At 41.3% G+C, this 144,179-nt stretch overlaps 1 protein-coding gene and 1 long non-coding RNA gene across 2 annotated transcripts; both read left to right on the forward strand.

Moving 5' to 3' along the window:
* The first annotated feature begins 22,494 nt into the window (after positions 1-22,494).
* On the forward strand, positions 22,495-87,925 carry LOC142097082 (uncharacterized). The gene is made up of 3 exons (XR_012678119.1): positions 22,495-22,542; positions 85,570-85,595; positions 87,888-87,925. It is a non-coding gene; the product is annotated as an uncharacterized LOC142097082 (long non-coding RNA).
* Positions 87,926-138,167: 50,242 nt separating this feature from the next.
* CXCR4 (C-X-C motif chemokine receptor 4) lies at positions 138,168-143,010 on the forward strand. Its single transcript, XM_075180944.1, has 2 exons — positions 138,168-138,267; positions 140,793-143,010. The coding sequence occupies exons 1-2, from the start codon at positions 138,259-138,261 to the stop codon at positions 141,858-141,860; spliced, it is 1,077 nt and encodes a 358-aa protein (XP_075037045.1). The 5' UTR covers positions 138,168-138,258; the 3' UTR covers positions 141,861-143,010.
* Positions 143,011-144,179: the final 1,169 nt, after the last annotated feature.

A 144,179-nucleotide genomic window follows, 5' to 3' on the forward strand; every position in this document is an offset into this window, starting at 1 on the left:
ACTTTCTATCATTTGTGTCCTTAATAACCTCATTACAGCTTGCGTTTATAAAAGATGTTCTTCTGTAAATGCTGTCAGCTTTATGTGAATTGTTCAGGACCAAGAGCATTGTCATCGCAATAAAGTGCAGCATGGTTAACAGGTAGTGCAAGAAAAATATATTGTAAAACATTTAAGTCTATCAAAGAATGAAAATTGTAACATTAAAATAACATTCCATTTAGTAACTAACAGTCGGGTTTGGAGAAGGAATAGATTAGTGGTTCAAAGCACCGACTACCTAAGAATGGGAGATTAATTCGGGGCTCACATAGATAAAAATGATCAGTCTGCTGCACGAAAATCTGATTGATGACCCCCAATATAGAATTATTATTTCTTTATTTGTATAGCACCACAATATTATGCAGTATGTTCTATAGACTATTGAATTATTTCCATCAGTCCCAAGGGGCTGGCTTGCAATTTTTAGCCCGGGGAGAGGGGAGGGAGTTTAGAAGCCTATCATGAATATTTTAAAGGAAAAATAGTGCTGGTACCCCAGTGACCTAGCTCAAGGCTGCTCACTATTGGACTGGCTCAGCCTGACCCCTATAATCATGTGATCATTGGGCAAACGCATTTTCCAGCCACTCATCCAGTTGGCCAAACTCACAGCACGTATGTCCCCAAAACAAAGCCGACAGTAATCCAATTGAAACCAATTGGGTCATTATCGGGCATGCTTGTAAAATCGGTGGAAGATGATTGCTGCCAACCTTGGTGTGCATGGTCGATCAGATTGAGCGTCAGGAATGGCCCGTGTATGGATGTGTACCAGAAATGGAAAGAGGGATATGTAGAACTCACATGATAACCCTGATTGGTGAAATGTACGTCGGGCCGTGCGTCGTTAGTGGAGTCATGGACCCGAAAGATCAAAGAGACGGCTGCAGGCGAGTAGCCGCATCTTACGTAACAAACTTTAAAACAGAATGAAGCTATAGTACTATCAGTCAGTTATGCTTAGAGCAGCGTTTTTTTCTCTTCCTGGCCCCTGAGATGAAGAGGGGTCAGAGTGAGGATGCACAGAGGGGTCGATTGTCAGCTCATTTGGTTGGTCGTACTGTTTAATATTTTCCAACCATCACCGACCGATCATGTAGTGTATATAAGTTTCCAATCGATCCACAAGCAACTGTTGATAGTTCTTCGAGCTGCGACTCCTTTGGTGGCGTGTGTGTATGTAGAGATGAGCGGGCTCGGATATCTGAAGTCCGAGTCCACCCGAACGTTGCCGATCCGAGCCGGATCCAAGACAGATCCGGGTATTCCCGCCAATTGCAAAACTGAAACCGAGGCTCTGAGTCATAATCCCGCTGTCGGATCTTGCGATACTCGTATTCTATAAATTCCCCGCTAGTCGCCGCTATCTTCACTCGGGCATTGATCAGGGTAGATGGAGGTTGTGTTAGGTGGTCCTCTGTCCTGCTATATCTCGTGCTGTGCTGTGCTGTGCTCAGTCCAGTGGTGCTGTGTCCTGTGCTCTGTCCTTCTGAGCTCAGTGGTGCTGCTGTGTCCTGTTCAGTCCAGTGGTGCTGTGTCCTGTGCTCTGTCCTTCTGAGCTCAGTGGTGCTGCTGTGTCCTGTTCAGTCCAGTGGTGCTGTGTCCTGTGCTCTGTCCTTCTAAGGGCATAGTTATTTCCCCATTATTCCCAAGTTATAAAAAATTTAAAAAAAAATAATTATAAAAAAAAAGAAATTAAAAAAAAATATCCAAAAACAATCCTGCAGTATAAGTCCATTGGTACTGCTATATTACAAAGTTCACTGATTCAGCAGTATAAGTCCAGTTGGACTAAAAACAATATTGTGAGGTGTGAGGTGTTCAGAATAGACTGGGAATTAGTGGAAATGATTGTTATTGAATGTTATTGAGGTTAATAATAGAGTAGGAGTGAAAATAAACCCAAAAACTTGATTTTAACACTTTTTATGTTTTTTTCAAAATAAATCCGAATCCAAAACCTTAAATCTGAACCAAAACCTTTCGTCAGGTGTTTTGCGAAACAAATCCGAACCCAAAACCTCAAGCAAATCCGAATCCAAAACACAAAACACGAGACACCAAAAGTGGCCGGTGCACATCCCTATGTGTATGTTAATTTCTGAGGCCTGTACCAGTCCCACATGGTGCGGTGTCTGCACTTCACTCATTTTTAGGCGCTTCTAGCGGTAAAGTGATAGCAGGTGTCTACTATTGCATTAATGCGTACATTATATGTCTGCCTGTTTAATTAGAAACCACTGTGTAGTGTTATAAAAAAAACAATGTTTCAGTTATATGTGTATTGCTTATGTCTGCCTCTTTAATCATAGCTATGTGTCACTTTATTGTACACTCAATACACATTAATAAAAAATGCAAAATATGTGTATTACATTTGTCTGCCAGCAAAATTATATACATTTATGTATATAATACATTTTTGTGTTTCCTATAGATGTATATTTTATATGTCTGGTTGCATATTAGTATACATGTGTAAATGGTAGTGCATCTTGCACCTATGTTCTGTAACCCTGTACATGTACATTCAACATGTTTTTTAATCGAACCTTTATTTACTTATTAATGCATATATTTGTATACACAGAATAAACCACACATTGTCGAAAGTGCAACAGATTTATTGTTAAATTCTGTTGAAAAAATATTTAAATTTACTTAAATTTCTTGGGGATATCATTACATGGACCTCATAAGTCGTTTCAGTGGGTACAAAATTCTAATCTTTGCTCACGACAATATGGCTGTGAAAAGTCGCTACCATGATGGTCGGTCTTTTGTTAATCATCTAAAACGTGACTAGTGTGCCCATAGGCAAACCGAGGGGGGTTTCCTAGTGTTTGGAAACCCCCCTCCAAGCCTGGGGCACTGTATAATTGAGGTGGTTTGACCCTGCACCCGCTTCACATGGCTCTGCTTCAAAAGGGAGAGCTGGGTGCAGTAGTAGTGCAGTAGTGCATGCAGCATTGCCCATGTATATTATGGGGATAGGGAGAGTAGGAGAGCAGCCAAGCACTGTCTAAAATTATAGCCCCACCCCCATGCATGCTGGTCATGCCCACTGGTGGCGTGGTGTGGAAACCCCCCTCTACAAATCCTGCGTTTGCCCCTGGTACACATTACTCGTCCGAGCGATCGGACCTTCGGTCAAAAGGTAACGTCGTTGTAGATAACACGTCAGTCAGAAAATTCTTCAGTGTGTACCCAGCCTAAGTCTGTTTTCTTTGTTAAGCGTAAGATTTTTGTTTAGGAAAGTTCTTGGATGAGGTTCGTAGCAGATGAATTCTACAATCTTGGGCCCTATCTGCTGTAATGTAACAATGGATGTAAAGTGTCTCTTGCCGCCACTTTAAAATACTTCTACATTACTCATGTAGTAAGATCACTGCTGGTGGAGTAGCTGCTAATGAGAGTCCATCCATTTGTTCCTGATTCAGTTTGCTCTCCAATAACTGTGGTCAAACTCCAAGGCATTTTCTTTTGTCTTTAAAAGATGATGATTTTTATCCCCCCTTTTTAAAATCATTATCATCAGTGACTCCACTTAAAGAGTGTTGTAGTTTAGTCCAGACTATTTCAGATAACGCTAAGCATTTTTTTAATAAGCTACACTGTTATAAATATGTGATTTATTTAAATACGTGATTTATCCGATGAGCAGGCTCTCACTTCTGGCTTCCGACTGAGAACAGTGGCAGGTGGGCAAGTTTGACTGGTGCGGTTTACCTGTCAAACCATAACGCAGCTGAACTAAGGCGATCTCAGGGAGGACAGAAATCTCCCGTTGAGCTGAGGGCTTTCTCTTTTGCCTTAAAGCAGTCATGTTTTTTGCACCCCCTTTGTAAAATCATTTTAACTTAAACGAGTATCTTACTTTAGTTCAGCTTACTATAGATAATGCTAAGCATTTAATAAGGTCAACGTTTTGGGTAGCACGGTGGCTAAGTGGTTAGCACTTCTGCCTCACAGCGCTGGGGTCATGAGTTCAATTCCAGATCAAGGCCTTATCTGTGAGGAGTTTGTATTTTCTACCCGTGTTTGCGTGGGTTTCCTCCGGGTGCTTCGGTTTCATCCCACACTCCAAAAAAACATACTGGTAGGTTAATTTTCTGCTAACAAATTGACCCTAGTCTGTGTGTCTTTCTGTCTGTGTGTGTTAGAGAATTTAGACTGTAAGCTCCAATGGGGCAAGGACTGATGTGAGTTCTCTGTACAGCGCTGCGGAATTAGTGGCGCTATATAACTAAATGGTGATGATGATGAATAAGAACTATGTCTTGGGTGGAAAGAATGTTTGTGTGAGTGCATTTCATCCTGAGGGTTTCTCAAAGTTCATTGTGCTAATTTGAAAGAACGGTCAAAAGTAAACTTGACAGTAATTGGTAACTATTTCACGTTAATCACAAATTTATTTAATAAATTCACATCGTCCTTGCCAAACAGAAACAAATTGTCACTGAATCTATACAGACACAAAATTGTATCACCATAAACGGGAAAAAAAAGCACCTTCGTTTAAATTTAATCATGCATATTAGCATATGACGAAGAGGCGTTAGAACTCATTATCACTCCTGAGAGCTGCTAATAGTATGAATTGTTAAACCGAAAAAGGTCATTTTAAGTAAAACGATGATAAATGTAATGAGTCTTCTGTTCTGTTGTAGTTATCAAAGCATTTTAGCGACTTTCAAGCCATCAATCAAAGGGATAATGATGTACAGTGATTGTACACTCATGGTGGGCAATTCTGTATTATCTATGATAGACCCCAAAGCACTGGTTTGAAAATTTGCACATGATGTACGTGGGAGTAACTATTAACCATTGGATTCATGTAGAAATGTAAAAAAAATGTGAAGTGGGCTGTAAAAATGAACGTCTCTTGTTCATAGGTCTCCCCGGAAGGTCCTGTGCACTTTGTGGATTTTCAAAAGCGCAAATAAAAGACAAGCAGGATGCATGCATAGGCAAACCAAGGGGGGTCCTAGTGCCTGGAAAGCCCCCTCCAAGCCTGGGGCACTGTATAATTGAGGTGGCTGGACCCTGCCCCCGTTTCATACAGCTCTGCTCGAAAAGAGAGAGCTGCGTGCACCTAACAGTAATGCACACAGCATTGCCCATGTATATTATGGTGATAGGAAGAGTTGGAGAGCAGCGAAGCACTGTCTAATATTATAGCCACACCTCCATGCATGCTGGTCACGCCCACTGGTGGCGTGGTGAGGAAACCTCCCTCTGCAAATCCTGCGTTTGCCCCTGGCATGGTAGACAAAACCTCAAAGATGGATTCCAAAACCTTTTACAAAGCAAATTGTAAAGCTCTGTCAATGCGCTTGTAGCAACTACCTATCACTTTGCGGAAAAATACCTGACACTTAATTTTTATAATCCACAAAAACATTCGCTCCCCCCTTATCAGCCAAACGATTTGCAATAACCGGGGTATTGGCAAGAGATCTATACAGTGCTAACCCTTGCAAGTAGGATGATGAAACATATTCAGGGATCTTAATATCAACCAACCGACAACATGATATAATAGTCTCATTAGTTTTAATGGATTTGCGCTTCCTTTTTTTTTTTTTATTTAAAAGATGATATGTCGTTATGGTGATTGGATTGGAAATGTTTTTTTAATTTTAGAGTTCTATAAAATCTACAGCCAGCAATCACAAAATTAAAGGGCTTGCAGTGATGGGGACAGATAAATAAGGTACTCGCAGACAGAACTTGTGTCTCATCGTGACTTAAATTATGTCATCTTAAATAACAAAATATTTTCTTGCTAGGAGTTTTTTTCTATGTTCCCACATTACCGTAGATTGGATTATTGGTTTCTATGGTGTTTATACTATGGTTTCCTACCTTACCTAAGATTTGTACGGTCCTTGTGTGCTGTCATTGGGTTAAGTTGAGGTCAGCTCACTTTGGATTAATTGTTGGTGAAGAAATTATCTGTAAATATATTGATTGTCTTTACTCTCAGCTTTTGCATACTTGGTTTGATTTTTCCTGGGATTATTACAGGAACTATCCTTAAACCCCATTAGACACTTGTACAACATGTTTCCTCTATAGTCCTGCTTTCGTTTGTCAAATTTCCCTTTCTCAAATTTGTGCATTTGATTTGTATATTCGTCAAGTTGTTTTGGAAAGTGATCAAGCCGGTCATTGTCCTTATCAAGCATAAATGCCCTTTTAGGCTTATTCTTAAAGGCCTGGAAGTCAGACTAAACTACAGTGAGCACCCAAGAAACTTGTTTGATCACCAATTGTGTTGTCATAGAAACTCTTATTCCACATGTGGTACGAGTGACAGACACATTCAAGATTACATTGATCGTGGGAATCTTCTTGGAGTCTAACTCTAAAAAAGTCTGATAGATAAGTACAATGTACTCTACCTCCCTATATATTATTAGATTGAATATGTAATATAATGTAATGCAATGAGCACAGAAGAGACGGTTGTATTGTGCTGCGTGGGAGTTTATGTAGGAAGCCATTAGGGAGAGCAACTATTCAAAACCAATAAACTGTAATAATTCTTTTGTGTTGCATTCAACCCATCATCATTTTCTTCTTCTACAGATCCGACATTATATTACTGTTTCCAATAAATACTGAATGTGGTATATACCTGGGAAAGTTACTTTATAGAAGATGAGGTGAGGGTGAGCTGAGGGCTTACACCTGGTGTTAAACACGCACCCCTGAGATAAATACAGTGTTAGGATGTAGATTTGGTCACCAAATGGGTATAAATTACTCTTACAAAAAGCGCATGCAAAAATAGCATATTTCCGCCCATATGCAGAGAGCACACGTCTCTACCCGGGTCTATACCTCCGCAATCAGCAGTATATCGCCTAGTTTATGATAAGTAACCACATGTAAGTATTTGCTCCTGTCTCCTCAGAGGTGTATATGCATCATTCTGCAGGTCTGCATGAGACGCATTTGAGAAGGCGAAGGAGCTCTAGCTGGGAATTATGCGGCCCTCTGAGAATTATGGGGCCCTCTGACCTAGACTTTCATGACAGGATCCCTGAAAGCTGCAAGCAGGACACGTCTGCAGGTCTTTGCACTGTTTTGTGCCCCCCTAAAGCCGGATGACACCTGGGCTGGACCGCTGCCACCTCCGACATAAGAACTGGGATAAATTTGCCCAAGCAAGACAGTGCTTCCATAGTCCACAGTCCCTGGGGTTATATTGTAATGTACTGTTTAATTAAATAAAGTTATAGTTAATTTTGGCAACCCACCTAAGGGTAGTATTCCTTTTGGGAGGACAAAGGGATGGTCTATAGGTTTAGTTATTGTTCCTGTCCTGGGATGGATAGGGTGGGAATAGCTCTAATGTTGGGTATTGAGACAAGAAGAGAGAAAACAACTTGGATGTATGCACTTAATTTCCTATAGAAGTGCATTTCACACTCAAATCTTTTAACATCAGTTAAACAGAAGCCTCATATCACTACTCTGTGCTGTTAGGAACACTGCTCCTTCCACTATATAACTCTCAGGCTGTGGCTTCCTGCTGCCTCCACTCCCCTCCTTACATCATGTCACTGCCCCTGTCACATGCAGCCCTGTCCTCACTAACACATCACTCATCTCCTGATATACTCTGTGCTGCTGGGGGACCCTGCTCCTTCCACTATATAACTCTCAGTATGTGGCTTCCTGCTGCCTCCATTCCCCTCCTCACATCTTGTCACTGCCCCGTCACATGCAGCCCTGTCCTCACTAACACATCACTCATCTCCTGATATACTCTGTGCTGCTGGGGGACCCTGCTCCTTCCACTATATAACTTTCAGTCTGTGGCTTCCTGCTGCCTCCATAACCCTTCTCACATCATGTCACTGCCCCTGTCACATGCAGCCCTGTCCTCACTAACACATCACTCATCTCCTGATATACTCTGTGCTGCTGGGGGACCCTGCTCCTTCCACTATATAACTCTCAGTCTGTGGCTTCCTGCTGCCTCCATTCCCCTCCTCACATCATGCCACTGCCCCTGTCACATGCAGCCCTGTCCTCACTAACATGATCACACAAGTGGAGAGGTCGCTGCCTCCCGCAAGATCAACACATGTAACTCCTGAAATACTCTGTGTTGCTGTAGACATGATGATAATATTATTGAGTACAGGTTGTTCTGTTTATATTCACTTCACAATTGTTGACACACAGACAAGCAGAGATAAAGATTAAATACAATCAAGTGCTTAGACCCTAGTCAAATGCATCTTAAAGAACTCTGTGAAGTGTCCCCCATCCCCCCAACCGTTAGATTGAAGGTCACTGTTATTACTTTCTGAAAACTGAATTATCACTTGGATTAATGACACTGATTCTCCTTTCTAGTGACAGTGCTCTGGAGAGGAGAATATCTATTAATAAAATGTCAAAATACTTAAGTTAATCACATCAATGTGTTTTTACGGCAGCTGATATATCTCAGTTAAAAACACCCGACCTCGTGCCCGCAGTGTATCTAACGTTGGACATTTCAGAATATTGATTCCTATATGAGAAATTGCTTTGTGTTAAAAAAATATTCCTTTGAAAGACAACTAAGTCATCAAAATGTAAATGTACGGATAAAACAATGAAGGGGAACGGTTATGGTATGTTATCCAGAACCCCATCATCCATAAAATAGGCACATTGTTGGTGCTGTTTGGTGAATTTGTCATACACAGACCTGATCCCCGCATGGTTCCTCCCTACAGTTACTATGAGGAGCTCTGCTAAACAATTGATAGAGAAAACAAATTCCAGAGACAGTGCCAAGACAGGGTAGATTTTAAATCATATCAGTTAACTGAACCTGTATTGCACAAAACAAGTAGCAATACATATAAAGACAGTGATACAGACAAAAGATGCAAGACTAGAGATGCTCACTGACCCCCGTGAACTGGTTTTGGTTTTGTATCTGGATTAACTTTGTGTTTTGGTCTTGGTTTTGGATCCTGATTTTTTTCTAAAATTCCTATTTATTTTTTTGCTAAAATCACATATTTTTCCTTCCCCCCCCCCCCCCTACATTATTATTAACCTCAATAACAACACTAATTTCAAGTCATTTGCAGTCAATTTTGACCACCTCACAGGTCACAATATTATTTTCATAGACTTTCAAAATACTGCAGCGACCTGGCTGGATGGTAAGCGACAGAGCAATGACTCAAACACACGGCAGTTCCTAGCACATCTAGGAAACATTGGCACACAGCAGTGGCAGAAAAGAAAAGTGGTGCAATTAGCAATGGAGCTCTCCTCTTTGTATGTTACCTATATAACACCTTACAATGTGACTGCAGATTTAGAAGACTAAGCCTGCCAGACCTATTATTTCTATTATTTCTATTTCAACAATGACATTTAGCAATGGAGCTCTCCTGAATGTCACTGGAGACTTTGAGGAACACTGCTACCCCTCCTCTTTCTATTCTACCTATGACGATGCCCAACTGCACTAGAGACTGCCAAGAACTGTTCTACCCCTTCTGTGTCCCTCTGTGAAATGGCGCTGGATCGCCGTGGAGGGCGGTACTTATAATATAATTCAGAGGGCGCGCAAAAGTACCGAGCCGGCTCGGGTTGGTACTCGGATCTGCTAAGTTCGGGTGTGTTCGGTTCTCGGGGAACCGAGCCTGAGCATCTCTAGTCATGACAGATGAAGAGCACAGATCTGAATGTAAATCGTGTCAAACGTGTAGAGTGTGTACACAGGAATCTGCTGCTGATCGGGACGTTCAGTCTTAGAGACATAACATCGGGAGAAATGTTCTGTAGTGTGTACCGAGACTTAGACCTGCAATAGACAGGAACAATAAAAACACATTTGCTTTGTGAAACACCGTGGGTAGTATATACATACCCATGGGGTAACAAGTCATTAAGATTTATCCCCATTACAACAATCACATGAAGTGACACACACAGACTGTTTAATAGGACGCAGGTTTATCACGGTCCAGGTAAACAGGGCAGACAAATGTCTTTCTCTGTCAGTCATTAGTCACCTTGACCAGGATCCTAGTTGTACTATGATCAGTTTTTAAGCCAGATTTAATTGGATTGATTTATCAGGTATAAAGGATTTCAGCATGGCATTTGTGATTTTTTCCCAGAAGTTTTTATAGTATAGATTACAGGTGTCTCCAGATTTAAACAAAGGGATAACATGTACGGTCTTCCATACTTTTGGGAAAAGTTCCTTGAGAAAGAGACAAGTTGAATAGATGCACTATGGCACAGAACATAATAGGTGATCTGCAGGAAGTAGGGACCGAAGGGATCAGTGATTACTGTCCAACTGGAGGAGATCTTCAACTTATTTTAATAAAACAGTAAAGAATGAAAAGACTGCTCCAGGGGAAGTGAATGTCACATAAAAGTCTATCACTGTGGTAGAAAAGTGGTCTTTAAAGATTTATAATATCGCTTTATTGTTGTTGATAGTTACACTGACAGAGATAACAATACACAACAATGATGACTATCAGCGGCACAATCTAACTGCTTCTGGCTACTTGCGGATTAAACCCTCCATCTGACAGTCCTTAAATCATTAGTGCTGCAGTTATATCATATTATGTAGCTGCTGTGTTGTAACATTGCTTCATTAATTAAAAGTCACTATTTGGACTTTTGTAGAAAGAATATTCCCATTTGATTTGTGAAGGATAAATAACAGATGTGGAGATGTGTGTATTTCATTATATTTTACATGGAAAATTAATTTCAATAGATTATTATATTGCATACAAATAGGGTAATACGACTTTAGCATTCACTATTAACACTAGGAATCGATGGATGAGCACCTACCAGTCGGTGCGAGTGAGCAAAGAGGCGCTGAGTCTAACGCGCCAGGGACCCTCGCAAGGAGGTTTGGTCTTCGCTACGTGAATAGTGCAGGTCGTGGCCCTCAATGCCAGTCACTGGCAAGGCAGCTGGAGCCTGAGCAAAGAGTAGTCAAGATGGCCAAGGTCAGAACTGGGAGATCCAAACAGAACCAGAATTAGATACCAAAGAACGGTCAAGAATAGGAGGATTCAGAGCCGGAATATCAGGAGTGAATCTATAAAGGATGACAAGGAACAAGCATGGTGGAGCAGGAACCAAACTAGGTTTGACCCAATATTCTGGAGGTGGACCAATGCCAGAACCTGTCTTATATAATCAGTCCAATACCCTCAGGCGGTCAGTGACATCATCAGACAACTGACTGCCATCAGTAAACCTAAATATCACATCCCGTCCCTAACAATAGGCGCGCATGTGCAGACCGGTAGCAGAAGACCCCGAAAGCAGGGCTGGATATAACGCGAGGCAATCTAGGCAACTGCCTATGGCCCTGCGGTGCTCAAGGGGCCTGTCTGCCTGCCATCCTTCGCTGCTTGTCGGCCTGTATAATAAAACATTTGCAGCCGTGGTGGGGGGGGGAAATCACCTGCGGCGACTCCCGGCAGCCTCCTCTCTGCTCAGTTCCACTGAATGTCTGGCGTGACGACATTACGCCAGACGACATATTCAGTGAGCGCACTGAGGAGCAGAGAAGAGCCGCGCGCAAAGGAGAAGAACAGAAGACAGAACAGAAGAGGAGAAAAACAGAAGAAATATGAGAAGAAAGCAATAGAAAGGTAGGTAAAGAAGGCACTATAGACAGTGCAGTGTGAGGGGAGATATCAAATGGGAGCAACATTACACTAGTAAGTGGTCCCAGCCTGGTGCAGACTCCCGCATTTCAGTATACATAGGGTGTTTCATTGCAGTTTGCTGCAATTCAGTTACATTTACTCATTTTACTTGTAAAGACGCAACATTTATTCCTAACAGACATAACAGCAGGACTGATTATTAATTCAGTATTATTATATCTTGGTGAATGTGAGAGTTTGGGTGGTGATAAGAACATGCATTAATTAACACTTTCCACACTCTAGCGTCTCGTTTTTTGTGTTTTACACTGGTGGGACTCATTTAACCTCTTATAGAGACACAACATCATTAATTTAAAAATACTCCTAAAATACCATAACCTGATTTTTATTTTTATTTATTAACCCTTAGAATGCCAAGCACACAGGTTTTATGTGAGTGAAATGCTGGGGGGGAATATATCAGTGATTAATTAACCCGCCGCAATTTCTTTTTAAAATGTTCCTCTTTGTATGTGAAATTTTGTGCCCTTCGCCGGTGGAATTTGGCCTTAAGTGTGGTCATGCCATCTCTATTGATGGTCTATAAATAAAAAAAACAAAATTACAAACACAGAGCTTTGTTCTGATTGGTTAGAGCGTGGGAACACCACGCTGATTGGCCATTTGCCTATAAACCGAATGTAGGGTCTCAATGAAGTTCATTGTATGAATGAACTTTATCGACACCATGAAGTTCATTCATAAACCAAGTGTAAGTTTCCTACAGTAAGGTGGGTGGAGACTCAAGTTAGCCACGCCCCTTAGAGATGCACCAGATTTTTACTAACACTATCTTTAAACAACACAACTTTTAGGAGGGGTAACTTCACGTCCTATTGACCTAGTGCAGGTTTCCCAGTTGATGATGATGACAGTCCCAGACTTACCTTTACTATAAGTTACCTGTATCTTAAAATACAGCCGTAAATACATAAGTGTGCAGATGCATTTGTGCATGTGCGCAAAAGTCATATTATTACGGTTAGCGCTGAGTCAGGCTCTGCCTTTATACATAGCGACATGTGAATATTGATCAGGTCATGAGTTTGCATGTTCTGATCAATGTTTACCTTGGTGGGTGTCATGCTCTAAAACACCCCATAGTTTGGACATGTCATAGTTTTACTAAAGCAGTTTATATAGAATTTCCTATGCTGAGCAGAAGACTCCGTCCTGCACTGAGGAGGCCAAATAAGGCTGAAACAGTCTGTCTGTGGATGTTTTGAAGGGAGAATTTCTATTTTCACCAAACAAATCATATATTCTTAAAATGAGCCAAAGATATTGAATGATTTAAAAATGTGCAGGATTGCCGCAGGGAAGGGCGGGAGATTTGCTACACATTATAACAAAACATTACCAGGTAATACAATGTCTAGTCTACGCCGCAGTCCCAGCCATTGCCGCTTCTCCTCCCTGTAGATTTTTCTGTAGAAACGTAAAAAAATAAATCTGCCATACAAATGATTTAGGATCCTAGAGCTTCACGTGGTCGCTGAGAGGATAAACACAAACCACAGGAAATAATCTCTCGCCCAGCAAATGGAGCAAGTAATGTCAGGGGGGACGTGAGAGGGGCCGCAGTTCTCCTCAGACCTCAGGGAGCGCTACCTGAGATTAATGCGACATGACAGGTAAAACGGCTCCGGTCTCCCCTGAGACCCATGAGACAAAAAAAAAAATCATTTTTGTAACATTCGACTCAACAACAAGTAAAATCATTTCAATTTGTGTTCTAAAAACTTAAAGTCCTTGAATTAAACATTGAAATGGCAATTTTACAGAATGTGTCCAAATTCCCTCTCAGTTCTATCATCATAGGAAGGAAACAATCTATGAACTACAATGTTACATTGTCATATCTCATTCAGTGAAGTTTATGACTGGTGGACGTTAAGTTACCCTCTCACTGAGCTGTGATACAGTGGATAGCAGCAAAAACATTAAAACATATATTAATAAAGTAAATTCTTACTAAAGAGCGCCCACAGGATGGGCTCGTACACAAAGGTGTTGGAAAACTAGTTAAAGCCTAGACAGTGGCAACGTGGTGGCTTAGTGGTTAGCACTTCTGCCTCAAAACACTGGGGTCATGAGTTCGATTCCTGACCATGGCCTTATCTGTGTGGAGTTTGTATGTTCTCCTCGTGTTTGTGTGGGTTTCCTCTGGGTGCTCCCTTTTCCTCCCACACTCCAAAAACATACTGGTAGGTTATTTGACTGCTACTAAATTGACCCTAGTCTGTCTGTCTGTGTGTCTGTTATGTTAGGGAATTTAGACTGTAAGCTCCAATGGGGCAGGGACTGATATGAGTGAGTTCTCTGTACAGCGCTGCGGAATTAGTGGCCCTATATAAATAGCTGATGATGACAAAGCCTTGCAGTTTAACGTTACTATAAGAAAGCACTAGAAACATATTCATTACTTTGTCACAATGCTTTCCTGCTGCCTAGTGTGGTATTTATTTCATTTGCATCACTATTTTATTACTGTAAAGGAGGAGATGTAATAGTTCACATCAGACCCTGCCCCATTGGAGCTTCCAGTTTAAATGAGTTTATTATTTTGCACATAAGTAAAATATTAGCTGTTTTTTCATGTAGCACACAAATACTTGATAACTTATTTGTACACTGAAATTTAAAGTTGATATTTGTGTGTTACATGAAAAACAGACAGTACTTAATTATGTGCAAAATAATAAACTAATTTGCACCCCTTGCAATGTAACATGGTTTTGTCCAGGAGAAAACATACTCAATTTTTTACTTAACTTTCCTTAATGAATCAGGCCCAGTATATGTAGATTGTTTCATTCAATCACAATAGTGTGTATAATATTTTTGTATATAAAGCAGGGATAGAGATTTCTGGCTGGGTATGGTTCAGGAGTATGTCATCTGTAAGTAAAGAGATTTAAAATTTTGGTTTCCCATGTCCCGTCCACGAATAAGCTCTGATAGTCTGGTCAGTGCTGTGAGGGGTTCCATTGCCTGGGCATAGACCAGAAGTGACAGGGGATCCTTGTCTAGCTGTATTAGATAAAAGGATGGCGTCTGATGGTGTGTCATTGACCATTACCTTAGCTATAGGAGAGGTATAGAGAACTGAGATCCCAGGGAGAAATTTGTCTGTAATTTCAAAGGCCGTCAATGTTTGGAACATAAACAGCCTTTCTAGGGATTAAATGATTGCGGGAATTTTCATTTTATTTATAATTTGGATGAGATCTATTGCTCTCTTTTTATTGCCCTTCTGTTGCCCAGGCACAAACCCCACAAGGTCATAGCAAATAATTTCTGTAAGAACTTTGTTTAAGCGATTAACCAAACGCTTAGCATAAAGTTTGATATTATTGTTGAGCAATCAGTTATGCCTATAACTTGCACAGTCGTCAGGATTGATGTTTCAAAGCTGCCCCCTCTAGGTGGTGATTAAACCGCTTCTTGTGCCTTCCAGTGCGACTGGGAAATATCATGTCTACCCGTTAAAAAATATTTTGGTTTGTGCATAATTTAAATATTGTATCTATCAAAACTGATGTCATATAATAAATTAATGATTGGCATTGATCCCTTTAAAACAAGCAATCTGTAAATTATAGTGTTGAGTACTAATCTTATAAGGAAAGATCCATTGTTCAGGGATGTTCAGGGATGTTCAGGGATGTTCAAGGATGCTCAGGGATGTTCAGGGATGCTCAGGGATGTTCAGGGATGTTCAGGGATGTTCAGGGATGCTCAGGGATGTTCAGGGATGTCCAGGGATGCTCAGGGATGTTCAGGGATGCTCAGGGATGCTCAGGGATGTTCAAAGATGTTCAGGGATGTTCAGGGATGTTCAGGGATGCTCAAGGATGTTCAGGGATGCTCAGGGATGTTCAGGGATGCTCAGGGATGTTCAGGGATGTTCAGGGATGCTCAGGGATGTTCAGGGATGTTCAGGGCTGCACTGAGAGGTAGATCCAGAGGAGTTCTCACTACATGAAACTTTAAACTATTTAATTTCCAAATTCCTCAGAAAGAACATTGTTCATAGTGAGCACCGATAGCCATAAGAGTCATGGATCCCTATTGTGATCACCTAAAGAAAAGCAGTTTGTTTTCTCTTAATTACAGTAGCACATATAATGCATCGGTAGCCGAGCACACTCGGTTCTTGGAGTGCTCTCTCACACGTGAGTGAGAAAGCACCACAGGGATTTCACACATTTGACGAACACAAGCGACCAGGCCCGGCGCTCCCATTAGGCAAGGTTAGGCACTTGCCTAGGGCGCCGGGCTCTGGAGGGCGCCTGGAGGGCGCCACAGAATTCTGAAATACTTTAAAACTGTGCGGCGACCGCTGACCATACCTGTCACGGCCGCCGCACAGCATTCAGATGGACGGGGAGGGGGGGAAGAGGCTATTTTGTCACCACCGCCGCCTCTCTGCTCCGTCTCCTCCCCTCCACTTACTAGTGTCAGTGAGTGGAGGGGAGGAGACAGAGCAGAGAGGCGGCGGTGGTGAGACAAGGTAAGGGGAGGAGGGAGGAGGGAGTTTTTTTCAGAAAACTATTAAGTGATGGAGTGAGCCATTGTGTGTTGAGTACTCGGTCTGATGTTGTAATTTCCTCTCCGAACTCGTCACTTCCTTGTCTTATATAAAGTATCCATATGATTTCCTAGGATTCTTATTGGTAACTCCTAACTTACTATAATTTGTCGTATTATATAAATAAATGGTGATGATGATGATGATCCTTACCCATATGTTCATTATGCAATCAGACCTATACCCCAGGAGTCCACGGACATGCCCCCAAATTTTCCGGGGGTTATCCCGGTACCTCCTCCCCTCCATCCTGGGTCCCTGACATCCAGTCCCCCCTTCCCCCCCCCACACACTTCTCATTGGATCATGCCAGCCTTCTGTTGCTAAGCAACTGTCCCCGGTGTGTCTCCTCTGGGTCCTAGTGCTGGGGCCACACATTCAGTCACTAGGAGGGGTGAATAATAATACCAGAGGGTCACAGAGCATTTTCTTTCCCACATAAAGATTGAATATTTCATATATTCAGATGGTGCTGAGAAACAGAAGTTGATGGTTCAATGGTTTAAAGTCCCGTGCACCCTATGTAGGAAGGATTGAAAGTAATGATTGATTGATTTCACAAAGACAATTGCAAAACCTAGGATATGAGTGTGCGCACATCTGCGACTGCGCAGAGCGGACAATTATGCGCGGTCAGATGCTTTGCAATGTAGACTCGTACAGAACTTTGGCAAATAATCTAAATTAAGGAAGACATTTGATAGAAACCTTCACATTGATTATAGAAGAATTATTTATTGAATACAATGAAAACTAACTAAGTGAGTGAAAATAATTAATGGGGATTCTGTATGATTTATTTTTTTTGCTGGATAAATAATATTTCCCACTAAATGAGTTGTGGGGATTTGCGGATAAGAAACTGGTTTAGTGTTTGTGTATTTCTATTCCGGGGGGGATACTGTGCTAATGTTTAGACAAAGCCATTTCCAGAAAGTAGAAAATAACATCATTTTTCCTTGCTCTGTAACACCGTTTGATTGTCCGTAGGGACTGGGGGGGGGGAACGTCTGTTTTACCAGCTCACCGAGGATGAGAGCCCCTCAGGAACCGCATTAGCGAGATAAGTGTGTTTTGGGTCATAAACTGGATTTTTAAGAAAATTAAGGAAGCATTAAGAATTCATTGCCCTTAATTAGAAAGTTGCCCGTAGACCATACTGATCTGGTCTGTTTATGTGAACTGTTTTATTGTTGTTGTTGTTGTTTTTCTTCTTTTAAACGTTATATAATTAGATTTCATATGTTACAATTGTGTATATGAAATTTAAGGCAGTGTTCACCTTCAGGGGGAGCCTTCCAGGGCCCCTTACCCCAGGGGTACAGGGTATAGGTCTCTACGCCATGCGGTAGATCAATCCTCACTACACCTTAGTAGAAATGGTTAAACTATTTCTGTAAGTTCAAAATTTTATTGAACCAGCCTGGGACGACAACCTTTGGTCAAACCAATCTCGAAAATATTTGAATTAGTTTTTGGTTCAACAACCAGAGTGGGTGTTTTATAACGGCGAAGCGGTTCGAGATTCTGTTCACAGTCGCAGCTCGCAGCTAAATGACGTACAAATAAACTATAAAACGTTACCTTTTCAGCCCGATCAAGCTTGAGTGACTACATCTTATAGTGTTTTATCATTCTTTTTAATTTTAACAGCAAACATTGCTCTGTGTTATGTTCAAAGTCTGAATTCACCCTTTGTGTTTAAAAACCTTGAAAACACTACACAATATAGCCATCTCATCAGCATCAGCATCAGCTATTTAAATAGCACCACTAATTCCACAGCGCTGTACAACATTAAACATGAGAACTGGCCTATCTTGGTCAAATATAGCTTGAATTTTTTTAGTCTATCTGAAGTTCGAAAATCTATAGAGAACCACTGTAAAACAATTTTGAGAATCTCTACTCTTTAATATTTAAGAATTTCAACTGTAGATTTGATACAACACTGTGGCACTGCCAAGGGAGGGGAAGGATGAAGGAGAAGAAGGATGAAGGAGAGAAGGATGAAGGAGAGAAGGATGAAGGAGAGAAGGATGAAGGAGAGAAGGAAGAATGAGGGAAGTATAAAGGAGAGGAAGGATGAATGAGGGAAGGATGAATGAGGGAAGGATGATGGAGAGGAGCGATGAAGGAGAGAAGGATGAAGGAGAGGAGCGATGAAGGAGAGAAGGATGAAGGAGAGGAGCGATGAAGGAGAGAAGGATGTAAGAGAGAAAGATGAAGGAGAGGAGCAATGAAGGAGAGAAGGATGAAGGAGAGAAGGATGTAAGAGAGAAGGATGAAGGAGAGGAGCGATGAAGGAGAGAAGGGTGAAGAAGAGGAAGGATGAAGGAGAGAAGGATGTAAGAGAGAAGGATGAAGGAGTGGAGCGATGAAGGAGAGAAGGATGAAGGAGAGGAAGGATGAAGGAGAGAAGGATGTAAGAGAGAAGGATGAAGGAGAGGAGCGATGAAGGAGAGAAGGGTGAAGGAGAGGAAGGATGAAGGAGAGAAGGATGTAAGAGAGAAGGATAAAGGAGAGGAGAGATGAAGGGGAGAAGGGTGAAGGAGAGGAAGGATGAAGGAGAGAAGGATGTAGGAGAGATGGATGAAGGAGAGGAGTGATTAAGGAAAGGAAGGATGAAGGAGTGGAAGGATGGAGCGAAGGATGAGTGAAAGAAATTATGAAGGAGAGGAAGGATGGAGAGAAGGATGAGGGAAAGAAATGATGACAGAGAGGAAGGATGAAGGAGAGAAGGATGAAGGAGAATAGGATGAATGAGAGGAAGGATGAAGGAGAGGAAGGATGAATGAACGAAGGATGAAGGAGAGAAGGATGAAGGAGAAAAGGATGAATGAGAGGAAGGATGAAGGAGAGGAAGGATGAATGAGGGAAGGATGAAGGAGAGAAGGATGAAGGAGAGAAATGATGAAGGAGAGGAAGGATGAAGGAGAGGAAGGATGAAGGAAAGAAGGGATGAAGGAGAGAATGATGAAGGAGTAGAAGAATTAAGGACAGGAAGGATGAAGGAGAGGAATGATGAAGGAGAGGAAGGATGAAGGAGAGGAATGATGAAGCAGAGGAAGGATGAAGGAGAGGAAGGATGAAGGAGAGGAATGATGAAGCAGAGGAAGGATGAAGGAGAGGAATGATGAAGCAGAGGAAGGATGAAGGAGAGGAAGGATGATGGAGAGGAAGGATAAAGGAGAGGAATGATGAAGGAGAGGAAGGATGAAGGAGAGTAATGATGAAGCAGAGGAAGGATGAAGGAGAGGAAGGATGAAGGAGAGGAAGGATGAAGGAAAGGAAGGATTAAGGAGAGGAAGGATGAAGGAGAGGAATGATGAGGGAGAGGAAGGATGAAGGAAAGTAAGGATGAAGGAGAGGAAGGATGAAGGAGAAGAAGGATGAAGGAAAGGAAGGAGGAATTCCTGTTTCATCTCTCATTTTTAAAGATATGTATTACTCTTACATTTTTTTCAATGCATCTTTTTAAGGTTTTTTTGACTATGGTCAAAGTATCTTTTTATTATCCTTATTTATTGTCTGGATCATCTAGACCAACCTGTAGCCAATCAGATAATAAGAATGGTCCCAGCAGTAGGAGAGGAATGAGCTGATCATGTGGGGGGCACCGACCTGTCCAGTCATGTGATCATGTTAGTGAGGACAGGGCTGCGTGTGACAGGGGCAGTGACATGATGTGAGGAGGAGAATGGAGGCAGCTGGAAGCCACAGACTGAGAGTTATATAGTAGAAGGAGCAGGGTCCCCATAGCAGCACAGAGTACATCAGGAGATTATTGATGTATTAGTGGGGAAAGGGCTGCATGTGACAGGGGCAGTGACATGATGTGAGGAGGGGAATGAGGGCAAGTGGGAAGTCACAGACCAAAAGAAACAGGGTCCCCAACAGCACTCATCGGTGATGTGTTGCAGGAAGATTGTGATGCCAAATAAAACTTTATTAAATAAAGCTCATACGCCCAACTTTTACACATCAATCTGTTGCACGCACGGCTCTACAGTATATATTTGTTAGCAATGTGTCCAATGTGTTTTGTTGTCCAAATGATATTTAAGCACCAGGTGTTGTTGTGATTTGGAATAAAACATAGATATTAAGTTTAAGCCACCAGAGCTGGCACAGTGATCTGCAAGTCTGGCACTGGCTTCTTTGCATTACTATAGAGGCATAAAATATTGCGCTTAGTAAAATATTACACATCCATCTGGGACTCACGGGGTAAAACATGTTTTCTGTCAGGGAGCCGCATCGATCAATGATTTAACTCTACGTTCCAGCATTTGACAGATTGTTGTTTTTTTCCTGAGAGGTTCCTGTACCTGCCCAGCTGGAGGTGATTTCTCCAACGGTCTCTTAAATTGTCATTTTTCAGAACAGCTCAATTTATAGCAAAGTGGACAGGAAGCACCTTAAAGTCTGTGTTTTGCTGAGTCACAACTTAAGAGATGCTGTGCGTCTTCCTGAGTCTTGTATCAAACAGCAATGGTCTAGTATTAGCAAATAAAAGTGTCAATATAGGCACAATATCAGTCATCCTGTACCAAATGGTATGTGGTAAACTTTAGTTAAAGAACTTTCTTTTTTATTTAAAAGTAAACTTTACACCCGAAAGCTTGCCAAATCTATGGGATTGGTTTTCCATTAAAAAGTATCATGTACAAAAGATGTTCCACTGTCTTACTGTTGGTCCTTGATTAAGGATGGGATAATAGCAAGGTGGGACCCCTTCAGTACTCCTGGAAGCTTTAAGACTCTATGAAAAGTTATTTAAGTATCAATAAATACATTTACTGTATTTATAAATACATTTACTTGCCACATCTACTTCGAAGCTTCATCCAAATGTTGGAATATTTGTGTTTACTGTCTTATGATGCAAATCATGCCTTGTGCTTGTTTGTTAAGATATTGAGCTTATAATTCATGTTTTTCAGGCTTTTATCCGATTACAAATAGAGATTCTCAGGCTCGTTTTTCCGAAAACCGAACCCCCCAAACATCGCCAATCTGAGTACCGAGCCAAGCCGGCTTGGTACATTCACGCTTCCTCTAATCTGAATCCAGGCAAAACGTTGTTGTTGCATTGTTGGATCTCGCGGGTGTTGGATTTCATAAGTATCTCCCTCCCCAGGAGATCCAGCACCATTGCTCACACAGAAACAGGGGTAGCAGAGTTCTTTTCACTCTCCATTCTCCAGTGACATTGCTCAGTGCCATTGCTCACATAGAAATGGGGTAGCTCTACAATCTCCAGTGCCATTGCTCATTCCGGTAAGTAGTTTTCTTTTCAGGTCGGTGTAGTACTAAATCGGACTCCTCATGTCATTCTCTATCTTGTCGGGATAGTCAGTATCGTGAAACTGACTACCACCAGACAGGACAGGCTGACAACTGTCCTGATTCTGCTGGAATTCTGGTGGGACAGTCCCAATTTTAGCTGACTGTCCCGCTCAGTCAGGGACATTTGGGAGGTATGTCCGCTACACACGGCTCTGCTCACGAAGGGGGGGCTGTGTGCACCTAACAGTGGTACATGCAGCTTTGTCTGTCTACTTGTCTAAAATGATAGCCATGCCACTTGCATGCTGGTCATGTAATTATATATATAATTACGCATACGCATACACCAGGTCCGCAAGCATATACTCACACGAGTAGAGCGGGTTCTATAGAGCAATACATAACCGTTATTAGTAAGCAATAAATAAACCTCTGGATAATTAAATATCTAATAACGTCAAATCGCAGCGACAAGCAATTTATGTTACAGTGATAATAAAAAGTTACACTTATCGCTGTGATAAGTTTTACATTAATAAATAGGGCCCTACCATCGTCTACAGTAGAGAACAGTTGCACTGAAGCTTCTGGCCTGCAGGTGGCAGTGCAGAGCTGGAGCAGTGAATCATTTCACACTAGTTCTATATTACACTGTCAGCAACAGGATACATAACCTGCTGATTCTTGTCATTCTTTGTTATTATTATTTTATAGTGTTTTATCATTATTGCCTATATTATTAACAGGTGACATTAATTGAATATTTTTTTGTTCCCTCTGCGTTCTTTTGTGAACGTATATTCCACATAGGTTATTGGACGTATCCTGCAGTGTCCTATGTAGAAAAGCAGAGCAGACCTGCCCCTGTATTCATCACCGCAGGTATCTTCACATCCGTTCCTTGTGGAATTTGGGCATACATATATATCCGATATACGTGCATTTTAAAACAAACACACATTGTGCTCAGTATGCTTGCCTTAATGAATTAACATCATGTTTAGCTGCCCCCAGCTCACCAGCCAAGTGCATTATGGCCTCCCAGAGGAGTAAGTCCCCCTCCCGGATCCTGCATCTTTTTCTTGAGAACTTAGCGGAACCTTGATGAATGTCCCATCATCACATAGACCCCTAAACAAAGGATATGCAAATATGTCCACGTATCCATGGTTACCATTTTAAAATAAGACTCAAATGATATTCAGCCCTGCTTCAAATCCCTGAGACAGATTATTTTCCTTATGGCAGACCTGGCTAACCTTTGGCTCTCCATCTGTTGTGAAACAACAAGTCCCAGCATGCCCTGCCAGCTAGAGACTGGCGTTTACCCAGCAATGCATTCTGGGGCTTGTAGTTTCACAACACCAGGAGACCCGCAGGTCGACCAAGCCTGGTTTATGGTATGTAATCCACATGCAATAGCCATTAGGACTAGGGTGAGCTGAGCTAAAAGCAACTGCAAAGCCCTCTAAACACAATTCCTTAAATTAGGACTAAATAACTATTTTTTTGTTTTATAAGACAATGCTATTTTATAACATAGATATGTAAATACTTTGCTGTTTTAAGAGTAGTGTTGTTGGGTATATAAATGTCAATTTGCAGCTCCTGGTCATTGGGTGGGATTCCATGTAAAACCAATAGGTGGCAGCAGTGTTTCACTAGCTATAGTAAGACCTCATGCTGGAATCCACATCTCACATCATTAGAATCTTCCAACTCATTGTTCAAAGAGGAAATAATAATTTTATGCAGCGCTCAATAAGTAAATAAATAAATATATAATGCCCTTGTAATGCTTATCATGCAGATGTTTTCAATTTATTTAAAGGATATCAATATTTCTTGCAGCTTTGCATCATTGGGGACAGATACCTGTATTGATCAAGGGAAAAGAATGGCCTCATCCGCTATATGTCAGAACCCTCTTACCTCTTTGTCTGTTTGTTGACACCCAGTCTTGTTTATGGCTGTGTTTGTCCCCCATTGTAAAGCGTTGCCGAGTATGGTAAATAAATAAATGCTATATAATACATGCTATATAATATATGCTATATAATATATGCTATATAAATAAATGTTACTAAATAATACAACATATAAAAGTGGAGGTTAGGGGTTACACTTTTGCTAAAAGAGTATGTAAAATGACATAGTACCACTTCCCATGTTCGGTATGCAGGCTGCAATTCTCAGTATATGTTGTTATATTTTGTATATGAACAGAAATCCAGAACCTCTTCTTCCACATGCTGGATGTAATCGTCAGTGTCTGTTCCTATTTTGGACAACTGCTCAGTCCAATGTCTGTTGTTCTGAGTGATGAGCGTACGTCTCAGCAATTGTTCAAATCCTCTATTGATAACATACTTGCCAACTCTCCCGGAATTTCCGGGAGAGTCCCGAAATTCGAGTAGGTTTCCCGGACTCCCGGGAGAGCAGGCAAGTATCCCGCATACTGCTATTTGATGGCCAAAATGATGCGATTCGTGGTGAATGGCGTCATTTTGACCCCGCCCCAGTGGCAAAATGACGTTTTTGTCGCCAGGGTGGGGATAAAATGACGAGATTGGCCGCGCCCCCCCCTCCCGCCCTCCAACCACGCCCCCCTGCCCGGGATCTCCCGGAATTCAATGTTAAAAGGTTGGCAAGTATGCTTGATAGGCGTCTAAATAGAATCGTGTTTAATCATTACTTGCCACACTTCACTTAGAAGTTTTTCCCACCTTTAGTTTACTTTAATGTATCCTCCCAACTACCCCAATATAGGCAGGACAGTCCCGAATTGAGGGCTCTGAGCCGCATTGCAATAAGGACAGCTTTGTCCGGTGGGTCAACAAGTTGGGAGGTAACTCCGGTTCCTGGCTGCATTGCTGCAGAGCAGTGGTGAGTTAGTGGCTTAGTGCCACATGAAATTCACACTGGCGTGTGTGGTAAGGTGTTGGCGATTGCAGTGAATGAGAAGGGGTGGTGGAAAGGGGCAGTCGAATTTCAAATCTCTAGAACGCCCAAAGCTGTGGCCACACCCCTTTCAGACAAGAAAACAAAGTTTAGGACCATGATAATGACTTTTACATATCCTCCTGTGACTTTTATCACATACAATTCTTTTTTCTTCTTTGTTTCCATCTGTGCCTTTAAGCCATGTATTTATAACATCAGGCAGAGTTAATGCATCGCCCTGGGGTACAACACAGAGCTGCTTTCTGGAAACAGCTGTATCCAATACAGACGGCATGGCAGAGCTGTGTGGTGCCCCACTTGACGGATCCTGCCTAACCCTCGGACAGAAGTTGGAAAGGGAAATCAATGTATTTGGTACATGTTGTTGGAGGATATTTGCAAACTAAAAAATTAAAGACAAACAGAGATGGAAAACCCCTTTAATATTCTTTAGCAAAACATTGGACACTGTAAATAAATATATAAAAAGTCAGCTGCTGCAGAACTTCTTAGACCATTGGAGAACAAAGGGTTTGCACTATTTGTATATGTGGATGCTGAGTTTTGGGTGCCCTGATACAATCATTTGTATGTGTTGTTCTCCCCAACTTTTTGTCTTGATAATTAGTGGTGTCTTTGATAAGGAACACTAACGGATATATTTATTAGCTGCGGAGTGCCTCCGTAATGGACGTGAACTCACCCTGCAGCGATATAACATTGCGGATTTCTCTTCGTCCCCTCTCTCCCCATAGGGGAGCGAGGAAAAATTTATGGTGTTGACTTACCGTAGTACCGGAAAAAGAGCGCAGCCGCGATGTTCAGAGGGACATCGCGGCTAATTGAATATGCCCCCAAGTACCAGTTGTGACTGGTTAGTAAGATCGTAGTTGCCAACTCTCCCAGAATGTTCAGATGGCTTCTGAGATAGCGGGTGATCTCCGGGACTTCCAAGAGAATCTGTTGGTGCCCATGATGCCGCTTCAGACAGAGAAGTGTCATCTCGCTATGGTGGATAGGGCGACATGACACAAATCTTAAGTGTCGCCCACCCCCGACTTCACAGGGCTGCTCCTTACCTCTCCAGGAGGGTCGTCAACGCTGAATAATATATCAGTCTCTACACCCAATGTATGGGTTAGTCTCATCCCACCTTATCCACCTGTCAGTCTCTCTTATACCAGGAAATCACCGAATAACGATCTGACCTCTTCTTGTTACATTACACGCTCCTTCTGTTATGTACAATAGTAATGCAAATAACAGAGGAAAAAACAATTAGAAAAGTACAATAACATTTGCAGCCTCAGACCTGCACCTGGTTTTGGTTGATTAGAAAACGTCAGTGATTCAGTTTGGTGGTTTCGTGGCTCCTGACTTCATAGGTTCAACTTTCACTTGTCTGTTGCTGAATCCCATGGCTGTTCTATGCTGTTTGCTTATTCACATGCTCAGAATTTGTGACCTGACATTGCTCTCGTGCCTAATTGTTATAACGTATCTGTTATTATTTACCATTTTCATGTTTCTATTCATGCTTGCTGCATACTTGCCAACTTTTCCTCGTTGGCTTCAGGGAGATCCCGGGGGAGGTGGGCATGTGGGGGCGGGGCTTGATTAATAGCATCGTTTTGGCCCTGCCCCCTAAATGATTGTCACATTTTTGGCCAATTGCAGCAGGGGGTGGGGCTAAGATGACACAATATATGTGTCATTAAGCCCCACCCCCTGCCACTTATCTATTGTGGGGCCGAGAACCAGGAGGTTGCCCTCACTCTCCCAGAGTCTCCCATACATTCCGGGAGAGTAGGCAACTATGCGTTAAAGAAAAGCAGCTAATGAATCTCTAGAGACTGTAGTGTCTTTTACATTTCTGTCTCCATTACTGAAGTCATGTTGTCTTACCTGTCAGTCTTTAATTAAATCTTGGTCTCCATGAAAATGGCCACCTCCATAGGCATCAATACATGGACATAGGACACCATTTCTGAACTATGTCATCATGCCACAGATGGCAAAGCCAACCACGTCTTGTACTGGCTCAGCATCAGGGAGAATACCAGACTCTTCAGGGAGTGAGGGAGATCACACTTATTTCAGGGAATCTCCCTGACATTCAGGGAGAGTTGGCAAGTATGGCTTACTGTATTCAAATATCTGCAATTATTGTCGGAGATCATTGTGGCTCCCTATAACTAAACAATGAAGATGATGATGATGATGATGAAGGTAACAATCACTGCACAACAACTGTCTGCTGCCCCCTCTGGCGCGAGAAAGGTTTACATCTGATAAAAAAAAAAAATAGACATCTGCAAATTGCGTCTTGAGACTTCTCCAAACATCTATAAGACAGTTGAGCAGGTGACAGATGTTTCTGTGACTCTACTGGAAATTAACCCCGAAAATAAACTCATTTCGGTTATATGAACGGTGTTCTGCCCACTATTGAGAAATGTAAAAGATACCTGAAATTACAGTGTGGGGCGTTGTTTTAAATACTAGTGCAGGTAATAAACTGAAGAACTGGAAAATAAGTTTATTTAATATAAAAAGAGCATATATTAGTGTAAGGGCTGAAAAGGGTTTAAACATAAGCAAATGAGACAAAGAAACACCCTAACTGTTGAAAATTTCACATTGCATACCACAGGCAGGAAATTTTAAATAAAGGAAAAGATTATGGGCAGTACAGTGGCTCAGTGGTTAGCACTTCTGCCTCACAGCGCTGGGGTCATGAGTTCAATTTCCAACCATGGCTTTATGTGTGTGGAGTTTCCTCCGGGTGCTCCACACAGTTTCTTCCGGGTGCTCCAGTTTCCTCCCACACTCCAAAAACATACTGGTAGGTTTATTGGCTGTTATCAAAATTGACCCTAGTCTCTCCCTCTGTGTGTGTGTGTGTGTGTGTGTGTGTGTGTGTGTGTGTGTGTGTTAGAGAATTTAGACTGTAAGCTCTAATGGGGCAGGGACTGATGTGAGTGAGTTCTCTGTACAGCGCCGTGGAATCAGTGGCGCTATATAAATAAATGGTGATGATGATTTCTTGCTACACAGCAGGACTAATCTATGTGTTAGAATGCCCATGTGGGCTTCAGCATGTGGGGTGACCATACAATGTCTCCATACAAGAATTGCAGAACATCTAAGAAACATTAGAATTGAGTTGGAAACCCAAAGTGTTTCCCAAAGTTCCACAATTATGACTTTACTCTTCTGAAATTTATGAGCTTGAAAAAAGTACCCAAACTCTGGAGAGGATGGGGGGGGGTACTTGAGGAGCCTCTCAAAAGAAGAGAAGTCTGGTCGATTTATGACCTGAGTACACTCTTCCCCCAAAGGTCTGAATTTAGCTTTTGACTTGGGAACTTTCTGTCCAATGAACATTCCCCCCATGATGTCTATCAAACTTCGAACATCCCCTGTAACACTTGTAATTCCCACTCTTGATACAACAGGGAAAATCATTTTAGGAATGTTAAGGAACTAGTAAGCACAAGTAATATTGTATGCATTTAACATACTAAAAGGACAGAAATAATAGTGTTTAAATTGTAAAAGAACCAACACTCTGTCCACTGGAATATTGTCCCAATGTCCTAACTGCTATTGTATAGTGTATATTTATATAGTATCACATCAGAATATGCTACAGGACTCCAGTTATAATAATATGTGTATAGTAAATCCCATACTCCATCTAGGAGACTTGTGAGGTCCCATATCCAGGGTCTCCATCATTTGGGAGCTATCCTCAGGTCAGTTCTCCTGTTGCTGCCGGCGGGGAATCTCTGTCATTCTGACGCGGTTGTATAGACTGCAGCTGATTGGACGGCTCAGTCAGGTGTTGTCATTTCCCCAATATGTCTTCAGAGTACACCAGAAATTCTTCCTTTTACAGCGCAGTGGTTTCCCTCCTGATTATAGATTGCGAGTTCTTCAGAATAGGGACCTCTCTTATATTAATTATTGACAACAACATCTTTTCCCATCGTAATTCTAAGAGCAGATTGCATAGTCCTCCAACCACACACATATATATCCCAAAAAGGATTACGGCTAATAACAATACTATGTGCGTAAAGCTGTAGTAACCTGGTCAGTTTCTGTGATTTGTTCAATGAAATAGTGGACATAAAGATGGCCTGAGGTTTACTCGGTCCATAAAATCCCCCACGTACTGTCCTCTGTTTTCCTAATAATGTAACACAGTGACATGGAACGATCCGCACTTATTCTGTTCATTCATAGTCTGATTTATGAGAAGCTAAGATCTATGAGTTAAAGATTTCTAGACACTTAGACACAGCGGCGCAGTAACATCGCCGTACCCTGCAAATAAGCCCCTTTGTGCAAGGTCAGAACACTCTGCACAATGTGTTACACAAATATACAATATATTGAGGGCTACGTATTCATATAGCCAAATATATATTCATATAGCCTCTGTGACAAGATACTGTGATAAAGTGACAGAGGTGTGATGAAACGCGTTAGTTCGTAATTGATATATGAATGTGGGGAAATGCAGACTGAGTTGGTCTTTTATATTTAACCCTTGATTGATGTGGTCATTTTCATGGAGTGATATACAGAAAAGTGGGGGCAGCACGGTGGCTCTGTGGTTAGCACTTCTGCCTCACAGCACTGGGGTCGTGAGTTCAATTCCCGACCATGGCCTTATCTGTGTGCATGTATTGCATGTTCTCCCTGTGGTTGTGTGGGTTTCCTCCAGGTGCTCCAGTTTCCTCCCACATTACGAAAACATACTGGTAGGTTAATTGGCTGCTGTTATATTGACCCTAGTCTCTCTCTCTCTCTCTCTCTCTCTCTGTGTGTCTGTGTGTGTTAGGGAATTTAGACTGTAAGCTCCAATGGGGCAGGGACTGATGTGAATGAGTTCTCTGTACAGCGCTGCGGAATCAGTGGCGCTATATAAATAAATGGTGATGATGATGATGATGAAGTGCTGAGTATATTCAGCAAACATAATGCAGCTCCTAAGCCTGTAGTAGCTGGATTGTGCTAGTAGCTGAGAGGAAAGATAAACTGCACTGAGATTTTTCTGATACCTTATTACATAAATCTGATAGAGTTGAGATTTCTAATGATAATAATTCTTTATTTATATAGCGTCTTTCTCCAAATAGAACTCAAAGCACTTTACATTGATGCAGAGGGTGAGGTAACAGTCTTGGTCAGCTGCTATTCTATGGAATCATTCACATCCATTCCTGCCCCACTGGAGCTTACAATCTAAATTCCCTGACACACACACACACATAGGATCCATTTTTGTCAGATGTCAATTAACCTGCCAATATGTTTTTGGACTGTGTGGGAGGAAAGTGTAACACCTGGAGGAAACCCACGCAAACATGGTGGGGGGGGCATACAAGCATCACACAGATAGGGCCACAGGAGGTATCGATCCCATGACCCAGCGTTGTGAGGCAGCAATGCTAACCACTGTGCCACCCTTCTTGGATGTTTTCTTTGGAGGTCTGTAAAATTCCAATCATCCGAAAAGATGGCTTATTTGAATATGTCTGTCTACCTCTAACCTGAGACAAACATTATGCAATGATTTTTATATAGTCATCACCATCTATTTATATAGCGCCACTGATTCCGCAGCGCTATACAGAGAACTCACTCACATCAGTCCCTGCCCCATTGGAGCTTACAGTCTAAATTTCCTAACACACAGACAACGGTCAATTTTAATAGCAGCCGATTAACCTACTAGTATGTTCTTGGAGTGTGGGAGGAAACCGGAGCACCCAGAGGAAACCCACGTAAACACGGGGAGAACATACAAACTCCACACAGATAAGGCCATGGTCGGGAATTGAACTCATGACTCCAATGCTGTGAGGCAGAAGTGCTAACCACTAGGCCACTGTGCTGCCCACTTGATTAAAACATTACTGTGCAAGGACAGCTGTCTCTATGCTTTACCATGGCATCTTCATAGAATATTTATCCATCCTTTTCTTGTGTTTTATGCGGACGATGCATCATTGTGCTGTATGTTGTATAACAGGGAGATGTGTTTCTGGCATTGTTCTGGAATGATTGTCATTTGTATTAAATAAATAAGTATTCACATACCATCATCATCAACATTTATATAGCGTCAGCAAATTCCGTAGAGCTTTACAATTGGGAACAAACACTGTGATAAAACAATACTGGGTAATACAGACAGACAGAGAGGTAAGAGTGCCCTGCTCGCAAGCTATGGGTTGCTTTTATTCATCGGATAGATACAGGTATGGGATTTATTATACAGGTACAAACAGAAAGGATCACAGACATAGTCACATAGTATCTTCTCTTACAGTTGTTACAGCTCGTGTAGAGTTGGACAGACAGACGCAACATTTTTTTGGTGTAAAGTAGGCATTTCCGTGCCATTCACCAAAAATTTTGCATACCTACATATGCAATTTTTGTCGCATCTTACACTTACAACTCCTTATACTTGGAGAGGTGGAGTGGAAGAGGGAAGTGACGGGAGAGTGTAGAGCAGGTACAGTAATGTCGTGTCACGTACTTGTGAGTAAACCTGGACACAGACCCTGCCAGCTGGAGTATCTCTTGCAGGTGTTGGAGGGCTGGTGCAATGAGATGCAAGGATGATGATGACCAGCTGCACTATCTAGCCACATCTGATTGGCTGATTGCAGATTGACCTCACATACTATATGAAGTTCCGGCCAGCTATTAAGAAGATGGCAATTTTATTTTTAAACTGGAAAATAACATATGTTTGTGTTTACTTAAGTTTAAATTGTATTTTGTATTTGCATTTTATTATATTTTTATTATTTTATTATGTTTTGTATGGTAAATGTGACTTATTAATAACTCTCAAGAACTGGTCTCTGTAGTGTATCTGGCAATTCCTTACATTATTATCTTAGGGTAATGCAACTTTTGCAAATTACTACTAAACTTGTCAAGACGCATGAAGAGAGAATGCTTGAGACTGAAGAGATGCGGGTATTTTATGCACGCATCTTTCATTGGGCATGTTCGATGAGCAAATGCGTTCAACTCTACATAGTGAGGAGCGCTACTAAACGAAATGTCATTAAGAGGAGAAATCCAGGGGCAGTGTGGAGAGATAGGCTGTTTATTTTTGGAAAACCCAGTATCGAACATTCCAGATAATAGGTCCCACAACACACGTTAAGGATCTACAGACAACTTGTTCAGGATCCGTGACCTGAGCATCATTCATGAAAACCCCAATCACGCAAAAAAGAACTTTTGGGAAGAATCAGAGAAAGCCGACTGTTAGACAAATACAATGCACACAAGAAAACATCTGGAGCTAGACACAAGAACAGCCAGGGGATAAGGGGACACATTGGCTGAATAGTGAGAACAAAGCTGGAGAGAAGGCCGAGGAAGGGACAGGAGGACAAAGGTGAGGTGGGAGGTCAACAAGAGAAAGAACATTAAAAAAAGGCCAAGAAATAGGTTAAGTCAAGTGGAATCTTCTCAAGAAGAGATGACGCTGTGGTTGGACTGGACTATGTCCCCTTAAAAAGCTGAAATGTGACAGTGATGTATAAACTAAAGGCATTGCCTAATAGTGCATGTGATGTTACTCTATAATCATATAAACCTGACTCTTTCTAAGTAAGATTTATTTCCCAGACTATGCACAGTAAATAATATTTTGTATCTATAGGGATAGAGTTACTAAAACTTCAAAAAGGGAAAATTGTAGGTGTTGCCCATAGCAACCAATTAGATGCTAGCTATCATTTGTCTTGTACATTCTAGAGAATGATTGTTAGCATCTGATTGGTTGCTAATCGCAACATCTCCACTTTTCTTTGATAGAAGGATTGATAAATGACCTCCCATAAATCTTTCAAGTTTTACGCGTGTTTCTATCTAAGTAGATTGAAAGTAAGAAAAAGAACATGTGTTCATATTAATATTATCCTCCAGCTGTAGGTGTTAATGTAATACTAGGACATAATATACAGATAAACCATTCCTATCTGATGTTTGGTTTAGATGAAGTGTACTATCTGCTCTTATCATGGTACCTTGTGGTGTTCATCACCAAGATCTTGGAAATGTGATGTGGACCTGAGGCTCCCACCTTACTATCTGTTTCTGAGGTACCACTTTCAGGAGCTCTCAAATATTCATTCCCTGGGTGAAACGTTGGTAAAGCCATATGTCAAATGGGTGTATGAACACTCTCTTCAAATCTAAGACTTTATGAACTTAAGTGTTCTTCACTGTTCTGCAGAATTTTTCCTGCCCCTCTCTGGTTCTTTCTCCTTTTCTGACCTCTCCAGTGCTCTCTGGTTCTCTCTCTTCTCCACCACACTCCTCTATGTTTCTCTCTTCTCCCCAACCCTCACACTTCTCTGTCTTTCTCTCTTCTCCCTCACACTCCTCTATCTTTCTCTCTTCTCCCCCACCCTCACACTTCTCTGTCTTTCTCTCTTCTCCCTCACCCTCACACTCCTCTATCATTCTTTTCTCTCCCCCACCCTCACACTCCTCTATCTTTCTCTCTTCTCCCTCACCCTCACACTCCTCTATCTTTCTTTTATCTCCCTCACCCTCACACTCCTCTATCTTTCTCTCTTCTCCCCCACCCTCACACTCCTCTATCTTTCTTTTCTCTCCCTCACCCTCACACTCCTCTATCTTTCTCTCTTCTCCCTCACCCTCACACTCCTCTATCTTTCTTTTCTCTCCCTCACACTCCTCTATCTTTCTCTCCCCCACCCTCACACTCCTCTATCTTTCTTTTCTCTCCCCCACCCTCACACTCCTCTATCTTTCTCTCCCTCACCCTTACACTCCTCTATCTTTCTCTCCCTCACCCTCACACTCCTCTATCTTTCTCTCCCCCACCCTCACACTCCTCTATCTTTCTTTTCTCTCCCCCACCCTCACACTCCTCTATCTTTCTTTTCTCTCCCTCACACTCCTCTATCTTTCTTTTCTCTCCCCCACCCTCACACTCCTCTATCTTTCTCTCCCTCACCCTCACACTCCTCTATCTTTCTCTCTTCTCCCTCACACTCCTCTATCTTTCTTTTCTCTCCCCCACCCTCACACTCCTCTATCTTTCTCTCCCTCACCCTCACACTCCTCTATCTTTCTCTCCCCCACCCTCACACTCCTCTATCTTTCTTTTCTCTCCCCCACCCTCACACTTCTCTGTCTTTCTCTCTTCTCCCTCACACTCCTCTATCTTTCTCTCTTCTCCCCCACCCTCACACTTCTCTGTCTTTCTCTCTTCTCCCTCACCCTCACACTCCTCTATCATTCTTTTCTCTCCCCCACCCTCACACTCCTCTATCTTTCTCTCTTCTCCCTCACCCTCACACTCCTCTATCTTTCTTTTATCTCCCTCACCCTCACACTCCTCTATCTTTCTCTCTTCTCCCCCACCCTCACACTCCTCTATCTTTCTTTTCTCTCCCCCACCCTCACACTCCTCTATCTTTCTCTCTTCTCCCTCACCCTCACACTCCTCTATCTTTCTTTTATCTCCCTCACCCTCACACTCCTCTATCTTTCTCTCTTCTCCCCCACCCTCACACTCCTCTATCTTTCTTTTCTCTCCCCCACCCTCACACTCCTCTATCTTTCTTTTCTCTCCCCCACCCTCACACTCCTCTATCTTTCTCTCCCTCACCCTCACACTCCTCTATCTTTCTCTCCCTCACCCTCACACTCCTCTATCTTTCTCTCCCCCACCCTCACACTCCTCTATCTTTCTTTTCTCTCCCCCACCCTCACACTCCTCTATCTTTCTTTTCTCTCCCTCACACTCCTCTATCTTTCTTTTCTCTCCCCCACCCTCACACTCCTCTATCTTTCTCTCCCTCACCCTCACACTCCTCTATCTTTCTCTCTTCTCCCTCACACTCCTCTATCTTTCTTTTCTCTCCCCCACCCTCACACTCCTCTATCTTTCTTTTCTCTCCCCCACCCTCACACTTCTCTGTCTTTCTCTCTTCTCCCTTCTCCCCCACCCTCACACTCCTCTATCTTTCTTTCTTCTCCCTCCCACTCCTCTGTCTTTCTTTATTCTCCCCCCCCCACCCTCACACTCCTCTGTCTTTCTTTATTCCCCCCCACCCTCACGCTCGTCTGTCTTTCTCTCTTCACCCCCACCCTCACTCTACTCTGCTTCTATTACCCCCCCCCCTCCTCTCCCCAACAGTCCTCTTACATTACCCATCCCGATAGGTCATCCAGATGTTATCTCCCCTGTAAAGCTGTGTTGGGATGTCATGGTACTTAGAGGGGGGAAGCTAGCTCTCATGGCACTCCCAAAAAAGACCCTTGATCAAGTGCATTAAAGCACATTTGGTATTGGCTCTGACTACTTTGACAAACAACTTAGAAATATTATTACCACCCAAAACCCAACAGAAACTGTACACTTATTCTCTTGTACTTCTTTAATGTCGTGCTGAACTTAAAATGACAGAGTTACAGCAGATTTTCCGAGGGCACAAAGTAACATAATCAGATTTATGTGAAGATCTCAGGCGGGGTCACCTTACAGAGGACCACACAATATTTACATTGTGACCTGTGACATTCGAAATCCACCTTACCCTCCGCTCTGTTTACATAGGGAATATGGATGGTCCCTAGAAACAGGAAACATGAAAAGAGAGGGCTGGGATCCCACTGAGAGCGTGAATATTGGAGGTAAATGTCGCTTGGTGGTTTCCGTCCAGCTCTGTGATGTGACAGATGTTAGATAAGTTAGCTGGAAATGAAGCAAGGTCTGTGTTATCAATGAGGAAGGACTGTTCCCAACACCGCAAACCATCCTTAAAAGAGAGACATGGAGGAGACACAGAGAGACGGATATTCTTTTCTCCCTCTGTTCAAAAACACCCCAGATGGATTATAAAGTGATACATAGTAACATGCACACACCACGCACTTTTATATACATTGGGTGTGATATATGTTGGGACGCAACTTATACGCAAGTTGAGTTTTAAAAAAAGAAAATGTAACATGAGCGTAGTAAAGACGGTATTCAAATCCAAGCGGATCTCAAGATTTGTTTCCATTTCAATCTTAGTGTAAGTACGTTCTGCTTAAACGTTACTAGCCGTATGTAGACAGAAAGAACAGACTGCTGTATACACACAAGAGTATGTGAGGTACAAGGTCATATCAGAACGCATTAAAAAAAACATATTTTATACAATAAATGAACCACTCTTTATACTGTAATCATTAATTGAAAAAGAATTTCTAAAAAAAAAAGTTTTTACCCTTAAATACATTAAAAAATAATAATAAAGATTTTAATGTGTACTGTACATACAGGACCGATTCATCAAGGCACATATGTTCCGATTTTGAGCATATCGTCCGCAAAATCACTCTACACATGCGCAGAATCGTCAGAAACGTCCGTGAACACAACCCTGTTCCTTGCGTCTGCGAGCACAAAGGACACGAACTACAGCCCACGATTTCGGGAAGTGAAGTGGGCCTGGAAGGGGCGTTTTGCCGTAGTGAATTTACAGTAGGGACGTGCCAAACGCAAGCGCACGCAGCTGCATCCGAATCAACTTCTGAGGGGTAAATGTATCAAGCTGAGAGTTTTCCGGAGGGTTTCAGAAGTGGAGATGTTGTCTATAGCAGCCAATCAGATTCGAGCTATCATGTTGTAGAATGTACTAAATAAATGATAGCTAGAATCGAAAAACTCTCAGCTTGATACATTTACCCCTGAGTGTCTGAAAGTTACTTGTTTATCTACCGTATCTCTTGCTCCAGCTACAGGTCTAGTCTAAGTCCTGATTAGTAGTGATGACAGTCATGTACACATGCTATAACATGTGTTTGCAATAACGTGCAACTGTAAAAATTTATTTTATGCATAGTAGACATTAAGAACATCCTAATAAATGAATTTAATTGAATTTTTATTAAAAAAAACCCTTTTTTTAGCATCTTTTTTTATCATTAATGCCTATACTAGCATTACAGAAGTGACGTTAATTCATTTTTTTTCTCCCTGTGCATTCTTTGGTGAATTTATTGATCCGCACAGGTATTGGACGTATCCTGCAGCGTCTCTTGTAGTAGATCACAACAAACCTGCCCCATAGTTCAGAAGCACAAGTGTCTGGAGATCCGTGAGTTCCTGAATCCTTAATGCAAGTGTATAATATGGAACGCAGATTGTACACAGAATACGCCCCCATAGATTGTACGCTTGCGAGCAGGGCCCTCTTACCTCTCTGTCTGTATGTATTACCCAGTATTATTTTATTACTGTTTGTTCCCAATTGTAAAGTGCTATGGAGTCTGCTGGGGCTATATATATAAATGATGATGATGATGGTGATGATGATGATGAAGATGATGAATCAGGCCCACAATAGTCTCTCTTACCTGCATACACATGTCCTAGGATAGCTAGCGGCATGCATACGTGTAGTTTTTAAAACACAGACTATGGCATGTCAGTCATCACTATCAGTCGGCACTTACACTGCTCTGTAGCTGGTGCAAATGATACAGCTGAAAACAAGCGCACTTACGAAAAATCCAGGACTTGAATCTTCCATACTTGTGTACTCTCCCGGAAAGTCCGGGAGACTCACAAGTTCCGGATATGTTGCGCACATAAAGAAGCTTTGCGGGCCTGCAGATTTTGAGGTACATAATTAACGCTTACCGTCTACTTACTGGGTTCGCTTGTGATTGAATGGTGACGTCTTCACAGCAGCTTAACTAACTAGCTGTAGAGTACACTGTGCCCATTGCCCTCGTCGTCCTAGCCAAGGGCTTTGAAATCAGGATTGGTGCCTAAAGCGTCTGATCCATGAGGGTACATATGCATTGAATATTCCTTTTGCCATTGTCCAATTGTAGCTGATAATTTGATTGCTGCCCCTCTCATCCATGATATTCAGTAAGCCTACAGAATAGTTGTCGCAACTGTGTGTACGGGACATATTATTTCATACCTCCCAACACTGAAGGATTTCAAAGCAGGACAGTGGACTAAAGGGGGCGTTCCTGCGTCTGCACGGGGGCGTGTCTATGGCATCATAGGGCGTGTCTGCATCATCACAGGGGCGTGTCTATAGCATCATGCAGGAGTGAAGCCATTCTGTAAGCAGGTGTCTCGGGCTCCGATCCCGGCGTGCGTTCCACAGTGGAACGCAGGCTCAGTTCCTGTTCCTGTGTGGCGTATGGGTGGAGGAAGACACATACCTCACAAATTGGCCAAAAGCAGGACAACGCAGTCCCGATCGGGATGGCAGGACATAGCCATCAAATCAGGTCTGTCGTGCCTAAATCGGGACAATTGGGAGGTTTGCTTTTGGACTGTGATAGAGCTGCTGCTCTGATCTCATAATGATATCTGATGCTTCTCGCAAAGTCATTTGTGGCCCCTATAAGGAACTGAGGGCCACATGTGAACCCCCTGGAAGATGTTGTGTTGCCTACTGCTTTAGACTTTAGGAAAAGTGGGTGTGTTGCCCATAGCAACCAATCAGATTCTAGCCATCATGTTCTAGATTCTAGAACATGATAGCTAGAATCTGATTGGTTGCTATGGGCAATGCCTCCCCTTCTCCTTTTTAGGTCTAGTAAATCTACTCCTTAGAGGCATTTGAATACTGTCCATGGCAGTAGGTATAATCCTAATATGCTTTTATTTATAGAAATATTTATCGATACATCGAAGACGCTCTGATAAATTCTCTGCTGGAAATTAACAGAATCTTGTGGCTTTTTTCTCTGATTCTTGAGGGCTCAGTGGAAACCTGAAAAGACACGCAGAGCCTCATGTAGATATAGGAGCAAAGCAGCATATAGGAGCAAATTTGTACCTGGACAAACCATGTTTCAATACAAGGGGTGCAAATGCATATTATTTTTGCTTGCAGGAAAAATACCGCCTGCTTTTGCATGTAGCACACAAATATTGGACAGCTTTATTTTTACAAAGCTCAATTTAAAGTCGACCTAGGACACGCCCCTCCCAACTCTAAATTTGTTTGCACATTTCAAATTTGTCCCCCCCACCACACCCCATCCTGCTTTGCAATAAGGTGCAAGTTTGCTTCTTTATTTGCTTTGCTCCTAACTATATGAGACCCTCAAACTTTAACGTTTTCTAAATATTGTAAAAATTATAACTTATGAAGGGCTGGGATAAAACTAAACAGTTATATAACGTCCACAAAACTCCTTGCAAACTTCTTCCATTAAAATGTAAATAATTTGTGTCATTGGTAAGTGACTAATGATTAAAAAAAGAGAAAGATAAATTGAGATAATATTAAGCTGTGTTAAACTTTGTTGTATCATATTAAATCACATAAATCGCTTTGACTTCTTAAAGACTAAACCACCTGCCGAGCTGTGTAGGAAGAGCGGACCCGGCTTCCCAGGATGTTTAGACTGTCAGTGATGTGTTAAATCACTCACTAGGTAAACTAGGGGGCTAAGAAAACCCTTTGTCCCGCAAAGAAAACCTTTTATTGACGGGATCCGAAACTCTATTGGGCGGATCACAAAGAAAACTCCTTGAAGGCTCCACTCTGACGTCCATCAGCTAAAGAGGATTGGCGTTAGATCAATGGGGCACAGTCAGTCTGGTAGTTAATGCCACAAAAAGTTTGGAACACAATTAATGATAGATAATGGTGCGGGTCTTACAAGCATGGAGGGCTATAAATTATATTGGGAAAGTCGTACTATTGCACAGGGTTTTGTTACATATTGGGGGGTCTTTGTTATATATATTGAGTCATTCCTGGAAGTTAGTTATTTACTGGGATGCTTAGACCCAGCCCTATTTCACTAATTATCTATGGACAATAAAGTCAGGGCTAACGACCTTCAGCACATTTACTGACAATGAGTGATTTGCTGACATTTGCTGACAACGCATAAAAAAGAAGCTATATATTTATATGCCATTAAGAAAAAATTGGAGGTCAGTAAAAAGTCTCTTTTGCCTGTTAGAGGTGACGTAATGAAATCCTCTCAGATGGAGATTTTAGGACAGGGTCTTACAGATCCTCAGGTTTGTGCTGGTACATGCAAATAGTTTGTGTAAATTTATTCCGTGCATTATTGATGTTCTGAATCAGAAGTCAGCAGGGCAAGCTGGGACTTGTAGTTCCAAGACAGCTGGAGACCCACAAGCTACCTAAGTATTTTTCAAGTCATACTTCCCAACTAGAGATGAGGGGCCGTATTTAGTAAGGAGCGTAAATGGTGACGTTGCGTATTTTGCACACACAATTACTCGTACGCTAGAGATTGCAGAAACGTCTAATTCATCTTCGAGCGCACTGGACCCTTATTACATCCTACGGTTTCAGGGGCGGAACAGGGAGGGGACTGGGCGGATGCACATAGTCAATGTACAGTAAGGGTGTGCCAAGTTTGAGCGTACATGTCAGATTCAAGCTTTGGGCATCTCAAAGGTACGTTGCTTCCAGTCGTATCACTTGCACCAGCTACAGGTCTGGTGTTCGTGCCGAGTGATAGTGATGACGGCTGTGTATGCAACTAGAACATGTGTTTGCAATCAGGAGCAAGTGTATTTTATGTACAGTAGACAGTCAGAACATGCTAATAAATGTATTTTATGGGGGAGGGGGGAGGATTTATTTTTTTTTAAATGTTTTGTCATTAATGACTATGGGCCTGATGCATTAAGGAAAGTTAAGCAAAAGCAAGCAAGTAAGGCAAAACCATGTTACATTGGAGGGGGAGGTGAATTTAAAATATGATGGCAGATTTATAGTTGGAGTAGGACATGTCCTAGATCAACTTTAAATGTCAGTGTAAAAATAAAGCTATCAAGTATTTGTGTGCTACATGAAAAAACAGATAGTATTTAACTTATGTGCAAAATAATAAACCTGATTTGCACCCCTTGCATTGTAACATGGTTTTGTCCAGAACACTTCCGCTGGAATGTGGTCTCCAGTGTTCCACGTAGAATTCCCTATAATCATAACACTCAGCAGAATGATTTGCCGCCATTTCCACCTCAGCTGTATCCATAGATTATAAATTCAGCGGCTAAATGCAGAATTCACAAACACAGCGCAGAAAGTAATTCTGCAGAACTGAAAGATCTTATCAGCAGAACTTTATAAGATTCAGGATGAGCATTTATCTGTTTAATAGCCAAACGGTTAGTAGAGGGGCAGAATTTATCCATATATCAATATTAGACCAACTTTAGTTACAAACTATCCCTAAAATAGGGATAGTTTGTAACTAAAGATGGACAGGGAGGTTTGGGTTGAAACGAGGGACTGTCCCTCCAAGAAAGAGACTGTTACTTAGTGTAAGCACTGGTAGAAATGAGACTGAACAGGCGGAAAAGAGTTACTTTGTGGGAAAGAAGGAAAAGTCCACGACACCCCAAAATTATCATTTTAAGATATGAACCATGAAAGTAAAATACGTTGGACACAACTGACTTTTCCTGGCTTTCCACTACAGCTCTGTTACAAAGTGAAGTGTTACATCCCCACTTTATTACAGCCCCCCAAAGCGACTCCCACATTTTTAGGGCAATACCCGATTATATGTGACATCTACGGAGTGTACAGAGTTTGCGACGTCTGTGGTCCTATAAAACTTATCCTAATGAGAGAAACTGGGCAGATGAAGGTATCTGAAACCTGTCAGTCCCTCACTGCCTGCTCAGTTAGAGAAGCTCCTCCCTCCTAATATGGAAACCTGCTGCAGAGAAGTGAAAGAGCATGTTGGAGATATTTGGTGAAGTGTAAACCCCTCAGTTATTTCATCCATATTCTTCATACTAACCGTCTTTTCAAAGCTCCCCGCAGTGGCGTTACCCACATCTCGTTGGTTCCTCCCACCAGTTTCCGTTCTGAACCGGCATCAGGGAGATTGCCAGACCATCGTGGGAGTCCCTGAGATCACCCACTATTTCAAGAGTCGGCAAGTACAATATTATTCAGCTCAGTAATACACAGCCTGTGAAGTTTATTGCAGTGAAACAATATCTTTATTTGCTATGTAAGAAACGCAGAGAGGTTAATAAATTATTAGTGCAAACAGGAAACAAATGCTCTGCAAAAGAAGCTATAAAGTTACAACAGCTAGAACTTCATAAGTCATAAGTTCTGTTCTTACAACAATGTTTTTTTTTGTACGTATTCTGCACAGCTGTACAACAGCAGATCACAAGGGATGACATATACTAACACAGTTATTGCGTGCAATCATTTGCATTCTGAAGGATTTCTGGAATAAAGAAAACCCCTGACTCGCTCCTACGTTTCTGTGTGTGTGACACACACAGCAATAAGGGGATCTTTTATGAACCACTAGGACACTATTGTGAAACTTGTTATCTAGTTGCCAAAATATATGTCCCTGAAAATGAATTCCCCTGGAAATGTCCCTATAGTTCAATATCGACCTACACGGCAAATGCCACTTTTCCTGCATGATACATACAATTATTACCATTTATTCTTATTAGAGATGCTCAGGCTCGGTTCCTCGAGAACCGAACACACCCGAACTTAGGGGATCTGAGTACCGAGCCCGCTCTCATGCACCCTCTGAATCGAAAACTAGGAAAAACGTCATCGTTACGATTTTTGGATTCCTGTTTAAGATCCAACATAACGGATGGTCCCAAGGACACTTCCAACTTGCACCATTTTTCTTTTCTGCCACTGCTGTGTACCAATGTGTCCTAGATGTGCTAGGAACTGCCGTGTGTTTGTGTCATTGCTCTGTCGCTTACCATCCAGCCAGGTCGCTGCAGTATTTGCCCGAATAATATTGTGATCTGTGAGGTGGTTAATAATAATGTAGGAACAAAAAAAAAAGCATATTTTAGAATTTATCCTAAAAAATCCAAAACCAAAACCAAAACACACGAGGGCGGTTTTGCCAAAACCAAAACACGAAGCTAATCCAGATCCAAAACCAAAACCAGTTCACGGGGGTCAGTGAGCATCTCTAATTCTTATTATTAATTACATTTTTTGGTTATTAGATATTTTTTAGTATTACTTATATTATTTATTAGCTGGGCTTTATATATTTATATTTATTAAAGAGTAGTATTTACAATGCAGAAAAGTGTGTTATACTCGAATCCAGTAAATGTGACATGCTGGGGATTGTAGTGCTCCAAATATTGTGTGTGAGGAGCTTTGCGACGTCGGCAGCTAAGTGTCCTTGGAATTAATTATTTTACAATGCAGGCGGTTATTTCAAAAGGGGGGAGGGGGGTCATCTCCGTCTCATAACACAGATGTTTGTGAATTCATTCAATATTCAAAAATAAATGATTTGGTTCCTACATGTCAGGAAGGACAGACTATTTCAGTTCCCATATCCTCTATTCCTATTTTGCGAGGTTATTCCAATATTAGTGTGTAGTTTCCTCTATCCACTTGTTAAGACGAGCTAATAATGTGTCTGTAATCATCTCCTCTGTGATCTCTCACAAAGGGACATCCTGAATCACAGAGGGGTCTGGGTATTCAGTCTGACCTCTGTTCCGTATACTACCAGGCTGCTTCCTAAACTAGCTTCCGAGACCGGTGGAGGATTCCGAGGGAGGGTTTGTGTTGACAATCACACAACATGTGGGGAATTTACGGCATAACAGAACGTAGGTGTCTTTACATGAAGACGTCAGAGATACTACGCACAATACTACAATGTTTTCAAGAACACGTGTCAGTGTTTTCAGCTGATTATCGGGGCAATCACACGATAATCGACCGTTCGGCCCGATATTGCTTCAGTGTGTTCGGTGCAATGATAATTGATTATCGTTCCAAAGCACATTGCATCGTTTCATTTGATTTTTAAATCAAACTAAAATCTTGCTCAACAATGGAACGATGTCGTTCCAATCCTGCAGTGTGTAAGCACTCAGGACCGGCAGTGTCCATAGATCTCTATGGAGTGTGCAGAGTCACCATCTTTACAGCTGATGGTTATGACAGATGAAAAGCACAGATCTGACGGTAAATCATGTAAAACGTGTTTAGTGTGTACACAGCAATCGGCATGGAGATCCGGACTTTCAGTTGCTGGTGAAATCTTTAACAATATCGCATCGGGAGAAATTTTCTGTAGTGTGTACCCAGCCTTAGGTCGACTGCATGGGGCAGAACTAAATTTGGGGAGGGCCTTCATCTGCGCTTTAGTGCAGATGATTTGAGATGACATTGGGTGCAGGTAGTGGAGAAATTAGCGCAGTTGCACTTTCAGGCCACATAACCACCGCACCCCCCTGTCCTCGTGCCACTGGGTGACAGATTTCGATTCGTCTCCAACTTCAACCATAGAATCCAAATAGAAGCTGGTAAAAAAATAAAACAAGACATAAGTTTAAATTTATCAAGCAGTGGGTTTGAAAAAGTGGAGCTGTTGCCTATAGCAACCAATCAGATTCTAGCTGTCAATTTGTAAAATGAACTAAATAAATGGCAACTAGAATCTGATTGGTTGCTATAGGCAACATCTCCACTTTTTCAAACCCCCAGCTTGATAAATTTACCCCATGCTGTTATTTACATCAACACTTACTGGAGTATATAATGGCCCCTGAGCTCCTGGTGCAAAATCAGGGACAGATCCCAGTACCTACTGCTATTGGAATCATCTTCCCATCTTCTATCATTACCGTTCGTGCCCAGGAGATGCCAAAAAAGTTGCTTCGCCAAAGCTAAATTTGGAGTCTAGTCCTATAATTTTAATAGGTTGCATTTTGCAAAAGTGTAGTTCTATAGTGATGGGAGGGTTAGGGTTAGGGAGAGTAGATAGGAACCTAGCAGTGTGCTGGGTAGATTACCTAAGTGCACCAGAGCAAAACCAAGGTGCATCTAGTGCGCTTCACATATAAGGACCTGTGCAAGCGACAGGTGCACTTACCTGGCAGCCAACGTCAGCGGTTTTGCACCTGTATGTATATTTTTTATTTCAGCTGTTTGCATTTAGATAACACTGAGCAGAAGAAAAACAAGCACAGCCAAATGTCAGCGAATGCAAAATGAAATTCATATTTCATCACAATGGCATCTAAATACCACATGATATTCCCACATGCCGCTAAATTTGCATACGTTCATTGTGTGCAAATATCACCCAGGATTTTCTAATACATAGATCAGAAGGCATTTAAATAAACCATGTCTGTTATGTATCTGTGTGCGATGTATTATTAATGACAGTATCGTTACTGCAGCAATTTATCATAACATTAACATTTGAATTTTATGCTCCTCACAAGCAATTGAATTAATTTAGTTTGTGTTTGTATATGTGTGTGCATGGTTAGTGCGGCTGTGTTTCCTGTAACTGTATGTGTGTAGTTGCCAACTCTCTATTATTTACTATTACTAATTTATACTGGGACCACTGGGGAGAAATAATTGTCACTTCAGTGGTCCCAATCTTGTTCATTACCCCGATCCCAGAGCTTGTGGTAGTGGGTGGAGTTTCATTTAAAAGTGGGTGGAATTGGCTCAGTGTAGGTGGATTAGGGGTGGGGCTTTTTTTGCCCCAATTTTCATATGCCTAAATGTTGGGAGATCATCATCTATTTATTTATATAGCGCCACTAATTCCGCAGCCCACGCCCACACAGAGACTAGGGTTAATTTAGTAGCAGCCAATTAACCTACCAGTATGTTTTTGGAGTGTGGGAGGAAACCGGAGCACCCGGAGGAAACCCACGCAAACACGGAGAGAACATGCAAACTCCACACAGATAAGACCATGGTCGGGAATTGAACTCATGACCCCAGTGCTGTAAGGCAGAAGTGCTAACCACTGAGCCACCATACTGCCCATGTGCAAGTTCTCTGCCTCCTCCATATGTTTCTAGTACATAGACAACAAGCTGTGAAATAACACTGTCGAATCCTCCTTAATGTATATGGGCAGCATGGTGGCTTAGTGAAAACATCAAGGAGAGGTGGCACAGTGGTCAGCATTGCTGCCTCACATCACTGGGGTCATGAGTTCAATTCCTGACCACGGCCTTATCTGTGTGGAGTTTGTATGTTCTCCCCGTGTTTGCGTGGGTTTCCTCCGGGTGCTCTGGTCTTCTCCCACACGCCAAAAGCATACTAGTAGGTTAATTGGCTGCTATTAAAACTGACGTCTGTCTGTGTGTAAATGTCAGAGAATTTAGACTGTAAGCTCCAATGGGGCAGGGACTGATGTGAATGAGTTCTCTGTACAGCGCTGCGGAATTAGAGCACTATATAAATAAATGGCTGATGATGATTTGCTGCTCTTGCTATATGATCCCTATAGCTGGACCTAGGATTTTGGGGTGGAAAAACGCTCTTTTATTTTTTTTTGCAGCATTACTTTGCAAAGTAAATAACCCGCCAGTGAAATGTCTCCATATATTCTGAATTCTTTGATGGGTGGGAAAAGAGATCTCCCACAAATACATGGACACCCAGCCCAGGAAACTGACATTCTTCTATACATTATGGAGATGTAACATTTCTGCGTGTACCCCCATTGTTTGCAGTTCTGAGGTTTCCTCTCTCCCAGAAACAAGAATGATGTTTTCTTTAGATTTAATTAAAAAGCAGCCTTTTGATCTGAGGAACCTGAGCCGTGACTTCGGCGGCAGCTGTGGGAAGTCTGCCAGTCAGTGGGCACTGCCAGTCTCTTAATGCCAGTCAGTCTGGGCGCTTCAGCTCCTTGTCATACAACATGATGCTAGTTTCACATCCTTAATCTGCTGAAGTCTAGAGAGCGTCTGGGAGCGCTTGCACCCTTGCAGCGCTGGAAGGATGTAACCTCTAGATTGTAAGCTCCCACGAACAGAGTCCTCTCCAGCTTGTGTATTTTATCCGCTTTGTTACACCAAGTCTCTGGCTCTGCGGCGTTCTCTGATGTCTTACAAATAAAATATGATAACGAATTTGTTCTAGAGAAGTGTCAGATAATAAAGTTTTTAAAAAAAATCTTAAGAGTCATTATATATGATATTCAGGATGGAAAGTTCCAGAATAAACATTGTGTCATGTGATGACATGATAGGAGACAGTGTGACCTATGGGCGGGGGGAACACACCACGACAAACCACAGGGTGGCAACTAAATTTAACATTTGTTGTGTTCCAATTGTTAGAACATCATGTGCTGCTTTTCAGACATGTCTCGTTCTTACCCAATGATCTGGGTGTGACTTCTGAATATCAAACTTTGTAGTTCCTCTTGTCTGTTGTTTAATCAAAAAAAAAAGTGTAGTTTACTTTTAAACATAGCGTGCTTGACATATGCATCGACATTTATATTAACAAGAAATATTTATGGAAGTTAGTGTTCTGAAATTTAATCAAATTAGGGGAAGTTAATGAGCAGTGTAGAAACCAGTTATAGTTTTGGACACCGCCTGGGCTTGCAGCAGTCACTGAGCTACTTATGGAATAAGCTCTTGGGATAAATTTATCAGGCTGCGGGTTTGAAAAAATGTAGATGTTGCCTATAGCAACCAATCAGATTCTAGCTGTCATTTATTTAGTGCATTCTGCAAAATGACAGCTAGAATCTGATTGGTTGCTATAGGCAACATCTCCACTTTTTCCACCTTTTTTTTTTGGTGCAGAGAGGAGGGAAGAAGAGCAGCGGACAAGCCACATGCTAATGACCCATCTCATTACCATGCATGTATGTTCTCTCTCCAATCCGACTCCTCCTTCCGGCCTTGCCCCCAATAGCCAGTGGTGCGAAGCGGGCATCCAGGGGACACATATGGATGAAAGACGTTCTTCCAACCATATTTGCCTTGAAACACAGGCTCAATAGTTGTGTTTTTTATCTGTTTCCTCAAAGCAACAAAATTGCTCGCGGAGAACACAACAGTAAATCTACGTCATGACCAGGAGCAACAAAAATTTAAAATTCTGATGCTATAAATAAATAGCTGAAAAACTCAGAAAGAATCTCAAAAGAAAAATGTATGCGTTTATTAAATATTGCCATGGCACATGAAAAAACCAAATAGACTAACATAAATTGTGTAAAGTAAATGTAAATGGAGGTCTGCCACCCACATACAAAACTTCATTGACTATGTAATTTTGTTTTCTATGTGCTCCATCCTGAAATTAGTTTCACGGTATTCCGTTTTTTCCCATGACTTGTCATCTTGTACACAACTGCACGGCATAATAGGAATGTAAACTATTTAAAATCCCTCTCACGTCTTTTCTGCTGCCAGAACCGTATGCGTCCATTAATGATGTATGATGTCAGAGTTGTGTGCAGTCTGTACTGATTGTTTATGCATTCCTCTGCCTGCATTTCATAGAGGATATCCAGTTTGGTAGAACCCTTTGGTCAATCATTACTCATGATCTTACCACCTGCTTCCTGTCAAGAGGTTAATGTGGCGGAACCTATCACTGGCCCACCGTGACCAATCACTTGACCTCTCTACTCGTACTATACACCTGCATCAAACCTTCACCTCAAAGGTTAAGAGACTGTAATCCGTACTAAATGCTGGTTTAATGGCAGCCAAATAGTGGAATGGAGGGATCGATGTGTATTATGTGCCAATAAAGAGGAACCAGAGGTAGATATATGAGGTACAAGGTCATAGCACAAATAATTCCTAATATTCCTGACTTTGCTGTAAGGTGCTGGCTTGTCAATCCGGCGTGGCTTGAAAATCCCCCCCAAACTTTTTTTTTTTTTATAGGTCCACCCTATTCCTCCATATGGATGGACCCCAGGGTTACCAAGCCCAGGACTCCTGCAGTCACGGAGAAACACGCGCTGTCTGTCTGTGTGTGTATGTTGGAAAATTTAGACTGTAAGCTCCAATGGGGTAAGGACTGATGTAAATGAGTTCTCTGTACAGCGGAATCAGTGGCGCTATATAAATAAATGATGATGATGATGATGATGATGATGATGAATGGTCATCATTATCATCACCATTTATTTATATAGCGCCACTGATTCCGCAGCGCTGTACAGAGAACTCATTCACATCAGTCCCTGTCCCATTGGAGCTTACAGTCTAAATTCCCTAACATACACACACAGACGGAGCGAGAGAGAGACTAGGGTCAATTTGATAGCAGCCAATTAACCTACTAGTATGTTTTTGGAGTGTGGGAGGAAACCGGAGCACCCGGAGGAAACCCACGCAAACACGGAGAGAGCATACAAACTCCACACAGATCAGGCCATGGTCAGGAATTGAACTCATGACCCCAGTGCTGTAAGGCAGAAGTGCTAACCACTTAGTCAGTTTTATATAACTTTTTTTCTGTCTGTAAAATGGGCCTGTTTTGCAACATGATATTTTGGCATTTTGCTCACTTGGATGCACCTCAATGCAGACCATATAAAATCATTCACATCAGACCCTGCCCCTGGGAAGCTTACAATCTATATTCCATGACACACACACGAACCTTATACAAACATGTGGTGTCATCCCAGTGGTGAGCCAACAAACTCCAAATAGAGTCATTGCCTCAGTACTGTAAGTGTTACATCAGGAGTAACAAGTGTGTACACTTTCGTAACGCAATAGCGTAGAGAAAACATAGACATAGAAACAGTCTAGAGATGTGGCTTAACAGTAGTAGTAGTAGTAGTAAATATGAAATTTGCATGACTATATTTGTACAAAATACAATAGTGTAATGACGGGTCCTATACACCAGGCAGAGTAATGTCTGGACAGTGTTATTAATATAAGTGCAAAAGTCACATTTGTAATGTAAAATGTAATAAAAAACAGACACAAATAAAAGTACAAAGTCGATTCAATTAAATACAAGCATCTGTTGTTTTCTAAGGAATAAACTGTGAATCTTCTTTCCTGGCGTCGTCCAAATGGAAATATCCACAAAGTAACGCCAATAGGTGGCAGCGATTTTATATAATATGGCAATTTTATATAATATGGCAACCACACAAATGAATGAAGTGCTATGAGTGGAGGGGTCACGACGCAATCAGCCAATCAGAGGCTGGTGGCTAGCGCTACCGATCTTCATCATCATTCGTACATCTCATTGCACCAAACCTCCAACACCTGCGACAAATACGCTTCTTTACCGGTCTGTACGCGTCCACTTATACCTCACTACGTGAATGCACCTTTACTGTACCCGGTCTATGTTTGCCCCGTGCTCCTCTGTTCCTCCCCTCCAAAAATAAGAAGACACCAACCTGCACACGGACATACACGTGCGCATTTCTGGTGGGCAGTCTCAGCGTATTACGTATTTCACACAAAAAAAGACACACACTATATGGACAAAAGTATTTGGCCACACCTGTTAATTATTGAATTGAGGTGTTTCAATCAGACCCGTTGCCAGAGGTGTATAAAATCCAGCACCTAGCCATGCAGTCTCCATTTGTGATACAAAATGGTTCGTTGTGAAGAGCTCAGTTACTTCAGGCGTTGTACTGCGATAGGATGCCACCTTTGCAATAAGACGATTCGTGAATTTTCATCCCTGGGGGAAATTCCACGGTCAACTGTAAGTGATATTATTAGAAAGCGGAAGCGTTTAGGAACAACAGCAACTCAGCCACGAAGTGGAAGACCATGTAAAATCACAGAGCGGGGTCAACGTCTGCTAAGGCGCATGGTGCGTAAAAGTCGCCAACACTCCATAGCTGAAGAGTTCCGAACTTCCACTGGCATTAATGTAGGCACAAAAACTGTGCGGCGGGAGCTTAATGGAATGGGTTTCCTCCCACGCTACGAAAAAAAACCAAATTATACTAGTAGGTTAATTTGCTGCTGAAAAAAATAAAGCTAGTCTGGTGTGTGTGTCTGTTGGGGAATTTAGACTATAAGCTCCATTTGGTGGTGCTATATAAATAAACGGTGATGATGATATAAATTAAAATAGTAATACCGTGACATTTGCAATCCACTAGTTCATCAAATGTTCATTATACCTTATTTACATACAGTAACTTCAAAACGGGCAATGACTGAATCACTTCTGCTAGTCTTACACACAGTGGACACTTGTACGGATGGGCCATTTGTTCTAGCAGCAAACACCCAACAGACAGCAGATTTTGGAAAAGCTACAGGAGCAAAAGGCTATAAAGACAACGGAGGTAGGCAGCAAATGATTTCGGGTTTGGTAGAAATGAGGATTACACTATTAATCAATGGAAAGGATAAAACATCACCTATGCTAAGTGAACTGTAAAAAAAAAAAAAACAAAAAAAAAAACACAGACTTCAATTTTTGAAAACTTTTCTATCAAAAAAAAATCCCTTTTAAGAATATGAAGACAGATAGAGCTGACGGTAAGAGAAAGAAATATTGTCTATACCGTTAAAACGCTGTCACTTTTATTACGAAGCCCAAACAAGACAAACGATCGGAGTCACCAGCCGAGTGTAATGACAGCTGGGTCTATACGCTGGCAATATAATGGCATTTAGAAAGTAATTTGTGTACAGCGATGGCCCGCAGCTCTGCAGCAAGCAGGAGATAGTGCAGGTGCACTTTGTATTTCTAATATTTCATACAGATTGTGCATCATTTTTATGTGGCTGTATTTTTCACAGAATGTTTAAAGAGGGTCAGTATGTTGTCTATATTTGATATGACAGGTTCTCTATTAGGCTCTGAGGCTGTGTGATTGGTGGGAAGGGGCTGTTTTATGGCCCGATACCCATTAAATGGTAGATTTAATGTACTTGAGTCACAGAGAGCCCCTCTCCTGTTCATCTGGAGAAACACAGCCATATTCTATCATTTTCTTCAACTAAACATAGTTAACACGAGCAGCTTGTGAATGATTGTAGCTATATTTTCTAGGGATGTTCACTGACCCCCGTGTTTTGGTTTTGGATGTGTTTTAAAAAAAAATGTTAAAAAATGATAATGTCACATAATTTGGCTCTTTTTTTTGTTCCTACATTATTTATTAGCTTCAATAGCAATAATTTCCAGTCATTTCCAGTCAATTTTTGTCAAGTGACAAGAACACTGCTACCCCTGTTTCTATGTGAGCAATGGCACTGAGCAATGTCACTGGAGACTGGAGAGTGACAAGAACACTGCTACCCCTGTTTCTGTGTGAGCAATGGCACTGAGCAATGTCACTGGAGACTGGAGAGTGACAAGAACACTGCTACCCCTGTTTCTGTGTGAGCAATGGCACTGAGCAATGTCACTGGAGACTGGAGAGTGACAAGAACACTGCTACCCCTGTTTCTGTGTGAGCAATGGCAATGAGCAATGTCACTGGAGAGTGACAAGAACACTGCTACCCCTCCTGTTTCTGTGTGAGCAATGGCACTGAGCAATGTCACTGGAGACTGGAGAGTGACAAGAACACTGCTACCCCTCCTGTTTCTGTGTGAGCATTGGCACTGAGCAATGTCACTGGAGACTGGAGAGTGACAAGTACACTGCTACCCCTCCTGTTTCTGTGTGAGCAATGGCACTGAGCAATGTCACTGGAGACTGGAGAGTGACAAGAACACTGCTACCCCTCCTGTTTCTGTGTGAGCAATGTCACTGGAGAATGGAGAGAGACAAGAACACTGCTACCCCTGTTTCTGTGTGAGCAATGGCGCTGGATCTCCTGGGGAGGAAAGTACTTATGGAATCCATAACACGTGAGATCCTATGACGCAAAAATTACGTTTTACCTCGATTCAGATCCCAGGAAACTACCAATCCGTCTCGGCTCAGTACTCGGATAGGCGATGTTAGGGGAGTTTGGTTATCAGAAAACCGAGCCTGAGCATCTCTAATATTTTCTGTTGGGGTCATGTTATGTGGATGTTTTTAATAAATGATTCACTTTCATAAAAACATTTATTGTTTGTTCACATTCTGTTCAATAAACCAAAGCGAAACAAAGACATGGGGACGATTTAATTAGAGTGTGGTTCTGTATTATGTCTATGTGCAAAAAAATGGCAATTACGGTAATGAGAACATCGCTCATTTTGAACGCAGCCCTATGAGATCCGAGCAAAAACATGAGCCGATCTTTACCTAAACAGTACAAGGAAACATAATGCGCAAATGTTACCACGGAACCTCGCTGCTAATTGAATCACCCCCCTTGGTGTTCTTTACTTTTTTCTCACCCAATTACTGATACCTGCTTTTTTCCTCCAACATCAAAAGAGATTACATTCATCCTTATTGATGTGACCTCAAGACTCCCCTCACTGTCAGCCAATCACATTCAGGCTAGCATGGGAAACCGCTTGTGATTGGCTGAGCAGTTAGCGTGACTCCCAGTCAATTCGGCTCACAGTCATTCTGCATTGGGAGCAGTTAGCATCGTCTGGTGTGGGTTAGTTTTCTACTTCTGAGGATTACAAATGAAGAAGATTCCAATGTAATCCATGGATATTATTTTTAATGTAATCCAGGGAAATTTTTCCTCTTTTTTGGATTACAATAAAAATTAAGAACATTTTCCATTAATTACACATTAAGAAGAATTCCGATCAGTTTACATTAGGCTACATGTAGAAAATCCCCTTGGAATATAGGTTTACAATCTTCCTCACTACTCGTGGCCCCAAAGCCCAGGGGCCGTAAAGAGCTCCAACGTTTTTCTGAGTGGGGCTGGTAGTCTTCAAGAGGAGTGACCACTCTGTTTTCCGTTTCCCCCCATAGACTGTTTTCTCCAAGTCCCCCTGTTTTAGTTGGTTCCAGCCCAGGCTGTAAAACGCTGGGGCTAGTTGAAGAATCTGTGTGGGGGGGGGCTACAATGCCCGTTTTAATTTTTCTTATTTATTTAATGTACAGAGCTTCTCCCATTCATTTCAATAGCCCACTCATTTCAATGGTGTTTCAGCATTTAGAGCACAAGCTGGAAACCCCATTGAAAAGAATGGACTATTGAAATGAAGGACGAAAGCTCTGCACCACTTTCTGTGGACGCATTCACAAACACATTGCAAACATAACCAGTGCATAACAATCGCGGACATACCACATGTAAACTGTCCGGCAAACATACGTGTAAATGGATAGCTTTTATAACCATTTTCACATGTGGTTTGCGCTTGCGGTTTTTGATGCTAACACAATGCCAGTGGGTAAGTGTCCTTAGGTGCAGGAGAATAGCCAGCACATTACTGCCGACTAATTAAGGCAACTCATCTGATCTACCCCATATTTGAAAAAGCAAATTAGAGATGTTGACATAGTCTATAAAACATGAAACATTATATCTGTCTGCTGTCTCACAACTGATCTGTTTTCTTTCAGCTGTGGAATATTACAACGATCACAACTGTGTGATTGTGTTTCTACAAGAGCCACTGTCCCATACACTGATATGTCTTTTCCTTATATGTATCCCCCCCTATGCAATTCATTCAACTACTGCAAGTACCAGCTAATGATGTTGGAACATTCACTATAATGATGGTTGTAGGATCAGCGCACTCGAGTATACACAGTAATGTCATAAATTGCTTCGTTTCCGCAATGTAACAAATCTGCTTTAATATTGTAATATAGAGAGATGAATGTTGTCCTACAATTACAAACATACGTATTTGTTAGAGCTCCATTCCTGACGCCCAAAAGCTATACTGGGGTTGGAAGGACATTTGCTTTGTAAACAGGTCATCCATGTGTTTTCTTCTGTTTTTGAGGGTAGATGGAGGCAATACTCCATGACACTTTACTTTTAAGCAGAACTATGGTGGCAAGTCATAGTAAGAATAACTAGTGCATTGTACTGTAATAATTCATATAGGACCATTTTTACTTTGGTTATACTTTATGAGCAGCCCTTCCTGCCAGGAATACATTGCTTCCACGGCTGCATGCTTGGACCTGCGGATTTCTAAGCAGGCTGTATTTTAACCGCTTGCTTCAATGTTATATTAACCGTTTTAACCAGGCTTGTATACAAGGATGTTACAGAGCTGCTCCATCTGCCCTCACTGCATTTGCTTGTTGAGAATTTTGTCAAAAAAAGAATATATCCGAATTCCAGGCAATGAATGACAGTAAATTGGACAGAGAAGCAGGTTGGTGAGCTAAGCAGGCATTTCTATGGCTGTGGTACTAAAAAGACCAGAAAATATATGTAAATTAGCTGGGGAGGAAAATAAACAAAACTGAAAACCATCTTCTCACCACCTCCATGAATAGGGCTTAACAGCTTTGCAAAGAGAAGACGGACCCAACCTAAACGGCTTAATGACCTATGACTTGGTCTCCATCTTAAGGATAAGACCCCAGTTCCATCTATTGTCTGTGCGCTACGCAGCAGTGTTACAGTGTAGATGAATGGAAACAAAGTAACACACATAACCAGGCTGGGGAAGGGGGGGAGGTATAGGGTATAGGAGCCCCCGCTCGAAGCAGAGAGCTGTACGTGATCCATATGAGCTAATGGCAGCTCACATTGAGGAGCGGAATGATGTCACCCTGATTCAATCCTTATAATAGATTCATAACGGCAGGAGTGATGACATTTACAAACTACTTTATAAATCTCTTAGTCATTGCGGTCTGCTGGTAAACAAAAGATGAGGGTCTGGAGGTGACTTATGTTTGCAAAATGTCAGCTCCAATTTGCAAGTGTGTCAACTCCTTTAAGAGAACCTGAAACTCTCTACAATAGTGATTTTTGCACAATGTAAATTTGGAATAATCACAGTTATCCTGTACCTTCTGCCTAGGAAAGAGCATCAATAAGTAGTTTGTATTGTATGCAAATAGGGCAGCACAGCTGCTTAGTGGTTAGCACTTCTGCCTTACACCGCTGGGGTCATGAGTTCAATTCCCGACCATGGCCTTATCTGTGAAGAGTTTGTATGTTCTCCCTGTGTTTGCGTGGGTTTCCTCCGGGTGCTCCGGTTTCCTCCCACACTCCAAAAACATACTGGTAGGTTAATTGGCTGCCAATAAATTGACCCTAGTCTGTGTGTGTGTCTTAGACTGTAAGCCCAATGGGGCAGGGACTGATGTGAGTGAGTTCTCTGTACAGCGCTGCGGAGTTAGTGGCGCTATATAAATAGATGGTGATGATGATGATATTCTGACATGGGTCAAGCAGTCTACAGGGCCATAATAAAACAATTCTTTATTAAAGTGCCCTGCCTGACAATTTCTCGTCACGCAGAAGAACAGCGCAATATTGAGCATAACGCTGCTTGATGTTCAAAATACAAAAAACTTAGAAGACATAAAAAGGGATTAATCTATAAAGACAGGTTCCTTTACAAAAAAAAAAAAACAGATTAGAGTCTGAATTCACCAAAGTGAAATTTTTATTGCAAAAAAAATCTAAAACTGATCTTTTTTATTATATTTTATTTATTAAGCACTGAAATATAGTACAATGCAGCGCTGTACACTGAGGGGAACATGACATAAATTATATACAATGACAGGAAACAAAGGTAGAGATGCCCACTACAAGGTTTCGGGAATCATTAAGACATATTTACATATGAATCAAAATTTATTTGTGAAATTGTACTTAAAAGATGATGAAAATTTCATTTTTATGTTATGTTAAATCAGAAATCTATCACTTGGAAATGTTCGTAGGAAACCTAGATTAAATATATTATTTTGAAATGAGTCACAAAGAAATGATGATTATTCTAGAGAACATTGAACCACACTCACTTTTTACATTTTACAATAAAGTTTTTAAACTTTTCCTATATTCGTTTGTGGGTTTCACTTAAACAAAACTTTTTGCTTTTTTTCAAACCAAAACTTTTGTTTTTTCCAACTATTTTATTTTTGCATCATCAACTTAGATGTGAATTTATGCCCGGATGTCATGTACCTAATTGTTTTAATGTCACTTATTGTGTGTTTAGGTTATTATGCAAATTATTGCTATACAAATTAGTAGTTAAAGGGTAATTCTATTTTTGAATATCTAAAAATTTCCCAAGAAATGTGTCTATATTTTTGTTTTATGTGTGTGACCCCAGAAATGCCTTTGGGAGAAGCTTCTGTTTATCCCAGTATCAGTCTTGTGACTATGTGTCATTTCAATATGCAGTCCTGGTAGCAAAGAAAGTAGCCTGCAACTTCCATAATTCATTGCACGCATGCACAATCAGCCAAAACCAAGACTCTGAAATGGCAAACCCCACACTAATTCACCCAATCACACCTTTAGACTTGTTGAGCCACTCCCACTTCATAGTAGGCCACACCCCCTGTCAGAGTTCTTAACCTGTATCAGTCCTGCCAACCACACCTTCATGTGAAGCCACGCCCACTTTATAATAGGACACACCCCCTGTCAGAGTTCTTAACCTGTATCAGTCCTGCCAACCACACCTTCATGTGAAGCCACACCCACTTTATAATAGGTCACACCTTTTTCAGAGTTTGTTACCTGCAATATGGTTGCTACCAAAATTGGGTCTATTTTAAGATATGGTTAACCAGACCCTCCCACCCTAAATAAAACTACTCCTCAGGAAGCCATACAGTGCTGGATCTTCTCAAATAACTCTCACAGGTGCTATGTTATATTGGCATATATTTATTTCTATATTTAATGTGAACATGATGTTCTTTAATGTATTTGATAAATAAAATCCATGTTTTGGAAAACATTTTGCAGAACGATGAACTTGCTCAACCTGTGTGAAACTCGCTGCAGGAACTGGTTTGTTCTCTAGGCTCTTGTGAAAGACGGAGTAGCAGAAACAGCTCGTTGCACAAAAGTACATTTAAGAAATCTTCCTTAAAGGGCCACTAACTGTAAAAAAATGAGATGTTACACTGTGGAAACGACGGCATCAGTCCCTTGTTCATAATATTTTACTGAGTTTATTAAAAAAAAAAAAAAAAAATCGTTATTGCCGCTAATAATTTTTTGGCCCAAAGTGAACACCTACAATCCCTCAGGAGAATACTCTATGACCTACCAGTGCTCATATGCTGCCCCCAATCCCAGCCTGTCCCTATTATTAACACCAAATCACAAATAGTTCCAAATCTGATAAGCAACTGAATATTTAACAAATATATTTCTTAATACAAAAGTTATTTTAAATAAATAAACCTGTATTTATTTTTATTTTTTTTTCAAAAAAATAACAAACAAGTTTACCGTTAAAAAAAATATGACGCTTCTCATACTTTCTTCTTGTGCTGCCACAAACATTTGGGGGTATATTTACTAAACTGCGAGTTTGAAAAAGTGGAGATGTTGCCTATAGCAACCAATCAGATTCTAGCTGTGAAATTGTAGAATGTACTAAACAAATAACAGTTAGAATCTGATTGGTTGCTATAGGCAACATCTCTACTTTTTTCAAACCCGCAGTTTAGTAAATCTAGGCCCAGGTGTATGGACCATTCACTTATCATAGTGATTAGTGATGCCTGTTTTAAAGCCCCCTGTGAAGTTTATTTTGCAACGGAAGATGTTGAACGCTTGTGTGCATGAGGCCTAGAAGTTGACTTGGACGTTCCCACATGTGCAACCAACACAGCAGCCATCATGCTTCACACAGCTAGAAATACTAAAGACCAATCCTTCCTTTTGGTTTTCCCGGCACCTTCCACTAATAGCATAGGCAAACCGTGAGGGGGTTTCCTAGTGCTTGAAAACCCCCCTCCAAGCCTGGGGCACTGTATAATTGAGGTGGCTGGACCCTGCCTCCGCTTCACACGGCTCTGCTTAAAAAGAGAGAGCTGCGTGCACCTAACAGTAGTGCACGCAGCATTGTCCATGTATATTATGGGGATAGGAAGAGTTGGAGAGCAGCCAAGCACTGTCTAATATTATAGCCACGCCCCCATGCATGCTGGTCACGCCCACTGGGGGCGTGGTGTGGAAACCCCCCTCTACAAATCCTGCGTTTGCCCCTGAATAACCCTGCTTATATATCCATCTATGACCCCCTCCCCTAATACAAGTTCCCCCCACACTTAGAGCACACAGATGCATCGTTCTCAGGTTTTCTTTTCTTAGTCGAACGGATGAAACGAAAATGTCATTTGATATTCTTGAGATGGATTCCCATAACTTGAACTGACTGGCCTAATAAAATTACACAAGGTGTAATAAAATTACAGCTGTATGAGGGTCACAAAGTCACGGAGCATTAGACGCCCGCAAACTGGTGACTTCAGCAGATACCATGCGGAATAAAATACATGAAATTGGGATTTTAAAAACCTATTTTTGCTGTGGTATTACTAAACACAAGCCTATCACAGACAATAGGTTTATGTCCCTGAGCTACATAATTATAATATACACACATATATATATATATATATATATATATATATATATATATATATATATATATATAGTCAATATAACTATAAAACAGCTAATAATATTTCAGTATGATTTAAATCCAATTAAAACATCATGGTGGTTTGTAATGCTGCCTGCGCTCACGTGGGGTTCTCTAAACGCTGCGGTTTCCTCCCACAGTCCTCTTCTGTCTACGTTGACTTTGGTGTTATTGTTAGATTGTAAATTCCACTGGGGCAGGGTCTGATGTGCCAGAATAACATTCTCTGATCATACAGCACTGCAGATGTTGGATCTGTGTACCTACAGTATAATAAAAACTTTATATAGAACCTAGCATGGCTTTGAGTAAAGCAGAGGCCTAGATAACTTGTTTTGGGGGTGCATTTATTAGTTCTAGGGCCTGAGTCATTAAGGAGAGTAAAGCATAAAAAAGGAATAACTTTGTACCTGGGCAAAACCATGTTGCATCGGAGGGGAGGTAAATTTAAAATGTGCTGGCAGATTTAGAGTGGGGATAGGGCATGCCCTAGATCAACTTTAAATTTCTAGGTAAAAATAAAGCTATCAAGTATTTGTGTGCTACATGAAACACAGCCAGTATTTAATTTATGTGCAAAATAATAAACTAATTTGCTCCCCTTGCAAAGACTTAGCCCTTGTTTTTGCTTTGCTCTCCTTAATGACTCAGGTCTCTTGTGTGAATCTGCAGGGTAACCTTGTGCGAAGAATGTTTCAGATCTAAGCACTCCTACTTTGAGGTAGATTTATCAAACCTTCTAAAAAAAGAAAAGTGGAGGTGTTGCCCATAGCAACCAATCAGATTCTAGTTGTCATTTATCTAGTACATTCTAGAAAATGATAGCTAGAATTTGATTGGCTGCTATGGGCAACACATCCATTTTTTACTTAAAAAAGGTGTGGTAAAGCTACCCCTTATCTCCTTCTCTGGGGAACAATATTGTTGGAATTTTGCCAGCACACTTTCCCTCATCTCTGCCCTGAGGCACAATGTTTTGGCATCTATTTCAAATTATAACACTAGTACATACTTGCCAACTCTCCCTGAATGTCAGGGAGACTCCCTGAAATAGGGGTGATCTCTCTCACTCCCTGAAGAGTCTGGCATTCTCCCTGATGCAGAGCCAGTACAAGACGTGGTTGGCTTCGCCATCTGTGGCATGACACAGTTCAGAAATTGTGTCCTATGTCCATGTATTGATGCCTATGGAGGTGGCCATTTTCATGGAGACCAAGATGTAATCAAGGACTGACAGATAAGACAACATGACTTCAGTAATGGAGACAGAAATGTAAAAGACACTTCAGTCTCTAGATATTCATTAGCTGCTTTTCTTTAACCCATAGTTGCCTACTCTCCCAAAATGTCCGGGAGACTCCCGCATTTCTGGGAGACCTCCCGGCTTCTGAAAGAGCAGGGAAACCTCCCAGTTCTCGCCCCTGCAATAGATAAGTGGCAGGGGAGGGGCTTAATGACGCAAATATTGCGTCATCTTAGCCATCGTTTAGGGGGCAGGGCCAAAATTATGTGATTCATCAAGCCCCACCCTCGCACTCCCACCTCCCCCGATATCTCCCTGAAACCAATGAGGAAAAGTTGCCAATTATGCACTAGAAGCATAAGATCGGCCATGGAGGTAGTTTGCCATTAATGATCAAGATGCTTCATTTTTTAGATTCTATTTTTGAGAAGTTCCGCAAGCTGCGCTGTCTAAGGTGACATCACAATGACCTTCCAGGTGTATCAGGAAACTGAATTCTGGGAGAGTAAGCTCTTTATTCTGAACCAGGCCCGGCCAACCCGTGGCTCTCCAGGTGTTGTGAAACTACAACCCCCAGCATAGCTTACCAGCTATCGGCGGCCTCTCTACTGGCCTCTCTACTGGCAAAGCATGCTGGGACTTGTAGTTTCACAACACCTGGAGAGTCACAGGTTGCCCAGCCCCGCCCTAAACATATTAAGTCACAAGTAATAATGTAATTGCTTCTGGAAAATGATGACACATGGAAATCCACCAATCCACATTCACTGGCCATGCCCCAGTTCATCCAACAATGTCTCAATCTGTATCGGTCAGACCACCAAGCCATAGATCTCTGTTCCATATCACTCAGAACGCAGCATCACCCAACCATTGCCGTAAGGGCACAAATATGAAGGGGGGGGGGGAAGAAATGAATATTATACATTAATTTGGTTGCAGTTCAGGGTTTGTCACATTTATTATTGCATCAGTATTATTAGTTACGGCTCTGCAACCATCACAGTACTACCAATGTTTTCTGGTTTAAGCCCCAGTATAAAGCACATTATTGATAATATAAGCAGCGCTTACCACTACGACAGAGTGTGATGCACACTTAATGACTATGACAGTAAACCACGTCCACTAACATTCATCATGAAATCAATAGATTTCCACCATCTGTCCTGGAAACCAGCTCACTGAGGACATTACTCACTAAATAATTGGTTCAGTGTCAGCTGCCGTCCCCAACAGGTAGAGTGACTGCCAAAAAGTGATTGATGGCCGTAGATGCTTTACGGGGTCTGGGCTGAGGGGCATCAGAAGCAAAGTTTGGTACCAAATGGACTGTAGAGATCCAAATGGTATGTTCAGCTATGTGGTAGACACATCTGCTGTGTAAAGCTGGAGAAAGCACAGGGGGGGGGGGCAGAAATAAAGTGGGGATTGGGAAATGATACACTGTCTTTGTCACATAGTATCACTGATACAATACAAAGCTTGCAGACATTCCGGTCTTCTTATAGGAGTATACATTGTTCTGTGTGAGATTTTAGGTCATGTGTTTGTTTTGTGCACTCATGAAAATAAATCACTTTTAGTTGTACTTAGATTATATACTTTATTTTGCTACTTTGTTTATTGCAATATACTGATAGCAATCAACATAGTTACTAAAATATTGCTACAAGCAGTCATTTGTCTGACATCAAAAAAAGGTTCATTAGAATATGGTTGTAAACAGGCAGAGTCATTCATGAACTTGGAAATTTAAGGAGGTGTGGGGCAAATGTATGATGTCATGTGGCAACTTCTGACGGTGGGGTAGAACGAGGTGTTCTCTACACAGTAATGCACCTGTTTTTGTGCCCTAATGCAAAATTAAGATTTCGTTCAGCAGGACGGGATATTCTATATGAGCTTCAAGAGGTTTTACGCAGATTTTTGTATCGGCAAAATGAAAGGAAATAACATACAAACATCCACCCGCGATTTTGCTCTGGCGATCACTTTGAGTAGGAACACACATTTATATGTGAACACAAATCAATTTAATTAAAAAGATTACAATGTACAAGTGAAGCCCCCTATATCTGTGAACTTAAGTCATAAACAGGGGCTGCCTGGAAAATTTTAGTCCGTGGGGGGATGAGACTCTGCAGTGTGTTAGGAACATTTTAAAGGAAAAAAAATGCAGATAGCCCAGTGACCCAGCCCAACCAGCCCCTGGTCATAAATTAACCCCCAACATGCCTCTCCCCACCTCCCTGACGCTCTGCTCACCGTCACTGCAGGATTGAGTGCAGTTACTGACCGTGCGAGAGGCAGAGCAGGCAGAACACGGTAGGCCCGGTAAGCTGGGCAGGAGGGCACAGTGCTTCCCGTGGTGCCCTGTAAGGCCGTCTGTGTCCAAAAAAAACAGGGGAGCGGCACATTTGCTGTAGGGTCTTCTCTGCGCAGATACTACAAACTGAATCAGTGGTCTGTTCAATTATGTGATGATACTAAGTTAGTGATGTGAGGAATTATGGGAAAAATAAACGAAACACTATAGAACTGAGTACTGACTGTTTAGGCTCCTGATAAGCCTAATATGTCCCATAAGACAAGATATAGATAGATAGATATATATATATATATATATATATATATATATATATATATATATATATATATATATAAATATATATATATATATATATATATATATATATATATATTCTAGGATTGAGATTGAGTACTAAATACCGAGTACATAAACCCTGACAACAATTTTCCCTACATAAGAAGAGCGATGGAGGACAGATAGTGTTTTCCCCCGACAGCTTGGAAAAGAGACCGGACAGAAATGCGGCGCATCAACAGGCTGTAATTCACTATAGAGAGTGACACTCTCATTCCTGGTAGTAAGGTGGTCATTTAAGGATGTGTCGGCTGTACCGGTGATGCAATGTTTTTTTTTACAAACCATTCCACATTGTACTGCCGGTACACCTGGCGCATCCTTAAGTGACCACCTTAATACCATGGGTTTATGTAGTCGGTGAACAAATTGCTGTTGGGGTTTATATAGTCGGTGAAGTGACTATATGGGGCAGCACGGTGGCTAAGTAGTTAGCACTTCTGCCTCACAGCACTGGGTTCATGAGTTCAATTCCTGACCATGGCCTTATCTGTGAGGAGTCCCTGTGTTTGCGTGGGTTTCCTCCGGGTGCTCCGGTTGTCTCCCACACTTCAAAAACATACTGGTAGGTTAATTGGCTGCTATCAAATTGACCCTAGTCTGTGTGTGTGTGTGTGTGTGTGTTAGGGAATTTAGACTGTAATGCGAGTTCTTTGTACAGCGCTGCGGAATTAGTGGCGCTATATAAATAAATGGTGATGATGATTATATATATATATATATATATATATATATATATATATTTATTTTAAATGTATAATCTCCATCCACCACCCTCTCTGCCCTATTTACATTTCACTATATGTCTATTCTACAACTCTACTGAAGTTAAATATTATCAAAGCTTCCAACCCCCATCGGCTTCATCTGTCTGTCTATAGACTGCGCGGAGCTATTACAGGTGTGTTATCCTGTACATTCCACACTCAGAATTAATGATGGGTTTTGCAGGGTGTAATCTGTGCATTTACTAGAGAATTGCAGGGTATGTGATGTGGGCAGGTGCACTGACATAACATACCGCGAATCTGAGTATTCACTTTCCCTAATGCAGGAATGTATGTGAAACTCTAGTCATACCTAGACAATACGCACAGATATATTACAGGACACACTATATCGCTCATTATAACAGAACTGGGAAGGAGACAGCATGGCACAAAGCAGAATTACCATCAATTAACTGTGCTACAATAGATTATAAGGTGACTTAATATAGTATAGAATCAAAATTTCTGTTGTCCAAATCAGCATACTACTATTGTACAGCTCAACTGTACCCAGGGTTGAAAGACAAATAGGACCACAATTTACAGGGGTCCTTTTCCTAAAAATAAAAAGAACACCGCCTTTAAGCAATAAATATTACACAATCAGTGCTCCCCATGTCCTCCTGAGATCCTAGGAGAAGTGCTAAGCCCTGAGCCACCATGCTGCATGTTAATGAAGAACATTAGGAAGGTATTGAAGGCAAACGAGACGCCACAGACTGAGAGTTAGTTATTGGTAAGAGCAGGGTCCCCAACAGCGCAGAGTAGGGATGTGTGAGGCTTCTGTCACACTCATGTGGGAACATAATGGTGTCAAAAACCTGTACAAAACATGAAGTTCCTACAACCAAAATTGTATTATAATTTGCTGTTATTATTATTATTATTATTATTATTATAATAATTATTGTTTTATGTTTTGTATCTTATTTCACCAGTGATAAAAATCAGTGAATGCATTTCCCTAATTGTTGGGTCATTTATAATAGCTATACGGATGATTAGTGTATACCCCCCTCCCCACCTAAAACCACAGTAGTCTACATAGTATACGACACTATGATTTCTCTATTTGATTATTTGGCATCTCTCCCCAGACCTACAGTGGCTGGGGGCTTGTTTATCTATAAGAATGCAGCTGAACCTCTTTTCTGAAAATTGCATAGATTGCCACTGGCTTTAGGGAGGGACTGACAGGAAAAAGGAAAAGTGGAGATGTTGCCTATAGCAACCAGATTCTAGGTATCATTTATTCTGTACATTCTAGAATATGATAGCTAGAATCTGATTGGTTGATATGGGCAACATCTCCACTTTTTACAAGGTCTGATAAATCTACCCTACAAAATTAGGATGCACACACAGGGAGAGTAAGGAACAAAGCATGGAAAGGAGCAAATTTGTACCTTGGCCAAACCATATTGCACTGCAGAGGGGGGGTGCAAATTTAAAGCGTGTGGACAGATTAAAAGGTGGGAGGGGGCGTGTCCTAGCTCAACTCTAAATTGCAGTGTAAACATAAAGGTGCCCATTATCTGTGTGCTACATGCAAAAACAGAAGTATTATCCCTGCATGCAAAATAAGTAAATGTATTTGCCCCAAATTGCATTGCAACATGGTTCTGTCCAGGAGCAAGTTTGCTAATTTTTTTGCTTTGCTCCTAACGCTAATTGGCGCCTGTAGTGGGTGGATAAAAAGGTGACATAAGTGTCAACGCGCCACTCTAAGTTGAGACCTATATCACCCTTCCACAAACACAGGCCTGACTGCGGCGTGGCACAGATTTCGGTGAATTCATTCATAGCCTAGAGTATTTCACTTGTCATTGACCTGCATTTATTTGTAAAGAAATACTCATGTGAATGAGCCCATATAAGCAAGTAAAAAATAGCTAATGTGATATCTTAGTACTTTCATGCACAATTCATTGGAATTTAGACTGTAAGCTACAAAGGGGCAGGGACTGATATGAGTGTGTTCTCTGTACAGCGCCACGGAATTCGTGGCGCTGTATAAATACATGATGATAAGTCATTAAGGAGAGCAAAGCCAAGAAAAGAATCAACTTTGCACCTGGGCAAAACCATGTAGCATTGGAGGGGGAGGTAAATTCAAAATGTGGGGACAGATTTATAGTTGGGATAGGGCAAATCCTAGACCAACTTTAAATTTCAGTGTAATAATAAAGCTATCAAGTATTTGTGTGCTACATGAAAAATCAGCCACTATTTAACTTATGTGCAAAACAATAAACTAATTTGCACCCCTTGCATTGTAACATGGTTTCTCCAGGAGCAAACTTACTCCTTTTTTTTTTGCTTTGCTCTCCTCGATGTTCATTGTGGTAATGGGTCCTCTCACAAAATAACGTGAGGTCTTGCAGTAATGATTTGGAATAATAGTGAAGGAAGAACTGACAATCCGTTTTTTATCCCAATCTATACCATGCTTGTCAATGTACAGACCCCTATGTGTACATCTATTGTTTCACTGGAAGATTTACACTAATTTGTTGCCGGTGTATAATATGAATTAGTATGTGATAAATGGATCATATGTTACTGTCAAAAAGCAAGTACAGACCTCCACCCCATCAAATCCTGAGTGCTGATAAAATGAGTGCACACTATTTGAACAGGCACAAGGTGATCCACTGAAGCCCAGGCTCACATATCCCTCATGTAAACAGGAGACATTTGCTAGAAAAGGGGGCTATAGAATTCTTCCTGAAACAAACAATGGCTCAGAGAAGGTCGACCTTCAGCACCAGCTTACAGACAGGTGCTTACATAAAAACACAGACATTGTGGCATTTGGAGATTGTCATCTTGTGTATACAGATCAGTCAACCCCATAAGTAAATCTCCCTCATCTGTGTCCGTATCTGTCAGCTGACACAAAGTCGCAAGGTCAGGGATGTAAACTTTGTGTCCTGACGTCAAAATTAATGAAAAGAATTTATGGCCCAAAACTAATCTTCATTAGGAGCCACCAGTAGATGTGTAGATCAATTAGGAAGTTTTTGGTTTGTTTGTTTTTTTAAAAAAAGCATTCTAGAATGATTAACCCATTGACTCCTTGGTCCACCTTTCTGCCTACACATAAACCTATCCTGTAATATTCCCAGGGATGTATGGCAGGACAAATCTTTTCTATTTTTTTATCATGGAAGATTGACCTAATGCAGGGATCCTCCTGAATATTTACTAAATACAGTGTTTTATCTCCTGGCTGAAAGTCCGTGTTTTATATCCTTCAGGCAGTTTACTTATTGTTTAGTAAACATTCCAGAATTGAATGTACAAACCAATAAATGAAAGTTTCTGAAACTGAAAAATTCTTTAGGGTTCCATGAATTACATCCACTACAGACTGGGCAACAGTTAAGGGAAGGTTAGTGTTCTTGGTCTTTCCAACTTGTAATGAAGTTGTCAAATTAATCCACAGAGGTAATTAGAGTGAATAAAAACAGGATGTCTTTTTAGAAAGTTGTGATCAGTGAGGGTGATAATGGCACTAATTTGTTCTAATAAACACGGTGATGACCCAAAATACAGTTTATTAGTTTCATATGTTAGTACAACTCCCCAGTGGTACTAAATATGTCCACCACGTCATAGGCAAACTGAGGGGGGGTTTTCCTAGTGCCTGGAAACCCCCCTCCAAGCCTGGGGCACTGTATGATTGAGGTGGCTGGACCCTGCCCCCGCTTCACACGGCTCTGCTTGAAAAGGGAGAGCTGCGTGCACCTAACAGAAGTTGACGCAGCATTGCCCATGTATATTATGGGGATAGGAAGAGTTGGAGAGCAGCCAAGCACTGTCTAATATTATAGCCACGCCCCCATGCATGCTGGTCACGCCCACTGGCGGCGTGGGGTGGAAACCCCCCTCTACAAATACTGCGTTTGCTCCTGCCCGTTATAAATAAATGATGATGACAATATCATAATAATAATCGATCTTACCGTCCAGTTAAAAGACGAATGACACAAACATGTTCTTCGGACAGGAGATGCAACATGACAATAAAAGTATATTAATAAGATGTAAGTGCAGGGTTTTCACTTATACCAGAGGTGTCCAAACTTGGTCCTCAAAGGCCACCAACAGTTCTGTCTGTAGAAACAGGTGGGATAATTATTAGCCCAGCCAAAAAGATGAACTCACCTGCGCATGATTAAAGGAATCCTGAAAACATGAATTGTTAGTAGCCCTTGAGGACTAAGTTTGGCCTCATCTGACTTATACCCTAATATAGGCCATGTTTATTTTAAAATTGTATAAATCATTATGTAATAACTTAATAGTTTTCAATTAAGATAAACGTAATAAATCCCATACTAAAATTACCATTAAACATATTTGATGCACATTAAACAGATTATTAAGTACTGCAGCAAAAGCATTTCTTATGCACTTAAAAACTCTGAAATGTATTCACAGAAATTCCTGCTAGTTCTATTGATTTGCAGGTGGAGTACAAGGAACAGTAACTGATTGTGGGTATTATGTTGCTCATCTGAAAGAGCAAGTAATGTCAGAACTTTACATATTCTCTTTCAGTCCTCTCTTCCATGTTAGGAGGGAGGAGCTTATTTTACTAGACTAAGAGTGACTGACAGCTGGACAGACTTGCTTTGTGGATTGGTCAGTTCATACACAGGGGGAGGGGTCAGTGATGTCACAGCAGCTTTTAGACCTGTTGCACATTCTATTAGAATATCGCCCTAAAGATATGGGCTGTAGTGGAGGGAAGCGGATAATACTTTGCGTTTAAACAGAATTGCAGTGGAATATCATGGTAGCAATGTATTTAACCTTTAAACTCCAATTTGTAATTTTGTGGTTCTTTAAATCATATTTGCAATCAACAATCAAAGAAATGTGTACACTCATATGTAGCCTTGTGTCTAATTTCCCGTATGTCCTTTCCATTGTAATCTCTAGTGAGCAGGGCCCTTTCTCTATTGTTTCATTGTATGTTGTTGTATTGTTATTATGGTACTTTCAGTACGTTTCTCCGATCGTGCAGCACCGAGGAATGTGATCGTGTTACAAATAAAGAAAGGCTCCAAGAGTGATAAAAATCAGCCTTTTTCGTATTACTTGCTATACACACTCAATTTCTGCACTTCTAAATTGTTGTATAAGGAAGTTTTCAACAAAGCATTGTGTGTTTACACGGTCACAGAGCTTCACCGCGGCTTCTAGCATATTTATATCTTAAAGATACACTACCGACATTCAGAGGTCTTGGTCAACCTCTGCTAGTTTTAGAATACACAGCCGGCCAAATTCATTTTTTTGATTGCGAGGAGGGAGGGGGGGGGGGCAGGAGGACCAATCACAAGCCGCAATCTCTTGAAATTGGTACTGCAGCTTTAGAATACAAATATTATATTTTAATTCCATTGGTTACTAAAGAATAAAAACTATTGCAGAAGTTTAAGGATGAAATTAACCTGTACCGCTGCTGCATTACCCTGCGTTCTGTTCACCTCACTATCACATGTGCTGTTTCTAAACTGATAACGGCTCTTTAGAAATGCCGGATAGCCGTATCATCATCATCATTTATTTATATAGCGCCACTATTTCTGCAATGCTGTACAGAGAACTCATTCACAACAGTCCCTGCCCCATTAGAGCTTATAGTCTTAATTTCTTAACATACACACACACAGACAGAGACACACAGACTAGAGTCAATTTGTTAGCAGCCAATTAACCTACCAGTATGTTTTTGGAGTGTGGGAGGAAACCGGAGCACCCGGAGGAAACCCACGCAAACACGTGGAGAACATACAAACTCCTCACAGATAAGGCCATGGTCGGGAATTGAACTCATGACCCCAGCGCTGTAAGGCAGAAGTGCCAACCACTGAGCCACCGTGCCACCATCCCGACTGTTGAAAAGCTGACTTAGAAGAATTTCCACGGATGTACAGGCCGGCACACAGAATTACATCACAGAAGTACGCGCCGGCTGGACAATGTAGAAGGATTATTATAAAGTATTGTCCTGCCGGTGCGTACTTGCATTGCCCCCTTAAGACCACCAATAATAGTTTTGCGTTTACAACTGACGTCATTCTGTCTGCCGTCCTGTGCATCCGTGGAAATTCTTGTAAGTCAGTTTTTTCAACAGGGTAAGTAGTGTCAGTGTTATCAACATTGATATTTAGTACCCAACCCGTTTACATGTGGGAGACCAAATTGGACAAAACAGGTCATTTGTGCCTAGACTTTATGACCCAGGAGCATAACTAGACTTTTGTGGGCCCCAAAGCAAGACTTTGTAAAGGCTGCCATGTACCATCCAATGGTGACAGAGTTACATATACATATGTGGTTTGACAGGAGAGGCGGGCTCCCTACCAACTGCACCCTTGTTACACCTTTGGTATGACCAGATAACTCTCCTACCAGGAGCAATAAAATTGTAAGTGGATTTTTAATATTTCCAGTAATTCAGAAAACTAACACTGGTTGATTGCAGGCAAACGCAGCCGAAGTTGGACCAATTAGTAGAGGAAATCATCACATGGTTGGCTTCAGTCTACAGGCTCGTGTTACCATTGCCAGAGTATCAGCTATTGTGTTTGTTAGTTGTTTGTGTTGTGTTTGTGTCCCATTTGAATAAGTCTTCGAAATATGCTCTACGTGAGAAGAAGATTTCACAGCTTGTGACACTCAGTTGTTTTTTGGGTGTTTTTCAGATTCTGACTGGCAGATCCAAGTATTGTGGTTACCTCACTATAGAACTTATTATACACTTGACAACAGTCACGGCTATTCCCCTCACCGATGGGAAATTTCACAGCAGAAATGACCTGTATCCAGAGCCCTATTCATGGGCATGAGTCTGTTTGCTCAGTGACGACGGAGAACGAAAACTTGTTTGTTGTTTCAAGATTTTGTGTTTTGTAAATCAGTGTTTTGACTGACTGTGATTAACTCAAGGATCCAATGACTCACGGAGTGTGGATCTCCCTAAACTGCTAAAGAGCTTATTAGCCAGAGAGGCACCAAACATAGAACCTTAGGGCTGACGGAATGTTACATTCCATGCATATTGATCACTATGATAAAAAAAAAGCTTTTTACAACACTTGGGTAGTTGTAGTAAATGGAGGAGAGGCCGCAAGTGCAGTTTCTTGTCTTTTGGTTATGCAGAGCAAGTGAATATTGCAAATGACATCTGTCATAGTGATTAAGTGATCAGTGTTTGTTCAAGTGCCTAAGCTGTGCTCACATGCCAATGAATGCAGCACAGCGTAACAGCCCCAGGGCAAATATTAAACTGTCGCTGCCTTTAACGGTCGCTGCCTTTAACGGTCGCTGACGCCAACAAACACACTTTCTATTGTTTATGCTTACTCTCCATAATCTCTCCTTTACCATTTTAAAAGCATCTGAATCTATATCAGATTTGGTCATACATATGTGTGTAATGTTACCATTCAGTGCTCAGGTCATGTGTTCAGATTCCACATTGCACTTTTAGCAAAGTCAGCTAATGACCACATATGTAGTCAGATCTGGTCATCATCCAATCGGATTATCTGACAGATCCTGAACTGATATTGATGACTTTCTGATCTATACACAGTGACCAATTAGGTCCACAAAAGCCTAACTGACCGTCAGAATCGCTGTGAACATTCTATTGATTTAATTAATTACAGGTTGGTCTATAATGCCCACTTCAAAACTGGAATGTGTTCAGTGGGAAGGAAATTAGTAACAAATAGCGCTACGGAATATGTTGGCGCTATATAAATAAATGATGATGATGATGATGACAATGATGAAATAGGTGTTTGGAAACTGGAACGTAATTTGCTGTGTTGTAGTTGAGATATATCTGTACTAGAGATGTTCACTGATCCTCGTGTTCTGGTTTTGGATCTGGATTAACTTCTTGTCTTGGTTTTGGCTTTGGATCCCGATTTTTTTTCTAAAATCTGTATTTTTTATTGTTAAAATCACATATTTTAGCTTTTTTTCCCCCTACATTATTATTAACCTCAATAACACTAATTTCAAGTCATTTGCAGTGAATTTTGACCACCTCAGAGGTCACAATATTGTTTTCATACACTTTCAAACAAAGGCTGCGGATTTAGAAGACCAAGCCTGCCAGACCTATTATTTCTATTTCAGCAATAACAATTAGCAATGGAGCAATGGAGCTCTCCTGAATGTCACTGGAGACTTTGAAGAACACTGCTTCCCCTCCTCTTTCTTTTCTACCTATGCGATGCCCAACTGCACTAGAGACTGCCAAGAACTGTGCTACCCCTTCTGTGTCCCTCTGTGAAATGGGCCTTGACGCCGTGGAGGGCGGTACTTATAGAATCCAAAGCTTGGATCTGCTAAGTTCGGGTGTGTTCGGTTCTCGGGGAACCGAGCCTGAGCATCTCTAATCTGTACATATAGATATATATTCAGCTGCATTAGAGCATTGCAGAGGGAACTGAGAGAGCTTACTTGGTGGTCTCCACCTTAAGAGCAGGCAGCCAAAATGGCAAAAAAATTACATATATGAAAAGAACTTTTTATGTGAACAAAAGCGAAAAGTGTATTCAATGTTTCAGGCAATCACTGAGCCATTTCTCAAAATGATGTACATGTGAAAGAGACACTATTTCAATGCCCCATGCAGCCTTGAAGTGATTGCTCAGGACCTGTGACCCGCTGTGCAGCGTGAAACAGTCTGTTCCTAGGCAACCAAGCCGGCACCCAGCAAATAGAATTACCTATACATGAATATGGAGGACGTGTCATTTACATATGTAAATAGTGCAATCAGAAAGTGTACAATAGGTACAATGAAACTGAATAAACTAAAATAAAGTGTCCAAGCGGATGACTGACTAGGGATAACCAAATAAACAGAGAATGGAGAAATTTCAAGTCATTCAAGTCATTCAGTTATTTATATATACACCGATCAGCCATAATATTAAAACCACCTGCCTAATATTGTGTAGGTCCCCCCACCCGTGCCCACAAAACAGCTCTGACCCCTCGAGGCATGGACTCCACAAGACCTCTGAAGGTGCCCTGTGGTATCTGGCACCAAGACGTTAGCAGCAGATCCTCTGTAAGTTCTGAGGTGGGGCCTCCATGGCTCGGACTTGTTTTCCAGCACATCCCACAGATGCTCGATCGGATTGAGATCTGAGGAATTTAGAAGCCAAGTCAACACCTTGAACTCTTTGTCATGTTCCACAAACCATAACTGAACAATTTTTGCAGAGTGACAGGACGCATTATCCTGCTGAAAGAGACCACTGACATCAGGGAATATTGTTGCCATGAAGGGGTGTATTTGGTCTGCAATAATGTTTAGGTAGGTGGTACGTGCCAAAGTAACATCCACATGAATGCCAGGACCCAAGGCTTCCCAGTAGAACATTGCCCAGAGCATTACACTGCCTCCGCTAGCTTGCCTTCTTCCCATAGTGCATCCTGGTACCATCTCTTCCCCAGGTAAATGACGCACATGCATCTGGCCGTCCACATGATGTAAAAGAGAATGTGATTCATCAGACCAGGCCACCTTCTTCCATTGCTCAGCGGTCCAGTTCTGGCGCTCACGTGTCCATTATAGGGGCTTTCGGCGGTGGACAGGGGTCAGCATAGACATTCTGACCTGTCTGCAGTTGCGCAGTCTCAACTACAATACTGCTTAATGTTGTGAGGAATTCATGTATCTATCTATCATCATCATAATTTATCTATCTATCTGTATATTTCATATCTATCTATCTATCTATCTATCTATCATCATCATAATTTATCTATCTATCTGTATATTTCATATCTATCTATCTATCTATCTATCTATCTCTCTCATATCTATATATATATCTATCTATCTATCTGTATATCTATTTCATATCTATCTATCTATCTATCTATCTATCTATCTCCTATCTATCTATCTATTTATCGTTCTATCTATCTATCTATCTATCTATCTATCTATCTATCTATCTCTCTCATATCTATCTATCTATCTATCTATCTATCTGTAAATCTCATATCTATCTATCTGTATATTTCATATCTATCTATCTATCTATCTCTCTCATATATATATATATATATATATATATATATATATATATATATATATATATATATATATGTATATCTATTTCATATCTATCTATCTATCTATCTATCTATCTCATATCTATCTATCTATCTCCTATCTATCTATCTATCTATCTATCTATCTATCTATCTATGTATCTCATATCTTTCTATCTATCTCATATCTATCTATCTATCTATCTATCTATCTATCTATCTATCTATCTGTCTATCTATCTATCCATGCCTAGCAATAACATTTGTGTATTATATACATAGAAACTACGACACTTCTCATTTAGAATTTGACTAAGGTGAGTATAGATCACTCAGATGTCTTTGTCTGTGTTGCTTTGCAGATGGCCATAAGGAGGAGTCGGATGGAAACTGTTGGTCATTGAAGCTGTCTGTTGTTAGAGCAAATGGCATTCAGTTTGTTCAAGCTATAGCGTTAGGCAAAAGGTTTGAGTTTACGGTCTTATAAAGTTGTACAGAGAGGTCTGGATCTATTAACCTTAACACAAATAGTTCTTCTTCTAATCCAGATTGTGCAAAGTATCAACCAGGGGTTGTTAACCTTTTATGACAAGAGCCCAGTTTTATGATTGGGAGTCAGATCATACCTGTTGTCTATACACAGTGACAGACATGGCAAAAGTTAGTTTTGAGGGAGATATTTCTGTAGGGGGTGACGTAATGTGGTGCACATATCCTGCCGTGGCAAAAATGGGTGTTGCATAATTAGTGTGAGGGAGGTGTCTTATACAGATGTGACCTGTATATAAAACAGAGTCCGTTGCCTGGTGGCCAGTGTACTGTACAGACCATCGCTTAGTCCTTTATTGTTCCATTTATTGCTAAGTCTCAAGTGGCCTAGTGTACTATATATTGCCCAGTCCTTGAAGGTCTTGTGAGTTATGTTGCCCAGTCCCTGGCTGCCCGTTGTGCCCAGTGTGCCCTACAGAGACCAGTCCCTGGCTGACCAGTGTGCCCTACAGAGACCAGTCCCTGGCTATCCATTGTGCCCAGTGTGCCCTACAGAGACCAGTCCCTGGCTGCCCATTGTGCCCAGTGTGCCCTACATAGACCAGTCCTTGACTGCCCAGTGTGCCCTACAGAGACCAGTCCCTGGCTGCCCAGTGTGCCCAGTGAGCCCTACAGAGACCAGTCCCTGGCTGCCCAGTGAGCCCTACAGAGACCAGTCCCTGGCTGCCCATTGTGCCCAGTGTGCCCTACATAGACCAGTCCTTGGCTGCCCAGTGTGCCCTACAGAGACCTGTCCCTGGCTGCCCAGTGTGCCCAGTGAGCCCTACAGAGACCAGTCCCTGGCTGCCCAGTGAGCCCTACAGAGACCAGTCCCTGGCTGCCCAGTGTGCCCAGTGTGCCCTACATAGACCAGTCCTTGGCTGCCCAGTGAGCCCTACAGAGTCCAGTCCCTGGCTGCCCAGTGTGCCCAGTGTGCCCTACAGAGACCAGTCCCTGGCTGCCCAGTGAGCCCTACAGAGACCAGTCCCTGGCTGCCCAGTGTGCCCAGTGAGCCCTACAGAGACCAGTCCCTGGCTGCCCAGTGAGCCCTACAGAGACCAGTCCCTGGCTGCCCATTGTGCCCCGTGTGCCCTACATAGACCAGTCCTTGGCTGCCCAGTGTGCCCTACAGAGACCTGTCCCTGGCTGCCCAGTGTGCCCAGTGTGCCCTACAGAGACCAGTCCCTGGCTGCCCAGTGTGCCCTACAGAGACCAGTCCCTGGTAGATACTTTTTCTTACCTTTATGTGCGTTCCATGTTGGCTCTGTTTCAATTCCGGCATTGATCTCCAGCTGTCAACTGATGTTCTGTGCAGAACAGGAGACTGACTGCTATTAGCCAATAATTTAACAGGCTCATATCAATCCGCATCCTGCATTCACTGAGCTCCGATATTAGAGTCCAGTGAGGGAATCGAGCTGCCGTACTGGGTCCGTGAACAGGAAAGAGTGTTCAGTCACTACAGAGCCGTAACTAGACAGGTGCAGGCGGTGCCGTCGCCTAGGGGGGCGCAGCCGCCCTATATCTGCCTCTATGCCCAGACTCAATCACTCCACACAGTGCCCTACCACAACTCTAATCTCGCCAGCTTCCCCCACAAGCAAGAGCTCATTCCCGGCATCAGAAGCAGTGGAACGCTGGTGGAACGCATGTACGTTCCACCGAAAGCAGGAAGTTCGGCATTTGGAATGCAAACTTGCTCTACCATTTAGATGGGGGGCGCCGGTGCCCTGTCTAGCCCAGGGCACTAAAATGTCTAGTTACGGCACTGAGTCACTAAGTGCTTCTGCCAGGTATGTGATAGTGGTGAGGAAGGGTCCACGACCAGGAGATTTGGGAGTATAGGCTGCGTCGAACTTTGACGCAGCCTATACTACTTTAGTTTGCACAGTGCGCCTCTTCAGAATTTTGCACCTCTATGCGCACATCTTTGTGCATCCAGGCGCTCATGGTTGTGGTTACCTCAGGTACTGCACAATATATGGCAGGAAGGGAGGCGTGATATGTACATATTTACATTTCAGATTCATGTCCACTTCAGGGCAGATTGCAGGCACTTGTAATTAGTTCATAATTATCCTCTATTTAGATAACACTGACATATTACTCAGCCCTGTACCGAGAATATGTTTCATGTCAGTCCCTGCCGCAGTGGAGCTGACACTTAGCCTGGAGCCAATCATCCCGCCAATATGTTTTTGCAACCAAACTCAAGGCCCCACCTCTACAACGTAGCAATGCTAGCCACTGTGCTACTTCAAAAAAAAACACTACCATTAAAGTGCGGGAAAAAAAAGTTTTTATTTACTTTCAAATTTTATTATACAAAGTAGTTTGCAAAAAAACTGATCTACAGTAGGATTGATATTTACCGTACTGATTACTTACTTTGGGAATTTGGCAATCATACACTTGTTGTACATTGTACATGACATGTATATATTTTAATAGTGTACTGTGGCAGCACTTATATGATGCCATTTACCCCATGAAAATCCTCTGAGTTACTACATAGATTAGAAAGCTAATATTGATTCTAGACCAAGGGCGGACCTAGACTTAATTTTTAGGGGGGGGGCGATTTTGAATAATTATGCCCCTCTTTCCTTCTGATTGGCTGGCCCCAGAAAACCCCGCCCACCATACGCAATTGGCCCCGCCCCTCCACCCGTTTTGATCGGCGTCTTGGACCCAAATTTAAAGGACTTCTACTGCTAGGGGAGGCGATTGCCCCGATTGCCTCCCCTCCCCCTGGATCTGCCACTGTTCTAGACATGTTTAACTAAATTGTGAACGAGCAATGGAGCCAGGGGCAGGCTGGACCCCCGGGCCGGTCCCATAGTGGACTACCTTGGGCTCGGTCACTGGGCCACCTGCATTTTTTTCATTTAAAATGTTCCTAATAGGCTGCTGAGCTGAGTCTCGCCCCCCGGGGCTAAAATTTGCCAGCCAGCCCCCGAATGGAGCGCTCAAAAATTTTGTTTGAAAACTCTATGTGGAGACCTGGTGAAACAGAGATACGCGGATGTTCATGCTGCACTTTATCGCTTTGCATGGTCTTCCCTTGGCGATAGTATTGGGCGGCTTACTTAGTAAGGATGAAGGTAGTACCGATACCGTTGCAATCCTTCTTCTGCTACAACCATCTCAGGGTTATTTAAATAAAGCATTTTTTCATTTGCCAATTGTTGTGAAGCATTTTGTTTTTATTTTTTATAGCTGTTTTTTTTTTACCGATTTTGAAACATTTTATTTTATTTTCTTGTCACCGAGTTTGGGCTTTCAGTACCGCTGAGCATGTTGTTGGGACCACTAGCGGGGTCATACATTGGCACATCCCCCAAGACTGGCCCGGCAAAGCGGTAACTTATTTTGATAAATTGCGTCAGTCACAAGCAAACTGGAGTTATATAGGTGCTGCAAGTTATAACGAAGGTGAGACCATTAGCACCGAAATGATCTCGGGCGCCAGTAACGCAATGGACCTTATGTTGAAGGGACATCCCGATTTGTGGACCTCAATAGGGTGGGGTTCACATGAAAGTGGGTGGAGTTTTACCGAAATTTGACCATGTGTGGGCGGAGTTTGGACCGGATAGGGAAGTGGCTAATTTTGTCCCACTTTTGGGATGCATTGAGACAAAAGTCCTGGCTGCAAAATGGTGGAACTGTGGAACTATCCCGTGACAGTTGGGACCCTTCTCCTCCTCCCCAACAGATTACACCCCCTGAGGTCTAACAAGGGGAACCGCAGACTGAAAGCAGTTTCAGTGTCCTAATAGAAAACAATGGACTTCTTATGTGTTTCAAACCATTATGAACTGTGTACTGGTTAATTATTTATCAAATACTAAAGTTACAGTTAACAAAATGTGACGTACAAGACCAAAATGAGCTCATGCATTTTAACATCCAAAAACATGGTAAAATTATCACAGAAATACATCTAAACATGGAACCCATATCTACCCCCTTCATCTCCAACCTCATCTCTCCCTACACTCATTGCCTCCCCCTCTGCTCTGCCAGTGACCAACGCCTCACTACCTCATTGATTACCTGTCACTCCTACCTTCAGGATCTTGCCCGGGCTGTTCCCCAGTTGTGACACGATCTCCCACACCCTATCAGGCCTGTCCTCTCAAAGGCTTCAAACATGCCCTTAAGACTCTTATTCAAGCCTATCAGCCTTCCTTGGATCCCTCAACTTACCTGCTCTTCCCTCCAGTCACTATAGTGACCATAGAGGACATAGGAGACAGGTCTTTTGCAGGAATAGCAGATTTTCGTGACTGCTGTTCCTAGCGAACAATTTTAATAAATAATGACGATATTTCAATCCTTATCTTTGTGATAAAGATTGAATTTAATCATGGTAAAAATGCGGTGGGTGATAAATCATCGGGACTTTCAGTCGTTGGTGAAACCATTACAGAAATTGCATCTGGACTGGAGTAAGATTACATAGGTGTGTACCCAGCTTTACAGTAGCAAACAGTGTGCACAGGTCATATAGATGTGTAATGTTTCTCCACAACTAACACCTTCAGGAGATAAGTACTAACCAAACATTTTCAGTGCTAATCTCCTTATGGTGACATTACTGTCTCACATTAACCTTTGTTTTAGCTGTTTGCCCTTAAAATATGCTTAATCTGTCTCCCTCTTCCCCTTACTTGGCTTCTTATCTGTCTCAATGTGAAACCACAAACACATCACATTAAATGATAGCTAAAGATAACCAAATTAATGATTTATCATTGAGGTGATAACTGTCACATCTTGTCCCAACAAAAAAAAAAAAAAACATACCTCCTTATTGTAGTAATAAAGGGTTTATTTAACTACTGACAGATTCCAAGGCACATATATACTTTGCAGACATTAGAGAGATATTTAGCTTTGGGCTGTAGTATATAAGGCTAGGTACACACTGAAGGATTTTTCAACCGACATGTTATCTCAAACGATTATACCTACGACTGAAGGTCCGAACAGTCTGACGATTCATCTGTACACACTGACACGATTTACCTTCAGATCTGTGCTCTTCATCTGGTCCTTCATCTGGTCCTCTAGTCTTCAGAGAATGACAGCACAATATTCATTCAGTCATTCTTGTCACATTGTCACACTAATTAAATCCGCCTTGTTATAGCTATCCACAGGTCCTAATGAATTTCGTTAGCTTCTGTGACTCTGAAACGAAACATTCTGTCTCAGAACGAACAAATTAATTATTCCTTCTACAGCACTCTCTACATTTATTCACCAGGACATTCATCGCTAGCATCGGCTGAAAAGAGCGCGACTCTGTAACCTCTATGTAGATCGTGAGCATGAGTGTATACACACTGCATGATCGTTAGGTGATTGGTCGGAAAATATTAAACAGTGCGACCAACCAAATGAAACGATGATCGGCACTTTGGGACGACTTTAGATCATCGTGTCACTATACACACTCACACGATATCTGACCAAACGGTCAGATGTCGGCTGATTGGAGGTTTTTCATGCAATCATCGGGCCAGTGTGTACCTAGCCTCAGGTTGTCTGTAACATCACAGGTCAGCAGAATATATCTGAAAAACTTTTGTTTACACATTGTAGTTTCATGAACCGCAATATATGCCATGTTTGAATTTAGCATATGGTACAGAAATTGGCAGTAGAATGAACACAGGGATAATTTTTTAGTACAAAAACAATAAATATATTTGGAAGTTAAGATACTTGGACACTAAGCTATATTCTTAGGGGTAGATTTACTAAAGCTTTTAAAAAAGCAAAGTGGAGATGTTGCCCATAACATCATCATCATCATTTATTTAAATAGCGCCAGCAGATTCTGTAGCGCTTTATAATTGGGAACAAACAGTAATAAAACAATACTGGGTAATACATACAGACAGAGAGGTGAGAGGGGACGGCCCGCAAGCTTACAATCTATAGGACAATGGTTTGTTACACAAGGGTAAGTACTACATCATATTGAATATTTGTCCAGCTAGAATGCAAAGGTTACAAAATATTTAGTGGGCTGTATGCTCAGTCACACAACTATGTTGGTCAGAGGGTTGTTGTCTTGTGTTAGCTGTGTAGAGGGTGGTAATAGGATAACCTGGGAAGATTAAGATAGTGGTAGAGGAATATTATAAGCTTGTCTGAAGAGGTGGGTTTTCAGACAACGCTTGAAGGCTTGAAGACTAGAGGAAAGTCTTATTGTGCAAGGGAGGGAACTCCACAAAGTGGGTGCAGTACGAAAAAACTCCTTTAACCGGGAATATTGGGATGTGATTAGAGTGGAAGAGAGTCGCAGATCTTGTGCAGAACGGAGGTCTCAAGTTGGAAGATATTTTGAGACAAGTGAGGAGATGTATGTCGGTGCAATTTTGTTGGTGGCCTTGTATGTGAGTAGAACCAATCACCTAATAGCACCCAATCAGATTCTAGCTATCATTTAATAGAATATACTAAGTAAATGACAGCTGCAATCTGATTAGTTGCTATGGGCAACACCTCCACTTTATATTTTAGAAGGTTTGATAACTCTACCACTTAGGGGTATATTTAATAAACCCGCGGGTTTGAAAAAGTGGAGATGTTGCCTATAGCAACCAATCAGATTCTAGCTGTCATTTTGTAGAGTGCACTAAATAAATGAGAGCTATAATCTGATTGGTTGCTATAGACAATATCTCCACTTTTTCAAACCCTCAGTTCAGTAAATCTAGCCCTTTGTGATTTACTCCATTACGGTTTTCCCAGGACATCCCATATTGGTGAAAATAACATTTTGGCTGTTTATACTAACACTTTAGAAATTTATTGTATGGACTTAAAAATGTTTCAATGCATTTCAGATTAAAATGGAAGTAAGGGATGGCTTGGTGAGACTTAGGCACAAAGCCATATTGTGTCAATGTTCCATCATTGCTCAGACAAGTGTGTAATTAAAGTTTATATATCATTTTTATGAAGTGTTAGCTGGTTTCTATGATCAGACTGGTGGAGGAATGTAGGGGGTGAGTGCAAGACGTCCAGTACTATGAACTTTAGCAATTATCTGCCAGAGTGCTACTGCCAGTGCTAATTCCAATGATACAGTAAATGGGTGACAACATGCAATTTTATTGCCCCAAATCCAGAGAGATAGTCCTTTATGACACACTCAAGTGACTGGAGTTAGACACCTCTACGCTGTCTTATTTCTCACTTATCACTGTACTTTAAAGCCTTTTTGAATGAGTTTTTCCTGTTTTAAACACAGCATTTGCTTATACACCACCACGACATTTGCTTATAGCCTATATGCAACCGTGGTCAATTCAATATTTGCAGAACTCTTGGATAAAAGTTGTGCTACAAACTGCAAACACCAGTCAAATCCTCTGCAGAATATTTCACAAATAAAGTTGAGAAAGTCATTTGCTACCTCACGTTGAAGCATGAATCAAATGCTCCATAACTGGTTTTAATTTCCTTTACTATGATTGGATAGAAAAAAACAAATAAAAAAAAATCATACACTGCAAATTAGTGAACATTCTAGCAGTTTATAAATAACCGGTCTGTTAGTCTTCAAAGGTTGGTTTTATATGAGTGTATATCTATCATTTAACATTACATGTATCTTTCGCTAATTGACAATGATTGTTGTTTCTAACACATTAAGAAAACAGCTCTCCTGCAAAGTCTTTACATATTACCACAGTCAGGGGCAAAATACAGGATTTCTATAGGGGGGATTTCCTAATGTTTCATTTCGGAACAAAGCAAATAAAAAAAGTTACCACAAAAAGGCAACAGAATTCTTGTAATTTTTATTTTTTTTACTGTAAATAACAAAAACGGGTGAGTCAGAATCTGCCACATTGTGTAAGATGTCATCTAAGAAGACAGAGACGATCAGTATTTTTTTTAAATATATAAAATATATTTTATTTGTACTTCTTCTCCCCAGGGGCTGTGAAACTACAAGCCCCAGAATGCTTTGCCAGTAGATAGCCAGTCGATAGCTCGCAGAGCATGCTGGGACTTGTAGTTTCACAACGACTGGAGAGCCACAGGTTAAGTAGACCTGCTCTAGTGATTAACCATGTATTCATTATTCAAAAGTCAATAATGTCCAATTCCATGTTATGCTTATGGAATAGAATAAACCCTGCTAATACTGTGTCTACAGCAGGAAGGGTTTTATTAAGTATGTGAAGTTAGATCATACTTACCAACTTTCTAAAGTTGGCTTCCGGGAGCCTGCCGGGGGTGGTCGGCGTGAGGGGGGCGGGACGCCAAAATATCATAATTTTAGACCCGCCCCGGTGATGTATTGATGCAAAAGCGTCATTTTACACTGGGGACGGGGCCAAATGCCGCGATTCCCGGAGAATAGCGGCATTTTGGACCAAATTCTGCCCACTTCACTAGGAAGTGGGCAGATCCGGGAGATTGCCATACTCTCACGAGAATCCAGGAGACTCACCCAAAATGCGGGAGTCTCCCGGACATTCCAGGAGAGTTGGCAAGTATGAGTTAGATCACTCCTTTCTGGCTACTCTGCCATATAGTACTGCGCAGAAGAGTTTTTGAAGCATTAAAAAACTCCTTGCTGTCTTAGAAGACTCTTGTTCCTCCACAGCTCACCTGAGTGGGAGGCAGCCCGGGCAGGCGGTAATTGTAGTGCCCACTTACCCGGTGAGTAGAACTCACACGGAAGCAGCTATATAATGAGGAGTGTGCACTCTGAACACCGTGGGGTAAATCATCATCATCATCACCATTTATTTATATAGCGCCACGGTGCAGAATTAGTCCCTCACATCAGTCCCTGCCCCATTGGGGCTTACAGTCTAAATTCCCTAACATACACACACAGACACACAGACTAGGGTCAATTTGTTAGCAGACAATTAACCTACCAGTATGTTTTTGGTTGACAGATGCCCCCTTGCCCCCGGCCCCTGACGGAACATCATTCTCAGTGGTAGAATCCGTGTAGAATTTTGTTTCTGTGGAGTAAAATGACTCCTCTTAACATTTTTAAGGGTTATTTGTACCCAAAGAGGATTATGGCATTATATGAGTAACCTACAGGGGAAGACTAACCTTAACCCATCGTAGCAGAGGAACCTCGTTTCTTAAGGTATCCTCATTCGTGTTCTTATCTTATTACACTTGTAAAATATTATTTTGTATAGCTAGACATGTACATAATAGTGACAGCTTCATGCAAAGTCCTTTCAGACTACTTTGTATATTACAGTGTTGCAGAGCTTGGAGACTGTCAGTCCGTACAGAATATTGCTCCATAACAGGCGGAGACCCACAGTCTTCTGCTCTGGCATCTATTAGTCTTATGACCTATAAGTTGTGTGGTTATATCTGTACTGCAATCACAGCTGGGGAAACAACACACCAAGAAATTCCCAAATCATAAACAAAACTATAAAATTGGCCGCATGCATACGACTGCCTGAAAACAGGACACGTTATAGAGAACAGCGCTGTTACACAAGTGTGTTTGTGTACAACAATGTGTTTAGCTCAGTATGTTACAAGTTTAAAGGGACTGACAGACAGCATGGGGAACGGGCTACCAGCGCACCTGCCATTGGTGCATGTGGTGATGAAAGAGTCTTTTTAGGGGTAGCAGTTTGGGGGATGTCTCGCGATTCAGAATTCCCCTCCCCCAGCGGCACAATGTTGAGAGTTATGATCTTTACTACTCCATAACTTACCACAGTCTGAATGTAATTATACAAAAAAGGTGTCTCAAATTTACAGGCAGCGGCCATTTTTTGTAAGTTCACTCCAATTAAGCAACATGCTCCACTAAAATGGATCCTATATTGGAGACAGGAACAGAACGCATTATTATTTATAGTATCTGAAACTGTCATTATGTTACTCTTGGTCAGATATATGGTTAGGTTGTCGATTATTACCTTCCTATTAGACTTCTATGGTGAACTGGTGGACAACATGATTAGAGTGTGAGGCTGGGGGGTTCCTGGACAGTGAGAAATCTCCCTCTTAACTGAGCACCAACTTTTCAGAGGTCCCCTCCAGGAGGTTTTGGGGGGGCTGCGTGAAGTCAGGGGCAGACTGGGCTGGTGCAACTTGCGCTATGCACCACTTACTGCCTCAGGATGATGCCAGGAGCGTTGGCCAGGGCGCTAGTTTCCACCCACCTCTTTTCTGTCTGTCCCGGTTTCAGGGACTTTACCAGACCATCTTGGGAGTCCAGGAGATCACCCCTCTTCTGGGCATCTCCAGGAGAGCCTGCAAGTACATGAATTGCAGGGGCAAACGCAGGATTTGTAGAGAGGGGTTTCCATGCCACACCGCCAGTGGGCGTGACCAGCATGCTTCGGGGCGTGGCTATAATTTTAGACAGTGCTTGGCTGCTCTCCAACTCTTCCTATCCCCATCATATACATGGGCAATGCTGCCTGCACTACTGTTAGGGGCACACAGCTCTCCCTTTTCGAGCAGAGCCGTGTGAAGAGGGACATACCTCCTAACTGTCCCTCAATCAGGACAAAGTCCTGACTGAGTGTGTCAGAACAGTTGACAGACTGTCCTGCTCTCTCCTACCTGTTCTTGCTGCTTTCAATACTTGTTTGGGAAAGATGGCTGTGAACAGTGCAGACAGAAACGATCTGCACACAAGCTGCAAAGTGGCTGGTCCCGCCACCTTAAACATACAGTGCCCCAGGCTGGGAGGGGGGTTTCCAGGCACTAGGGAATCCCGCCTCAGTTTGCCTATGAATTGGGGGACGTTCATGAAAATGAGTGCACAAGTAACTGTGCAATAATATGTAGTGTTGTCCATAGCAACCAATCACATACACTCATTATCTACCACAGTTGGGGCAACAGCAAATTCCTACCCAGTTACCTATGGGACGGTTTTCAGAAATACCCCTCACTGAGTACTCTTCATAACTACATCCACCTGACCAGTATATATGTCAAATAAAATTTCTGTTTTGTTAAAAATTCTGTAAAAAATAAACTTTTTTTGTATGAATTTGGATATTTTGCTATGAAAAATGCAAATTAATAAGCATTTTTCAATGGCAAAGTACCTACACTTAGCTGTCCCCTCATATTAAGGTCATTATCACATTTTTGCTGCAATACACAGAAATTCTTATATTGTACATGGGAAAAGCAGCCTTTCAGCAGCCCCTCCTAAACCCTTTCATGCATTTCCTCCCCTTCATTTCTGGGTTTTGTGTTGGTTGCCTGATTGAAATGTCTTGATCTGCTCAAAGTTCTTTGTTTAAGAGTTTCCATCAATTATTTTTCCCAGGGTAACGCTGAGAATGTCTGTTTCAGGTACAGTATTTTTTTAATTTTTTTTTTTTTACAGTCAGCTAATCGCATATTATCCAGATGGTTTTATGAAGCAATATTATATGCCACAATAAGGGTAGAACTCCCTTTCTCATTGTTCCTGCATTATTCAGCTACATTGGTGTTACAAATTCTAAACCTGCCAAAAGTAATTATGTTTAATCAACAGGATTTATTAGTGTGCAATCTTTCTGTAATCAGTTTAAGCTATAGGTCATTTCATTTTTGCATATGACATATTGAAATAAAGCAGAAAATTACATTACTTATTTTACATTTTTATGCTGCATACAATTATAATTAACATATATATCTCCAGGGCCCTCCGCTATACCAAAACCCACTTATATGATAAGACCACACACCAATATTCATACAGTTTAATATCATTAAAAGGGTACCCCAAGGAAGATTGCTTAATAATACAGTTGAATGTGCACTTTTTGCAAGTAACCTGCAACAACCAATCAGATTGTAACTGACATTTCTTTATCACAGCTTAGAATATGAAAGCAGACATCTGATTGGTTGCTGTATGTCACAGGTTACAGCATATTGAACAGGGGGCACTATGTAATTAAATAACCCCATTTGGGTTCTCATGAGTATTACGAGTAAGGCACCTTGTTCATTAATTTGGCACACAGCCTTTTTGCTAATTTCGTTTACACAGCTTCCATAAATCATACATTTTGCGCTTGCATGAAAACAGATGGCCTCTCTGTGTTATTGGGAGATAAACTGTAATTAATGCATTGCCCAGGTAATGCCAATGAGAGAGCTTAGTACATGCATTGGAATTGACAGCATGACATTTTGATACTGCAGATTGCTTGTCACTTAATAAAAATGTATTGCCCATTTTGAAACCGAGTTCTGTGGAGCCAGCTACCACCCTAAAATCATCCATTCTTCATTCTACACTGCATCCTTGCATCATAATCTTCAGAGAGGCTATCTGCAGTTTTTATGTCTAGTGGCCCAGCATAAGGTATCCGGTCTGGGTCGTACTGTATTAATTTTGCAAATACTATAAGGTGTTGCCCATAGCAACCAATCAGAATCTATCTGTCATTTTTGCAGTGCTGTTTTGGAAATGAAAGGAAGCATCTGATTGGTTGCTATGGGCAACACCACAGTGCACACAGTTTTCATAGATGTCCCCCTTTACGGGTGACGGAACGTATGAAAACAATGGAATGTGAGTGAACAAAGAGAGAGCATTATTAATTTATTGTATTTACAAAAGAACCAACAGGCCCATTTCACTGTTAGGTAAATTAGTTTGATCTACTTTTAATGCCACAAAATCACACTCTGAATATTACTATATATGTATTAGATAATAGCAATTTACGTTCCATTAACCCCTATGCTGGAGATCTATGAATGCCTATTGTTGCTGTTTTTTCTTGCATGTCTCTGTGTAAGCTGTTGCTGTGTGCAAGGCTAAACCAGTAGCCATTTTCTGTCCCACTATATGGGGCGTCTGATAGCTGCAATATGGACATACATTATTGGTCAAACCTTATTAAAAGAAAAAGTGGAGGTGTTGCCCATATCAACCAATCAGAGTCTAGCTATCACTTTCTAGAATGTAGTAGATACATGATAGCTAGAATCTGATCGCAATGGTCGCAATGTGCAAAACATTCATTTTTCCTTTTAAGAAGGTTTGATCAATAAAGTTTTCACTGTTCAAACCAATTACCTTTATCCCATTTATTCCCCATTATTCTTAAACTCTTCCCATCCCCTTAATAAAAAACATCTCAGAACTCATCAAAAGCGGGTGGTTTTGTAGGCGGATAAGAGCGGTAAATTAATGTAGCGGATATATTTAAACAAATATCTAGATAAAGCAAATTTCCAACATTCAATAATGACAACAATAAGCATATTGGTTTTATTTATAAGCGCTACGGAATATGTTGGCACTATATAAATAAATGATGATGATGATGATGATTTATTGTTCCTCTTATATTACAATTCATCCCTGACTATACATGGTTTTGAGTCTAGTGTTTGATGCTCAGTCTACTTGAATCCTGGTGGTCTCTGTGTGTTTTATTCCTACCCCGGCCTTGGAGACTGAATCTGTCGAGGAACGTTCTCAATTTCTCTTCTACTCTCTCTTCTTCATATCCATGCAGAGAGCTCATTAAACACTTTAATTGGCAATTATCATTAATTAGCACAGTATGAGAGCCAGTTCTACCCTCTGGATATAAACCCTCCCCCAATTTATCATTACTTAATTTATTTTCACAGTTTTTCCATTCTTCATTGTTCAGAGCAGGACCAGAGCACATCCTGTATGCCCCCCAGGCCAAGCATCCCCCTGGCCTCTGGCTGGGTCTAAGAAGGTAAGGTGTGGCTTCTGTGACAACTAGTAAAATTTGAATGGGTGACTGTATTGTCACAAAGCTATATGCATTGAATGGGTTCAGTAGAATGTGTGCAGACTGTGTACTGTTCTTCACAGTTGGTGCTCTAGTGCTGTAACGCCCAGACACAGGTCTACTGTTTAGTGCATACCTCCGTCTGCAGAGTACATGTGCAGACATTGTCATTTCTAAACTAATTATAAACCAACAGTATTCATAGAGGATATAGTGACATTAAGAAACATTGTCACAATACAGAATAAAGGAAGTCAAAGGCTGCATTGCATCTATCCAAGTTGCTACAGATATACCAAACTGAGAGGAGATCCGTAAACATAGATCAACATTTTCTGTTTCCATAATACCTCAAAAGTGGGCGTAAGCCAAGAGTTCATTTTCTTTCGTCAGATTTTGGGTTATTCAGAGTTGAATTCATTTGCCTAAGCAATCGTGAGTGCAATTTATATACTTCCTAATATTCATCATCATCCCCATTTATATATATAGCGCCACTGATTCCGCAGCGCTGTACAGAGAACTCACTCACATCAGTCCCTGACCCATTGGAGCTTACAGTCTAAATTTCCTAACATACACACACACACACACAGACAGAGAGAGACTAGGGTCAATTTTGATAGCAGCCAATTAACCTACCAGTATGTTTTTGGAGTGTGGGAGGAAACCGGAGCACCCGGAGGAAATCCACGCAAATACAGGGAGAACATACAAACTCCACACAGATAAGGCCATGGTCGGGAATTGAACTCATGACCCCAGTGCTGTGATATTTCAAATAAGCAAATATGAACGCCCCCTGTCAACCAAGCCCGATCCACTAGTCAGGCTCGCAAATGTACGTGGCTTCACCCCTTTTTCCACACAATAAAGGCCATGCGGAGAGAAGGGCGAGAGGGCAAATTCATTCTGATAATCAATAAAATATAACATCTTACACACACCGCTATACTGATCATTAATGTTCCTGCAACAATTTGTTTGCCAGACATGGAGGATGTGTAGAAATTTCAGAAGCTCTCTATGTGTATCAGGAAAGAAGTGAGGTACAAAAAGATCTAACTCAAATGTCTTTAAACTGAAATTATAAATTAGTAATGATTTCTTCAACACAATCACTAATAACAGCATAATTGTTTCTTGTCCGGCTGATTTGGAAGATCAGAACCCCAAGGACATTTTAAAACATTCTCAAACAAAACCATATCTAGAGGCGGAAGGGGTCTATTATCTAGCAGCTAATTTTACACAAATTGTAGCCTGTTTTCCCCCCCCAAGGAGCCATTTCATAGCAAGACATAGAATCTAACTACCTGAATATATCTAACGTATTATGTGTATGGAGACTACGTAAATCAAATAGGCCCACCCAATCAAATCTGCTGCCAACGGTAAAAATTAATATCAAACTCTGGGATTAGTATACGTTTAAATGTAACTTTTTCACTCATCATAATCATCATTTATTTATATAGCGCCACTGATTCCGCAGCGCTGTACAGAGAACTCATTCACATCATTCCCTGTCCCATTGGAGCTTACAGTCTTAATTCCCTAACACAGACACAGACAGACAGACAGAGAGAGACTAGGGTCAATTTTTTTGATAGCAGCAAATTAACCTACTAGTATGTTTTTGGAGTGTGGGAGGAAACCGGAGCGCACCCGGCAGAAACCCACGCAAACATGAGGGGAACATACAAACTCCTCACAGATAAGGCCATGGTCGGCTGGTCTGTCGGAGCTATGCTAGCTCAGATTAAGAACTGAGGGCTGGAATAAGACCGAAGGCAATTTAAAAGCTGTGGCTGTATATTTGGATTATTATCTGGAGTTTAATAGTTAACTATGAGAGTACGTCCATCTGGTGTCATAGGAGAGGGGGAGACAGAGACTATAAGTGGGATGGGCGGAGAGTTAATCAGTCTCTGCCATTCTGGACGTTACCCACGCACCCTCCCTGGTTGTTGCTTCATGGTAGCATGAGTTATTGGTGGCTGACATGGCTGTTCATGATCCTGGATGGAGAGTGGCTGGAAAACGCAGTACAGTCGACGGCCAGTGGTTTGGGCGCACACTACGGTATTGGGCACGATGAACCCACCTCTCTTCAAGTGAATTGGCTATAGTCTCGGTACAGGTACCGCCTCTGTGGGTTGCCCTGTGGTTGCTTTCCGTCTAGCCCAGAGGCAGGGCCGGATTAACCCGAGGTCTAACTGGGCTATAGCCCAGGGGCCTCGGGCATCCAGGGGGCCCTTCAAACTCCTCAGCAGCATTATTGATCGGTCGGGGGCGGGGGCGCCCCCGGCCCGATCGATGCTGCTGAGTACTGTCAGTGCAGTCCTCCGTCCCGGCGCGCTGTAGTCTGCTTACTGAGGAGATCTCGCGAGAGTTCATGAACTCTCGCGAGATCTCCTCAGTAAGGAGCTTACAGCGCGCCGGGACGGAGGACTGCACTGACTGGTAAGTGCTTGGGGGGGTCCTCGCGGGGGGTGGGGTGCGGCGGACATCTCACATTGGGGGCCTCGCGGGGAATGGAGGGCCCCTTAGCCCAGGGGCCTCCATTCCCTTAATCCGGCCCTGCCCAGAGGATGTAAAACCAGGACATGGTGTCCCGCTAAGGTAGATATGTGCGCCCGGGGTGTGATTGGTTGTCCCCCACTTGAACCCAGGGGTTTGATTGGTTGTCCCCCAGTTTATGAGGTCCCAATAGTTAATGCTGGGACAGTTTGGTTTTGCCTGGCAGACGTCGGACTGACTGCTCTCTTCTCCACAACCATATTTAAATAAATCATTTAAATTTTCCACACTCAGGTCTCGTGTTGTTATTTAAGGTTATAGTTAAATAAGGGTAAGAAGGTAAAGGAGGTCATGATATCAGTCGTAAGCCTTTCAAAAGTAACAGTGGAAGCTCTAGGTGTAGAATTAATTACATTAGGAGAGGCGCTAACTTAATAGTGGTGGTTGGCCAAAATCTTTGCTGAGTTTGCAACAACGTGTAACAGCTGCCAGAAGCCTTTTCGGAAAGTCATAATCCCTTTGTGACTAAATATCCAGATATTAAAGCACTAACCTGAAGATCATGCTGGGGGTTGTAGTCCAGTAAGTGCTATAAAGCCACATTCTCTCTACCTCTAATGTAGACACTCATAGACACACACAGGTCTGTCCACAAACCTCTGATATTATCTATATGTGATAAGATAGATATATAAGTGATATATTTTTATGGCTGACTACAGCATTTTCCTATGAAATGTTGTAAAGGGTAAGAGGGGGCAATATTCTGGGCAGCTGGGGCTATTTTATTACATAGTCATGGAGGACAAATATTTACTTTAAGATGATCTCCTTTTAAAATAGCTCTGCCCCGGCACATGTGAACTTGGGGGTCATTTTGGGTGTAATTACCAAGAGTCAGGTCTATACTGAAACTTGAGAGGTCTGACCGCAACAGACGGACCCGGGAGGAACAACTGTCGCTGAGTTTCTCCAGCACTGACCAGGAATGTGTCCTAGGTTTTTGCGATGTCCCTTTAAATGGGTGTGATTTACTAACCTGAAATTCCTACGGCCAATGCCACATTTTTTTGCTTTAAAAGAGCAGGAACACTGTAATAAATCATCACACAGAACGGACACAGACCAGACAATTTATTTCCGATATATTTATATTATGATGTATTATTATAATTACATGGTTGGGAATCAAACTCTACTGCGATGTCCAATTGCACACATTGTCATCAATGACGCGGCCGCATCCCCTGTCATATGATGCGGCCGCCTGTGTGCCCCCCAGCCATCCCTCTCCCAGCCCGCGCCTGGGTAGGAGATAGATAGATAGATAGATAGATATGAGATAGATAGATAGATAGATAGATAGATAGATAGATAGATATGAGATAGATAGATATGAGATAGATAGATAGATAGATATGAGATAGATAGATAGATAGATAGATAGATAGATAGATAGATAGATAGATAGATAGATAGATATGAGATAGATAGATAGATAGATAGATAGATATGAGATAGATAGATAGATAGATAGATAGATAGATAGATATGAGATAGATATATAGATAGATAGATAGATAGATAGATAGATAGATAGATAGATAGATATGAGATAGATATATATATAGATAGATAGATAGATAGATAATAGTTTTATTTACTTTTTTTCTCTATCATCACGGTTCTGAGGAATATTGGCAATGTATAAAAACAGGATGATAGAATCAGATTGGTTGCTACATTCTACAACACATGTCTGCTCTATGCATGTTACAGTGATACACAGAAACTTTATAGGTGTCAGTAAAGTTTGGACACCATCTAAGCTATTGACAATTGTTTACAGGGATGCAATTTGCAAACACATAAAAAAAAAACCATCCTCGCTAATTATATAGAAGTGCGTTAGTACTTTTTATTAGAGAAATGCCCCTTATTCCATTGCATTGATGACATTTTAGCTTTTTAGTAATGTCCCAGTTACAACGTATCATATGTTAGTTCTAGACAAAAGACTCAAACAGCAAATCTGCTATGTGTATGATTTCCATTAAGTCCACTTTCTCCAAATCAAGGTTATAAGCATCTGCTTATTATATGCCGGAGCCTAAGGGAGTCCCGGGGAAGGGGTTTGGGGACCAAAACACGTCCATCTCATTTGCATTCTCATAATCAAAATCCTTTGTGGAACAGTGTGAATCTTGGATTTTTGGAAGGAGTGGAAAGCAGCATATGCATGTTTAATGAATAAATAATGTCAGTGCGTTATTCGCTCTCATTGTGTCTGGTTAGTTTCCGTAATCATCAGAAAGCAGTGACTGTAGGCCAGAATTAGGAATTGGCTCTGAGTGATATGTTAGCTAGCTCGTACCCAGATCCTTTGTTTTAAAAATATCTCTCCTAACTACATGTATCTTTTGTTTCTTAATGTATAGCAAAACATCATTTTATCACGAAGCATCATTTAAGATATCTACAACAAGTTGCCAATAATTAACACCAATTTTATCTGCCACTTTAACAAAGATTATATATATATATATATATATATATATATATATATATATATATATATATAAATCTGGGATACTCTGTACTCTCCAAACACTTATTAAAAACAGGGAATGTTAGTTCCACATATTGCAATACATGCTAAGCTGAACAGTACACACCAAAGTCTTCCCATTCTGGTCAGTCCTAACATGATCAGATGCTATGCTTTTTTATCTAGGCTACAGGCTTACCTGCACACAGCTTTTAAAGGTAAGTCTTTCCCAAGCACTAGCAGCCATGGGAGACCTGGGACTCACCTGACACAAGTTCGAGTTAACTAATGTAGAGAATGGGTGCAAGAGTGATGGGACTTACACTGTGTAAAAAAAAAAAGACAGAGATCCTCTGCACTCTCTATGTACAGACTACTTGAATATGCAACATGAGTCTTATCTGCCACTTTAACATGTATATATATATATATATATATATATATATATATATATATATATATATATGTGTGTGTGTGTGTGTATAGCTACATTCTCTGCTGCAGTTTACAGTTTACAGTGTTGTTCTACCTTTCCAAAGCTCTGATTGGCTGCAGGTTGCTACAGTCTTGTGAACATTCTAAAGCTCTGATTGAATAAAAGTTGGTTAGCTCTGTGAACATTCTAAATAAGTGATAAGTACAGTACAGTACAGTAAGGGGCGTATTTAAGAAAGCACGATAGTGCTTTTAACGGGTAATCAAGGTGCCTCCTGTCCTCCGCAAATTTATTAAGGGTGCATCGCAGCAGATATCATGGATATCTGCTGCTTTGCATTCCTCTTCGTTTTTGGGAGCAGTCACCATTCAACAGAATGGTGACTGCTCCTGGCCGCAATCTAACAAGTCCCGAAAAAACATTTTTTTCGGGAACTTGTCATGTTAATGTACGCCAGCTGAGGCTGGCGTACATCATCGGAATGGAAGAAATCTAATGCTGTCAGCTCTGCTCCGAAGAGCAGAGCTGGACAGCGCATGTGTGGAGGGATCACATAATCCCTCCCTGTCACTCAGCGCTCTCTCTCTGCAACTATCGTTGCAGAGACAGAGAGGGGATCTGTGTGCGCATGTCCAGTTCTTGGAACTGCACATGCGCAATTGAAGAATGAAAAGAACGAGGAGAAGACCTGGAGGCAGTGCTTCCGAAGAGGGGGGTAAGTATGATTTTTTACATTGCAGAAACAGCAGTTTTTCTGAACTGCTGTTTCTGTGCAGGGCTGTACATAAATGTGAGAAATAGTTCAATCCTTATCATTGCGATAAGGATTGAAAACTACTTTTCACTTTATGTGAATATTGATAAATGTGCCCCTAAGTGCTTATACCCTGTGAATTGCAGCAAAACGATCTGAGAACAGTGCAGTTAAATCCATCCCTACGATCTCCCTATTATATGGATGTTGATTTTATCTACTCATAGTAAGAGGGATAGCAAAGAATGGCAGACAGTCGTTACTTTGTGTCTCATACTATAACTAATTTTCTAGTCATTCTTTTTAGCATAGTGACTCATTTGGTAACTTTGTCATGCAGACACCTTGTATACTAGCACTTTTCCAGCTTCAGAAGCTCTCATGCTTAGTTTTAATAGCGTTTTTTATCTTAGATGGAAAAGTGCAGCATTTTACAGGTTATAATCAACGCGGTAAACGTCCTGTGTGATAAGGTCTGCTCAAATTTGATGTATTTCTATTGGCGAGTGTTTTTATTGAGCTATTTGGCGCTTGTCGGTGTTTTATAAACCCCTCAAGTGATTTAAGCATCATGTAACAGTTTTACTTATAGAAATGGATTATTCCAGTTGTGAAAAATTAGAAAAATTAGAATTTGAGCTTTAAAAGTGGAATAAAAAATTTGTGCTACACCAGCCGTAGTTGTTCAACCTGTTATATTATTTAAAAGCCATAATATTGCTAATGTAAAGCAAGTGTGACGTTTACACAAAGCCGCAACAGTCTGGATGGTAATTGGCAAAAAGCTTTTTTTTTTACCAGCCCCCTTATCAAGTCAAACAGGCAATTAGGCAAGGGCAGGTTATGAGGCAATAAAGATGACAAAGCTTTGAGTCGTTCAAGATTAATGACATCCCGAATATCTGAAGGAAGTAGAAGAGGAAATAGGAAAAAGAAACAGCAAGCATATCTTCTGTTAGATCTTATAGGCTGGGGGTTTGTAGCAAAAAGCTGAAAAATGACCAAGTTATGAAGCTTAGCTGTCAGTCGGGGAAGTTCTACTGAAAACCATTCTTCGCATTGTGGCGTTAAAGCTGTTGGATTGTTTTGGCAACTGTGCGGCTTCCTGATAACTTCTGGGTCAAAACAATTCTGTGCGGCTGAGTGAAGCTAATTGTTATCTTGTGCCTTCATTTATGGGGCTCCGTAATAGATTATGTACATTGTCTCTCAACGCCATTATGTTGTATGGCCGCCGGGGACCATGGGAAAAATATACCAGGCTTTATGGGGTTCAAAAGGTCAATTGCAAGTAGTTATCTCACTGAAGACATTTTCACGTTTTGCCAGAAATTGTGAAAATATTACCATTTACCAACTTACATCGACATTTCAGGATAGCATTTGTAGGGGGGAATTCAGTTAGCCGCGAAGTGGCTCACAGATGTTACGGATTTCTGTAAAATCTACGCTTATTTTTTCTCACACCCCATAGAGGCGCGAGGATAAATGAGCAGAGATTTTTACCGTAATTGCCGACAATATGCGCAGTGCGATGTCCGCGTGCTACATCGCCAGGAATTGAATTCTTCCCCCCCCACCGCACTGTAGCCTTGGATGGTCTACTGTAATGATTGTAATGTTGAAGTATACGGGGAAGCAGACATTTTGGGGGCTGTACCCAGTGGCGGAACTACCATTGGTGCTGCAGGCACCATGCTCCGGGGCACATGGAGATAATGGGGCCCCCTGCATGGAAGGTGCAGAGGGTTGGGGGCCCCAGTTTCCTCCTCCCCGCCTCCCTGCGCCAGGGCCAACAGCGCGCTAGTTCCGCCTCTGGCTGTACTGATACTCATGAAACCGCTAACTATCAATTCAATGAGTAGGTCTGATGCCTGTTGAGGGAATATCCGGGATGATCCTGGATTTCTGAGAGTCATTCTGGACTCCCAAGAAAGTCTGCAGTTCTCCTGGATGGTGGGAGTAGTGAGTGGGAATGAAGAATAGGCATAACCACGACACACCAATCCCTCTGTATGACGATGGGCAATGAGTCCATCATCGTGGAGCAGTCAGCAAACCATGATGACGTGAAACACGTCACCCCGACACGCCTCCCAAGCACACAGAGATTTTTTTCATCGAGAGAACAGGATGACTGATCTCTTTTGCAAACCTTTTACACACAGCAAGCGCCAAACTAATTTCAAGTGATTCCCTGGAGCCTCAAGTGGTGCAGCATTGTCTTTGTGCTTCCATGTCAGTGGCCACAGAGCATGCACCAGACGCAGCTCTTGGCTCAGGGATCGTATTCATGCACAAGCGTCAAACGTGTGCAGTGCATTTGTGCATGAATAAACATCTTGTTCTGTCCATAAATCATTTTGTGTGGCACTGTGGCTTTTATCGCTACAATGTGTCTGCATATCACACATTTAATACCATGACAGTAATAAATAAATGACATGTTGTTCTGGAGCCAATGGCAATATATGCTGAATTATTCTCCCCTAGGCTTATATGATTGGGTGTCAGTAGGGTTGTACCCCAAGCCGGTTAGCTCTCTTGTTTGACCCTGATTGTACTTGCAGAATGCTGTGCGTTCCCCAGACAGCTACAGGGTTAATCAGATCACTGCATCCATTTATGGGATTTTCTTATCACATCAGGACAAGCAGGTGTTTTGTGCGTTAATCTCACAGCCGCCCCCAGGGAATGACTTTGCTATCAGCATCGTTGCTATATTACTCCAATATGAGCTTTTTTCTTGGTAATAGTCTAGGGGAGCGCTCTAAATAAAAGTGAAAAATTCAATGCCCCAGGTTATAATATCAAACATGCTCTGAACTCACAGCTATTCAGCACGAATCCTCAGTGCTGAAAGCTATTACCGGCACTTTAAACATAATGATAATGTAAGAAAATGAAATCAAAGTACTGTATATTCTCACAAATTGACAATATGGCAATTCAGTGTTCTGTTGTTGCTGTTAGTAATGACTTTTATATGCTCATCCAACTGACCTCCTTCACCCTCAATAGTTGGGTTAGCTGGGGGCTGGTTAATCTGGGTATCCCATCTCTAGATATTGCTTGTGCATCAACTGCTATAGAATACAAATGGGGATTTGCCAGAGCTCACTATAACCTCCATTTTTTTTTATTAACAATCGGGTGCTGGAAAATTATTTTACCAGGTTGAATATTACACATTACTCATATGTTCATGGTGGCTCAGTGGTTAGCACTTCTGCCTCACAGCAGTGGGGTCATGAGTTCGATTCCCGGCCAGGACCCTATCTTTGTGGAGTTTGTGTGTTCTCTGTGGGTTTCCTCCAGGTGCTCCAGTTTCCAGTAGGTTAATTGATCGCTATCAATATTGATCCTATTCTGTGTGTATGTTAGAGAATTTAAATGGGGCAGGGACTGATGTGAGTTCTCTGTACAGCGCTGCGGAATTAGCGGCGCTATATAAATAGATGATGATGTGCAGAGCTGTGTTTACCATCGAGGCAATACAGGCAGCTGTCTAGGGCAAAACATACTAGAGGGCAGCACATAAACGTGTTATGTTCATTTTATTCACTTTTATTTCTTCATTTTCTGATAAATGGTGTCTACTAACTACCTATATTCCCTAGAAATATAATGAATAGGGGTGGATGTTGAATTGAGGGGCATGAGCATATGGGGCACACAATTACTAATTCTGGGTGTACTTTCCCATGAATCTTACAGCAGCCTCAACCTTTAATATAGCAATGACAAAAATGGCTAAAAATCTGCTCTCTCTGGGGGAGCGCTGGATAGGCAAACCCAGGGGGGGGTTCTAGTGCCTGGAAATCCTCCTCCAAGCCTGGGTCACTGTATAACTGAGGTGGCTGGACCCTGCCCCCGCTTCACACGGCTCTGCTTGAAAAGGGAGAGCTGTGTGCACCTAACAGTAGTGCACGCAGCATTGCCCATGTATATTATGGGGATAGGAAGAGTTGGAGAGCAGCCAAGCACTGTCTAAAATTATAGCCACGCCCCCATGCATGCTGGTCACGCCCACTGGCGGCGTGGTGTGGAAACCCCAGTCTACAAATCCTGCGTTTGCCCCTGCGCTGGGTATTCAGATTGTACTTTGTACCTGACCTTCGAGTTAGTGACCTCTCACACTAATGGATGGAGGTCATTAGCTGATTTTGGTCAGATATGTTTCGACTGGATCCAATTTTCACACACAGTCAAAATTGCATCATGCAAGGGAGAATTGCTAGCAAACATTCTGTCTGCTCATTGTGCCAATTGTAGGTTATGGATAAAGTTATATACAAAAAAAATGACCAGATACTATTTGCAGAACTATTATTAAAATTTACTATGTGTTTGTATATTTAAACTATTAATTTTAATTAATTAAATTGCAAAGTCTTTCATGTGCAGGGTCCTCCCTACCCTTTGTTTTCATGTCTGTATTTATTTTGTCTCTGTTTTATGTATTCCCTGCTTTCACCACTGTCTGTCAGAAGCACTGAGGCACCTTACAAATCAACAAGGACAACAATATATTTACAGGGACGTGTAATCAGTAAGACCATAAGGGAAGTTAATTGCTTAATGTTCTGTCTGTGCAACTGGTGGACTCCAGGACATCGGTCCACACAGAATGTTATTGTCTAAATGAACTGTACAGCACACAGAATGGTTGTCCTTAGCCGACACAGAGGGTTTGTGTAGTGGGGAGCTGCTGCTGTATATTGAGAAATAGTCTGATGAAGCAATCTGCCAGGGGGGTATGAAAAGGTTGATGGGGTTTTTGAAGGACCATCCTGTCTCTCTTCCTGCCCTGGGGGGGGGGGTCACTGTGTGGGGACCATTGTTACACAAAGTTACTACAGAACAGAAGTCACTCAAGGAATTCACACCATTTGTGGAAGGATTATTATTGTTATCAGAACTTTATAAAGCACTGTACAATTGCAGAAGAGATAGCGTCTCACAGACACACAGAGATTTACACATTGGCCGAGTTCACAGGCTAAAGGTTTGGACTTACGGGGGGGTTTGATATCGGCTCACTGGACCTGATTCATCAAGAGACGTAAACAGCGATTGGCCAAAGTCAATATACAGTACGGGCGAGCCAAACTGGAGCGTACGTAGCTACGTCTGATCCAAGCTTGTGGGCATCACAAAACTACTTTTTTTCAGCCATATCTCTTGCTCCACATACAGGGCTAGTCTAAGAGCTTCTTACTAATGATGATGGCTGTGTATGTACGCTATAACAGGTGTATGCAATCAGTAGCAACTTTAAAAATATATTTTATGTACATTAGACATTACTATCCTCCAAATAAATGTATTTAATGTTTTCTTTCTTTCTTTTTAATGTTTTGTTATTAATGCCTATGTTATTTACAGATGTCATTAGTTACATTTTTTTTTGTATGGATGGCCCGCCCACCGCACCCCATATTGTCCACCTTCCACCCACTCCCAGGAGAGGCCTGTGCTACCTAGAAGTTCCCCGAGGTGAGAAGGTCATATCCAGGTCCAGCCTCCACTTTAATATCACCCCTTTTATTACATAAACTTTTATTTTTTTTATCCTAAAATGCTGCTCGATTTTGTGTTGTTTATTGCTTAAATTAATCATTTGGGTGAGGGGGCATAGGGATCATATTTATTACAATAGTGTGTTGCGTTTTTTATTACATCTCTCCGAGTGTGTCTGTAAATGGAACATGGAGTTACAAAACCCCACCTGTCCGCTCTCCCGGAATGTCCCGGAGACTCCGGAATTCCAAGCAGGTCTCCCAGGACAACAGGCCATTCCTACAGGACGGGGACCCTTGATGACATGATTCACTGTAAATCGCGTAATTTCAGCTACCTCACGGTGAGAAAACTATGTGATTTTGGTATTTCACCGCTGGGGGACCAAAATAACGCGTTGAGACTCAATGACCTTTAGCTCTGAGCTGGGGTAAAATTCAATTTGGGAATTGGAAAAACATCATTGAAGGCCCCTAAACCACACAGTGGATGCTTTGCCCTCCGTACATTACCTCCAATGTGTTCCCATCCCGGTGAATGCAGAAAATATGTGAGTAGGTATGATGGGCATGTATGGGGTATGTGGGGAGGTCTGTTGGGCATGTGAGGTGCATGTTGGGAGGTCTGATGGGCATGTATGAGACATGTGGGGAGGTCTGATGGGCATGTAAGGGGCATGTGGGGAGGTCTGATGGGCATGTATGGGGCATGTGGTGAGGTCTGATGGGCATGTATGGGGCATGTGGGGAGATCTGATGGGCATGTAAAGGACATGTGGGGAGGTCTGATGGGCATGTAAGGGGCATGTGGGGAGGTCTGATGGGCATGTATGGGGCATGTGGGGAGATCTGATGGGCATGTAAGGGGCATGTGGGGAGATCTGATGGGCATGTAAGGGGCATGTGGGGAGGTCTGATGGGCATGTAAGGGGCATGTGGGGAGGTCTGATGGGCATGTAAGGGGCATGTAGGGAGATCTGATGGGCATGTAAGGGGCATGTGGGGAGATCTGATGGCATTTGGGGAAGGCTGAGGGGTAAGTGGGGTGGTCTGAGGGGAATGTAAGGAGGTTTGAGGGGCATAATTCTCAGCGTTATCTATAGATACTTTTTGTCTTATAAGCGGAGAGTACATCCAGGGACATCACAGTGATGTTACACACCACATCGCTGGCACTTCAATCTCCCCCTCTCCTGTATCTCCTCTCATCCCCCCCTGACCTTGCCAGTCACCCAGGACTACAGTTTTATTTTAATTGGTGCCACAATTCTCTGCAGAACAGTTCACCCCTAGCACTAAAAGAAGATGATAATGTCATTCTTTTCAACCACAAACCAGCAGTAAAAAATAATAACAATCTTTGTAGAGCAACTTATTACAGATGGAAAATATGAACTTAAACTAAATATTTTAGGGCTGGTTATCCAGTATTGCACGGAGATGCCATATTTGTTGTGAATTATAGCAACAAATCAGATATTTACTTTAATTGCCTAACACACACTACACAAATAAAAGCTAATTGTTGTTTGGTTGCTGTTGTTTCAGTGCAAATCTTACACCTGAATGTAATGTTAGTAAATAACGCTTAAGTAGAAGCTGTTACCCAACAAGAAGGACGGCACAGCGAAAATAAAATTATATGTATATGTGTGTGTGTGTGTGTGTGTGTGTGTGTATAGATAGCTAGATAGATAGATTTAATTAAATAAATGGTAGTCTTAAAATAAAATGTGATTGTTCTTAATATATATGAACAATATGTATAACTGTAAGATACCCACTGATTCTGCTGCCTCTTATCCACTGACTGGCTGGCGGGTGCCTCCTGACATCTGTTGTGGTGGTGATAGAGGGGAAGGGGGTGCAGACTGGCAGGAGACACAGACTCAGCAGACGCTCAGTGCCAGTTAGGACACACAGTATGTGAAAATGACGTAGGAAATAGGAAACAAGTATCACATATAGAATTTATTTTCGTTTTGTTTTACCTGAATGTTCAGTAGAATGTTCTGTGCGAGCTGCAACCATCGGGATACAAGTCAAGATAAGATTAAATAGCAGCCACAGATTCCAGAGGAAAAGCACCATCAATGACTAACACAACATAAAACGCTGGGTAATACTTGGCCTTGTCTCTCAGACATAGTGATCCACTCATTATATGGACAGGAAAGTTCTCCTACAAATATTATCATCATCATCTATTTACATAGCGCCACTAATTCCGCAGCGCTGTACAGAGATCTCACTCACATCAGTCCCTGACCCATTGGGGCTTACAGTCTAAATTGCCTAACATACACACAGACAGCCAGAGACACACAGACTAGGGTTAATTTGTTAGCAGCCAATTAACCTACTAGTATGTTTTTGGAGTGTGGGAGGAAACCGGAGCACCCGGAGGAAACCCACGCAAACATGGGGAGAACATACAAACTCCTACATATACTCTTTACATGCTGTTAGTTTGCTGAATTACATAGAGAGTACACATATATGCCATTTGCCCTGACTGCCATGACTGTTGTGAGGTGTGTTCTACTGTACAGAGCATTGGTGTGCATTGAGGGTGGACTAGCACTTAAAAAACTATGGGCACAGCCCATCATGAAATAACCACACTCTGGAACACCACTGTGAAAGGGTGGTACGCAGTGAAAATATTGGGAGGTGAATGTTTTGCCACAAGCCCAGATTGGCAGTTGTGTGCTTGAGAGTATTGGTGGGGCCGGTTTGGGCTCACAAAGACTTGTTAAAATGCGCTGCTGAGGCTGTCAAATCTGCTTTAAATAAAAGTCACTTCACTCTTTGGCAATTGGTCAGTACTGGGGGCAATAGATCAACACAATTACAGCCCAGCCAGTAAATAATGCAATGGGCCACATACACAAACGTAGGCTGGAGTGCGTTATACACCAGTCAAACCCTTGCCCAACGATGTGAAGAGATACAGGCACTAACCTGGGGCCCTTAAACTGGCCATACACTCGGAGATCAGGCAGCTTGGTCGGACAACGAGGTGTGCAGCATCTCTGCTAGATTTGCCCATTTAAGTGCAAGTAAAAATTACAACATCTATGGGCAACTTTACCCTTGATCTATATCTGTATTGACCATTCAGTAAAATATTGCAAAAATCAAGAAATCATTGAACTTTATCTGTGCACCGCCAATCTGTCACTCACGTTACCAGGAACCATCTCCATGATCTGACCTTAAAGACCAACGGGGAGAGTTCTGCTTACAACAACTGAAATCTGCTTCAGGGCAGAGTTGTGTATATCATATGGGCAAAGTAGGCATCTGTATATGGCAGCGTGGATCGGTAATCAGCATGGAAATAATAACTGTGTTTTTTTCATTTTTTTTTATATATAATTTACTTTTACTTTCTATTTCTTTTCCTTTTGTTTTTAGTTTATTTAGGGTTTATTTTTTCGGGTGTATTTGTTTCACCTACCTTGCCTTTCACAGAGATATCGCTAACCACAACTATCTCTTGTGCGTCTACTGATTTCTACATGAGGTTTATGGTTGTACAGGTCTCGGAAGTAGCACAAGACCTGTGAGAAAGCCTCAGAGAGGTAAGTCATTCCCAAAGTGAGAGCTGTGTGTGACCACAAGGAAAGTTTATATTCGGGGAAGAAACGTGTAAAGTCTCAGAGATTACAGGAGAACAAGGGGGTGGGACCGAAAATATCAGCCCACTCTTTCTTGGTTGAAGGCGACTTCCTCTATCGTCGTAGAATCACTGAGGTTTAGAATTGTGTCTCTTCAGGTCTAGACGAAAACTCGTTGACCTTGTGTTTACCGTGTGCTCATTTCTTAGTGCAGACGTCTTACACGTACACAGAGGTGACAGATACCACACACAACGACCCCAAGTTATTTCTGTCTCTTGACGTTAACGCTCATGACTTAAATGACTTGGAAACAATACCACAAAGCAGATGAGACAAAAATATATATTGAGGACATTAAGAAAAAAAATTTTTTTTCCCAAATTAACTGTGTCAAGTGCAAATATTGTAACTTTATTTTGTTATATGCTTATTCTTAAAGGATAAGTCCACCAAAATGAATTAGTTAAGCAAGATAAGCTAAAACACAAAATTTCAGTTCCCTGCGCTATGGTGATTCAGCTTGACCCCCAATGCCTTGAAGATCCTCAATCCTTGTCACACGGACCTTTTATAAAACGACAGCAAGGTTGACAAAGCATCGACAACACCACTACCAGTTTAAATCAGGAAAGCAGTATTACATTCAAACAGGTTCTGCAATCAAGTCAAACCTATAATGATTCCATAGGCAAACCGAGGAGGGTTTCCTAGTGCCTGGAAACCCCCCTCCAAGCGTGGGGCACTGTATAATTGAGGTGGCTGGACCATGCCCCCGCTTCACACAGCTCTGCTTGAAAAGGGAGAGCACCTAACAGTAGTGCACGCAGCATTGCCCATGTATATTATGGGGATAGGAAGAGTTGGAGAGCAGCCAAGCACTGTCTAATATTATAACCACGCCCCCATGCATGCTGGAGACGCCTACTGGCGAAGTGGTGTGGAAACCCCCCTCTACAAATCCTGTGTTTGCCCCTGGATTCAGCAAGCCAGCATGGATGAAATGGTGAACAGACTCTACAAGCAACTCAACACCTTGCATGGGAACAGATTTGACGGGTCTATAGATCCTCGTTTTACATTTCCATGCAGCTCTCCTGCCTCTCTAATATGCTGTAATGCATACTTGCCAACTGTCGCGGAATGTCCAGAAGGCTCCAGACTTCTGGGTAGGTCTCCAGGACTTTTGGGAGAGTAGGGCAACCTCCCGCATCTGGGCAGAATTAGTGGCGCGTTGACACTATTTTTAGGGAATCACGTCATTTTGACCCTGTCCCCCACTGTCAAATGACGCGATCATGGCATTAGGTCAGGGGGACGGGGCTAAAAATGACACGCTTTTTCTAAGAACCACCCCCTCCACCCATACCCCTCTGGAAACTCCCCGACTGACACTATAAAAAGTTGGCAAGTATGCTGTAATGTGTTACATGTGATAGCAGATTACAGTGCTAAATTTCAGTATACTGTGTGCTATAATGTGTGGTGGAGAGGTAGACCCATCAAATAGTCTGCAGACCGTCAAATAGTTTTGCTCTAGTAGGTGAACCATGTGAGATGTCAATACACTGACCAGGTATAATTTTCATTTTGGGTGGGAGAAAGGGGGTTTCGTAAGCTGTTGAGAGAGTGGGAATGGTTAGTTTTAAAGTAAAATATCTTTTAAAAAATATTTACAGTATGAAGTCATTGCAGCTGGACAAAATACATTTTCACATCTGATGCTTATTGTTTGGGATTGCTTCTCTTATTGATACAAGGTACAAAAGAGACCAACAGGTTGTATAGTTTATACCGTCAAAAGGGCTTAAAGCAATATATACACAATTATTAGAGCCAATTTCAATGTAGCAGATTTATATATATTACTGCTTGCACTTCTACTAAATAAATTTAGTTATACCAAATTTCCATTAAATAATAAAACCAACGCTGTCATTAAGGTCATCTCGTTGGGTCCTTATCCACTAGCCTTATAAGTTGACTTTCTCCTACTTAATTCTTTGTAAGACAGAATGACCTCTTGATTTTTATATTGTTTTCTAGAAATCACCTGATCTATGTGGGCAAGAATGTTGCTCAGATCCTCTAAAACAACATACAAAATATATGAGCATCTTAAAGCAGCGATCCTGTCAAAAAATCAGGTGTGTTTTTTTATAACATAAATCACTGTTGCATGCTATAAAAAGAATGTTGGTATTTACTATTACCTTTGTTTTTTTTTGTACAGGCAGCTATTAATTATTTATGATTCTGGACTACCATGGCAACCACAGTCACATGACACATGATGTAGTGAGCAGAGAGGCTTTGGAATGCCCCTCTGAGCTCTATCTGTACTGTGGCATCTACCTTCTCCCCCTCTGTCATCTCATCACATTCTGAGAGCTGTGAACCGGCGTCTGTATAACAAAACTGACTGTATCTGTGTCTGGCAGGGATTTGTATTTGCCAAGCAGAGAGCTTTTGAAAAGGAGATACTCCCACACTGCAAGCTTTGTTCTACCTCCAATAATGACTTACAGGATACCCCAGCTACAAAACTAAGTGAACTTTTGCCCCCTTGTAACTAGTAATAATCCTAACACTATAGGGGGACAAATGTAATAAACATGAGGAAGTGATTTACATTAGTGCTGCAAATAAATCTATATGTTACTGACAGTCCCATGTATTAAACTCATTCTCTCCACTCTGCCATAAGGAGCCGCCCTTGTGGGATAACCGTTGAGCATCAATGTCCATATCTTTACCGGGAGAAAAGTTATGATACACAGAGAGAGGTCTGGAAAGATACCAGAAATGAGTCCATTTGACCTTGTAAATCCACTCGAGCAAAAGTGACGGACAAGGACTTGGGAGTAAATACATAGGTCACCCTTATAGTAGTCATCTTAAAGTCTAATTCAGTGAGGGGCAACATGAAAGAGATGAAGGGCCCGCCAGCCTTCACAGTGCACTCCCTCCCCTCTGGTTGAAGCCGTAATAATCCCGCTACAATTTATGTATCACGTGTCCCCCACACCTCTTAGATTGTAAGCTCATTTGGGCAGGGACATCTTTACCTTCTATTCCATGTCATTGTAGGTTACTTTATTTTTATCATGATCTCTTCAATGTAGAGCACTGCGCTTTATAATGGTGCTTTATAAATACAGAAGGGTAATAATAATTATAATATAATATAAATGTCCTCTCGGTCTATCAGATTGCGGTAAGTTATACATATTTATAAAACATGTATTCTGCCATTATTAGTTTCCTTTAAAACTTTCTTCTTGCCGTGAACTCTGCACAGAACATTTAGGAAGAATAACTGTAAAGTGAAACCATATTTGAATTCTTCAACTCTTCAAAATTACATCCACACTGACATAAAACGTATAACTGGCAACATTACTAAACCTGCAGAGATGAGAATATAATACGTTCACCTTTCAGCCATAAGTACAAGGCTTGCCATTGTTATATCCATGTATTTAAGATAAAATATTCAATATTTACTGCTCTGTTCCTGCCAATTTGTGATGTGCATGTTTTTTATTTGATATTCCAGACCCCACCTCTTAAGCTTCAAATAAAAGAGGGAATTTCTCATAAGAAAATAATTTTCAGTTTATTACGGCGCAGGATTCCCCGGGTAATTATAACTGTAAAATATTAAAGACAATGCCTCATATAAAAGCCATATTTGGATTTTAATGTGATCTCGCTAAGCATTGCTGGACAACTCCCTTAGTCGGGATTTAATAGACTGTATGTAGGCTATACCTCTTGGCAGCAATATCAGAGGAGGATGCTGAGAATTCAATCCAAGAATCCGAACGTGCCAAGGACTGCTGTCATGCAATCGTCCACATCTTGCCCAAAACACAAGATTTTAATCAATTTAATTTACGTTTGCATAGAATAAAACATATTTATGCTTTATTTCCTTTGAGGCAGGTTGTACAAGAAATATGTGGGAAAATAAACACAAAATACCATTATGATTTTTGTTTCAAAACAATGAGCTCATGTTATTGAATCATTGAGTGACAACACAATTACAAATCCTGCTTTCCTTGGCCAGAGGAGTATTACTGAAGTGGGCCAAATATTTGAGGGGCTGTTGGAGATTAATGATGCCCTCATATAGTAATCCGGTCGTACAGGGACAGCCCCCATGTAGATATGTCGGTGGCATCATAAGGGGAACTTGCAGGGGACATACGATGATCTCAGACACCCTTTCACTAGACTTTCTTTTCGTAGCTTCTATATCTCGTAGAAGGTTGGCTCAGTCACTCTTCAGAATCTGGGTCATTCTGGATCGTTGTTTAGATTTCCCAGGGTTCTATGAACTCTCTGCTTAAGTATCCATAAGTCTGAGTACATACGTCCCAGCTGTTCCGATTTCGGCAGGGCAGTCCCGATTTGAGGAACTGTTCCGCCGTCCCACAGTTGACACGTTTGTCCAAGTCAAAGATGTTGCATGGCATGTACCCTCGCACCATGGTGAGCATGTTCCTTCAGCACCTTTTGCATGCAAGAAATAGAGTTATGGAGCAGCCCTTGAGCTGCAGATAGCTAGGCATTCCACCAGGGTCGTGGTAATGCCAAATTTGATATGGACAGATCCCTAGCTGGTCACGCCACCCAACCCACCCCTTTTTGGACGAGGCATAGCTGTGTTCCAATTTGGACATTTAAAATGTTGGGCGGTATGGCCAGTGGAGCAGTTCTACGCCCTTGTTCTCACCGAGCCAGGGATTCGTCTACCCAAATGTTTTCTTGAGTTGCATCCTTTTTGGAATCCGGTGGGGAAATAGTGTAGCAGCTGGGTAATATACACTGAGTGTATGTTAAATATAATGTCAGCCGCTGCCTCCCGAATGGGATTTCTCGAGTTGCGCTGAACAAGCATCTTGACTGATAACAGCAACACAAACCAGGCAAAAGGCAGAAAACAGAATGAGTTTCATTTCAGAAGAATTGTAATATATTTGCCAAACTGATTGCAACAAAGCCGAGAGAGGGCCGGTCTGGTCCTGAAGGCTGAGCCAGGTCACTGAGTCTTGTGCAGGTTATTTCAGGCACATGTTATGTCATCTCTCTCTGCATTGCTGTAACCTGTTTGGCAGATATATTACAATTTTTCTGAAATAAAGCTCATTTTGCGTGCTGTCTTTAGCTTCCTTTTGTGTTCCTGTCAGGTTTCTGTAGGTTTGGAACATGTCCAGACCAGCACCAGATCATGCATTTATTATTGTGAATTTCCGGAATCTTAATGTGTATAGAACTATTATTAGATTTTGACCATGAACTAATTTGCACTGTGAGATGTGTACCACAGAGATTGACCAGGCTTAGCCTTTCTGACCAGACCACATGTTACAGTTCTGGTATTTTTCAGCTTAACCAAGAATTTTTGTTTAACCACCTGGGTCACTTACAAAACAGCCACTCTGCAATGCAAAATCAGCTTTGGCCCCTCAAAGGTCTCAATTTGTGCACCTAGATATCCTCCAGGGTCCATAGGATTAAGGAGCAATATGATCACATTTGTAGAGGAGTAGCAGCTTTTACAAAGAGTGTAACGCTAGAACCTTATCCGATATATGAACCGAATTGTTCTCCAAAGTATATGGATACAATATATATATGTGTACTTTATATAAGGATTGATGTAATTATTGGGCTCTTAGTAAACAATGGTCGGAGTCTGTCTCCTGGGAGTACTTCTGTCCTGGGTTATCCCTGGTGAAATCAAGCCTCAGGGCAGTACTACATATCAGGTACTTCTTTTTCCTATATCCGGAATTGTCCTTCTAAAAGAAGATTATTTAGAATAAATATTGTTCATTTCATATAATCATACAAGCCTCCACCAATTCATTCCGTAGCTGAAGCGCCGGAGTTCTAAAATAATCCAGCTTTCAGTTCACACGGGCCAGTAATGTTATATCCCAGCAAGTTTAGTGTACAGGCCTGAGTTTAAACGTGTAATTATATTCTTCTTAAAATATTGCCTACTTAAATACACAATAAAATGTTGGTGGCCTGACAGCGTTTGCCTGATAAATCTTTGTTCGCTTTTCTTTTTATTTCTTCCACACAAAGATCCCTGAAAGACTTCCAAATGTTAATAGGAAAGCATTGTTGGGCGAGTAAGGTTACGATTAGTATGCTATCCACCTACTCTCCGAGGGTCCTTTAGAACTCAAGATTCCAGTCTGTCTCTCCACTGTCTGATTGCCAAGGAGACCTGATGACAAAAGAGGCTCTGTGGCTCTTAAGGCTTTACATCATCAACAGTTGTTATTCCTAAGGTTTCCTCGGTCATATTGTGATCCGTTTAAAAGGGGAGTAGAGCCTCGGTTTGCCTCCTTGACAGCGCACAATAGATGGCTCTTTTGATTTCACTTTGGAAACAGCTCTGCAGTGTGCGACTTTCCCAGAGTCCTCTTGTGTGTCCGCACGGAGATTTCAGGCTAGGTCCAGCCCCAATCAGGGTCATTTTAATGAATCTGTGTCTTGGATGCAACAGAACAGAAGGCCCACCATTGCACGTCCCGGTAATGAAATCTGAATTGCAGAGGCAATAAGTGTTTCACTCCTAAACCCCCTGGGGGTAAATGTATCAAGCTGAGAGTTTTCCGGCTGGTTTGAAAAACCAATCAGATTCTAGCTATCATTTATTTAGAACATTCTACAAAATGACAGTTAGAATCTGATTGGTTGCTATAGGCAACATCTCCACTTTTCAAACCCGCCAGAAAACTCTCAGCTTGATACATTGACCCCCTGGTGACCTATGAAGACTGGAGATCTCTTATTTTAAAAGATGTAAATCTCATCTTTCAAATTTAAATTAAAATAAAATTAAAGTTAAAAAAAAAAGCAATGAGGCACTAACCTCATCCGTATAATCTAAATACTACATATCACATTGCCCTAGTATTAGTCATAAGCCTAAATCCTAACCTCAACAAAACGTATTATTATTATTATTATTATTATCATTATTATTAATAATAATGATAATAATAATAATAATAATAATAAAATCGTCTGGATTTGGGGTACAGTCACAAAGTTGTCCTGGGGGTAAATGTATCAAGCTGAGAGTTTTTCGGCGGGTTTGAAAAACCAATCAGATGCTAGCTATCATTTATTTAGTACATTCTACAAAATGATAGCTAGAATCTGATTGGTTGCTATAGGCAACATCTCCACTTTTCAATCCCGACGGAAAACTCTCAGCTTGATACATTCACCCCCTGGTGTTCTGCAAGGGAAACTAGAGGCCCACTAAGCAATAAAAAATATTTTACGTGCACGCAAAAAACAAAATTATATTTGCAGCCCTTGCTTGGCAATATGGTTAACTCTGAGCCTCTTCTGTTGATACACTGTGCCGCATATCACATGAAAAGAAAACCTTATTAATTAATAACCTGTAATACTTGATTTATAAGGTAAACAAAGCTGACATTACACAAGATGGCACCGTCCCAAGTAAGCACTCATCACAGTCCCGTGTCCATCTGTTTTTTTTAATAGGCTGCTAAGTATAAGCTGGAGGCTTGGCCAAATTAACTTATGTCTTGTGTGACTGTTCGCTGTAGCACCAGGGAAACTGTTTATTTGTGAAGTTAATTAGGACAATTTACCAGCCACATTTTAGTTCCAGAAAGCAAATTATGATCACTCTGTGCTAAATAGGGGAGTTAGGTCATAATAATAAGGAGCGATAGGATTCTGTACCAAACGTCAACTGGGCACCTGCTGCGACCCCCTGCGCAATAAGTGATCTTAGGTCTCTTTACCCCTTTCCTCCTTGCAACAGAGGACACACAAGCGTGGCCTGTTAGCAATCTGTCGAATAGCAGCAACAGATTGTTTCTGAGATTTCAACAGGCAATTTCAGGTAGAAGGCTTAGTTCAAGCATCACATTTTAGTAAGTTGTAATATAGAAGGATTGTTAAATCATAACCTTTTTGTGGTGACATTAACACTCTGCATTTGCATGATAAATCAGAACTGGAGAGTTTCCTATATCTACTAGGGGTAGAAGGGAGGCAGGCGGGCTGGAGGTAAACTGGGGGAGGTTAGCGGAACAACCAGGAGGCAAGTGGGAACAGTTATGGGAGGAGTCATCTGGAGCATTGTGGAGGTTCCAATGAGACCAGGGACAATTGATTTCTATGGAGCCTCCAGAAAGTCAGGCATCATGGACAAAACATCTGTGGATGAGGTAGGTGTAATGCAGATAGCGTCTGTGAATGAGGTAGGTGTAATGCAGATAGTGTCTGTGAATGAGGTAGGTGTAATGCAGATAGTGTCAGTGGATGAGGTAGGTGTAATGCAGATAGCGTCTGTGTGTCAGGTAGGTGTAATGCAGATAGTGTCTGTGGATGAGGTAGGTGTAATGCAGATAGTGTCTGTGAATGAGGTAGGTGTAATGCAGATAGCGTCTGTGTGTCAGGTAGGTGTTATTAGTAGTGGAGGGATGTTAACCAAACAATCCAACGAGAACCACCCTTTGAATTGTGCTGTGAAAATTGCCCTTCATACGGCAACAACCAGTCAATGTTGTAATAGGTCTTTACAGGCACAGAGATGGAGGCAGGTACAAAGTACCGGGGCCCAGTCCTACCTGGGAGCCCAGGGCCTCCAGCTGTGTGTAGAGTGTTATGGTGATGGTCGTTGGATTTATGGGGGTCACAGTAACAATGTAGGGGTCCTGATCTCTTACTGGCTGTTCCGAGGTGCCCTTCTGCTCTTATGTTCTGTTGCTAGGAGATGCCGGCACCAGAGACCCTCACCCCTGTGATGACATGCTGGATGCAGCCAGTTCCCGGCAGGGCCACATGACAGAAGTGCCTTAAAGAAGGCAGCGCACAGCCATTTACTTAAAGCAGGTGAGGTTCAGTGTCCCCCAGAATCAGATGGTCACATGATCGCACTTCGTTCAGGGCCTGACTGGGGGCGTGTCCTGAAGCAGGTTGCCGATTGACTACCTGACCTTTATAGGGTAACGGAATTTGCTGGTGCTATATATATAAATCTTGATGATGATGATGGAGACCTGTGTCTCCCTACAGTGATAGCGATCCCACCACTGCTGCTCTGGCTGTGTACTTTGCAGAAACTAGTTTATATTCTACTTTGCTGCTGCCTGTTCTGACTATTGGCTAAATTATTGGAATACTGTTGTCCGCTGCCTGTTCTGACCATTCACTAAACTATTGGAATACTCTTTTCGCTGCCTGTTCTGACCATTGACTAAATTATTGGAATACTCCTGTCCAGTGCCTGTCCTGACCATTGACTAAATTATTGGAATACTTTTGTCCGCTGCCTGTCCTGACCATTGACTAAATTATTGGAATACTCTTGTCCGCTGCCTGTTCTGACCTCCAGCTAGTTATTGGATTACTCTTTCTGGACCCCTGCCCTGGACACTAGTTCACCCTAATATTCTGGAACTGACTTTTGGCACTTGTCCTGCAGGCAGGCCTCCTGACAGTGTTTATCCGCAGTCCATAGTCCTACAGGTCTGGTTCTCTTGCCCCTCTATAAATTGTTTAGAGTCTCCTATACTCCCACTAAAAGCTGACAAATAAGATAAGTTTATACTACTACAAGCTAAGGCCTGGGGGCAATTCAAGTACCTGCTAACATAGCGCGGCTGCTATAGGTGAAGACTTTGTCAAGCGGGGTCTAGGGACGTATCTGGTGTCTAGAGTTTGCCATAACAGCAGCTTGCAGTACAATGGTAAGGAAAAAAGACCATCACTCTGTGTCTTCTTAAAGTAAATCAAAGTCATCTGTAATAATGGGATTGCAGCTTTAAGGCGTTTCCCTGTGTGGGTTCATGAACACCGTAAACACTCCAGTGGCAGTAACGTTTGTGGGTGTAGATAGTGCGCTGGCTGAAGATGCAGCTCATTTATAGGTACAGTGCCATGTACTACGCAGATAAAACGTATTTCACTTTTCATTGGGAATGTGGTTAGAAATTCATAGACACAAACTCTTTGGGGTTTTTTTTTTGCAAATTTCCATGAAATAAATGAGCTCACTTAAACTGCAAGTATATAATTCTCCCCTATGTAACGATTCTCCATAACCTGCAGTACGTCAGCTAATCGACTTTATTTGCATCAAAACAGATTGCACCACTTCTGGTCTTGAAACCACAGACAAAAAGTCCGTTAGAAAAAAAAACACAAGTCGATATTGTTTTCAGCTTAGACTCATGTGTCTGCAAGGAAGGGCAGAGACCTCTCTCACTCCACACCTCAGGAAGATTGCTTAACTGTATCTTGTGGTTAGGGCATGGAAGCTGTCCAAGGCACCGGGGAGGGAGGGACTGCCTTGTCCTGACCATGGAGAATTATTCTGCATATATTACTACAAGTGTTGAGTCTTTAAATGCAAAATATTGTGGTTAAATAAATGATTTGATATTGTTAAAAAAAAAAGTATCCAATGCAACAATCAGATCATCCCTTCCAACGCAGACTAGCTACTCTCTCAACCACACCAAACGTGTTTATTGCAAGAGAACAGAACAGTTGTTCTTTAAATATAACTGTTATTAATTCATCTGTTGATTTCTGTTGTAGCGAGCATGTCAGACTAGTGTTCTTTGGGAGGGGGGAAGGGATTTTATAGGAAATTAGGGCTGCAGCACACAAGTATAGGACGTATTTTGTATGTGAAAAATTGAGCTGTGTTTATAAAGACAACTGTTGTGCATTATGCATCCGTTACACCACCAGTGTGTACATGGATGCACACGTCTCTGATCTCTCTCCAGCAACGTTGTAATGTAGTGTGCAGGGACCACCAAGAACCAAGATAGAGGGACCTTTAAACCAGGTATATACGCTGCCGGTGCAGAACTGGACTGAACTTTCGATGCCTCTGGAATAGGGGCGTAAATACACTATTTTTACTTGCAGCTTTTTAGAATTTAATTTTTGGACGTGTATATACCGAACTGTACACAGGTCCCTAAGTGTGCTCCCGTCACCTACAAAACGTGGACGCAGACATTTCGTGGGCAGAGCCCCAATTCATTGCAATGCAGCTTAGCAATTGATTCAGCCCACAAGATATCTGCCTCCCTAGGAGGTAGGTGACAGGTACACATTTAAGCTCTGGTGCTGGGGCTACTCTGATCTCAGTGTCACCTAACTCTTTATTCTCCAAAACAAACCAAGCATGACCTTACTTTATAATCTTGCTGTATGGGTCTATATTTCCTTTCTTGCCAATATATTTTACAAATAATCAGAGGGGAGGCAGAATTTTGTAGGGCCTATGTAGTGAAAGGGCCCTGGAGTTACAGCTCCAACAGCCATGTTGTTAATGCAGTAATGTTGATCAGTATAAATATTTTATGGGCAGCACAATGGCTCAGTGGTTAGAACTTCTGCCTCGTCACACTAGGGTCATGAGTTCGATACCTAACCATGGCCTTATCTGTGTGGAGTTTGCATGTTCTCCCTGTGTTTGCGTGGGTTTCCTCCGGGTGCTCTAGTTTCCTCCCACACTCCAAAAAACATACTAGTAGATTAATTGGCTGCTAACAAAATTGACCCTGGTCTGTCTGCCTGTGTGTGTGTGTGTCTATATTAGGGAATTTAGACTGTAAGCTCCAATGGGGCAGGGACTGATGTGAGTTCTCTGTGCAGCGCTGCGGGATTAGTGGCACCATATAAACAACTGATGATGATAAGATACAACGTAAAAACGATTGTTGGTTTTGGGTTTCAATAAAGTCAATTCTACTCATGTTTTCTTTGCATAAAATATGCTGAGAAATGACTTGTACCAGAGAATAATGGGTCCAGTTTCCACTTATAGCTATTTGCAGCCTTTGAGGGTTTGTTATAACCTCTGTAATGTCACAAAGACACATTGTAAATAAAGATCAAAAACTTGATGTATTCAAATATAAAATCAAAACAGAGCAAGCTGCAGTAAACAGACATTTAACTAATTCTTCTATCCAGGAGACCTTCAAACAACTTCTTACTGCAAACACAGACCCCCGGCAGCACCTTGTGACATGACGTCGTCTCTCCCAGGTGTCCTATTGTGTCTTGCACGGGATCTATCCAGGTGATTGCTCTCTTCGTTGGATTTCTTTTTCTCCATTGAACTTTGAGGTAATGGAAGAATTAAGCTTTTTGGTTGTAAGTTTAGCTGCTATTTTAGGAATAAAAAATAAAAGCAAATCTGTTTTATGACTCAGAGGCTAAACAAGATAACACAACACGGTACTGATGTAACTAATTATAAATCACCTACAAACAAAACAGGGACGTGACAGATTAATAGAAAACGGTACATTCAGGATCAGAGCAGCGATTTAAGTTTTCAGGAGTTGGCGGAAGAACCTCAAACCAAACTGACGTAAATTGTATAATTGATCGTTTTTCCAGACTCCTTCAACCAGCAAGTAAGAGTTCTTATGATTTTAAAACTTACAGGTAGTCCATAGTGTAGGGGAGAAAATTAGACTCACAACATTATTATTATATAATTCTTTATTTATATAATGCAATAAAAGTACAATCTTATTTCGCTGCCATAGACACTTGTTGCCCAATTGTTGCCCAGGACAATTCAATAGGAAAAAAGTCACAATAAATCAGTGTAACAGACGGGATAGTGGCAAGTATTACTGGCTGACAATATTTGCATATGTATGTAGGTAACTGATATTGATATTACTTTTCTTTTACAACCTCATTTGCATGTGCAGGTGCTAATTACTAACACAGTGGTATTGTAACACGTTATAACGTAAACTGACTGAAAGTGACAAGGATACAATGACTCACAGACATTTACACTAGTAATGAGAAACTCGATTTCTAGCTAAACTCCCACACAATCAGTTAGGTACCACTGTAGCAGTTTTGGTGCACATGTCATTGTGTTAAATAATTAGGCATCCACTGGCCAAGATGGGACTGTCCTCTGCCACTTACAGTTCTCTTTGACCTCCTAGGGAATCGGGACCACAGTACTATGGGGGTATATAGCTATTTTATACTTAAACAGAAGTAGCTCAAAAGATTAAGAGGGCGTGGTTAGAACAAAGTGTAGCCAATTAAAACATTACAATATTAACAGCTGTACACAGAGTATTCCGTCACGTTTCAGTGGGTGGGGCTACACTAACATATAGCCAATCAGAGCCTGTAAGCAACATCACAGAGCAGGAATGTCAGGCTCCTGTCAAACTGGTCCTGGACCATTGTGATGTCAAACGTACCTCTGCCCCAAATGATGCTCTCACAAAAATTTCTAAAAATTTTACTTTTTGCAAACTTGAAAGATTGGACCAGGGTTTCCAACCTGTTTGAGCAAGTTAGAAACTCTTATAAAAGTTTTCAGCTTGTTCAGCCTGATGTCTGTCACGTCTGTTCAACTTTGGCCTTGATCGTATTCAACTTTAGTCCATGTAAGACATCTAAACATCAAATGCATTCATTGTGGCTTGAGAGGGTCCAGCGCTTGAACGCGTTTGCCATATGTCTAGCAGATCGGTCACTACGTTCGACTTCCAGTTACAATTTTAAATAGAAATGCAATAGAACGTTGGAATCATGACCAAACTGCGAAAAGGATTGAGGCCATTGAAACAGCTGGTTAGATCCAATGTTGAACTTGCTCAAACATCTCTGGCCCTAACACCCCAGTGTGATATCCCTGGACAGCAGCAGCTACATGCTTTTCTATATCCTATAATTGAACTTCTGGATCTATCCCACAGCTTGGAAAACACCTTTCTAATACCACATCACAAATCACTGAGTATGGGCCTTGGCTAACTATAGGCCTAACACTCTCTTTAGGAATATTACCAGCAATTTTCAAGAAGGCAATTACTAACATCATCATTTATTTATTTTTTATTTATATAGCTCCACTAATTTTGCAGCACTGTACAGAGAACTCACGCACATCAATTTAATAGCAGCCAATTAACCTACTAGTATGTTTTTGGATTGTGGGAGGAAACCCATGCAGACATGGGGAGAACATACAAATGCCATGGTTGGGAATTGAACTCATGACCCCAGTGCTGTGAGGTTGAAGTGCTAAGCACTGAGCCACCCAGCTGCCCATTATCTTGTTAGCCTTTACAACCTCTAATAACTGCTATTTGGTAATTCATGTGTTTTAAAGTGGTAAAGTCTGAAAACCTGCTATAAACAAACCATTACTTTGCTTTGCAGACTAATGCACAATATCCTGATCGGAGAATGCATCAGTGATTTTTCACATTATTTACAAACTAAGCCTAAAATAATTTAGCAGATGCAAATATTCATCTGGCCTTGTCCATTGTACTCTCAAGTCTCCGCTTTTTTATATATGTTCTTGGGACATATACATACTTCATTATGTTCACCACTATGTCCACGCCTATTTTAAGGGCTTGGAACAACAAACCATTTATAATTGCAGTATACAGACAATAGCAGGTAGAGAAGGGACCGGGAACATGATGGAAAGCTGCCGATTATTTCGGACGCTGAAACTACATTCTGTCATACTCTGCTACACTGCTAGGGAGGACAATGATGAGAGTGGTTTTGCATTTTATTTCTATGGTCAATCCTCATAACCCTGCACTTCAATGTTACTTACCGCTATCACAAAGAGCTTAGATAGTAAGCTCCTAGGGGCACAGATTGCTCTTTTATCACAAAATTGGTCCCTATTATTGTTTGGAAAGTATCATATCCTGTAAGGTGCTGAATAAATCTGCTGGTTCCATCTAGCTAACTCTATCAACACATTCATACTACTGACCTTCTGTGTCACTGATGACCACAATCGTTTTGTATGGTTTATAATTGCAAAGACAGTTGTATGCAAAAGTTTGGGCACTGCAGGTCAAATTGCACGCTTTACTGCGTTTCTAAGAGAAAGGAAGTTACCACAACATCTGCAGGGAACAACCGACATATTTTTTGACTTTTTATTATTTGCTGAATATAACAGAATAAAAAACAATACAGTGAATGTGCGTTTTTTTCAAGGCTTCAAAACTTGATTAATCTGCTAGGCCTTAATTCAAGCCAGGGTTCAATAAATGCTCCAACCATAGTAATCTCTCAAGATGTTGTTCCTTCTCTCAACAACCAATTAACTACCTCGTTACAAAGCAGGGAAGGCTATAACAAGACATTTACACTTTTCCAGGTTGGAATTTTCACTGTCGGATACGTCGTTAGGAAATGGAAATTATGGAGAACTATTGAAGTCAAAAGAAGATTTGAAAGACCCAGAAAGATGTCGTATAATACTACAGGTAAACTAGTCCAAAGAACAATGTATGAAAGAAAGAACAAAGAAAGACAATGCACCCACTTAATACTTCTAGAAACCTACAGGAAGGGTTGGACACAGGTTCCTAATCTCTTAGAATGTGGGTGTGACAAAGTAAATGATGTCATCATTGGAGTGATGACATCAGTCACTTTGCCACACCCACTTGATGATGTAACTGCTATCATAAAGTCACGTCCACCTCTCCTTTTCATACCTCGCTCTGTCAGACAGGTATGAACGTATGCAAGCGTGTGTTTTACTAACACCGGTAATTGATAGGTCTCACTACAGATGATCTGCACGTAAGAGTTGTCACATGGAAGCCTTTCCTGTACTGTCATCACAAAGTCTGCATCTGAAGTATGCAAAAGAGTACGTCTGTGGGGTAAACGACTGGTGCATGCAGCCAGCGTACCAAAAAGTCACGGTCCAGCAGTTTTTGTATTACCAGCTCCCAACTAGTTGTATTTAGCAGGTGCTGGCATCCCCACAGGGGTTAGGACAACAAATAAATCTTATGCTTCTCTAGCACATACTACACAGTTATTTGCAGTCCCTGACCATCCGTGGGGGGGTCCTTCTGTCTAACGCAACAAGAATTTGCCCCCCATTTACTCATAAATCTCACACCCGTCAGACCACTTCTAAGGCTGCCTCTCACACCCCTCGGGTCCTAACACCCAGGTCATTGGCCCTGACCATCAGCAGGTACACGCGGGCACAGCGGCAGGAGCTGAGATTGACACAGTGGGCCTGAGTCATCAAAGCCCGTATCTGGCGCGCTTATACTTTGAGCGTATTGTTCACAAAATCGCTCTGCGCATACGGGGAGATACGTCCGTGAACGCAGCCCTGTCTGTTGTGTCGGGGAGCGCAAAGGACTCTTACTACATCCTACGTTTCCTGGGAGTGAACAGGGCATGAAGGGGCATTTTGCCATAGTCAATGTACAGTAATGACGTGCCAAACTCCAGCGCACATGCAGCCGCGTCCGAATCCAGCTCTGAGTGTATCAGAGTTACTTGTTTTTCTGCTGTAACTTTTGCTCCAGCTACAGGGACTAGTCTAAGTCTTGATCAGTAGTGATGACAGTCTCGTATGCATGCTATAACATGTGTTTGCAATCACGAACAGCTGTTAAAATGTATTTTATGCTCAGTAGACATTAACAACATTCTAATAAATGTATTTCATGGAAAAAATAAATAAAAACTTAAAAAATATTTTTGTTAACTGTTTTATCATTAATTACTATATTATTAACAGGTGACATTATTTCAATGTTTTTATTTTCCTGTGCATTAGTTTGCAAATTTATGGACCCACATAGGTATTGGACGTATCCTCCAGCATCTTGTATAGTGGAGCAGAACAGTCCTGCCCATGATTTCAACAGCGTTAGTATCTTTGAGAAATTCAGGAGTACGCAAAGCCTAAATACGTGTGTTTAATGCTAAACACAGCTAGCGCTCAGAATGCATTATAAATCAGGTCCATTGTCCCTCCATATCAGATTCTATCATGAAGATACAAGACCTGTCTGTTAGCAATATGTACTCAAAAAACAGACTTATCCGACCTGTCTGTCATTGCTCACTGTGGCTAAGTGGTTCGCACTTCTGCCTCACAGCACTGGGGTCATGAGTTCAATTCCCGACCATGGACTTATCTGTGAGGAGTTTGTATGTTCTCCCCGTGTTTGCGTGGGTTTCCTCCGGGTGCTCCGGTTTCCTCCGACACTCCAAAAACATACTAGTAGGTTAATCGGCTGCTATCAAATTGACCCTAGTCTCTCTCTCTCTTTCTGTCTATCTGTCTTTCTGTGTGTGTGTATGTTGGGGAATTTAGACTGTAAGCTCCAATGGGGTAGGGACTGACGTGAATGAGTTCTCTGTACAGCGCTGCGGAATCAGTGGCGCTATATAAATAAATGGTGATGATGATGATGATGTGTGTTATGACTGATACAAAACATACCTAGATATTAGGCTGTCCTCATAATGTCCTCATAATACTCCACACTGTGTGTATGGGTTCTTTTACTTTTTTAATTTACATGGTGAGATTTTACGTTATTGCAAAAAAAAAATGCATCTCTTTAATCTATAAAACTAAATAAAGATTAACAAACAGATACATTTAAGATATGACATCACCAGGTGCAGAACCGGAAAAATAATACAAATTTATGGAAGAAAGTCATCTGCATTACAACAGAAAAGATTGTACTGATAGATACATTTCTTAGCGGTAGATTTACTAAAACGTCTAAAAAAAATAAAAAAAATGGAGATGTTGCCCATAGCAACCAATCAGATTCTAGCTATCATTTATCTAGTGCATTCTATAAAATGACAGCTAGAATCTGACTGGTTGCTATGGGCAACACCTCCACTTTTTCAAACCCGCAGTTTAGTAAATCTAGCCCTAAATTTCTAAAGATGAAAGAGGAGGTATTGCCCATAGCAACCAATCAGATTCTATTCATCATTTATCTAGTACAATCTATGAAATGAGAGCTAGCATCTGATTGGTTGCTATGGGCAACACCTCCACTTTCATCTTTAGAAATTTAGGGCTAGTTTTACTAAACTGCGGGTTTGAAAAAGTGGAGATGTTGTCTATAGCAACCAATCAGATTCTAGACATTATTTATCTAGTACATTCTATAAAATGATAGCTAGAATCTGATTGGTTGCTATAGGCAACATCTCCACTTTTTCAATCCCGCAGCTTAGTAAATATACCCCTTAGACTATAAGCTCATTTGGGGAGCACTCCATGATTCCCTCAATGTACAGTGCTAATATTGTGGTGCTTTATAAAGAAAAGATAATAATAATAATTATAATAATAATAATAATAATAATATTATGGTTGGACGATCACATGTCAGTTGCACTTTCTCATTTGAAAGCAGAAAAAAATCCTATAAATTGATCTGTGATTTTAGACTACAGAAAACAAATAGATACATTTGAAACTTTATTTTTTAAATTAAAATATAATTGAAATACTAAACACTATTAAAAGTATTTATGATTTCTATGTTAGACACCCCACAGCCGTCTGGTAATCCTGTACGTCTTGTACATGCACATGAGAAAACATTGTGACAAGGGTAAATTAATGAGATAGGCAGGTCCCAGCTCCGCGGAGATAAGCAGATCAGTTGACAAGTATTAAACCCTGTCAGGGCTGGAGTGAAAGCTTCTATCCAACACCTGATCCCATAGAAGGGAAGGGACTGGGATCTATCCTGCAGTTCACCATCTGCCAATCCACGTCAGATCAATTCCATCAGCTATCTGATTGTTCTTTTCTTTCATTTCACTTTGGTTCGATACATGGATAAAACCAGCTCCCTGTGAAACCGGGCTGCAGTCAACATACGCTATTAAAATTTTGCTCTTTGATACATTGTATCTCTTTGTCTGTATATTAATACCCAGCTCTATTTTATAACTATTTCTTCCCAATTGTAAGCACTGTGGAATATGCTAGGCCTATATAAATAAACGTTATTAACAATAATAATAATAATAATAATAATAATAATAATAATAAAAGTTCTTTGTTTTTAAATAACAAGGACAATGTAGCATTCAAAATAATTCTAATCTAAAACTATTTAGCAACTAATTATTTTAGATAGCTAAAAATATCTGTATATATATATATATATATATACATTGCAAGTCCTGGAAACAAAAGCTATGCTGTTGCCTATTAGTATAACTGTGCCTCTGTGTGCTCTGGAAGGAGTTGGTTCCCAAGCACATTTGGATTTGATGCAATTTCCCCACAACTGTCGCTATTAGGTAATTACAGTAGCAATAGATTCATAACCAGCAGAGAGGGTGGGACCGATGGCGGCAGGTTGGTTGCTCACCGCCTATACTTTCAGTGCCAGGGTCAGATATAAGATTCTATCGTCCAAGGTGTTACAAGATCCCCATCCCACCCCAACCTCCTCTGTGATAACATAACTAGGCTGTGCATCCCTTTATACATGTGATAATTACATGCATATCATTCCAAGTATAATATATATATAAAATTCTTAAACATTGTTGCCAATTTGAAACATTATATAGATCGATAGACTGATATGAGATAGATAGATAGATAGATAGATAGATAGATAGATAGATAGAAAGGAGATAGATAGATAGATAGATAGATAGATAGATAGATAGATAGATAGATAGATAGATAGATATGACATAGATAGATAGATAGATAGATAGATAGATAGATAGATAGATAGATATGACATAGATAGATAGATAGATAGATAGATAGATAGATAGATAGATAGATAGATAGAAATGACATGGATAGATATATAGATAGATAGATAGATAGATATGAGATAGATAGATAGATAGATAGATAGATAGATAGATAGATAGATAGATAGATAGATAGATGGATAGATAGATAGATAGATAGATAGATAGATAGATAGGAGATAGATAAATAGATAGATAGATAGATAGATAGATAGATATGAGATAAATAGATAGATAGATAGATAGATAGATAGATAGATAGATAGATAGATAGAAAGATAGATATGAGATAGATAGATAGATAGATAGATAGATAGATAGATAGATAGATAGATAGATAGAAAATTTAAAAAAAATAAAAGTGTTTTTATTAATCCACAGACCTGTTTTGGTCCTTTATAAAGGTCCTATACATGACTGAAACATCCCTGGGTTAATAAAAACACTTTGATTTGTCACCTTATTTGCTGTATGGGAATTGAAAGGAATCAGCCATCAATGTAAAAACAGTTAAAGCATAACTAGCAATTCCTACACTATTTGTATCATGAATTACACACATTATGCATACAGATAATATAAGGGTAAGTTCCACATGACAGTATTTGCCACTGAAATGCAGCTGTGTCCGCGTATTGATCATAGAAGGGAAGAAGGCATCAATCAGCCTCCCCATCCTCTGTGATGGTATAATGGCTTCCAGCAATCACTACACCTATAAAAGCACTTATTTCAGCACTTCTCTTAAAGGTCCCTGTTTCTTTCCATCATTATTAAAAACCCATTTTAAATCAGTAAATCACTCACAAATGATTACAACCATTGAGGCTGTCATTGTAGGAAAGACTTAGTGGATCCATCCAATCTTACAAGTAAAACCAATTGTCAAAATATGCATAATTTATATGATTGCCCTAAGCATTGTGAGTAGACTGTACGGTCGGACATACAAGCGTTATAGTTTGTGATAGCACAGAGCAAGTGTGCAAAACACACTCCTGTCACCTTCAATCCAATGAACATTTTCTAGTGCAGACTATGGAACACAGATTTCATTGGCCTTTAATCTTGATGGGGCTCATGCAGAGCCGTTTTAACACATGGGCAAGGTGGGCAGTTGCCCGGGGGCCCCACAAGCATAGGGGCCCGGTAGGCTTGCCAACTTTTCAGTGTATTATTCCGGGAGATTTATTCAGAACCTTCAACCCCTCTTTTTTTAAAACGTTTAGGTGGACTAATCACTTCAGTATCAGCTGGTATCTGTGTGATCTTGCTGTTGAAAATGCATATCTTGTCCTTGACAAACACAGCATACATGTAGTGATTGTACATAAGCAAAGTCATCACACATCATTTTTTGAAGCAATTCTCTGCAAAAAATTTGCAAATGTTTGTGTTGAACACTTGATTAATAAGAAATAATGCACAGTGCCATCTCCGTCTGTATGATTTACCAACTGAGTACCATTTTTATGTTAAATTTCTTGTTTTTCAACTTCAAGGTTCATGTTATTTTGTCCAAACGTTTGTGTGGATTCATCTCTGCTGTACAGCATGTTTTTTAATGTTTAAACACTGATTTTGTTACGGGTATCAATAAATATAAGTTTAATTTTATCGATAATTTATTCCTGAGAGTGGTTGTGTAGGTAGGGCCCCAGTGCACTGCTTTGACCGGGGGCCTATAATGCTGTTAAGACAGCCCCGTGTCCAGTCGGAAAGAAGGCCCTGGCGTTCGGGCATCGTCAATTTACAGTAGGGCGTGCCAAGCTCGGTCACACACAGCTGCGTCCGAATCCAGCTCTAGGCATCTCTCAGGTATTGTTTTCCTGCCGTATCTCTTGCACCAGCTACAGGTCTGGTCTAAGTGCCGATTACTAGTGATGACAGCCTTGTATGCATGCTATAACATGTGTTTGCAATCAGGAGCATCTGTAAAAATGTATTTTATGTTTAGTATATATTAAGATCATCCTAATAAATGTATTTCTTAGGGGGAAAAATTATATAAAAAAAAAACATTCTTTCTTGTTTTTATGTTTTATCCTTAATGCTTATATTATTAACAGGTGACATTAATTCAATGTTGTTTTTCTTTTCTGTGCGTTCGTTTGTGAATGTATATTCCACATAGGTATTGAACGTATCCTATAGTGACTTGTGTAGTACAGCAGATCGGACCTACACCCGAATTCATCAGCGCACGTATCTTCAGATCCGCTCCTTGATGAATTTGGGAGTACGCAGAGCCGATTTACGTGCATTTTAAAACAAATGCACTTTGCGCTCAGTTTACGTGTCTTGATGAATCAGGCCCTCTGTCTGTGTGTGTGCTTTTATCAGCCAAATAATATAAATAAGAGAATTTGTTGATCACGCAGAGGACACCGCGCAGGCGTGGAGTCGCGCCCACTGCATAGTCGATAGTTACGCCACTGGCTGATCCCCTAAGTTTTAACACAGAACAGGACCAAATCCAAACGACATGTCTCAACGTGTTTAGTGTTTTTGTGACAAACAAATTCCCTAAAGTTCCTATAAACAGTTTTGTGTGTGTGGCTTTTTTTATACAAAGTTACCTCTGGTTTCAGTGGAGAGTAAACAATACAATCTGATTTCCATGTCTTATACCCAGCCGGTTTAATCAGCATATGAAACAGGTCTTTCAGTCCAGTGTTTACTATTGACAATATGGATAGAAAATGACATTTAGAATTGTGTATTCTGCCCTTCTAATGGGTAAGTACCCAAAGTTTCCTAGATTGGTAGTGAAACCTAAAGTTACATGAGGATGGCTGAAATAACATTTAGGTGGACATGAGGTCTAGTCTAGACATGTCACACTGATTATCAGGGGACTACAGCAACACAGGTTGTGCTACATTGTATAACTTTACATTTGCAAACAAAACTTGGAGGTGTATTGTGAAAATAAAAGAATTCCGCCTCTATAGAACCTTTTTGGGGTGTGAAGAATAATTCACCAGATCTGCCTAATGTATGGAGAATCAAATAGGTTATAAACTATTTATATCATTTCCTTTCCCTTTGTTCTACTTTAAGTAATTTTTTCGCATAATTAGGAAGTGTGTTTCTTGCAGGTAATGGAGCTCAGTAAAGATACGTAGAGGAGATGAAGGTGATGATGATGATGACATCACCAGTAGCGCTGTGTAACCACTTCTGATTGGTTGCTGGCGTACTGACCCCCCGAGTAACGAGGCAAAACGTCATTGTGACGTCGTCGGATCTCGCGAGTGTTGGAATCTATAAATACCGCCCTCCACGACGATCTAGCGCCATTTGAGAGAGGGGCTCACAAGGGGTAGCATAGAGTGTAGAGCATTTGGCCAGGCAAAGTTAGAGAATTGAAAGATGAGGGTGGTCAAAGGTGACTGCAAATGACTTGAAATTAGTGTTATTGATGTTAATAATAATGTAGGATCAAAAAAGAGCAAAATTATGTTATTTTAGCATATTTTAGCAATTTTTCTAAAAAAATACAAAGCTGAAACCAAAACCAGAACACACGGGGTGGTTTTGCCAAAACCAAAATACAAAGCTAATCCAGATCCAAAACCAAAACCAAAACCACTTCACAGGGGTCAGTGAGCATCTCTAATTACATCAAGTCGTGGCTGTGTATTCACATTACTTATTTGTCATTCCCGCTAGGACTACTGCAGGAAAGGTTTCCATTGGATGTATAAAGCGGTAAACAACGACCGTGGGAGTGTTTGTAGGTATTTTACAGTTTATATGGAAAATGCGTCTTTTGCATTTCTTAACAAAAATGCTAAGGCAGCATTCTGTCTTATGTATATGACTCTTCATCACACTACATTGAGTTCAAATTGAATAATGTGATTTTCCCTATTTACTGCTAACAATGTCCAGCCTCATCACTGCGCTATCTCGGAGTATAAGTAAGCACATTAATGGGCCTGATACAGAAATACTGCTGTGCATTGACATACGTGCAACACAACATACACATAAGCATATTTTTGGGCGACAGAATTTTTACAGGTCCATTCGGTGGAACCAAATCTTAAGGAGGCCCCTAGGGTCTATAATGCATTTATATTTAACCCCATAAAATTCCACAAATGTTGAGTTATTCCTTGGGCAAGAAACAAAAATGCCACCACCCAGCACTTAATTTTAACCAAATCATCATCATCAGTTATTTATATAGCGCCACTAATTCCGCCCTGCTGTACAGAGAACTCACTCACATCAGTCCCTGCCCCATTGGGGCTTACAGTCTAAATTCCCTAACACACACACACACACACACACAGAGACTAAGGTCAATTTTGATAGCAGCCAATTAACCTACTAGTATGTTTTTGGAGTGTGGGAGGAAACAGGAGCACCTGGAGGAAACCCACACAAACACAGGGAGAACATACAAACTCCTCACAGATAAGGCCATGGTCTGGAATCGAACTCATGACCCCAGTGCTGTGAGGCAGAAGTGCTAACCACTGAGCCACTGTGCTGCCCAAATGAATCTAAAAATGAATCTAAAATAATTATGAACTCCGCCCCCTTTCAGCGTTGCGCCCTGAATGGTCGCCCCCAACGTACAGTCTTAGCTACAGCCCTGGTAAAAACGGCAACGTCTGATTTAATGGCTGCAGCTCTCCCATCGTCATTTTTATCTATGCGTTGGATCGCTTCCTTCTTCAGCGCACAGATATCATTATAGAGAATGGCCCACAAAGGCACCCGCTAATTTCAAATGCTGGAACCCTAAACTAAAGCTGGTGGTCCGCAGGAAGGAACCCTAACTAAAGTAGTATTATGGGGAGGGGGTTATATGACGCTAAAAGCGGAAAACCCCTTGAATTCCACAGAGAACACACATTTGCATTGGTGATTATATATTACTTCAGCAGCCTCATCACTTGCTACAAAGTAACTGCTATGGGAAATAACAGTGCCTCCCAGTGGCCAAATTATAATGAAAAATCGTAAGCTATTTACTTTACATAACCTAGAAATTCCACAGAATAAGCCCTCGCTCAGGAATTTCCTTGCATGTGAAATAAATTATTTCCAATATGAAGCACTTTTTAAGGGAGAAACATTTCTCTTAAGTTGCTAATCTTTAAAAGGATTTTATTTTGCATTAAATATTACAAATAATAAATCTATGAAAGTTTCTATAAAAACATCAAAAACAATCTTAAAGACTGTAAATGTTTAACCGGGTCCGCGCCCCTCCCCCTGCACCAAACCCTTACGATTTATGTCAGAAACAACTGGGCTACAAGTGTAAATGAGATCAATAAATTATTGCATACTACACAGAGACAAGGAGGCATGTAATGAGACGTGCTCTGCAATCTCCAGCTCATGTATAAATGTAGCTGATTATAGAGCATGAATTATTCATGAGAAAGTCCCAGAAAATGTTATAGATTTCAACCTAAAAAGGTGCCATTAATGTCTAGAAGGATTCGCTCTCTCTGAATCTGAGACGCACAACAATAGAAGTATGTTGAGTGATTATATGTAGAGAGAGGATGTTTGGTGCATAGCTGAGGACACACGGCGTGTGACAGGTGGATTTTAATGCTGCATTCCTTGCATAGTGTAAGCACGGTGTTGAGTGTATCACGTAACACAAATGTAACACAACACTAGACTGTTTATATTGTACAATCCTGATTCTGAGCATGGCTCTAACTGTGCTGAAACTTCACAGTGTAATAGTACATGGCATAAGGTGTAAATTAGGAATATAATTTGGACATAATCCACCATCTGTTGTTAATGTCAACTGCAAGAACAAAGGTAAATGGTTGGGGTCTAATGACTGTGAATTGTGAATTAGTCTAGGTACACACTACAGGGTTATCAGCCGATTATCGTACCAATAACACGATAAACGGCCCGATATTAGTGTGTACTCTCCAACGATGAACGATTATCGTTCCAAAGCTCATCGTATCGCTTCATTTGATTTTTAAACCAAACTAAAAATCTCGCTCAACGATGGAACAATGTCGTTCCAATCCTGCAGTGTGTAAGCACTCAGCACCGTTAGTGTCCATAGATCTCTACGGTGTGCAGAGTCACCATCTTTTCAGCCAATGGCTATGACAGATGAGGAGCACAGATCTGACTGTAAATCATGTAAAACGTGTATAGTGTGTGCACAGGAATCGGCTGCTGATCAGGACTTTTTTTATTTCAGTCATTGGTAAAATCGTTAAGGATATCGCATCGGGAGAAAGTTTCTGTAGTGTGTACCCAGCCTTAGAAGTGAGTTTACCTACACACAATGAAAGCAGACTACAGTCTATAAATTCACTAAGAACCAGTGACATTGATGAGCCATGAGGCAAAAATGATGACACTAGTTCCTAGGCAGAATATTGGTCCAGCCGGCAAACTGGTCTGCTGTCCGATGTTAGTAAGGAAGAGGAAAAGACAATATGATCCTGATTCATCAAGGGCGTTCAGTATTATAGGCACGCATGTAGGCTGTGCGTCCGCAAGGCACGGAACTCAGGATGTTCTTTTGAAATCGGGGGCAGGTCTGCTCTACGACACCGGATGCAACAAGATGCGTCCAATACCTACATGGGTTATAAATTCACAAAAGAACGCACAGGAAAATGTAAAAAAACATGCATTATTGTTACTGGATAATAATATAGGCATTAACAGTAAAAAAAAAAGGTGTTTTTTTATATTTTTTTTCCCCCATGAAATACATTTATTAGAATGTTGTTAATGTCTGTTGAGCGTAAAATAAATTTTTACAGTGCCTTGGGATTGCAAACACATGTTATAGCATGCATACGAGACTGTCATCACTACTGATGAGGACTCCCCTATAAACTGGAACAAGAGATATGGCAGAAAGACAAGTAACTTTCAGACACTCAGATTCGGAAGTGGCTGTGTGTGCTTGAGTTTGGAACGCCCTTACAGTATATTTGCTATGACAAAACGCCCCTTCTCTGCCCAGTTCACACCCTGAAATCGTAGGCTGTAGTAAGTGTCTCTCCTAGGCACACAGAACACGTTCACTGACGTTTCTGAGAATTCTAAGCATGCGCAGAGTGATTTTTCATACGATACGCTCAATATCGACAGATACGTGTCTTGACGAATCAGATCTATATACATCTATATGTACTATGTTGACTAAATGGTAAACAAAGTAATAGCAGTCAATAGCTCTACCATTGAGTAGAGAGAAGATTTATCTGGTAAACTTTCAAAACCACTAACGTCTGTTCATGCAGAACGTAGAGACCTGTGCTACGCACACAACAAACTCACAGGGGAACAGTGGCAGCCACACACGATTCCAAAATCCGGTAAGGTATCAAACGTGCAAAGAGGGGAAAAGATTTGTTGTTAAAAAAAAAAATTTATGACATAAAACAAGCTAAATGTACACAGCTATAAGCTCCTTAAAGCACTAAAACAAATATATAGGATAGATAACATTATATATTTTTGAGCCAAAACTATTGAGCCAATTGAGGACTTTATCAGATTTACACAGGTGAAAAAATAAGAACATTTAAGAAGGAGAAGAGGGCAATCTGGGACTGTTGGGAGTTATACAATGATCCTGAGGCTGAAGATGACGATCTTCATTCCTAATGTGTACAGCATAGGTACCAACGAGTTAAAATATATTAATACAACGCCACATACAGTCTCGCCGATACAGCATATGGGCAAGGATCTTCACCAGCCAATGTGCAATTACAAATTAATTAAAATCGACTTACTATTGTAATTCTGAACAACAGTGTCTGGCAATATATTTTAGTTAAACAGTTGCTCTCCCATAAGTGTTTGTTAATAGTAAAATAGCTATCTCCTGCTATTAAGTGTTCAGTTGATGCTAATTTATTGCAGTTTGTTTGTCTTTCGTGTTATTTTTCAACACCCCGGAGTGCCGTGTGATTATTACGCTTTCAGTATCATCATCATCATCACCATTTATTTATATAGCGCCACTGATTCCGCAGCGCTGTACAGAGAACGCATTCACATCAGTCCCTGCCCCATTGGAGCTTACAGTCTAAATTCCCTAACATACACACAGACACAGGTAGGGAGACTAGGGTCAATTTTTTGATAGCAGCCAATTAACCTACAAGTATATTTTTGGAGTGTGGGAGGAAACCAGAGCACCCAGAGGAAACCCACGCAAACACAGGGAGAACATACAAACTCCACACAGATAAGGCCATGATCGGGAATTGAACTCATGACCCCAGCACTGTGAGGCAGATGTGCTAACCACTTCGCCACCGTGCTGCTCAACCCTCTTAATATCCAAGACAATCATTCATTCGCCACCAGGAAAATAAATTCACTTAGATCCTGGGTTATCTTGTGCCGAATGCAGGAAATTGACTTAATCCAACAATAGCTGAGTCAAACAGGGACTGGAGAGAGGCTGATGATTGTATTATTACTGGAGAACAGCTTAATGATTGGGGGACTGATAAGACCAACAACAGTACATATTAGAGGCTGTTTCCTACAGTGTCATTAATTGCTGTAATCTGAGGTATAAAACCAGGGCTAGAACACCGTTGCTGGGCCTCAAATAAAACTTTGTAGGTCAGCCCAGCGATACACAGACCGTCCTCTTGCGCTGATATGATTGTGGATGCAGTCTGTGGCGCCGGCTACAGATCCCCCTAATATCCTGGTCCTACCTGTAACAACGGTCGTTCTGCCACAATCAGTTGGCGCATTTACAAACCACCAAAACTGTAGACCTGTGTCTCCTTGTTATTTCTGCAAGCGCATCTATCTGTCGCATGTCAATCTGCACGCCTGCTTCCTGGTCCATGGAACCACTCTTGTAAAACCAGAATGCAAAATGAGTGCAAGGTTATGCACTTGTAGAGCTGTTTGCAATCTGCGCTGTTGGAATTGTAGTCACAACAATTTTTGCCAATTTTTGTTGTGTCCATAATCCATTTGGCATTTGTAAAAACCGCTTTGAATACAGGTCCTGCACACATCATAGCGATCAATAGTCCACCATACTTGCCAAATTTTGGCTGCCCCAAATTGGGAAGCGTCACGATTACCCCTGGGGGCGTATATAGCACTTCCAAAGCTTTGGGTGGTGACGGTATATATGGCATTGAAGGGCCACTCACCAACTCCCAACTGTCTTGGAATTGGGGCAAAAGTCCTGACCTCCAATGGGGACTATCCCACCTGGACAGTTGGGAGGTTTAACTTCATTAACTATTGTGAGAAGCGTTGCTGATGTATTCCCCTTCCGGTTAGCGCAGCGCAGCGTAAGGGACCGCAGGCAGCTCAACCACCGCCTGTGAGCGCATCCCCTATTGGTGGCCACAGTACCCCAGGGGAATCCTAAATCAATGCCCCCTTCTGCCAATTTATTGAAACAGTCTTACATTTACAACATTAATTATTCTCTTTTCAATTTAAAACGACACCTCTTGGTTTAAAGAGAATTTGAAGGGAACGTTTGGTTGGTCTTTGTGTGCTAATACCAGTAAGTTTTGTAAACAACAGTGCTCTATCTGTTTGGTGTAGCAGCCTGGGGGTGATGTGCATTAATTACTAGGATAGATAATACACTTAGTGGATAAAATGCAGGATCTCTGTCCAGCCGCATTGATCAAATTAGTCTGGATCTGATGTTCATCAGGTGATGCGAGTTCAAAAAGCCACTTCACAAATATTGTAAAGTATATTAAAAAATATATACTGTACAGCAAGATCATGGAACAAAACAAAAATAAAAACTCAAAAAAGCAGCGCCGAGTCTTAACCCTTGACCCTTTCTATATTTCATTTTATATTTTTAATCATTAAACTAGATGGCACCATGCAATTTTGAGTTGTTTATATAGCAGAGGTCAGCAATCAGTAGCTTTCTAGTTTATATGGAACTACAAGTTAAAGCATGCCCACTACATGCTCAGACATGCCATTAAATGGCAGGTGGAGAAACAATAGTTGCATAAACTTTGCATAAAAGGAGAATAAAAGTATATACATAAGAAAGGCAACTGTAACAAAATACTAGTGTTGTTTGTACTACAGACCTCACTATGCAGAACTGATTGTAGTAGTGCAGCAAAGGTTTCTTATACATACACCTGCTTTTGTCCATCTCCAGTATGTGCTATTTAATCACTTTTTCTATGCATTTATCCATCCAGAAATGGGTTTTAATCAAAGTGGGATAATTATAATTATTACAGATAATCACTAAAATGACTGCTTCTGTGTAATATCACAAACAGAAATCTGACTCAGATACTATAGGAATGTTACTATTCATACTTATCTATGGTAGTGTTACAACAGCATTATACGGTTATAAAAACATTCATTAGTCCTTAGTTCAATGAACAAAAAAGCAATAAAATGGCTATAAAGTGATAATGGTCTTTAAGGGACAAATATTGTTACATTTAACAATCTTATATACATTAGATAAACATAATGTAACTCAATTGTAACTGAACAATAAAATAACAGTAAAATGTATCATTTACACATAGTGAATGGTAAATAAATATATATGATTATATATTGACTTTGGCATGTTTGGATCTGGACAATAATAAATCACTAACATACAACAAGGCAGGATTAAACAACACACACTGAGTAATCTGTGGCAGGTGTGGAGAGCTATAAAAGATTGAGGCAGGACAAAGTATTTAAGCACACAAGTCAAATATGACAGACTGCACCTGTACACCACCCCCCCCCCCCCCCCCCCAAGTTCCCCCATCCCCATCCTAATATTTACACAGAATGATAAAGCAGTGGTTACTGGGGAATAACAGTTTAATGTGAATCTGAGGGCATGGAAAATCTGTGTACTGGTAGTAAGAGAGAAAACACTCATTGTTTATTTGTGACCCACATTCCCGCTGCCCCCCACAGCTGCCTGCACTGCCTTACCCGAAATCTGGAGGTACCAGGTGAGGCTGTTGCTGATAATCTGGAGGTACCAGGTGAGGCTGTTACTGGTAATATGGAGGTTCCAGGTGAGGCTGTTACTGATAATCTGAAGGTACCAGGTGAGAATGTTACTGATAATCTGGAGGTAACAGGAGAGGATGTTACTGATAATCTGGAGGTAACAGGTGAGGCTGTTACTGGTAATTTGCAGGTACCAGGAGAGGGTGTTACTGGTAATCTGGAGGTACCAGGAGAGGATGTTACTGATAATCTGGAGGTAACAGGTGAGGATGTTACTGGTAATCTGGAGGTAACAGGAGAGGATGTTACTGATAATCTGGAGGTAACAGGTGAGGCTGTTACTGGTAATTTGCAGGTACCAGGAGAGGGTGTTACTGATAATCTGGAGGTAACAGGTGAGGATGTTACTGGTAATCTGGAGGTAACAGGTGAGGATGTTACTGATAATATGGAGGTACCAGGTGAGGATGTTACTGGTAATTTGGAGGTACCAGGAGAGGATGTTACTGGTAATCTGGAGGTACCAGGTGAGGCTGTTACTGGTAATCTGAAGGTAACAGGTGAGGATGTTACTGGTAATCTGGAGGTACCAGGTGAGGATGTTACTGATAATCTGGAGATACCAAGAGAGGATGTTACTGGTAATCTGGAGGTACCAGGTGAGGATGTTACTCATAATCTGGAGGTACCAGGTGAGGATGTTACTGGTAATCTGGAGGTACCAGGTGAGGATGTTACTGATAATCTGGAGGTACCAGGTGAGGATGTTACTGATAATCTGGAGGTACCAGGAGAGGGTGTTACTGGTAATCTGGAGGTAACAGGTGAGGATGTTACTGGTAATCTGGAGGTAACAGGTGAGGATGTTAGTGATAATCTGCAGGTATCAGGTGAGGATGTTACTGGTAATCTGGAGGTACCAGGTGAGGCTGTTACTGGTAATCTGGAGGTAACAGGTGAGGATGTTACTGATAATCTGGAGGTACCAGGTGAGGATGTTACTGGTAATTTGGAGGTACCAGGAGAGGATGTTACTGATAATCTGGAGGTACCAGGTGAGGATGTTACTGATAATTTGGAGGTACCAGGTAAGGATGTTACTGATAATATGGAGGTACCAGGTGAGACTGTTACTGGTAATCTGGAGGTAACAGGTGAGGATGTTACTGGTAATCTGGAGGTAACAGGTGAGGATGTTACTGGGAATCTGGAGGTACCAGGTGAGACTGTTACTGATAATTTGGAGGTACCAGGTAAGGATGTTACTGGAGGTACCAGGTGAGGCTGTTACTGGTAATCTGGAGGTAACAGGTGAGGATGTTACTGGTAATCTGGAGGTAACAGGTGAGGATGTTACTGGTAATCTGGAGGTAACAGGTGAGGATGTTACTGGTAATCTGGAGGTAACAGGTGAGGATGTTACTGGTAATCTGGAGGTAACAGGTGAGGATGTTACTGATAATATGGAGGTACCAGGTGAGGCTGTTACTGGTAATCTGAAGGTAACAGGTGAGGATGTTACTGGTAATCTGGAGGTACCAGGTGAGGATGTTACTGATAATCTGGAGGTACCAGGTGAGAATGTTACTGATAATCTGGAGGTACCAGGTGAGGATGTTACTGATAATTTGGAGGTATCAGGTGAGGATGTTACTGATAATCTGGAGGTACCAGGTGAGGATGTTACTAGTATTCTGGAGGTATCAGGTGAGTATGTTACTGATAATCTGGAGGTACCAGGTGAGGATGTTACTAGTAATCTGGAGATACCAGGTGAAGATGTTACTGGTAATTTGGAGCTACCATGAGAGGATGTTACTAGTAATTTGGAGGTACCAGGTGAGGATGTTACTAGTAATCTGGAGGTATCAGGTGAGGATGTTACTGATAATCTGGAGGTACCAGGTGAAGCTGTTACTGGTAATCTGGAGGTACCAGGTAAGGATGTTACTGATAATTTGGAGGTACCAGGTGAGGATGTTACTGGTAATCTGGAGGTACCAGGTGAGGATGGTACTGATAATCTGGAGGTACCAGGTGAGGCTGTTACTGATAATCTGGAGGTACCAGATGAGGATGTTACTGATAATTTGGAGGTACCAGGTGAGGATGTTACTAGTAATCTGGAGGTACCAGGTGAGGATGTTACTGATAATCTGGAGGTACCAGGTGAGAATGTTACTAATAATCTGGAGGTACCAGGAGAGGATGTTACTGATAATCTGGAGGTACCAGGTGAGGCTGTTACTGATAATCTGGAGGTAACAGGTGAGGATGTTACTGATAATTTGGAGGTAGCAGGTGAGGATGTTACTGATAATCTGGAGGTACCAGGTGAGAGTGTTACTAATAATCTGGAGGTACCAGATGAGGATGTTACTGATAATTTGGAGGTACCAGGTGAGGATGTTACTGGTAATCTGGAGGTACCAGGTGAGGATGTTACCGATAATCTGGAGGTACCAGGTGAGGATGTTACTAGTAATCTGGAGGTACCAGGTGAGGATGTTACTGGTAATCTGGAGGTACCAGGTGAGGCTGTTACTGATAATCTGGAGGTACCAGGTGAGGATGTTACTTGTAATCTGGAGGTACCAGGTGAGGCTGTTACTGGTAATTTGGAGGTACCAGAGGATGCATCAATATAGAGTAAATCTTCCAGGAGTAAGGTGTGTACCTCTCACTGAGGCTGCAAAACAATTGATTTGAATCCAAATAACATAAAGGTGACAAAAAGAAACAAAAAACCCTCCACCACCTCAGTCTCCCACTTTCACACATAGTAGTTTCAGTTTTGGGTGGCTGGAAAGTTTAATACACATACAGTATATACCTATATATTATTACAACAATACCCACTATTTCAATCTGGTTTCTTGTATCTGTTAAGGAATTTAGCACAAATCTACATTTTTAGTTTTGGGTGTAGTATCACCTTCCAATAGTTACCCTGAGCAGTAATATTGAATATATTATAGTTACATGAATAAAACCAAACACTAATAGTAATACAATGAAACACTTTATATTTATCAATGGCACAATCATTATTATCTAAATCCTTTACCTGTACAATAAATGTACATTTATGTCACAATTTACAGAAATCATTATGGGGCTGTAAATATAGAATAATGACATGTGTGTTAGTACAAATAGAGATTTTATAGCTGCAGTGCAAATAAAGAGCACAGGACACACTTGGGGGAGGGGGACGTGATCACAGTCAGAGATTATAGACAAAGAATAGCTGATTTTACCTAATGCTTGTGCCCCTGTACAGAGCTGATCTACAAATCTATAGTCAAAATCCACCTTGTATTCTATATTTTATTTCCCTATCTTTTTTTTTTTTTACATCTCAGTTATTTACTTAAACTCTGATACAAAATATGTTTATATTCCAATAACAGTGCTAATATATAAATACACATTTGAAATTAATAATATTACATTCTGTGAATTCTGTTGTTACCACGTCATTGTTCATTAGGAAAACATATTTATTACAAAGCATAATGCACCTCCTATTTTAAATCATAGCTGATCACAGAAGTGGCATTGGAGATCCATCACCTGTATTAAAGCAGAAATGTGTTTCATGTACTAATTATTATCAATATTTTTATTATGTTCACAAACTAAGCATTTCATAAAGCACATTGGTTTTGCACATTTACACATATAAACACAAATACACAGTTATGCAAAAAAAAAGTAATGCACTTTTTCACTCCCCAATCATTTAAATCCATTTGTCTTCCGTCTCTATTATAAAATATATAGATTAATTTAAGGCTAAAATGTGAGAATCAGTCTGGACATGTAGAATTCACTGTACTGCTTTGTTACATACAAACACCAGCCACGAAACAACGAAATATAGAATTTGACTGGCAGTCTCTTTAAGGTACATGTTGTTGAGTGTTATTTTGTAACTGATGTTTTTTACAGATGCTTATCTTAAAACAAAAAAAAAAAAAGTCCCCCCCTTTTTGCCAGCTGCAGGATAAACAACAGGAGGTAGTGTGACAGTAAAATTAGCAGCTATTGTATGTAAGAAAGCTCAGGACATTGGATGGGAGGCAGATGGGTGGGTACTTATATATATAGCTCTGCTGGCTGCAGCCTATACTCAATTCATTCTCAGCTTCACACTGAATGGTTGTTACTCACCAGCTCCATCCTGAATACCGAAGGACCTGCAGACATGGCATTTGTAAGTATTTAAATTCTTGCATGTGTCCGCTCATTCACCCAGTGCCAGCCGGGGAGTAGCGCGCGTATTTGCGCATCTGGCACAATAGCATGATGATACATAACGCGCACATTGGTGGTACGGTTCTAGTTCTGATGCCAAGTGTGATTGCAATTACGACTTTAGTGTCAGTGTCAATACTTTTACCAGGTGTCGGTTTAATTTTTTGGGGATCGAATGAAATACATTTGGAACTATAATTTTGGGATGCACTTTGCGCTCTAGTTTATTGGTGGAGTTGACTGTGGACTATGCTCCTTCTGCATCAGACATCGCTAATGTTCTCATGTACTAATTGGGATTTGTATGGTAATTATGAGAAAATGTCTAATTATTCATATTTTGGAGTTTTCCTTGTGTAACTATGATGTTCCAAATGTATTACTTGCTGTGCATCTGGTGTGCGTCTTAATTATGCAGTGGTAGGCAACCTGTGGCTCTCGATCTGCGGTGGAACTACAAGTCCCATCATGTCAGGACATGCTGGAAATTGTAGTGCCAGGGGAGCTGGAGAACCACCGGGTACACCCACCCTGCTGTTTCTATTAATGTGCTTGTGACGGATAGAGGGCTCTTTGGGTGTTCCTGAGTGCCAGGTATATCGGATGGGCTAGCGGCAAATGATTGGCATTTATACCCTCATTCAACTTTTGTTAATGATCCTGATAGTTATCTTTCCAGCAGGGATCGTCTTATTGTTGAGTGTTGTTTTACTTCTGTTTAGTTGCGGTCCAAAACGAAGTTTAAATTCAATGCATAGTTGAGAAATTTGTATATGGAACCACAGCAATGCTAAACACAGGGTTGTGTGGATTTCAAATTCCCGTGGGGAAAAGAGGGGTTGATGGCTTAAGAAAGCCCTTGGCCTCTCGGTTCAGCGTTGAGAGCTGTGTTTGATCTGTATTTCACATGACCTAGTGTGTGTTACATTATTTGCATTGTGGAAAGCACCGAAAGGTTTATAGGCTGAGCTAAAAAGTAGAACAAAACATATTGCTCCAGAGTTGCAGAGTTTTAGTGAGTACAATAAATTAAGTTTGGTTCTGGCTGTTTCCAAAAGGAGATGTTGGGAGTTATACTATACAATGAATTGTTATATTGGAATTAAATTCAGATAATGTCAAGTCAGCAGTATTGTACCAGATAATACCACTGTTTTTCTAGTGTAATCCTTGTGTGGTTTCAGGGTCTGTGTTACTTCTCTGCCTCTATGTCTTTTCTATATTGATTCTCACATTTTCAAAAACCCCGCTCTGTTTATATATTGCTGCACCAGAACCGTTGGTTGTGTGTAAATACACTTCCCTATCTCACAAGAAAACTTCACAGGTATCTGCTGCTGTGTAACAGTGTAATACAAGCTTATTTCAGCATTCAGGATATTGTGCAAAAAAAAAAAAAACTGGAGAGGAACCACAACTAGAGGGCACCAGTTCACCCACAAGAGAATAGTACAATGCCACAACTTTCACTTTATCTAGAACTATTGTAATACTCATATCATGACTTAATGAGAAAGCTGTTCTTAAAATCCTATTAACACTGTCCAAAAAAATAAAGTAAGTGAATAGACCTGTGCACGCACACTTTGTAAGGAGCGAGCGCTTTGCTGTGTGCCATGTTCGACATCACCTGCAGCGTTTAGTGCGTTAATGCTTGGTACATTATAATGGGAGTTCTGTGGAAACCCTCATTAAGAACATAGCACTCTATGCTGCAAGGAAGCTATGAGACACAACAATGAATACTCTTCTAACATTCTTTTAAAAGCAAGGACAAGTACAAGGATTTACCCTTGCCTTTAAGTAGCATTGCTGTTCAATTCCCTTATGTATGAGTCCTTATTCTCGGTTTAGGCTCTGGAGCTACAGGTGCTTTTGACAAAGGGGGGATATTGAAATTTGTATTGAGCAATAGAAGCCTCAAGCCTCAATAGCTGTTGTTGGAACTACAACTCTCTTAATCTTCCATCTGGTGGGAGATATACTCCCACAACTTCTACAGATCTGTTTGGAGTCTGAGCACGTCTTGCACAGTGCTTCCAAAGTTGGGTTTGTCTCCAGTTCCCACTCTGCACCAGACAGCTGAAGGTTAAATAAGGATCTGTTTGCATTTAGAGTGTAATAGACATAACTTGTCAACCATAACATTGTTTGTGTGTCTTTAGTTTCTTTTTATTTATATAAATATGCCCAAGTTAAAGACATGAGCAGTATATTGTATGTTAATGCTCCAGAGTCACTGTCCTGTTACAGATCTTTCCTAACAAAATACTTGTTCATATGTAAAGTGTTACATTCATGTCTAGTTCCTCCCTATGTCCCCTGTGACAATGGTGATTCTGGTGAGTTATATTCAAATTACGAATATATATACTAAACCTTGGAATTATTAGGATCCGGCAATGTATATTGCCTATGTTGTTTTAATGACGAGTTTGTACTGAAGCACATAACTAATTTTCTTATCGTCTTTTTTCTTTGCAGTTCTCCGGATCGTTTGAAATAAATGTTACGGACGACAATAGCACCGATATAAATGGGATAGATGACAATTTTAATTACCAAGGCCCATGCTTCCAGGAAGATAATAATGACTTCAATAGAATCTTCCTGCCCACCATCTACTCGTTCATCTTCCTGCTTGGAATAATCGGCAATGGATTGGTGGTGCTGGTCATGGGCTATCAAAAGAAATCCAGGACTATGACCGACAAGTACAGGCTGCATCTCTCGGTGGCTGACCTGCTCTTTGTCTTCACGCTTCCATTTTGGTCAGTGGATGCCGTCATTGGTTGGTACTTTAAGGAATTTCTGTGCAAAGCCATCCATGTCATTTACACGGTCAACCTGTACAGCAGCGTCTTGATCTTGGCGTTCATCAGCCTAGATCGGTACTTGGCAATTGTCCACGCCACCAACAGCCAAGGGTCCAGGAAACTTTTAGCTGAAAAAGTGGTCTATGCTGGAGTGTGGCTTCCGGCTATACTGTTGACTGTGCCCGACTTGGTGTTTTCCAGTGTGACCGAAGCAGGAGATACCTACATTTGTGATCGAATCTATCCACACGACCAGAAATACTGGACCATTGGATTCCGTTTCCTCCACATCACAGTTGGACTTATCTTGCCCGGAATTATCATCCTAACTTGCTACTGTGTCATCATTTCAAAGCTTTCACATTCCAAGGGCCATCAGAAACGCAAAGCCTTGAAGACCACAGTCATTCTCATCTTGGCTTTCTTCGCCTGTTGGCTTCCCTATTACATCTGCCTGGCCATAGATACCTTTGCTCTACTTGAAATCATCAAGTTTGATTGCAACTTGGATAATACCATCCACAAGTGGATCTCCATCACGGAAGCCCTGGCCTTTTTCCACTGCTGCCTGAACCCCATCCTGTATGCTTTCCTCGGGGCTAAATTTAAGACCTCTGCCCAGAACGCCCTCACGTCTGTCAGCAGAGGATCCAGTTTGAAAATACTGTCCAAAAAGCGCGCTGGTCTTTCATCCGTCTCTACAGAGTCAGAGTCCTCTAGTTTCCACTCCAGCTAACGGCGTCTGACGGCCACGGACTTTAATTTCAAAATACGGACTGATACTTGTATATACATTTCATATTCCATAAGGAATTTTATTGACGGCCAGATTTCCATGCCTTATTTATATAAATATTTTCCCTGTTTTCTATATCTTTATTGTAGGCAGGCCCTATGGACTGTTGATTGGTTCTCGATAAACTTGTTACTTTGTCCATTGCTGTGCCAACTTAGCCGTCTCTATCAAGGAATCTTCCCAGTTTTTCGTTAATGTGACACTCCGCTTCCAGACCGCTGACTCGGCGGTCGTTTTGGAGGACAATGGACAGACGCGCAAAAGCCCATGTACGGGCAGTGTCTGACAACCTGTTTATATGTACAGATACAAGTGTATTGTCTGAGCTACTATTTATTCTGCAGTTTTGTATGTGAATGTAGAAGAAAGTCACGAATGATGTAGGTGAATCGGAGATATATGTTGGTTAATGGGGTAATGCAGTTGGGTTATACAGGGGGCAGTAGTCGTCATGTAGAGGAGGCCAGTAAAAGATTTGAATTTATGTTATATACAGCATGATAAATGAGGTGTTATACTGAGGTCAATAATTAGATTAATTTGAATACTACAGATTACAGCTATTGCATAATGACGGATTAAAATTAGATACATTACATAATAACAGGATCTCCGAAACTGCAGCTTTTCACCAGTTTGGTGTCTGATTTCTAATCAATACAGCGAAAACAATATTTACACCAAATAATAACATGGACTCCCCAAGCAGACTTTGGGTGTTGCTAACAGTTGTGCCAACGTGCACAGTGACTTATAGTGACTAATCAATTAGCTATTGCTCAGCTCAGTCTATTGTAAGATAGAGTATTGAGCACAAGATTCTGATTGGTTGCTATAGGATACTAAGTTAGTAACTACACTCCCTGTAATATCTGAAATTTAGGATTGAAACATAAATCCATTATTAATGTAGGAAAAGTCTAATGGTTGAAGACTACTCTGTTTGTGTTGTGTGTCTGCATTTATTGACTATACAGTATGTCCCAATGTCTACTTAGCATAGGATATGTTTCTGAATCAGTATTGCCACCCTTATGAGCCATATACTGAACACTGTACATAATGTTTGTTAATAAAATCTTGAGAAATTAAACAATGGTTGTATCTGTTTTTATTGCAATTAGAAGCACATTGTACCTTTTTGTGTGTGTGGATAGGGGGGGCTTTCTATGTGAACATGACATTGATTCACAAACACATATCAGATTTTCTATACTTTATAGACCCTGTGATGTTTATCATTTGATTAAATAGGTAACTTTCCATTGCACTTTCTGCATCCTATATAGTTTTGCTTTCAATGGGGATTTTTTTCATGGTTTATTCTAAATTGATACATTTGTTGCTTAGATGCAACCAAAACTATTCTCTTATGATCTCCCTCCTCAACTATTGGAACCTTCTCCTATCCGGACTTTCCTTCACCCATCAATGTATCCTAAAGGCTGCAGCATAACTGATCTTCCTCTCCTAACGTTCCTCATACACCACAACACTCTGTAAATCCTAACACTGAGTCACAATATAATCCGGAATACAATTCGAATTACTCACCCTTATCTACAAATCCCTCAGCAACAAAATGCTCTCCCTCTTTCCCAGTTCGATCTACATCTAACCTGTGTCTCACCTCGTCCCTGGTAACCACCTCTCACTCCCGCCTACAAGACTTCTCCCGTGCTGCTCCCTACTTATGGAATTCCCTACCACGCCCAATCAGACTCTCCTACAGACTTCAAGTCTTTAAATACTCTCTGAAAACCCATCTCTATCAGAGCTCACCCTTCTCTTCTCCCACCTATGCTACCCACACTAATGCACACTCACAATTGTCCCAATCTCTACTCTGAGCCACACTCGCTCCTCTTGTTTCAGCTGTGCCCTCTTCCGATTAGTATGTAAGCTCTCTAATGAGCAGGGTCCTCCATACCCTTTTATCATGTCTGCATTTATTTTGTCTACCTTGTAAGTCCCTGTTCATCATCAACATTTATTTATATAGCGCCAGAAAATTCCTTAGCGCTTTACAATTGGGGACAAACTCAATAATAAACAAACTGGGTAAAACAGACAAAGAGGTGAGAAGGACCTGCTTGCAAGCTTACAACCTGTTTTATGTACTCTCTGATATCCCCATTATCACGCACTATTAATAATAACATTATGGCCTCCCCGAAACATTTAGGAAATAGGTGTAAATGCAAATATAGGGACAACTTATTCCCAAGAATAGAAAGTACGGATGACAATAGAGCGACA

Source organism: Mixophyes fleayi, chromosome 7, assembly GCF_038048845.1.
Source record: "Mixophyes fleayi isolate aMixFle1 chromosome 7, aMixFle1.hap1, whole genome shotgun sequence".
Classification (NCBI taxonomy): Eukaryota; Metazoa; Chordata; class Amphibia; order Anura; family Limnodynastidae; genus Mixophyes; species Mixophyes fleayi.